General features: G+C 41.1%; 1 protein-coding gene across 1 annotated transcript; it reads right to left on the bottom strand.

Annotated features, from left to right (window-relative positions):
- Window positions 1-3,548: 3,548 nt before the first annotated feature.
- gpc1a (glypican 1a) lies at window positions 3,549-92,264 on the bottom strand. The gene is made up of 9 exons (XM_041264659.1): window positions 91,323-92,264; window positions 58,198-58,356; window positions 19,226-19,617; window positions 16,708-16,873; window positions 16,067-16,197; window positions 9,293-9,424; window positions 8,508-8,641; window positions 4,970-5,145; window positions 3,549-3,888 (listed from the first exon to the last, which is right to left on the bottom strand). The coding sequence occupies exons 1-9, from the start codon at window positions 91,477-91,479 to the stop codon at window positions 3,662-3,664; spliced, it is 1,674 nt and encodes a 557-aa protein (XP_041120593.1). The 5' UTR covers window positions 91,480-92,264; the 3' UTR covers window positions 3,549-3,661.
- Between the last annotated feature and the right edge of the window lie 29,744 nt (window positions 92,265-122,008).

The raw sequence follows: 122,008 nt of genomic DNA, 5'->3' as shown, positions 1-122,008 counted from the left end.
TATATATAATAACTGCCCACTGTGCCTGTATATCTTTATGAAGTTCAAAAAAAGATATTTTACTGTGAAGTTTTGTTAAATTTTAGAAGACACTGGAAAAACTAAATTTCCTAAATTCACTATCATTGAGTGTTTATAGTCATGGATGGTAGATTTCAGACACAAAGAAAAAAATGTAGTCAAAAGAAAACAGAACCAAGTGCTAGGTTATTTATGAAGGACTTCGGCAGTAATTGATGCTCTTCCCTAGATGGCAGTCCTGTGACAGGTTTCTTGTGCTGGCTGTCTGATTCAATGTGATTCATTGTGTTTTTTCGTTTGACCTGGGGCTATACCTGAACTGTTCTGAAAGGGCCAGAACTTCTCATCTCTCTTGCACTGCTGCAGACGATTGGAAATAGCAGTAACAGGTGAGAGAAATAATAAATAAGTGTTAAGATGTTAACAGTCTTATACAGATCAGTTTACCATTGTGGACACCCTTCCCAAATGATGGTTCTGTACCGAGGGGCAATGGTAGAGGGGTTATGTAGAATGCTACCACGATGGGAATAACTTCATATTTCAGGAAGACTATTCGAGATGTGGATTGATTCTAGGAGCTAGGTGGTACAGTGACTCATTGAGGACAGGGAAGATAAAAACTCACAAGATGAATGACATGAGGTCAGCAGGGCAGAGCTGTGATTGCTGCATCCTTTATTAATCATCAGCCACTGTCGTTTGGTTCCCAAAATGTGTTTTTTGTTTTGTTATTGTATACTCCTACAGGGTATTTCAAAAGCCTTACAATTTTGAGAAAAAAAAACAAAAAAAAAACATTTATTATTTGTTAGGCAAGTCAAAGTTATTAAGACATAAATAAGAAAGCATTTTAATGCAGAATTACCAGCCATGGAAGAAGGGCTTTTACACACAGGGATGGTTGACAAAGAAAAAGTGGAACTGAAACCAAAATGCTGTCTATGTGTCTTAGAGAGTGTTGTATTATCTTCCTCTTTTCATTTTAAAATCTATACAGTTTCTTGGCTCATGTTGGATATGTAGCGAGCCTCTTCAATCAGAATACAGAAGCAAAGGGGAACACAGGGAATCAGTGAATCCACTACCAGCCTCCCTCCTGCATGCTTCTAAATGAACACGGGGACTACAGCAGTGCTGGAGAAAACCTGCTTGTTAGAGACCTGTTTTCTGGGAGACATATGATTGAGGGTGATTGATTCTCATGCGGTTTAATGGGATTTCCATTTGCTTAAAAGAGCCTTTCTAATGGCCAGTTAGTGTCTCTTTGACTTTTTTCTCCAGCATTGCCATTCCCTCCCCGTAGCTTCTCAAGTTGTATATTTCCACTGTCCTGTTTCCTTCCGTCTGGGTCAGTACAGCCACCTGTATAGTTTCCCATTGCATCAGCTAGATGTCTGTCCACAGGGCTCCTCTCCTGTTTCCTGCTTCAAGCCTAGTACCAGGGCCAGCTTGGCTGGAATGAGCCTGGAGTTCATTCTTAAGGGAGTGATAACCAAGGATTTGAGATCCTTCCAAACCTCTGAACCGGCAAATATTACCCATGGTCCTTAAGCTTTTGATTCCTCATTTGCAGGCTTGTCAAATACATTTTAAAAGAATAGTTTAATATGCTTTCCTAGTACCTAATCATTTTCTGTGCTGTAGCTCACATGGTCAGATTGCAGCCAGAGCATCTGAGTGAAAGTGCCCTACAGTACAGGATGAAGGCAGCATCAACAACTTTTATTGTGCTGTATTTGAAATCCTGTTAAAAACTAAACATCTTCAGCAAAAGAACAGAGGCTAGTGCTGCATGACGTAAGAACACGATTCTAACCTGATAGCACAAGAACAGAGGTTAGCACTGCACGAGGTAAGAACATGATTCTAACCCTTCATCAGGAAGTAAGTTTCTCAATGCCTTCTGAATTCTCAGGTACTTTAACCAAGCTAAATTACCTCAGAACTGTTTACACTAGAACAACCAAGGCCGTCATTTTGGAATTTTGGTGCGTGTGTTTAAGATACAGAGCTGTGCTTTCCTGACTTTTCCTAAATATATGTACTAATTACCCTGACAAAGAAAGAATTGCGTAGCTGCAAAAATTAGCAAGATAAAATAACTATTTTGACCAGGTGCGATCAAACTGACCAATACACTTAAAACATAACAATTAAATGTTGCTGTATTATTTGTATTCCTCAGTCGGAACTCATTGGCATGTACTGAAGTTTGATTATATCAGTCTGCATTCCGCAAGTGAGCGGTTTTCTGACATTTATATTGTTTCAATGAGCCTCCTTATAGCTCATCAATCAGCCTTGACAGCTCACGGTGCCCGGCTGTCTGTCTGCACTCTGTTTCCTATACAAGCCACTTGTGTGTCTAAGAAATTCATTGTTACCCCAATACACATTGAAAATGGATCACAGAAGACACAGGACAACAAAGCAGTGTTTGGATGTACTGCAAATTTGACCAAACAGCGATTCTGATGCAGCAGACATGGACAATGACAAATCTGGTTCTGAAGCGGACTGGGTTTGCGAAGATTAATCTTCCAGCAGCAGTGACACCGAGGGGGCAGGAGATCCCGTGGGAGAACAAGCAATCCTGTGGCAGCCCCTGCAAGGATGCCAGCCACTTCACCCACATCAGTCCCTGCAACTGATCCAGCCGCTACTTCAACTGAAGCAGCCGCTTCTATAGTGATAGTGCCAGCACCACATGGCACTCAAGCGGAATGCGCATTATGTAATGTGTCTGTATATAAACACATTTCTGCTCAAATGTCTGTTTATTTACAATGTTTCGGTAGCTTAGTTGCTTTATATGAGATTCCTGAATAAAACTACAACTTAAATTCAATTGTTTGTCCTTTCATTATAATATTTACTCTATGTTGTTTTTTAATATGCTGGTCAAATAGACCGCTCATGGTTGTTCTAGGTATGCCTATAAACCCAGTTATTCTAGTGTTAAATTATAAAATGTTTAGTTCACAGTTCCAGTTCCCCAGGCAAGGTGTAAACTTTGTATAATTTTTTTATGTATCTTCCATATTGGTAGATTGTTTTCTGAGCTAATTATTAATTAATTGTTTAAACTTTTTCCTTTAATGCCTAATCAGAGTGCAGCAGGTCAGGTATTGTGATGAAAGCCTTGGCTAGCACTTCGGTAGGAGACAAGAGTGGGATGCACAAACCTTGGTGGCTGGCTTCCCCACTCTCCGCTCCCCCCTCCTTGCTCCCCACTCCTCTCTCAATTTAACAGACTGCCCTAAAGATCCCACTTGGAGGCGCGGGCCGCTCTGAAGGACCTAAAGATATATATCTACTTGACCAGAAGCATATATATATATATATATATATATATATATATATATATATATATATATATATATATATATATATATATATATGCGCGAGGTACAGATTTTTTTAGTTTTCAGTGTCAGAGAACCTAAAACACTCAAAAAATAAAAGGTAATGCAAAAAGTCTGTTATTGCCAAAAAAACTAAAAATGATTCTTTAAAAAAAAAAAGGAAAAAAAAAAAGTCAATTTTATTATGGTTTTTTTTTTTTGGCAAAGATACTAGCCCAGCCTCTTTGCCCCATCTACTCTCCTCCACACTCAGTCCGATTGGTGCCTGTGGATTACCGTCTGAACATCCCAGCCAGCGGCAGAAGGGACAGGAGGAGAGGGAGGGAGTGTGGGCGACTGTGAGAGTGGCTGCCTGATCCCATGACCCCCTGCTTTTTCTCATTGGGCAGGCCGTACAGGTTGGGTCTGTTAGTATTCGGGACAATCATGCGCCCACTGCTGCCGGGACAGACCTCCTCTGGGCAGCCCATGGCACTTCCTGAGCCGCTGGTGTCATCACCTGGATGGGGGAAGCACAATTGTTTAGCAACAGAGGTCCATCAACTACACCCAGTCAGGAAGTCAATTCATTCAACAAAACCTATAGGTTGAATGAATCACTCACTCCCTGAGCTGTAGCATTGACCACAGGAGCTAAAGTGATTATTGGGTACCTGGAAGCAGTTCTAATCTATAGCAATGCTCCTCACTCACTGGTATCCTGGAAGCAGTTCTAATCTGTAGCAATGCTCCTCACTCACTGGTATCCTGGAAGCAGTTCTAATCTATAGCAATGCTGCTCACTCACTGGTATCCTGGAAGCAGTTCTAATCTATAGCAATGCTCCTCACTCACTGGTATCCTGGAAGCAGTTCTAATGTAGCAATGCTCCTCACTCACTGGTATCCTGGAAGCAGTTCTAATCTGTAGCAATGCTCCTCTCTCACTGGTATCCTGGAAGCAGTTCTAATCTATAGCAATGCTCCTCACTCACTGGTATCCTGGAAGAAGTTCTAATCTATAGCAATGCTCCTCACTCACTGGTATCCTGGAAGCAGTTCTAATGTAGCAATGCTCCTCACTCACCGGTATCCTGGAAGCAGTTCTAATCTGTAGCAATGCTCCTCTCTCACTGGTATCCTGGAAGCAGTTCTAATCTATAGCAATGCTCCTCACTCACTGGTATCCTGGAAGCAGTTCTAATCTGTAGCAATGCTCCTCACTCACTGGTATCCTGGAAGAAGTTCTAATCTGTAGCAATGCTCCTCACTCACTGGTATCCTGGAAGCAGTTCTAATGTAGCAATGCTCCTCACTCACAGGTATCCTGGAAGCAGTTCTAATCTGTAGCAATGCTCCTCACTCACTGGTATCCTGGAAGAAGTTCTAATCTGTAGCAATGCTTCTCACTCACAGGTATCCTGGAAGCAGTTCTAATCTGTAGCAATGCTCCTCACTCACTGGTATCCTGGAAGAAGTTCTAATCTGTAGCAATGCTTCTCACTCACAGGTATCCTGGAAGCAGTTCTAATCTGTAGCAATGCTCCTCACTCACTGGTATCCTGGAAGCAGTTCTAATCTATAGCAATGCTTCTCACTCACTGGTGTCCTGGAAGTTCACATCATTTCCGTTGTATGCATTCTTCAGCCGGTTGGTCATGATTTTCAGCTGCATGATCTGCTGTCGGATTGTGATGTCAGGCTTGGTGATGTCAATGTCCACCTCTGGGTTATTGATCTGACTGGCTAGGCCGTCACCCATCACATCGGGAAGGTACCTGAAACACACACACAGGACTGGAGTCACACAGAGACACACACACACACACACACACACAGGATCAGAGACACACGCACAGGACCGAAGTCACACAGTGACACACACACAGGGTCAGAGTCACAGAGAGAGAGAAAGAGAAAGACAGACACACACACATACACACACAGGACTAGAGTCACACACACACAGGGACAGAGACACAGAGGGCCAGAGTCACACACACACACACACACACACACACACAGGGTCAGAGACTCACACACACACACACACACACACACACACACACACACACACACACACACACACAGACACACACACAGACACAGAGAGACAGACACACACACACACACACACACCCATGACACCACACACACACACACACACATGACTAGAGTCACACACACACAGGGTCAGAGACACAGAGGGCCAGAGTCACACACACACACACACACACACACACACACAGACTAGAGTCACACACACACAGGGTCAGAGACACAGAGGGCCAGAGTCACACACACACACACACACACACACACACACACACACACACACAGAGAGTCACACACACACACACACACACACACACACACACACACACACACACACACACACACACACAGGACTAGAGTCACACACACACAGGGTCAGAGACACAGAGGGCCAGAGTCACACAAACACACACACACACAAGACCATAGTCACACTGACACAGAGGACCAGAGTCACACAGAGAGACACACACACACACACACACACACACACAGGAGCAGAGTCATAGACACACACAGGGCCAGAGTCACAGAAACACACACACACAGGGCCAGAGTCACACAGAAACAGAAACACACAAACACATACACACACACACACAGGACCATAGTCTCACAGAGAGAGAGAGACACACACACAGGACCAGAGTCACAGAGACACACACACACACACACACACACACACACACACACACACACACACACACACACCAGAGCCACACACAGACAGGGACAGAGACACACTGAGAAACACACACACGTCACACAAACTGCAGTAACGCAACAGTAACACTGGAGAACACTCTCTTTGGTATTTTGTATTCTATTTCAGCACTCTCTGGTAATAAAAGTGATCACACTGCCCTGGGTGGCAAAGAATGCAAAGTACAGCACTTTAAAGCAATAGTGATGTAACAGGACTTCCCTTTCAATTTCAATGACAACCATTACTGAATAGGAAGAGCCTCTCTTACCGTAATCTCTGAGCAAATATACAAAAGCTGCCCTATCAGGGCCCTGCTGTGGGGGGGGGAGTCCCGCCCAAAATATAAAAAAAATGCATCTGCAAGCTGCTCATTGAGCACAGCAGTTTAAAAAAAAAAAAAAACAACAACTGCAAACATGTCAGTGCAGTCGACTGGGTCTTCAGCTGACTTCCACCAGTGTGACCGGTGCTCAGCTAAGCTGCCCAGGCAGGACGAACATCGATCCTGCACCAGGTGCCTAGGGCCAGAACACGCGGCCAAGGCACTGGCAGGTGAGCTGGACTGCTCTCCATGTCGGAAGTATATCCGCAGCAGAGTCTCTCTCCTCCAACCAGGGGAGAATGAGATCAGTGGTCCAAGAGCCTCAGCATAGGTTATTCAGGACACCCCCTGCTACAGTGACCAAGGAGCTCTCACACTCATTTGGGTCACCATCCCCTACTCCACCACCGGTACAGAGGCGCAGACACCTCTCAAGGGAGGCGAGATGGTCACTGCCGAGACGGTACCACTCGAGGGGATGCTCACCATGGGACAGGCAGTCCCTGCGCAGGCACCGCTCCCCTTCCCCAAGGGACAGACGGTCGCCGCTCAGGCACTGCTCCCCTTCTCCACACAGGCGCAGACGTTCACAGTCACAGTCGCCTTGAAGGCGCCCAAGCTCGGCCGAGCGGCGCATCGTGGAGCTGGCAGAGACTGTAAGGGCTCAGCAGTCCAGTCCGAGATCGGTACCGGTTGGTGTGAGTGTCAAGACAATGCCGGAAAACACTGGAGTGGTGGCTCTGACCCGGCAATCTACGCCTTGGATCCCCTCACAGAAGGGAAGTGATCACTACAGACACCTCCAGCCTGGGCTGGGGAGCGGTCTGGAATGGGAGAGGAATAAGGTCAATGGAAGGGACACTGGCAGCAAGTGCACATAAATGTGCAAGAGCTGCAAGCAGTGAACCTGGTGTTATCTCATTTTCGCCAGCAGTTAGTGCACAAACATGTGCTGGTCCGGACGGACAATACCACAGTGGTAGCCTACATAAACCACCAAGGCCCATGGCGTCAGCAGAACTGAGCCCTGTTTCATTGAAAGTGGTATTTAATAGCCATTCCGTCTGTCAGACGAGTAAGTGAGCTTCATGCGCTGTCCATCGATGACACATGTATGGCTTTCACTGGAAGTGACTCGCGGGTAACATTAACAACAAATCCATCCTTTTTGCCAAAGGTGGTATCCTCATTCCATATTAACCAATCAGTGGCTTTGGAAACTTTCAGACCTCCCCCGCACGAGTCAGAGGAGGACCGTAGACAACATATGCTATGTCCAGTCCGGGCTCTGCGCTGTTAGTTGGATAGGACAGCGTCCTGGAGACAGTCCAACCAGCTGTTTGCCTGCTACGGGTCCCGCTCTAGAGGTCAGGCCCTATCGAAGCAACGTGACAGATGCAATACGCTTGGCGTATGAACAGACGGACTCCCCGTTACCGGGGGACATTATGGCCCATTCTATCAGGGGCCGGGCAACTTCATGGGCTTTCCTTCATGGCGCCTCCTTAGATGAGTTATGCAAGGCTGCTACATGGACAGAGTCAGACATTTGTGAGTTTTTACCGCCTTGATGTGACAAACCGAACGAGACCCTCTCTGGGCTTTGCAGGGGGCATGCCCTTAGGCGTCATGTGGGCTCTGTTGCTATCGCCGTGGGGCTGTACTGTCCGTAACCTGGAGCTACGACAGCTTTGGTACAGCTTTCCCATTCGGTAATGGTTATCATTCTCTTTCCAGGGAACGTTTTGTCTTCCTGGCATCTATACTGTAAACAGTGTTGTTGTTTTTGAACTATGCTGTGTATTCTATGCACAGGATGGCATCTGGACACAGGATGATACGATGTAGAGGAATTTGAATAATCTTAACAGATTGCTTGATTTCTCATAAATGATTTATATTAACTTTAATAAAGAGGTAATAGAATGGATTTGAAGCCTTGGTTATCACTCTTTTAAAAGGGGGGGAGGAGTGTAATGCTAATACACTCCTAATACTTGAACAGGGGTATTTCAGATCTCTCACTCTTTCATTCCTCTCTCTTGCTCTGGTCCTACCTGCCCTTGTTCATCCCGTTCCAGCACTTGTCCTCACTGCTCGGTCCCGCGGTCACTGCGTCATTGCACAGCGCATTGGGCAGCTGGACCCAGTAGAGCTGCATCTCTCTCAGTTTCCCTGACACGTCTGACACCTGGGGTTTGCAACACACAGAATAAGGTACAGGGTGCTGATATCCAGCCCGCATCTTAAACAGTGTAGCTCATTTTATTTTGATGTATTTTTTATCTGATACAAAGACATTTCAGGTGGCTGTATCATATCAATATCAGAGTCTGCTATATATTATAAAGACATTTCAGAAGGTAGACTATATATTCTAAACAAGTTTCACCCAAGATATGTATCATAAACAAGAGAAAAGCTATAAGCAGATGTCTGAAGTGTGCTTGGAGACATCGTCCCCTCTAGCTAGTATAACATGCTCATTGTATTCTTTGGACGTTGTTTTGAGCTGCAAGTCACTGTCATCATGAACTCGGGAAGCAGAACCATCATGCTTCTTGTTGTCCCAGATGAAAGTAAATATTTTTTACACTGGAGAAGTTTCTATTTAAACTTCAGCGATGACACTTGTGATACGTGCAAAGAGCTTCCGAGTGCCACTGAACCATCAGCGATGACACTGGCGATACAAACCAAGAGCTTCCACGTGCCACTCAACACATATCTGACATCAGCAGCTAGCCATTGATGGGTGCAATGCCTCTTCCCTTTGGAACAGTCTAATATTATTACCAAGCAATGCCAGCTCAGAGAGGCAGATTAAGAGAAACAGACTAACCAGTTTGTCCACCCCCAGTCCAGTCACAGCTTTCTCTTTCTCCTCACTCTGTACTTTCACTCGCTTCTTCTTCTCCTCCCCCACCGAGCTCCGCGTCCCGGCCAGTTTGGGGTTCCCACACCCCTGGAGCACCTGAGAGAATGAGAAGACTGTCAGACGGACAGACGGACAGCAATGCCAATTGGAAGAGTGGGAGCTATACCCTTCCACAACGATCCTCAATGGCATTGCAGAGAGGCTACAATGGCAATGCAATACTCATTGTGTACTGGTAGATATCTGACAATATCTAAAAGCTGCACTTGTGTGTGTGTGTGTGTGTGTGTGTGTGTGTGTATATATATATATATATATATATATATATATATATATATATATATATATATATATATATATATATAGTGAAACCTGCTCATGTGACCACCTGGTTTAAGTGACCACTTTAAATTCCTCAATGATATTTGTGCTTTTATTTAACTGTATTAAGCGACCACCTGTCTAACGAGATCAGCGACAATTCTCTTACCCATCAACGCACTCAAACTTGTATTAAGCACCCTTACACAGGGCTATTGTTATAAAAAAAAAGGTTTTAAATAATACATCCTGAATTCAAAGCAATATGGTCACCATGTTAGCAGTCTTTTATCCGTAATCAATGAAACCGCTCTCTTGTAAAGGAAGAGAGAAAACATGGAGAAAAGAAGGCCCTCCCTAGATGACAGAATTAAAGTTAAACTTGTAAAGACAGTAAGTACCAGAAAAACTGCTGAAAAGATTGTCACTAGAAAGACACAGATACAGCATTTTGAAACGGAAAGAACTAGGGCTTGAAGTTTTAGGTTTTTATTTTTGTTCACACGACCGTGTTTTCAGTCGATTCAATAACTTTAATTAAATTGTTAATTACTAAACAAAGTCGCTTCTTTTCACCTTGATGTCCTGATTGACTTGCTGATTCTGTCTCACCTTCATTATTCGAACACAAGAGCAAGCAGTGACATTAATCACTTCTCCCAGATGCTACTTTAACCTGCATTTCGTTCTCGCACTTGCCTGGGAACTAGGTAGCTTCCAATGTGTCCGTTTTCGTGTTGTGTTGTTCTTTCCCACTAACTGAACAGCAGATTCTCATAATTAGGATGTAGCGGCTTAAGACTTAAAGGCAAACCGTTAAAAGGAAAATAAACACAGAAAAATTCAACTCATACTTATAAGAGTATGAAAACAGTGTGCACGGTAATCGAAAAAGATCTTATGCTGGCGTTGGTTTCAGGATGCAATGAATCAACATGTACCTGCAAGTCAGACACAGGCATTGAAATTTGCAAAGGATTTAAAACATTTTGTGTGACCTGAGACAGGCAAGCATTCATTACTTTCACAAAATAATTTGTTTTGTAAATGCATTATCTAAATGAATGTTATTAAATTACATACTTCCTTTTGTTCATATTACATCTTTTGGCTTTTACAATGTATGTAAGACATACATAATTACAGGAAAGCATGTCAGAGACAAATAGAAAATTCATAAGTTATGGGCCCTCTTTTAAGAGACCACTATTAGACTGTCCCTTGTGTGTGTGTGTGTGTCTGTATATATATATATATACACACACACACACACACACACACACACACATACGTACGATCCTCGACTTATGACGCACGGCATCTTAGACTCTTATTACCCTGCTTCGACTTTACAACATCGCTACGTCATTTACGACTCGGCGAGACCTGAGCCATGCGTCATGTGCGCACGCTCAGTGTCCGAAACTGCAGCACCTGTCGTGGTCTCCCTGACCAGACCTTTAGCGTTTTTTTTTTTTTTTTTTTTTTTTATGCATGTAACTTTTTTTTTTTTTTATTTGCCGTTAACAATGTCTGATAAGAGCAATTGACTCAAAACGACTAAGCTTTGAACTCTGTCACATGATGAGGGGCTTAAATTCAGGAGATCGTATTTCCTGATAGGAGTACCGCATAAACACAATAAATATGTCATTGGAAATCCCTGAGTCTGTACTTTTAAACAAGCCAGGTAGGTCTCTGAGTAATCACCGGGCTGAGTGTAAAGAGTTAAATAAATAGTTGCATGAGTACAATATAACGGGTCATTTTTATAAAACTATATTATCTGGCTGAAGAGTCAGGAACGTAACCCCAGTTCATATTATTGTCCCTATGGGAAAATGTGTTTCGACTTACAACGCGACTTTCAGGAAACAATTGTGTGGTAAGTGCGAGGACTGCATGTGTGTATGTATGTATGTATATACACACACACACACACACACACACACACATACAGTGCCTATAGAAAGTCTACACCCCCTTGAACTTTTTTCACATTTTGTTGTGTCAGTGACTCAGAGTTTCATGCATTTAAATGAGAATTTTTTTTTTTTACACTTATCTACAGACCATACTCTACACTATTCAGGAGAAAAAAAAGTTTTTATGGAGAAAAAAATTATATATTAAAAATACAAAACTGAAAGATCATAATTGGATAACTCTCCACCCCCCTGAGTTAATCCTTGGTGGAAGCACCTTTTTGTTCCTTAGCCACTCCAGTGTAGCTTTGGCTGTGTGCTTTGGGTCGTTGTCATGCTGAAAGATGAACTTCCGTCCAGTTTCAGCTTTCTTGCAGAGGGCAGCAAGTTTTCCTCAAGGACTTCTCTGTACTTTGCACCATTCATTTTCTATCCTGACAAGTGCCCCAGTCCCTGCCACCACCATGCTTCACAGTAGGGATGGCGTTCTTTGGATGATGTGCTGTGTTGGTTTTGCGCCAAACATAACACTTTGCATTTAGGCCAAAAAGTTCAGACCACAAAGCTTTTTGCCACATAGCTACAGAATCTCCTGAGTGTTTTTTTTTTTTGCATACTTCAAAACGGGATTCAAAGTGAGCAAAGTGAGCAACGGCTTCCTACTTGCCATCCTACCATACAGGCCAGATTTGTGGAGTGCTTGGGATATTGTTGTCACAGGCACACTTTGACCAGTCTTGGTCATAAAAGCCTGTAGCTTTTGCAAAGTTGCCATTGGCCTCTTGGTAGCAAGTCTCCTTGCTCGGTCATCCAGTTTGGAGGGACGGCCTGATCTAGGCAGGGTCTTGGTGGTGCCATCCACAGATTAATAATCGTCTTGACTTTTGATCATTTTTTATACCCATCCCCTGATCTGTGACTTTCAAGAACTCTGTCCCGGAGTTTTTTTGAAAGCGACCACGTGCTCATGGTTAAGTCTTTGCTTTGAAATGCACTACCCAGCAGAGGGAACCTAGACGAACTGCTGAATTTATCCTGAAATCAACTGAATCAGTACAATTTAACACACGTGGAGGCCACTTAACTTTGTAGCAATTCACATGCTCCATAAAGTGGGTGTAAGTTTCACCCACCTGCCCATTTTATTAGGGTCAGTAGCCTGGCCAGGTTAAAACTCAATTTCCCATAGTTCCTTGCTATCACCCTCTGTTCATCCTCTCTCTCCATTTGCTCATTCAGATATCCACTCCTCCAATCTCAGAGCTCATTGGAAACCAGCACTGGTATTAAAGCTGGCTGGCTAGGCCAGGAGAGGACTTCCTTTTGTCTTGAGGAATCCATTATACAAACAACATATTACTTAATTACAGTGTAACTAACTTCCGATCCTCCTGATTTTTTCCAAACGGATGTTCACCATTCAACCCGGTACTACTTGACAGACTCACCATTTTCTACGAATTCTATTTTTTCATCAACCTTGATCCATCATCATCAGTACGGGACTGTATTCGGGACTTCATTATTTGTTGGTGAGATTATTCCTTTTCTGTTTGCTGGTTTTTTTCTACTTTACTTTGATACTTTGGTTCCTGTAATTTTGGTTTTGTTCTTTTGTTACTTTTGGATTACATGTGCATTGCTTCATCCATTGCCATCAAGACTGTCTTTGTAATTGTTTTCCCTGTATAATTATTCATTCACCTTTGTCTCTTGCCCCTGTCTGTGTGTTGGTTTTGTGTTGGTGTGGTGTTTGTGTGTGTGTGGGGGTTTATTGGAGGCCCACCGGACACCGCATTCATTTCGCTTTAGTGTTATTTTGTTTGGATGTTTGTTTAGTTCACTTTACTTTCTTACTCACCTGTACCTTCCACTTAACTAACTGTTCTCTGCAATAAGTTGTTGTCCTTATATTTCATTTATTACATTATAGTTTACAACAATAAACCGTTTGTTCATGAAATTGACACCTCTGACGTCCCTGCTTTTGCTGTCTGTCACTCTTGCTGACTTAGTTATAGATATTGGGCCAGTAGTATCTCCTTAGGGAGGACAGTACAACTGCTTCTCAGTTGTGCAGAGTGATCGTTACAACCAGTAACAACTTGATGTGTGATTTTGAAGGTGATTGGTTACACCTGAGCAAATTTAGGATTGCTATTACAAGGGGGGGGGGGGGGGGCACTTAACCAAACAAGCAATTTCAGTTTTTATTTTTAATTAATTTTCTTCAAATTTCTAGAATATTTTTTTTACTTGGAAGTTGTGGGGTAGGATGTGTAGCTTTACAGTAAACTAATGTGATCCATCTGCATCTCCATCCATTTGCGTTGTTTTCCATTTGATGATGTAGATATCCTTCTGTCTGGTGTTGATTGCTGAAGTGTAATGCTGGCTCCAGGGATCAGCTCATTTTGCCTCCCCAGCGCATCAGCACACACAATGGCTGCAATGCTGGCTCCGAGGATCAACCCAGTGAGGTCTCCCCAGCGCATCAGTATGACAACCGTCTGGATTGAGCTAAGTAAGGTACATCTCTGGGGTCTTCAAGTGGGCACCTTCCATCCTCGGTGTTTCGTTGACTAGCCCACGACACCTCAAGAGGGCTCAGCAGTGACTCAGGCAACCCAGCATCACCCCCTCCATCCCCCACTCAGCTCAGCCCAGCTTACTTACCTGTACATCAGCGTTGTTTTCTTTCTATTGTGCTTGAGATCCCCATCTAGAATCTTACTGTCTCAACCACAGCCAGTTGCTGCTCCTTTCTGCTGCTTCAGATAAGTTCTTCACTGTGCGACGCAACTCTTGGCCACTGAACCCGATGTCTCTGAGAAACCGGGTTGTAGAGTGTGCCACAAAGTTCCTCGACAACCCACCTCCACTGGGTAAACTCGGACTCTCCATCCTCACTGTTCCGCTTCAGCAGCTAGTGAGCATATCGAAATTTCTTCCTCTCATACGCCTCATCCACAGCATCTTCCCATGGCACTGTTAACTCTACCAGATGAACAAGGCGTGCTGACAATGTCTGGTCGAAGGTTAGTGGTGGCAATCTCAGGTGGAAAAATAAGCGGTTGACCAACATCTGCCAGCATCTTCCAGTCTCTAGCAGCTTCCAGTTGTCCTGGGCGAGGCTTGGTTTTAACACCTTTTCAGGAGAGCAACCACCAAGGACGGAGGAATATTGTCTTTTGTGTGCAATGCTTTGATGGAACTGGTGGCAACTTATTGGTCATGTTACGCTTGTCTTCCAATGCTAAGGCCAAATATCGCAGCACCTGGTAATGGCACCAAGCAAACCGTCCTTGGCTAAGACCCACCTTACATCCTTTCAAAATGTGCCTTAATGTTGCAGGTGATGAACACAAAGGACATGAGGGATCCTCACCCACTCAGAGGTTTAGGTTTTGTGGTGATGGGATAACATCATATGTTTATCTGAGGGACATGAGGGATTCTTTCTTACATCAAATGTGAAAATATCTGGTTTCCTGTTTGGTAGAATGTAGTTCTTCGTTTAATTAAAAATAAATAAAGGAATAACTTATTTGGTAGAAATAAATAAATAATTTAAACAAATACATAGAGGAATACATGCATTTAGAAATATTTTTAAATAAATAAATGTAGAAATGAATACATGTCTATATTGTGGACGGGCACGGCTGGACTGACTCGCCATTGTCACCTGTTGACGAATGGAGTGCCGTACTCAGAGCCAGAAAGCTGAATTATTATTGTTGTGTTTCATTATTAGTTATTGTAAAGTTACAATATTGTTAAATGCATTACCCTTCCGGTGTTATTTGTGTAATATGTGGATGTCACCTTGAGAGGCAGAGTAGTGCTCTGGGGTGGGGAAGGGCTGTCTGTGTTAGAGATTCCATGTGTTTGGAAGAACTAATTTTATAGAAATGACAAATGGGCAACGATTCTTGATAAAATGTAGGCAATGCAAAACTTCTCCAAATCATGAAACGTGAACTTATTCAGTCAGCAGGAAGAATGATTGCAGTCCAAACCAGATAGGACCGTTCCAAAGCGACACAATGCCAAGTTTACTGCTGTGCAGAAGAGCAAAATTACTGTGGACAACAGGGATGACCAATTATCTTCCATTATCATACACCAAGGACAGGGCGTTGCTTCAGGACACTACGTGTCTCTTCTTGCTGTGGGTGCTACTGGAAAATGGGTGCATGCAAATGATGTACTCATTGAAGTCAAACCATGGCCAACAAATGCAGAAAATATATATACACACTCTCACACACAAACACACACACACACACACACACACACACACATATACATACTTGTAAAAGTTGAATGGCTTCCCGCAATATGCACGTACGGCATGGTACTGCAAGTGTTGAAGTGGTTAAGGAAGACAGCCTTGTAAATAATGCCCTCCTGGTTTGGTGAGAGCTGTTCTATGCTACAGGAACACTGAGGGTGAACACTGCGGTGAGTGAGGAGGAGGCGGCCTGACCTTGCTGCTGATGGAAGCTCCATTTTCATTCATGTTCATGATGGCATCTGAGATCTTCACAGGGGCCATATCAACGAATGTCTCCATACTGTGCATCCCATTGAAGCGCTCTGCCACCTGCAGCATTGAGTCTGTGGAGAGGAGTGGAGGGGAGAGAAGACATGGGAGGAGAGTACAGGAGAGGGAGGGTGAGGACAGGAGATAAGAAAGGAAAGGATAGGAGAGAGGGAGCGGAGAGGATAAGTAGACAGGATAGAGTTGGGGAGAGGAGATGGAAGGGAGAGGGAGAGAATGGAACAGACAAGGACAGGTAGGGGGAGAGGGAGATGAGAGGGAGGGAGAGGAGAGAAGAAGACAGGAGAGAGGATTTTAAGAAAGGTAAAATCTGCATGATGGCTGGATTGGTTACTTGTTCTTTATTTTGCCCTCAAGACTGTTCATTGTGATAACACGGTCTGAGATATTCAATTGAAAAATCAGTCATTGTAGCCGCAAATAAGATTTAATAAAATTGTAGAAAAAAAGAATCTGTTTCATTTCTGCAAATATACCCCCGATAGTAGTCCAATTAAAAAGTGAGACAAGTTCCACAGTTAACATTTCCCTTTTGGATTGTGCATGTGCTGACTTGGCAAACTCACCTACGAAGCTGCGCCACTCTGTGTGCAGGTCAGCTTGGTTGGCCAGGCAGCCCTTCATGACGTTGCGACAGTAGTTGGTGCAGGGTTTGACGCTGGGCAGGCCGCGGCAGTGTGGACAGTACGTCAGCTTCATGATGGCTCGAGTGCACTCCGGACTCAGGGGCACCTGCAAGGCATCAAACGCCTCCTTTATAGACACCTGCCGGTAATAACTGACTATCCACACTAAAACATGACCTAGACAGCATTCACAACTGGGCAGACATGGCAAATTACATTTAATAGAGAAAAGTGTAAGGTACTGCATGCAGGCAATAGAAATGTGCATTATAAATACCATATGGGAGATACTGAAATTGAAGAAAGAATCTATGAAAAAGACCTAGAAGTTTATGTTGACTCAGAAATGTCTTCATTGAGACAATGTGGGGAAGCTATAAAAAAGGCCAACAAAATGCTTAGATATATAGTGAAAAGTGTTTAATTTAAATCAAGGGAAGTAATGTTAAAACTTTACAATTCATTAGTAAGACCTCATTTAGAATACTGTGTTCAGTTCAGGTCACCTCACTACAAAAAGGATATTGCTGCTCTAGAAATAGTGCAAAGAAGAGCGAACAGAATTGTTCTGGGTTTAAAAGGCATGTCATATGCAGACAAGCTAAAATAATTGAATCGATTCAGTCTTAAACAAAGAAGACTATGCAGCGATCTGATTCAAGCATTCAAAATTCTAAAAAAGTATTACCCAAGGGACTTTTTCAACCTGAAAAAAAGAAACAAGGACTAGGGGTCACAAAAGGAGATTAGATAAAGGGGCATTCAGGACAAAAAATAGGAGGCACTTTTTTACAAAGAGAATTGTGGGAGTCTGGAAGCAACTCCCCAGTAATGTTATTGAAGCTGATACCTTGGGATACTTCAAAAAGCTGTTTGAGATTCTGGGATCAATAAGCTACTAACAACCAAATGAGAAAGACAGGCCAAATGGCCTCCTCTCTTTTGTAAACTTTATGTTCTTATGTTCCAAAACATGCATGATCAAGAAGCATTAAAATCCAACAGCTTGAAGTCCATTCGAAACAGTAACAGCACAATCAGCCAGGTATCTGACACCCAACAGTATTCTCTCTGTAAGCAATGTGTTATTCTCTCACCCTTGTGTCATTCATGTTAGAAACGGTTTAATCAATGTCACCCTTGCGTCATACGTGTTCTCATTTCCAAGTCTTGTCTTATTTCTGTTTTTCATAGAATCACTGAAACTCATTTTAATAAGTTTGAGCTCCGCAAGGTTTATAGACAAGACCATTTCAACTTCAGTTTCCCACAAGGGCTTTTTGCTTCCAATGTGTGACTAATGGTGAGAGAGTGAGACTAAATTGATTAATGGTCTCCCTTTCAACAACGTGCTGGTTGAGTTTGTTGCTGCTGTTAACAAGATGCACTAATTGTTTTGAGAAAATATTAATGTTATATTTAATGTATGTGGATGATGGGATTTTTAAAAAAACTTTTCAATTTTATCTCTAAGAAGTAACATTAAACAAGGCCTTAAAGGCCATGTTCTTTCCTGTTTAGCATATTGCTTTTCTTACAATACAACCAGATGTTAAAATAGCTTATACAGTGTCACCAAACATTACACTAGACTTATTTTTAAAAAAAATTCAAGAGACAGCTAAATCCCACCCTGGTGACAAGCTGCCCCACGCAGCACTGAGTGAATTTAAAAAACAGCACTGTTCCAATTAGCATGTATTTTCTCTACAGAGGCAGTGTTGTAAGGGGGCAGCTTAATGGTTGCACTCTGGCATACCAGGTGTGCATTGAGGTTAAACATGATTAGAGAGCTATATGACAGGAGTGCTTTGAACTTCTCAACTGTTATTCAGTTGTTATGCAAGTGACATTTAATACAGAAAGAGAGCTACATATACCTAACAAGAATATACCATATACAATTATGGGGGCAGTGATCATTGCTAAAGCTAATAGAGTTAAGTACATGGATTTTAAATAAGCCTCAGTTAGCACTCCTTTAACAAGCTCCTCACATTGTGATTGACTCTGCGGGAGGACTGTTACACAGAGAATGGAAAATGCCATTTGGTTTAGCTGGCCGAGGTAGTGCTCTGCTGCGCACAGCCTCTCCCGTACTTAATGAGTTTCCTTAAAAGGAACAGCACGCAATAAGAAGCACATTACTGTTTGGGGTTTGGGGCTTTGTGCTAAGGAATTTCCTTACCATGTTTAATCAAAAAGTCATTTATAAGGGATTTGAATTGAAAAGCTATATTGAACTCTCTAACATTTGGAATTATGAGCCATTATCAGTCAACGGCTAGAGAGCTTGCAAAAGTTGGCACTGGATGTAATCCCTACAAAGAAATAAAACAAACAGGAGAAAAATGCACAGGTTGGCATTATATTGCTTGTTATACACAGGGTGTGTATTACACTGCATGCTACACTCAGGGTGCACAAGGAGTACATTCATGAATTGAAGTCCGAGTACCTGGGCCACCTTCCGGACCACGTCACTAGCCATGTCGAGGCCCTGGACGAAGGAGCGTGCTGCAATGAAGGGCCGCGTGACTTTGAGCTTGAGCTCACGTGGCGCCTCTCCAAAGGGCTTCAGGGTCTCGGCGTGCTTCACGACACAGTCCAGGAACTCGTCGCTCATCTGGTACTGCGGGTTGAGCCTGCGGAACAGCCGCTCCAGCAGCCGCGTCCAGAATTCGTGCAGCACCTCCTCCAGATTGAGGTTGGCGCCGCGGTAGTAGTGCTGCAGCTCTGCGTACAGGTCACTGAAGATCTTGGCGTTGCTCGTGTACAGCTCTCCATATGTTTTGGAGAACATGTCCTGCAGGGAGCGCTCTGACTTGTTCAGCAGGTCTAGGAAGTAGCCTGCAAAACAAAGACTGCTGTCAGCATGTGCTATAGATCAGAGTTTTTATTGTTGAGAAATTACTTACAATTGTTACCCATCACTTCAAACACTTCATGAATAAGAAGCTTGAAATTATTATTTTTTTTTACTACACCCTTCTCTTTTAAAAATGGTTTTCAATCTGAACTATTAAACATGCAACAGGGCTACATTTAGAAATACTATAGTTACTATGTCAAGGAAATTCATGGATAAATTCATTTTAATATAAGCATTTCTCATGTATTTAATTCTGTTGTCTGTGTGACATGCTGTGGGGGTTGCATTGTTAACACAGATTCCAGAACATAATTAACCAGATCTACTACAAAGCTGATTACATAAGGCAGGCCACAAACTGTTTGAATCTCGCCTTCCAAAATGATGTCTGATTATAAGGGGTCATAAAACTTACCAAGGTAAGCTACAGCTACAATGCAGTTATATCATTGTTGTGTTAAAACTTAGTTAAAATGCTTTAAGAATCATTTTTTTAATTACATCTCTTGTGGACACAAGTTTAACAGTTATTTTAAGTTTCCCAATAAATCTAAAGTGTTCATTGTGTTTTAAAAGAATATTATAAACTAATAACTGTTTTTAAATATTATCCTTTGACTGTATTATGAGTTGTTTTATATGCTGATAAAATCGTAGTTTTGTATAGATAATGAAACTGAAATTCGTATGCTTCTCCAATGAATGTAACTAAAGTTATATTGAATAGGAGGTTTAAATGATATATGTAAAATCCTTTGATAATAGGCGGATACTTTCCATTTCTAACACACCCTGTTTGTGTGACACGCAACTGTCTATCAAATACTGTGAACCAATGGAAGGACCGACAAAGACTTGTTTACAGTACAACAGAACACCTATAGGATTTTCACACTCTGCTCTGGTCTCTCTTCACTGGATTCGCTCTTTCATCAAAACATCTCATCGCTCTCAAGTCACCAAACTCCAAAGTTCTTCAACAAAGATGCAATGATGTAGTCTTCAAAGCTGTCCCGGAGAAGATGGGCTGTCTCCAGAATGACAAAAGCTTTTGCCTACAGTACAGACTTCACAGTGATACTGCACTACTGCACATGCTGCTGCACAGCTAACTTCTACAGAGAGGACGGCTGTGTTAAGAAGACTTTGTTTTAAACATTGCACCAACACAATAAGTATCAAACATATTGCGTGTTTACAAGTAACTGAACTGAAGCCATGCTTTTGATGTTGTCACCATACGTAATGTGTGTCTATTCAACTAGATGTAACATTGGCGGGATTTACATGCAAGTTTTAATCACGCTACTACAGTGCATTCATGATGCGTCATGCACAAATGACGCATGATTATGCTTGTTCCAAAAGTGAACAGCAAAAAAAGTGTGCGACTTAACTGTCATTACACTTTGGTAAAACACTGTAAAGTGCACGCTAATTCGCCTAATTAGTCCCATAGCAACAAACTCGACAGTCGTGCAAAATACTTCACGATAGACTTTCATGAAATACCACAATACCTCCTCCACTTCCCCTATATAAAAGAACGCTCTTCTCTGGGTACGTTGTTTCCTCCCTGTTATCCTCCTCTGTAGCATAATAATTTCCTTATCCCAATCTTACTAATACAAATCAGTTAAATATCCATCCATCCATTGTTATCAATCAGCTTCTCCTGGTGAGGGTCGCAGCTAAATTCTATATAAATTGTATATAGAGATGTTGATTTATACCGACACAATAATGTCAGCAGTTTATAACATTATTTAATAATTTCAGTGTATTATGAACAGGGCTGGGATTTAGTCACGGTGGTTGCGGGTGTCACGGACTCCGTGACTTTTGCTAGTGTCCGCGATTTTTGCTCATGCGCGTGACTTGCGGGGATGCTAATGAATTGTGTTCAATCTGTATGTGATTTTATTGCCTTTTCCCCTGTTTGCACCTTTATTTGCTGAACCTGTGCATCCAATGTCGCAATATGCTTTTATTAAAGACAGTTATTTAATTTTTTATCCCCATGGCTTTATTCTCCCCCTGTCATTTTCTCTGTGATTTTTAACGCATTGACCGTGATTGCTCCATGATTTACGTCCAAATATTCCGTGACAAACTCCTAGCCCTAATTATGAACGATGCATGAGAACTACTAGATCATTATTACCAGCATTATTATCACAATAATAATAATAATAATAATAATAATAATAATAATAATAATAATAATAATAATAATAATAATACGAATAATGTAGCTTTTTTCCCGCAGGTTATGGATAAACTGTATCAACCTTGCCAAAGAAATGCCACCATTTTCACCAGTATTACCGATGCTCTGGCTGAACTTGGTATAAACAGAACGCTCCTGCAGGTACGAGATAAATTCAAGAAGCTGAAATATCTGTACCTGCAGGAGAGACAACGCCTGCAGTCCTCCAGCCAAATTTCAGTTCTGGGAGGAAATGCACCGGTTAATGGTTGACCGGCCAGTGGCATCGGACCATTTGCTGGAATCCTCATTCCCCCAGACATCCTGTGAAATACCAGCACCTTTAATGGCGTCAGACATCATTTACTTTTATAAACTAAAATACATTTCAATTGTAAAATAAGGAAATCTATATTATTATTTTCTTCTTGGCAGCATGAACCATTGTAACTGCAAACCCTTTGCATTCTAGACAGATGGGGGGTAACCTTCTCTTCATCTCTGCCTAGTGTGTAAAACTTCATCTAAACCCCTATGCATTATTTGAATGATATCCTTTATCACGCAGCATCTCTTTTCAGCGTGTTTCGTGATATTTAAATAAACCTTCCCATTATTTTATTATTAATGAGGTTGTTTGCATTTGGATGACTAAAATCTCTTTCTAAATTAAACTCATGTAAATGTAGAAGCAGAACTGTCATGAAAACCGAGAGATCTGTTGCCATGCTTTTCAGTTTTTGCATGTAAATTGCTCCATTGTACATGCGTACTTAGCCACGTGGCAGCTGGCACATGTATAAGTAATGTGTGACTGAATCGAAGAATGCGTGATGAACTACAAAGACTGCTTCACTCATATGAAGTATGACCAGCGAGCACATCAAAGATTCATTATGAACATTTAACAATGCATTACTTTTCCTTGAATGGTTTAATTTGATTCTTCTTTACGCATGTTTTAACTATGAAGCCAAACCTTTATTCTTCTTCCTTTGAGAATATGAATAAATGTAATAATAATTTGGATTGTTAGGTTTATTTTTGTCTTATAGCAAATACACATTTATGATTGATTTCAATTACTTAAACATACATAATATTAATTGTTAATCTCTTCTCATCATGAATCTAGGGATAATTAAGCCAGAATCGCTAGTTCTTAATGAGGTATTGTGTTTATTATGGTTAATAAATACAGTATTTTCTTTAACGGTAATTGGCGAGGTCACAGTTGTGACATAAACCCTAGATATACAACGTAAATATGCACAACAACTAAAACTTGATAAATTCGATGACAATCATTTCAACTAAGTCTAACATCAATTCAATTAAAGACGTTTGAAAAGTCTTCTAGTTGAGACGTTTCTTTGTTGTTTGTTCTTATTGCAGTTACTCAGTGTGTGCAATTGCAGGTTGGATATACTCTGTTGAGCTGCTTTGACTTGCGTTCAGTAGTTGTCAAGTTAATCCTACCAAAAAACTAAAAGTAGCAGTGTCTTTGAAGAGAAGGGGAGTGCAGTGCAGATAAATTGTTGACTAATGAATCCACAGTGAGTCAAAACAATTGAACAGGAAAGCAAATACCACTTAATTATGCAACAATCATTTCAACAATTAGTATTACACATTTCAAATGTAAGGGCTTGCGGTTTCAATTTAGTATTTCATACTATTTGCTAAAAGTTGGGTAATGCAATTATACATTAACAATGTAAAAAAATAAAATAAAATCATAATTACAAATTGTGACAAAGTTTCTTATTTATAGTAACTTTGAACAGTTCTGGTTCCTAACACTGTCTTTGTGGATAAAGCACGCTGGACAACAAAGGTTGTGTTTAAACAGGCTGATAACTGCATTTTTATTTTTCCACCATGTCCCTTTTCTGGTGAGGACGCAGCTACTTTTAACAAACAATATAAAACAGAAATAAACCCGAGCTCATGTTTTGCAGTGCTAACTAAAGTTAACAGGATCCCCATCTTTTGTCAGGTGCTACTTACTTTAAATAAACACAAATCACAGATTTAATATACTTTGTGTTAAGGTAAACTGCATTCATGTCTCTACACAGTTCCTTACCTTCCCACATACAGCTATTGCCTTTGAAACCTGTCCGGCTTGTTAAATTACAGCTAAACCAAGTATGTGTAAAGTATCGCAAGATCCAGGACTTGCTTAAACTAGTAAGAATGCTAGAAATTGAGCTCCCTCCCAATAGTACTCAAAGAAATGAAAGAAGTTATTTACAAACTGCTAACCAAGATCATGCAACAGTCTCTTGACACAGGGGTATGTCATATGGTAACAGCGTGGTAACAGTATCCTGGGAGACAGTCAACATGGTTTTAGGAAAGGGAGATCGTGTCAGACTAAACTGCTTGATTTTTTTGAGGATGTAACATCGACAATGGATAATTGCAAAGCATATGACATGATTTACTTAGATTTCCAGAAAGCGTCTGACAAAGTCCTGCATTAAAGATTAATTCTAAAACTGAATGCAGTAGGGATTCAAGGAAATGCAATCACATGGACTGGGGAGTGGTTAACATATAGAAAACAGAAAGTAATATTTAGAGGAGAAATCTCAAAATGGAGTGAGGTAACCAGTGGTGTACCACAGGGATCAGTATTAAGTCCTCTGCTATTCCTAATCTACATTAATGATTTAGATTCTGGTATAGTAAGCAAACTTGTTAAATTTGCAGATGATACAGAAATAGGAGGAGTGGCAAACAATGTTGCAGCAGCAAAGGTCATTCAAAATGACCTAGACAAGATTCAGAACTGGGCAGACACATGGCAAATGACATTTAATAGAGACAAGTGTAAAGTACTACATGCAGGCAATACAAATGTGTATTATAAATATCATGGGAGACACTGAAATTGAAGAAGGAATCTATGAAAAAGACCTAGGAGTTTATGTTGACTCAGAAATGTGTTCATCTAGACAACGTGGGGAAGCTATAAAAAAGGCCAACAAGATGCTCGGATATATTGTGAGAAGTGCTGAATTTAAATCAAGGGAAGTAATGTTAAAACCGTACAATGCATTAGTAAGACCTCATTTTGAATATTGTGTTCACTGCAGGTCATCTCACTAGAAAAAGGATATTGCTGCTCTAGAAAGAGTGCAAAGAAGAGCGACCAGAATTCTAACCTTGAATGTCGTTATGGAACATGTATCAATTAGGAAGACGTGTGAAACAGTCTCTTTGTTCCAATTCAATGCAACTCGTTGTTTATGCCGTACCTACTGAAACACTCCAGAGTGCAGAATTTAGAAATACGCAATAAATTCAATGGCAAAGTTTTTGTCTAAAAGTCTTTCATATCTTTTCATGAAGAAATTGAAAAAGACTTAATTGAAAATGTTTGTAATCAAACAAATGCATTTTCTTGTAGTATTTCCAGATACACAACATTTCAAATTGCATTTTATCTCGATTGCAACTTGTACAAAATGCTGCTGCCAGAGCTTAAACAAGAACAAGACACACAACACATGACCCCTGTGTTAGCTGCCTTACACTGGCTTCCTGCACAGGTTAGGATTTAAGGTCCTGCTAACTGAAAGGTTGAAATGGCCTTGCTCCCCTATATTTAAAAGATTGGCTGACCCCAGGTGACCCCAGTACTCTCTCAGATCACAGGACGAAGGTCTACTCTGTATTCCATGGACTCGGAGAAAGAAGGCAGGTAGCAGAGCCCCAAAGCTGGGGAATTATCTTTCACGATTTGTAACAGAGGCACCATCTCTTGCTGCTTTAAAATTAAGATTAAAATACATTTTTAAAACTTAGCACATGTATTTTAATGGGGAACATCTCATAATGTGTGTGTGTATATAGACACACACACACACACACACACACATATATATATATATAATCTTACTTTAAAAAACAGTGACAAGAGATGGATCATTTATATATAAAAAAAGAAATAGTATGAGATGTTCCCCATTAAAATACATGTGGATGTGTGTAATAATATGCGTATAATAATTTAATGTATGTAATTTAAAGGGGTATGTATCTTATATTTAACTTTCACAAAATAGTCTTGTATATAAGAACATAAGAAAGTTTACAAATGAGAGGAAACCATTCGGCCCATCTTGCTCGTTTGGTTGTTAGTAGCGTATTGATTCCAAAATCTCATCGAGCAGCTTCTTGAAGGATCCCAGGGTGTCAGCTTCAATAACATTAATGTCAGCTTCAACAACATTATTATATATACAACATTATTGTATATATTGTACATTTGTCATTTTTATGTGTAAAGCGTTGAGGTGATTTATCACGAATATAAGAAATAAAGATTGATTGATATTGTAATTCACTTCTAACGCCCTTAATGTTTTCCTATGAAGAATGAGGTTAATGCTGTATGAAAAAAAATATTATATTAATTTTATTTGTATTCAATTTAGATTTAGTTATTTAATTTCTGTTAAGGAGGCATAAATAAAATAATCATTTGCATGTGTTATATTTGCACTAACATTAAAAGTGATGTGTGTGATTTTTGTTAAAAAAATAAATATATAAAACATAAAGTTGTGTATTACTCATTATTTTGTTAAATTAAATAAATAATGGCCTAAAAACAGAATATATCCATACACTATATACACACACGCGCACGCACGTACGCACGCACACACATGCACACGCACTCGCACACACACGCGCGCACGCACGCACGCACACCCACGCCCACGCACACACACTCTCACACACACACACACACACTCTCACACACACACAATCATACATACACTATCAGAACTAGCCCACTTCAAAAAAAGTGGATTTCATTGTCATGATTTGTCAGTGATCATTTCTGAAAATCAAAATGATCCAGATAAAAGTAATCTCGATCACAAAGTAGATGATTACAATGATCACTGTTACCAAGATTAAAAGTTTTGAAAAACCGGCCCCTGCACAGAAACTGACACACAGGGAATATAAATTAGAGGAGGACGATGTCAGTCAGGGTCACCCTGTTACCAAGCTGCTCTCAACAAATTCCTCCTGTGCTGTGGAGTCGAGCACAACAGAAGGGTTGCATGTGGTTAAATGACTCAGAACAGAGAGCTAACTATCTGCTGCTGGATACCATCTGCACAGCAGAACTCACAGCAGGGGGTGGGAGTATAGGTACATGCCAGATAAGTGGGAGTGTCATTGAGAATCCATTCTCTAGGGTTTAATACGGTTGACAGTTTGAGGGTGTCTCATACTCAGGTGTAGCCAGTTTCTCTTGCCCCCAGCATGGTCACTGCACTCCTTCCTGTGTGGCAAATGGAGACACAGGGTTGCAAACACAGTCTGATTCAGAGAGGCGAGCTGCAGACCAAATCCAACCGCTTCGAGCGCACTCTAGCCACTGTAGACGGAAAGAAACAGGACTGATTTCAATGTGCTTTTTTAGAAAGAAAGCATATTTAAAAGAAAAAAGCTGAACTTTCATCCACCATCAGAAAGCTCCATTAGTGACACAGATAGACAGACATTCCAGCTTTTCATCTCTGGAAGCCTGAGCTCCAATCTGGGTGGCAAGGGGGCGCAGACAAAAGGTAGGCTAATCAACAAGGCTCTTATCAGCAGGAGGATCACAGTAGAACCGGAGCCAATTTATGAACCTAAGACTATTGAATGCAATATACCATTGACCTAGATGTCACTACACAACTGAGGCCAGAAGATGAGAAGACCAGTGTGGACCAGAGGAGTTTGCAGCTACACGGTGTCATTATTTTCAGACAGAAACAGCTCAGAAACAGGTGAGCTCAGATGAGTTTGAAGAGGATTGTTCATCTTTTTTGTTTACAATTTCTATTTTGTTGTTGTTTAAGGACATGAAAAAAAAAGTTTCTAGTGGAAATGTTTTTATATATTATATATATACACATACACACACACAGTGCCGTGAAAAAGTATTTGCCCCCCCATCTGATTTTCTGCATTTTTGATATTGAATGTTATCTGATTTTTCAACCCAAATCAAATATTAGATAAAAGGGACCCTGAGTGAACAAATAACACAAAATTTTAATACTTATTTTATAGTCGAAGCCTTGACAAATTGCGTTAGGAAGCAGTCATTTGCCATTTCCAGTATTTCAATTTCATCTGTCGTGCTCCCCACTGGGTTTTCCCATTTTATATGGGGGAAGTTGAAATCCCCCATGAAGAACACAAGAAACATTTAGAATTCTGAATGCTTGAACTGGGTCGCCACGTAGTCTTCTTTGTTCAAGACTGAACAGATTCAATTCTTTTAGCCTGTCTGCATATGACATGCCTTTTAAACCTGGAATAATTCTGGTTGCTTTTCTTTGCACTCTTTCTAGAGCAGCAATATCTTTTTTATAGCAAGGTCACCAGAACTGAACACAATATTCAAGATGAGGTCTTACTAATGCATTGTACAGTTTTAACATTACTTCCCTTGATTTAAATTCAACACTTTTCACAATGTATCCGAGCATCTTGTTGGCCTTTTTTATAGCTTCCCACATTGTCTAGATTAAGACATTTCTTTTTCATAGATTCCTTCTCCAATTTAGTACCTTACACTTTTCTCTATTAAATGTCATTTGCCATGTGTCTGCCCAGTTCTGAATCTTGAATAGATCATTTTGAATGACCTTTGCTGCTGCAACAGTGTTTGCCACTCCTCCTATTTTTGTGTCGTCTGCAAATTTAACAAGTTTGCTTACTATACCAGAATCTAAATCATTAATGTAGATTCGGAATAGCAGAGGACCTAACACTGATCCCTGTGGTACTCCACTAGTTACCACACTCCATTCTGAGGTTTCTCCTCTAATCAGTACTTTCTGTTGTCTACATGTTAACCACTCCCTAATCCATGTACATGACCTCCCTTCTTTTTGCTGTCTGGTCACCACTGTTAATAGGGTCCTGGATGTTGTTCCTTTCATTCTCTTGATGTTGGTTTTGCTCATCAAAATTATACACACGCACACATTCTAATGTCATTGTATAAGAGATCATTTTGCTCAGTGTCTGAATCTGGCGATCTATAGCATGCTCCTATTATTATGCAATTAGAATTTTTGTCATTATTCTGACCCATGGGTTTTAAGACTGTTTCTTATGTATAGCGCTACCCCTCTTCCTCTTCTGTCCTGCCTGTCTTTCTTATACAGTGTATACCCACTAATATTATATTTGTCTCCATCACTCTCAGACAACCATGTTTCTGTAACACCTACACTACCATGAAAAAGTATTTGTCACCTGTCTGATTTTCCGCATTTTTGAATATTTGACACTGAATGTTATCAGATCTTCAACCAAAATCTAATATGATATAAAAGGGACCCTGAGTGAACAAATAACACAACATTTTGATACTTATTTCATTTATTTATTAAAGAAAGTTATGCAACACCCAATGCCCGTGTGTGAAAAAGTAATCACCCCCTTAGACTCAATAACTGGTTACGCCACCTTTAGCAGCAATAACTGCAACCAAATGCTTCCTGTAGTTATTGATCAGTCTCTCACAGCGCCGTGGAGGAATTTTGGCCCACTCTTTCATGCAGAACTGCTTCAACTCAGTGACATTTGTGGATTTTCGAGCATAAACTGCTCGTTTCAGGTCCTGCCACAACATCTCAATGGGGTTTAGGTCTGGACTTTGACTAGGCCATTCCATAACTTTAAATTTCTTGTTCTTTAACCATTCTGATGTAGACTTGCTTGTGTGTGTCAGATCATTGTCTTGCTGCATGACCCAGCTGCGCTTCAGCTTCAGCTCACGGACGGACGGCCTGACATTCTCCTGTAGAATTCTCTGATACAGAGCACAATTCACGGTTCCTTCAATGACGGAAGGTTGTCCAGGTCCTGATGCAGCAAAGCATCCCCAAATAATGACACTACCACCACCATGCTTGATATGTTGGTAGGAGGTTCTTACTGTGGAAAGCAGTGTTTGGTTTTCGCCAGAAATAACAGGGCCCATGTTGGCCAAAAAGTTCCACTTGACTCATCTGTCCATAGAACATTGTTCCAGAACTTTTGAGGATCATCCAGGTGCTTTTTGGCAAACTTGAGACAAGCATTCATGTTCTTCTTAGTGAGCAGTGGTTTCCGCCTTGCTACTCTGCCATGAATCCCATTTTTGCCCAGTGTCTTTCTGATGGTGGAATCATGAACACTGACCTTAGCTGAGGTGAGAGAGGCCTGCAGATCCTTGGATGTTGTTCTAGGGTTCTTTGTGACTTCCTGGTCGATTTTACTCCTTGCTCTTGGAGAGATTTTGGCAGGATGTCCACTTCTGTGAAGATTCACTACTGTGCCAAACTTTCTCCATTTGGACAATATGGTTCTGACTGTGGTTTGGTGGAGCCCCAGAGCCTTAGAAATGGCTTTTTAACCCTTTACATACTGATAGGCATCAACAACTTTTTTCCAGAGGTCTTCAGGAATTTCTTTTGATGGTGGCATGATGTGCCACTAGAACCTGTGTGCTAACAACTTCACTCTAAAGGTAACGGCCAAAGTTAGTCAGATTTATATTGGGCAGGGCTGGCCCAATCAGGCCTGATTGTTAAGCAAAGTATTCAAACAGCTGACCCTAACTATCCCTTTAATTGGGTTGAGTAAATTAGGGGGGCAATAACTTTCTCACCTGAAGATTGCATGTTTGGATTACCTTGCTCACCAAACAAATGAAAGAAGCACCAAAGTTTGGTGTCATTTTTTTCTCTCAGACTCCCTCTATATAGTACAATAACCCACAAAAAGATCTGACGAAAGTCAATATGAAAAATGTGCAAAAATGCAGAAAATCAGACAGGGGGCAAAAACTTTTTCACGGCACTGTGTATATATAATTATACATACAGCGGTGAAACTGTGCCGGTACTCACCGGTACTCTGTACCGGGACTTATTTTGATGCCTGTGCTGGGTACCGGGACTTCTTTAATCTGCTTTTCATCCAATGCAGATGCATTCCATCCACTCACACCGTCCACTAGCGAACGTTTCTCCAATGCGCTTTCATTTAGGACAGTTCGTGCTGATTGCATTCTGTTTCCTCACACTGATTCTGTTACCTACTATTGGTCACCATAACGTCAGTATAATCACTGCATGTTGATTGGCAGAGCTTTTATTCTGATCAGATTTCATTTTGGCATGAGTCACCAATCTGCATTCATATGCGCTTTGTGTCAGTGCTCATTCATTGATCAACCTTAGAAATGCAACATGAAAACACCATGTGAACAGGATGACTGCAGTGGTGACATCACACCAGAAAGGAACACACAGCACTGGTGGGTGAAACCGAGACGTTAGGTGCTCAGTTTTTATTGAATATAAACAAAAAGATTTAAACAAAACCAAACACTTGAAACAAAAAGGCATGTTGGCCAAACAGACAAACAAACAATAAACAACAACAAGTATCATGCTGGTTTATTAACCAGCACATTTAGCAATTGTTATTTCTCTGTGTTTACTTTATTACCTCCTCTCCACACTCTGAACCCCCCTTCACTAAACAGCAGATCTTTTATAATTTTTGACCCAGGGACTAACTATAAATTATTATATTATCCCTCAGTCACATTCTGCATGGGTCTACCAAGTTGGCGTGACTGTCAGAGAGTTAAACAATCAGTAGCCGACAGTCATGCATTCTCATGAGGCTTTCAAAATAAAAACAATAACCTTGCGGACGGCGTGTTGCTCGTCCAGCCAAACAGTACATACAACACGAAATAATACTGGCTTTGCCCAGTCATGTGCAATACAGAAATCATAATAATAATACAAATAACAAACAAAAGGGCGGGACACTCCACCACACAGCAGTATGGAGTAATCATTATTATGAAGTTTCTTTAATGTGGAGGAGAAACTATCTGAATATTCGAATGACCATTGCTGCACATGAATTTGAAGACAAAAATTCCATGTCAGTATATGTCATAAATTACATAATTGATAAATATTAGAAATAATTATCATAACATGTTTTGCCTTGCACCGATTTACCACAGGATCAACAAAGTCAGCTTCAGATTTGGTAAACGAGTCAGAATCGGGATACAGATGGAGGCGTGCTTCACGCTTTTCAAACACTGACCCAACTTGCAAGGTCCATGTTAAGCATGGTGATGAACGTTTTGTATCGTTGTGATCCTAGTATTTTCTGTAGTAATAGCAATTCATTACACTTGTATTATAATTTCTATTACATGAGAGTAAATGTTAAAATTCGTGCCGATTTGAACTCGGCTCTCGCCAAGATAAGCACCAACTAAGACGTAGCTTTACAGTAAACTAATGTGATCCATCTGCATCTCCATCCATTTGCGTTGCTTTTTTTCTGATGTAGATATCCTCCTGTCTGGTGTTGATGGCTGAAGTGTAATGCTGGTTCCAGGGATCAGCTTATTTAGCCTCCCCAGCGCATCAACACACACAACGGCTGCGATGCTGGCTCCGGGGATCAACCCAGTGCGGTATCCCCAGCGCATCAGCATGACAACCGTCTGGATTGAGCTAATTAGGGTCTCTGGGGTCTTAAAGTGGGCACCTTCCGTCCTCGGCGTTTCGTCGACTAGCCCACGACACCTCAAGAGGGCTCAACAGGGATTCTGGCGTCCCAGCATCACACCCCTCCATACCACTCTCAGCTCAGCCCAGCTTACTTACCTGTACATCAGTGTTGCTTTCTTTCTATTGTGCTTGAGATCCCCATCCAGAATCTTTCCGTCTCAACTGCAGCCAATTGCTGATCCTTTCTGCTGCTTCAGATAAGTTCTTCACTGTGCAATGCAACTCTTGGCCACTGAACCCTACACCTCTGAGAAACCGGGTTGTAGAGTGTGCCACAAATCCTCGACAACTCACCTCCACTGGGTAAACACGGACTCTCCATCCTCGCTGTTCCACTTCAGCAGCTAGTTGAGCATACTGAAGTTTCTTCCTCTGATATGCCTCATCCACAGTATCCTCCCACTGTTAACTCTACCAGATGAATAAGGTGTGCTGATCCAGACCACAAGACAATGACTGGTCGAAGGTTAGTGGTGGCAATCTCAGGTGGAAAAATAAGCCATTGACCAACATCTGCCAGCATCTTCCAGTCTCTAGCAGCTTCCAGTTGTCCTGGGCGAGGCTTGGTTTTAACACCTTTCTTGGTGGTTGCTCTCCTGGACAGAGGAATATTGTCTTTTGTGTGTAATACTTTGATTGAACTGGTGGCAACTTATTGGTCAGTTTACGCTTGTCTTCCAATGCTAAGGTCAAACATCGCAGCACCTGGTCATGGCGCCGAGTAAACTGTCCTTGGCTAAGACCCCCCTTACATCCTGTCAAAATGTGCCTTAATGTTGCAGGTGATGAACACAAAGGACATGAGGGATCCTCAGCCACTCAGAGGTTTAGGTTCTGTGGCAATGGGAGAACATCATATGTTAATCTGATGAGGAAACTGATCCTGCTCTGTTCCATTGTCCATAGGTCTTGCCAGCTGATCTTGCGTTGTTCCACACTCTCCCATCTCATCCATTCTCCCTGTTTGGCCTGGGAAACGGCCTTTACACACCTCACAAAGTCTAATCTACAATAGGCTTTAAAATCCATCCAATTTATTTGAACTAACAACATTATCATTGCCCACCTCCTAGGGCTAGGAGCAAGGTAATGACAGCACTGGAGAGCTGAGAATGAGATGAGTTAGCACTCTTAAGGGGGTTAAAGGGGGTTAACCTCTTAAAGAGGTTCGTTGATGGATTGTAAAGCCAGCTCTGACTCAGCACCAACACCAAGGCTTTGTCAACAATATCCCTGCTGACTCAACACCAAGGCATTGCAAACAATATCCCTGCTGACTCAGCTCCAACACCAGGGCATTTCAAACAATATCCCTGCTGACTCAACACCAGGTTATTGCAAACAATATCCCTGCTGACTCAGCACCAACACCGGGGCATTGCAAACAATATCCCTGCTGACTCAACACCAGGGCATTGCAAACAATATCCCTGCTGACTCAACACCAGGGCATTGCAAACAATATCCCTGCTGACTCAACACCAGGGCATTGCAAACAATATCCCTGCTGACTCAGCCCCAGCCCCCATACTCTGCTACAGCACAGGGGCTCACTGCCCTCAGAGCCATTCCAAGCACTGCTGGAGAGACAGCACTGCAGATTCTGCTACAGCACAGGGGCTCACTGCCCTCAGAGCTATTCCAAGCACTGCTGGAGAGACAGCACTGCAGACTGCTACAGCACAGGGGCTCACTGCCCTCAGAGCCATTCCAAGCACTGCTGGAGAGACAGCACTGCAGACTCTGCTACAGCACAGGGGCTCACTGCCCTCAGAGCCATTCCAAGCACTGCTGGAGAGACAGCACTGCAGACTGCTACAGCACAGGGACTCACTGCCCTCAGAGCTACTCCAAGCACTGCTGGAGAGACAGCACTGCAGACTGCTACAGCACAGGGACTCACTGTCCTCAGCGCTATTCCAAGCACTGCTGGAGAGACAGCACTGCAGATTCTGCTACAGCACAGGGACTCACTGCCCTCAGAGCTATTCCAAGCACTGCTGGAGAGACAGCACTGCAGACTGCTACAGCACAGGGACTCACTGCCCTCAGCGCTATTCCAAGCACTGCTGGAGAGACAGCACTGCAGATTCTGCTACAGCACAGGGGCTCACTGACCTCAGAGCCATTCCAAGCACTGCTGGAGAGACAGCACTGCAGACTGCTACAGCACAGGGGCTCACTGCCCTCAGAGCTACTCCAAGCACTGCTGGAGAGACAGCACTGCAGACTCTGCTACAGCACAGGGGCTCACTGCCCTCAGAGCTATTCCAAGCACTGCTGGAAAGACAGCACTGCAGACTGCTACAGCACAGGGACTCACTGCCCTCAGAGCTATTCCAAGCACTGCTAGAGAGACAGCACTGCAGACTGCTACAGCACAGGGACTCACTGCCCTCAGAGCTACTCCAAGCACTGCTGGTCTCATCTTGGACGTGAATACTTGCTGATTTGATCCAGTTTCAGAAGAGGGAGCACATGCTCTGTTAAGCACTGATGTTGCGATTCATCGCTCATGTCTTGTAGCTGACTAAGCCAGGCGTCAGCTTTTAAGAAAGTGCCATTATCTCCAGGTAATGACTGCGGAGTAGGATATCTGTGCTGTTTTTTAACTGAACAAATTTACATTTTTTAAATTAGTTTAGGTTATATTTTCAGACCGGACTGCTTTAGGCTACATGAAAAAGTGATGCCATTGCTTAAAGTGAGTTGAAAGATTGTAAAGTCCTGTTAATTTTAGAGGGCATCTACCTGTGGGATAGTGAACGCTCTACCCAGAACCCAGAGGAGCCACAGGGGTTTACCATTCAAAAGGTGTGCTTGGCGATCTTCACTAGTCCATCATTATAACATACCCAGAGTTAAAAAGGACTTGTAGAGCACCCAGTGATTGGACAAAGTTACCACTGCTACTGGTGTAAAGGCTGTGCACTTGTTTAAAATAAAATGTACCTGTTCAATTAATGCTCACCCAGTCACAAGCAATGTGCTTGTTCAATTACAGCTCACCCAGTCATAGTCATTCAGGTCGTATTCAATGTAATTCTGTCCAATTTTTTTAATTGTCAATGTTTAAACAATGTACACGAATTTAATGATGTTTTGAATGGTTGTATCTGTAACTGTTTGAATGCCTGTCCCCCAGGGCTCTCTCTCTAACAAGACCACTTGAGCAAAAGTTTTCAATTAAAACATTAAGTAATAATATTATAAAGAAGTCCATAAACAAGCTAAACAAGACGAATAGCCCAGGTTGTCTGGTTGTTATATTTCAGTGGAAACTTTCATTGTTGTAGTTTGAATCAGTTACAGGACACTGAAGCCCCTGAGTGCAGGTGTGGTGTTGCTCTGCTGTCTGATTATGAACAGTGAAGGAGCAGCAGGGATCACACAGTAGCAGGGATGTTACGCTGCCAGTTTCTGTGAAATTTCCATAATACTGCATGTACACTTGTGTGCCCTTTGCACACAAGGAAATTGAGGAATATTTCTCAATTTCTAATGTACTGATAGATGCAAAATTGTGGCAACAGAACAGGAGTTAATTTCTGCAAATATGGTGGTTCCATTAAAGGTTCCATGGGAAATATTGAGTTTTTGGCTGTTATTTGTTGGCAACAGTAGAGGCTCCTTAGGAGGCAAGGGAGGCAGGCCTCACCAAAAATATCATTATCATCACGTGACAGAAATATGAGTTCTGGTTGTAAATCTCCCTCCCGACCTGTGAGGGTTCTAAGTAGTGAAAGGGGAAGTCTTTGGATGGGCTGGCCTGACAATTAATTTCCAGGGTCAGGAAGTCAGTCAGCCTGCAAGACTGCGAGACTCTGGTGCAGGAACTTATTGACCCAGAAAGTAAACGACGTAGCAGCTGCAGGCAATAGGATCTCTATAATATATAATATATATATATATATATATATATATATTAGATATATATATATATATATATATATCCACACACACACACACACACACACACACATACACACAGTACTGTGCAAAAGTTTTAGGCAGGTGTGAAAAAATGCTGCAAAGTAAGAATGCTTTCAAAAATAGACATGTTAATAGATTATATTTATCAATTAACTAAATGCAAAGTGAGTGAACAGAAGAAAAATCTAAATCAAACCCATATTTGCTGTGACCACCCTTTGCCTTCAAAACAGCATCAATTCTTCTAGGTACACTTGCACAAAGTCAGGGATTTTGTAGGCATATAGTCAGGTGTATGATTAAACAATTATACCAAACAGGTGCTAATGATCATCAATTCAATATGTAGGTTGCAACACAATCATTAACTGAAACAGAAACAGCTGTGTAGGAGGAATAAAACTGGGTGAGGAACAGCCAAACTCAGCTAACAAGGTGAGGTTGCTGAAGACAGTTTACTGTCAAAAGTCATACACCATGGCAAGACTGAGCACAGCAACAAGACACAAGGTAGTTATACTGCATCAGCAAGGTCTCTCCCAGGCAGAAATTTCAAGGCAGACAGGGGTTTCCAGATGTGCTGTCCAAGCTCTTTTGAAGAAGCACAAAGAAACGGGCAACGATGAGGACCGTAGACGCAGTGGTCAGCCAAGGAAACTTACTGCAGCAGATGAAAGACACATCATGCTTACTTCCCTTCGCAATCGGAAGATGTCCAGCAATGCCATCAGCTCAGAATTGGCAGAAAACAGTGGCACCCTTGTACACCCATATACTGTCTGGAGAAGTCTGGACAGAAGTGGCCTTCATGGAAGACTTGCGGCCAAAAAGCCATACCCTATGGTGTTGGGGATTTGGTCACAATTAATGGTCTCCTCAATGCTGAGAAGTACAGGCAGATACTTATCCGTCATGCAATACCATCAGGGATGCATCTGATTGGCCCCAAATTTATTCTGAAGCATGACAACGACCCCAAACATACAGCGAAAGTCATTAAGAACTATCTTCAGCGTAAAGAAGAACAAGGAGTCCTGGAAGTGATGGTATGGCCCCCACAGAGCCCTGATCTCAACATCATCGATTCTGTCTGGGATTACATGAAGAGGGAGAAGCAACTGAGGCTGCCTAAATCCACAGAAGAAATGTTTGGGCCAACCTACCTGCCGAGTTCCTTCAAAAACTGTGTGCAAGTGTACCTAGAAGAATTGATGCTGTTTTGAAGGCATCATTGATTTGATGTAGATTTTTCTTCTGTTCACTCACTTTGCATTTTGTTAATTGATAAATATAAACTATTAACATGTCTATTTTTGAAAGCATTCTTACTTTACAGCATTTTTTCAACCTGCCTAAAAGTTTTGCACAGAACTGTATATATACACATACATACACATACATACACACTGTCTAAAAACCCAGCTCCTCTACAATGTGCCACCTATGTGTGTCAGGTGACCAGCTGCTACTGGTTGGCAAAATTCCCATTTTATAGACCCTTGTCCTTGAATTCCTTGCCTAAATACCCAGCTACATGTTATTGTGCTTACATGATACAGGCTCCTTAGGTCTGTCTTCCTTAGTGGGTCAGCCCCCTCTGCCAAACCTCAGAAAGCGCCCACTGCAACTGGCACCCATCCATCCCAATAAAGAGCCGTTCAAAATGAGCTAATCTATTCAACTGCGAGGCCGCAAAGTAATAAAACCAGCTGACTGTGACAAAGCCAGTCCTGATCAAACACAGCACTGCTATTAGGAAATAGACTGAGAGATGAGCTCCAAGAGCTTGAGAAATCTGCAGGGAAAGAGACAGAGAGAGGGCTGACTGGGGCCCTATCAGAGGTAGAGAGAGGGCTGACTGCTGCCCTATCAGAGGCAGAGAGAGAGGGCTGACTGCTGCCCTATCAGAGGCAGAGAGAGAGGGCTGACTGCTGCCCTATCAGAGGCAGAGAAAGATCGCTGACTGCTGCCCTATCAGAGGCAGAGAAGGCTGACTGCTGCCCTATCAGAAACAGAGAGAGAGGGCTGACTGCTGCCCTACCAGAGGCAGAGAGGGCTGACTGCTGCCCTATCAGAAACAGAGAGAGAGGGCTGACTGCTGCCCTATCAGAAACAGAGAGAGAGGGCTGACTGCTGCCCTATCAGAGGCAGAGAGGGCTGACTGCTGCCCTATCAGAAACAGAGAGAGAGGGCTGACTGCTGCCCTATCAGAGGCAGAGAGGGCTGACTGTTGCCCTATCAGAAACAGAGAGAGAGGGCTGACTGCTGCCCTATCAGAAACAGAGAGAGAGGGCTGACTGCTGCCCTATCAGAGACAGAGAGAGAGGGCTAACTGCTGCCCTATAAGAGTTTCCATCACTTTCATGTACTGTCCCTTTTTTCTGACTGTTAAGCCCTGATTACTCTTCCCATGTCACGCTTCTTTCTCTGATATTAAATAAAAGTATATGTTTGTAATACCCTATACTGCCCAAACTTCACTTTTTCATGTTTTATAATACACATCATTCATGCCCAAGTCCACGGCAATGTCTTTCCATATGTGTTCTTTTTTTACAAAGTCTTTGGACTCTTTGTTAGATTTATCATAAAGTAATTTTTGTTTGGCGGCACACAATTAGATTTTCCATTTTGTTCAGGGTACTGCAAGAACCCACGTCTTCCCAGTCGTTTGTCATTGGTCAATGTCATTTTTAACGCATGTCAAATCGAACTTGTTTTGATTCCAAAATTGTCGCATCACAGTCATACGACAATTACAGACTTGTTATTGGATCTAGTGTGCAATGGCTTTTATTTTAAGTTTAATATGCTCATTGTTTTGGTTTTAGTTAGAATCCTGTTAGCAGTGTTTTGAACTAGCAGAAAACGAGACACCACACATTTAGGAATACCAGAAAACAGAGCATTACAACAATCTATTCTGGAAAAAACAAAAGGTACATTTGAGACCTATGCAGGTAATGAAAGTCCAGAGAAAATGAAATGTAATTAAACATTTCTAAACATTTGTCCATCCTTTCTAGAGGATAGCCAGAAACAACTTCTAGGAACTGAAACATGCTCAGGGTGGTTTATTTGTACTTTGAAATCATTCCAGATATTGCATTTTTCTCTGACACTGCTGATTCCCAACACCTGTACAGCACCAAGCACCTGGTTGAGGGACCAATGCTCAAGCATGCACACACTCAACAGCATAGTTTGTAACTACAGCAAACTGACATGCACCAAGACCAGTCCTAGCGTATGGAAGCTAATCAAGAGATTTAGCTCCCAGCACTGAGCACTCAGCTAACAGAGTGTAACCCTCGTGCTACGCATGCTTGGTGGCCACAGCGTCATCACAGAGGAGTGGAGGCGCACAAGTGCAGCTCACAGCTCCCTCATCTCAGAGGAGTGGAGGCTTTAAATATATATATAGTGATATAATTGCACCTCACCACCAGTTCGTTACCCCTTAAAAATGTAGACCCAGGACACGGAAATTGAATTTTGCATGCACTTTTTAATAAACACAAAACACAAAATAAACAAACAAAACCGAAACAAAACCTAACTCCGTTTTGGAGCTCTGACTATATACTAACAGGTCCCCGACTAACACGCAAGACAGTTAAGCCGTTTACCTGACATAAACAGCACCAAACAAACCACACCGGTTTAACACAGCACTTACTTTACTTTGACTGCCCGGAAGCAGAGCACACTTTCTGCCTCCTTCTACTCAGCAGCCCCGAGTATACTGGCTGCTGACTATTTAAATGCTGCACCTGGTCCTAAATTTGAAATGATCCCCAGGTGCGGGTGATAATTAAACAATAAGAACAAACAAATGTGCATTCGCCTGTGTTTTTTTTTTTTCTAGCAGGGAGGAAATTAACCCTCTCCCTGCGCACAATATATATATATATATATATATATATATATATATATATATATATATATTATATATAATATACACACAAAAGACTAAAGGAAGCTGGAAGCTGGAAGCTGCTAGAGACTGGAAAGTGCTGGCAGATGTTGGTCAATGGCTTATTTTACCACCTGAGATTGCCCCCACTAACCTTCAACCAGACATTGTCTTGTCGCCTGGATCAGCACGCCTTGTTCACCTGGTAGAGTTAATAGTGCCATGGGAGGATGCTGTGGATGAGGTGTATGAGAGGAAGAAACTTCGGTACGCTCGACTAGCTGCTGAAGCAGAACAGTGATGATGGAGCGTCCATGTTTACCCAGTGGAGGTGGGTTATCGAGGATTTGTGGCACTCTACAACCCGGTTTCTCAGAGATGTCAGGTTCTCAGAAATGTCAAGAGTTGTATCGCACAATGAAGAACTTACATAAAGCAGCAGAAGGGAGCAGCAACTGGCTGTAGCTGGGATGGAAAGATTCTGGTTAGGGATCTCAAGCACAACAGAAAGAAAGCAATGCTGATGTACGGTAAGTAAGCTGGGCTGAGTTGAGTGGAGGACAGAATCACTGTCAAGCCCTCTTGAGGTGTTGTGGGCTAGTTGACGAAACACAGAGGATGGACAGTGCCCATTTGAAGACCCAGAGATGTACCCTACTTAGCTCAATCCAGATCGTTGTCATGCTGAAACGCTGGGGAGATCGCACTGGTTGATCCCCTGAGCCAGCATCACAGCCGTTGTGTGTGCTGATGCTCTGGGGAGGCAAAATAAGCTGATCCCTGGTGCCAGCATTATACTTCAACCATCAACACCAGGCAGAAGGATATCTATATCAGATGGAAAGAAACGCATGGAGATGGATCACATTAGTTTACTGTAAAGCTACGTCTTAGTTGGTGCTCATCTTGGTGAGAGCCGAGTTCAAATCAGCACAACGTTTTAACATCTACTCTCGTGTAATTGAAATCAATATTAAAAATACACACAGACCTTTTGACATACATATAGTAATGGGCAGTGCTGTGTGCAGCTCTGCTGTTACGGACTCTGTCCCGTCGTTGAGAGGAGATTAAAAGCTCTGTAGCACACTTGCAGAATGGGTGGCTGGCTTGCACCCAGCATCTACCCTGATACATACAAGATATATATGAAGAGTATGAATGAGGACCCTCCAGTTTTTTCGCCTGTTTATTTTACAGATGGAAATGCACCCGCACGCACCATTGGATTTTCAAACCTTGGTACATAAATAGCAATCATTATTAGATCTAGTGCTGTTCAGATCAGTGGGACAGACCTGATTGTGCTTACCTACCTCAGATCCTACATGACATTTTCAGCTATCGATTATCATTTGTAAATTATCACAACAGTGGAGATTTATCGGCCAAATAAATAAAACATAAAAAAAAAAAATTTTTGTAATTTATCAAATGTATACTTGAGCAGCATGACAATTGGGAGTCTAAGTCACTGAGTTTAGAAGAAAAAAAAACTAGACAGTATACATGCAGAGTTTTCAAATTTCTGCTGGCTGCACAGAACAAACTTGAATATAAAAATACACCTATTGTAATTTGTATATTAATAAATGATTCTAATGTATTTTTTCTTATTTAAAACATTTATTTTAATTCGAGAATGTTTACTTTCACAAAAAAAAAATGCCACCAAATGTATTACTATAACAAAACAAAATTACTAATGTTACCTGGAAGCGTTTGTTTTCTTTACTTGTGACCCCGTTAGACGGTAATCGTTTAGTTGAACCAAATTAAGAGAATCAAATTAGTAATATTATATATAATATATATATATATATATATATATATATATATATATATATATATATATATATATGTGTGTGTGTGTGTGTCTGTGTGTGTGTGTGTGTGTGTGTGTGTGTGTCTCTGTGTGTGTGTGTGTGTGTGTGTGTGTGTGTGTGTGTGTGTGTGTGTGTGTGTGTGTGTGTGTGTGTGTGTGTGTGTCTCTGTGTGTGTGTGTGTGTGTGTGTGTGTGTGTGTGTGTGTGTGTGTGTGTGTGTGTGTGTGTGTCTGTGTGTGTGTGTGTGTGTGTGTGTGTGTCTGTGTGTGTGTGTGTGTGTGTGTGTGCGTGTGTGTCTGTGTGTGTGTGTATATATAGTTGTATAGGAACATGCTGAGTTTTAATGAAATAAACCTGTAACAAACTTCCTTAGTATTACTACCAGACAGTCCATAAGTGTATACTGATTCCATAAGTAAACATTAAAATATTTTGGAAACAGCAAGTAATAAAAGGTACAGCATAAAAGGGATTTAAAGGGGACCCGAGGAGTATGCTTAACCCAAAAAGATGTTTATTAGAAGCAAGTCTGGAACGTGAAAGGGATATAGCAGCCATAGGAGCATAGACAACACGAAACAGTATATCAGCAAACAACCTTGTCGACACTGAGGCTCACTATACATAGTGTCATTTACTTTAACCAGCAATTGACAGTAAGAGATACGGACCTATACCATTGAACATATTGCACAGTTCAGAAAACCAACCATATACATACAACCTGGAACATATTGATTGACAATAAAATGAAGAGTTCAGCTTAATTTTCAACCATAGGTCAGTCTCCTTCATGAAAAACAAAGTAAATCCAAAAAGAAAAGTTCCATGAAATAATATTCCAAAAACTCAGAATCCAATGAAAAATCAGAATGGCCATTCATAAAAAAAATAAAGCACAAAAAGGTTCGATCTCGCCCGGATGCTGATTGCAGTCCGCTGTGTAGATGTCTTCCCTTCGATTTCATTTAAACTGAGTGGTTTTAATAGTCCAGTCTGTATTGATATGTCGTAAAGACAAGGTCGTAAAGGGCAGGGAATCGGGCGACTCGATAAACGGCAGACTGAGGTGGTGTGTCTTGGGAATCATTACATGGTACCAGAAGTGAATTAAAAAAAAAAAAAGGTAAAGTTAATAAACGATTCAGTGGATCAGATAAAAGCGCCGTTGGAGTGGTAATGTTAGTGAGAACTGGAGACATTTTAATCAGAGATTCCAGATGTATCTGGTAGCAGTAGCTCACAATGAGAAGGAAGATAAACAACATATCCTGCTGACTATTGCTGGTACAGAAGCACTGGACGTTTACAACACTTTCAAACTCACAGAGCAAGAAAAAGACGATTATGCTGCTGTGTTGCAAAAGTTTGAGGATTACTGCACTACACGCAACGAAACCTATGAGAGGTATGTGTTTTTCAGTCAGATGCAGAAAGAACAGGAATCGATTGAGCAGTTTGTTACAGACTTGAAGTTGAAATGCCAGTCATTTAAGTTCGGGGATATTACTGACTCGTTGATCAGGGACCAGATAGTAATGGGAGTGTGAGAAAAGAAAATGAGAGAACATTTAATACATGAGACTGACTTAAAATTTGGAAAGAGCTGTACAGATTTGCAAGGCTGCACAGACCTCACAATTTCAGATAAAAGGCTTGAATGTAAAGAGACCGACGTGCACACAGTAAGCAGGGAGGTTAGAAAGCATACAGTAATAAAAACTGAAATGGCGAAAAATGAGAGACCAAAAGAAAACCAGAGAAAAAGGAGAAAAATGCAGCAGTTGTGGTTTCTATGTGCACTCTAGTGGGAAACGCCCTGCTCAAGGAAAGATCTGTAAAGCTGTGGCCGTTCGGATCATTTTGCAAAAATGTGTAGATCAAAGTGCAAAGTGCATACTGTGAATACAGGTTGTGAGCTTAAAGATAGCAGTGACGACCAGGAGCCTGAGTTCTTTGTGAGTGCAATTAATAAAATTGATGACAGCAAGGAGGACTGGGTTGCTGTGTTGAAAGTGAATGACTCCTTAGTTGATTTCAAGCTGGATACTGGAGCACAAGTAAATATCATTCCTGTGAAAGAATTCGACACCTTGACAAAGAAAGCAAAATTGCAAAAGAGAAACGTTACTTTACGCACATACAATGGAAAAGAAATTCCAACAGTGGGAACATGTCCTGCTGAGGTTGAGTGGAAGGGGCATGAAGTACATGTCCAGCTAGGCTTAATTAAGATTATTATTTACAGTATTACCAAAACACAAGAACACAAATGCATTGTTAAAACCAACAGTTCTGATATAGTGAAGCAATACATGGACGTTTTTGCAGGTGTGGGATGTCTGCCTGGAAAACACAAAATACAACTGAGAGAGAATGCAGTTCCAGTTATACATGCAACTAGGAAAGTACCTAGTTAAAAATTAAATTAAAGTTAAAAATGGAGCTGGATCAGATGACTGACATGGGGGTGATTGTCAAGGTTGACGAGCCCACAGACTGGGTGAATTTCCTGGTGATTGTGGAACAGAATGATGGTGCCTTGCGTATATGTATGGATCCTAAAGATCTCAACTGGAACATAGAGAGAACATTTTCACATTTCTACAAAGAGTGAAATTACATGCGAGATAGCCGGAGCTAAGATCTTTTCCAAAGTCAATGCCTCATCTGGGTTTTGGCAAGTGTGCCTGGATGAGGGCAGCTCAGTGTTGTACACATTCAATACCCCTTTTGGATGTTTTAGATTCTTGTGCTTGCCATTTGGCATAACTTCCGCACCAGAGGTTTTTCAAAAAATGATTCAGCAGCTATTGGAAGACCTTGATGGGGATAAAGTATACCAGGATGACATCATAATTTGGGGTGCAACACAGGACGAACATGATACATGCCTTCAGAAAGTACTTCAGACAGCCAGGGAAGCACACCTAAAGCTGAACGCAGACAAATGCCAGTTCGGTATGAAGGGGATCGTTAACAGCAGATGGTGTCCAGCCAGACCCTGAGAAAGTGGCCGTTGTTGCAGAGATGCCAGTTCCGCGATGTAAAAAAGACTTGCAGCGATGCCTGGGGATGGTTAATTATCTCAATAAATTTATCCCCAGCTACTCTGAAAAGACCACAGCACTGCAGAAACTCCTAGAGGAGAGAGTTGAGTGGCAGTTGACTGCCGAACATAAATTAGAAACATGCCCTGACTCAAGAGCCTGTGTTAAAATACTCTGATCCTGCAAAACAGACTAAGGTCTCCACTGATGCGTCCAAAGATGGGCTTGGGGCTGTGCTACTGCAAAAACATGATGATGCATGGTTACTGATTGCCTATGCAGGTACAGCAATGACAGAGGCAGAGAAGAATTATACTCAAATGAAAAGGAGACACTGGGACTTGTGTTTGGATGAAAACATTTCACAAGTATATATACGGTGTTCCCATGATTGCAGAAAGAGGTTAATGGTCAGGCTACAAAAATACAGCCTTCAGACAGAATATACACCTGGGAAGGCACTCAATTGCTAACGCACTGAGCTACTTAAAATACAATGGTGAAAGCACTATGGACGAAGAAATTCAGGCACATACGGATCTGGCTATTTCTGCTCTCCCTGTTTCAAACCAGATGTGGAGAACTTTTGCTGAGGAGATCAGCAAAGACACAGCACTTCAGGTGGTCATTCGACAGGTGAAGAGTGGATGGGATAAAGGATACGTAAAACAGTTCTACCACTTCAGAGAAGAAATTACAGTTGTAGAAGGGGTCCTGATGAAAGGGGCAAGAATAGTGGTGCCTACCTCACTTCGGCAAGACATGATCAAACGCATTCATGAAGGTCATTTGGGCATTGAAAAGTGTAAACAGCGTGCCTGTGAGGTATTATACTGGCCTGGTATGTATGATGATATAGAGAGAAGTGAGCAGGTGTTCTGTGTGTCAGAAGTACCAGTACAAGCAACCTAAGGAACAGCTTCTTCCACAAGAACTTCCAACTGGTCCCTGGGAGAAAGTGGGAGCAGACCTGTTTCAGCTGAAAGGTAAAGATTATCTACTTCTCACTGATTATTACTCCAACTATCCAGAAGTGGTTTCATTATCAAATACTAACTACAGCACAGTGATTGCGCACACAAAATCCATTGTTGCAAGGCATGGTATCCCTCTGGTTGTAGTGAGTGACAATGGAGCACAGTTCAGCAGTCTGGAGTTTGCTAGGTTCGCAGCGGAGTATGAGTGCTCTCACATCACTTCAAGTCCACACTTCCCACAATCTAATGGGCAGGCAGAAGTAGGGGTTAAAATTGTGAAGAGGATGTTCAAGAAAGCCATTGAGACAGGAGAGGATCCAAATTTAGCCCTGTTGGCTTACAGAGCAGCACTACTGGAATGTGGCTTGTCTCCAGCAGAGTTACTCCTGAACAGGAAGATAAGGGCATGTCTTCCCAGAGCCATGCAAACTCAACAAGGGTTAAGTTTACTTCACGGAACAAGAAGTATTATGACAAAAATGTGAGATACCTTAAGCCTTTGCAGGGAAGTGACATCGTCAGACTACAGGGGGAAACGGGTGGGAAAAAGAGCAAAGGTACGGACACAGGTAGCCCCACGTTCTTTCCTGATGGAGACAGAAAGAGGTCAAACTAAGAGACGCAATTGTCGCCATCTTCTCAAAACAAGGGAAACATTTTCAGCAAGACCTCAGATGGATAACGAATACAATAAGTAAAGGAGCAGAATAACAGTAACATGAACAGCGATTCAGTTTCTTCTCTGGCGCATCCTGCAGTGGAACCTCAGAGTTCTTGTATGGCGCTATCTACTGCTCAGAAGAAACCTGCTGGTGACAGTGCAGTGCTTTTGCGTCCCTCCTAACGCAGGGAAATTCGACCACCCCTGCGTTTGATTGAGGAAATATAAAAAATAATAATAAATAAAAAAAAGGGGCAGGGGCATTTCATGTTCTCTTTCCTCATGGGTGTAGGCCCGTATGTTCAGAAGAAGAGACTCTTGTTTGTTCACCTCCTGTTACTATATATGTTGTTACTATTGTTTGTTTAAAAAGAAAAAAAAGAAGATCTAAAACACAGCGAAAGATTTTGACTCGTTTACCAAAATAAAATACTGCTGACCAAAAGACAGACATGAATAAAACACAGACTAACAAAATGTAAACTCCTCATTGACCGAAAGCTCTGATAAAAATCAGAACAGATCGAGGGAGTAGGAGAGAAAATAAGCGAGACGCTGTTACCGATCTGGTTCTCTTTTTGAACTGGCCAGCAATGACCGAAGGACGCATAAGCCCCGCCCCCAACTACGGACAGCCGAAAGGGTGAAAACTAAGAGCATCAGCATAACAAAAAATGCATAGCAAACCTAGAAAAATACCACAAACCAGTACAATATAAAAACGGTTTTAAGGCACAGTTTAAAAATATATAATTTTCTTTTAAGCTAATGCCTGGACAGTTTCTTTATAAGATATCTTGTGAGAATTAAAAATCACAGAACACCTGCAACAACTTTACTTACGAATATAGAAAATTGAACTGACCTGGCCAGGCTTACTGCTACTCATTTAAGAATAAAGCAGACGCCGCGCAATACTGCAGCACATATGGGGCGGTTGCCACAAACCACCTAGCCCTATGAAGAGTTATGTGATGAATACACCAAACAAGGCATGGGGATTGGCTGGAGATGCAGTACTGAGTATCCTGTTGATATGCAGGGCCTTTTAAACATGTTTTACTGTGAAAAAATACTTGAACAGTACATATGAAAATAAACTGGACCTGACGCGCCTGACAGGTGCTGAATAAATGGACTGCTAAGGGTTAAGGCTTTTAAAAGCAGCCACACTATTTGATCTTGTGCGTTACATTAATAAAAATAACCAATTTTCAGCTTTCCCAAGGTAAATCTCAGACTTAAACTTTCTATTATCCAGATGGTCCTTGAGTTGCACTGCAAGCACAAGGTAGTCATTGAAGCAACATTATAAACAGGGACTAGTTTATGTCTCCCGAATCCACATAACCTATTAAAAAGGGTCTTTGAATTACCAAGCGCCATCAGAGTGCACTCACCTTAATGATACTCTATGGCACTGGTTACAACCATGAACCATGCCACAAACCCCGTTCACTGGTCCAGTGACCGCATCGCGAAAACACACAACCAGATGACCTGGTCATAGTGCAAAAATGCACTCTTGATTGAATTTTGGTCATGACGTCAGACAACCAAAATACAACCTTGCAATCAATATCAGTTTAGTGACGTTGCAACAGCGTCTTCTTCTGACGTTGACTGTACGTCGATTTGAGGTCCTTGGTATGTACTGGTGTAGTGGTAAATAAAAGTGGGTAAACTTGTCTGTTTAGTGGAGTTGAACAGATAAACATGAACAGATACATTGTTATTAGCCTCAGCCAACCACAGCACCCCCCCCCCACCCCCTCCTCTCTGGAGCTGTCCAGACCAGACGGTGCACTTCCCTGAACAGTTCTGTGAGTGTCCTTTTGCAAGCTAGGATGAAGGCTACTATACCTCCCTGCAGGTCCAGTGTGGCTAACAACAGAACATAAACAAACCAAATCACAGAACCATTACAAACAGAACATGCAGTCCAGTGGCCACACCCCCTTGCTCGCATCACAGTTCTGACTGAGACAGCTCTCAGCTGTCAGTCTTACTCGCAGCAACACAACCAGTGTTGCCAGTTCCATTTAAATGTGGAATTGGGCTTGTCCATCCACGCAGTTGCTTACAATTTTGCTTTGCCGCTTATTGGTATATTTTGGGCTTGTTTAAGCCTTGGTCGCTTGGTGAAAATGAGCACAGAACATTTCTACATTATTTGTGCTTGTGTTGCATGCAAGGGAGTAAGGGTCAGGGTGGCAGGGTCCTGCAAGTGAGGCAGCTCTTTTGTACAGCGGTATTGGCGCTATGCTTCAGTGCAGGCGGTCCCAGGTTCACGTCCCACCTCCGCCTGTGCAAAACCCCTGCCTGTGGGAACTAAGATCGGTACACTTGCAATAACTACACAAATATGCTAAATAAAGTGTAAGTGGTAACCCATAAAATGCATGATTCTGATTTGACATCTCATACATTGGCCAACCAACATTTCTCATTTTCTATTTATACCAATCAGGCAACGAATTGGAAGGGATACTATGTGGGAACCATGGATTGAAGGAGCGGCTGCAATCGTTTACCAAGGGGTCATGAATGACGGTATAAGTAGGTGGTCGAAGCGACGTAATCTGTTAATTCGTTTTGGTTTATGAAAAAGAACCCGGAAGGACCTGTGTTTTCTGTATCTGTATAGCGAGTGTTTGTTTGTGTTGTCTAATTGTTGCTTGTTGTTATTAGACAGCTAACATGTTCCGGAGCTGTCGCCAGAGGCCAGTACAAACCCGGAACAGCACTGCACTGTATCACAAATACTGTATTTGCACCACAAGCACTAATTCACACACTAACAGACTTGTGTTTTGTGTTTCGTGTGGGTGTACAATAAATGATACTATTATTTCAGAACCAACCTGGGGATTATAAAGTAAGTAATACATGCCACTGTATTACTTACCATCATTATTGTTTACTGTTTGTTTTGCCGTCAGCAACAGGACATAAAAATCATTAAACAAACTTTGCACCTGGATTATAAATATCATATGGGAGATATTGAAATTGGAGAAGGAATCTATGAAAAAGACCTAGGAGTTTTTGTTGACTCAGAAATGTCTTCATCTAGGCAATGTGGGGAAGCTATAAAAAAGGCTAACAAGATGCTCGGATACATTGTGAAAAGTGTTGAATTTAAATCAAGGGAAGTAATGTTAAAACTGTACAATGCACTTGTAAGACCTCATCTTGAATATTGTGTGCAGTTCTGGTCACCTCGCTATAAAAAAGATATTGCTGCTCTAGAAAGAGTGCAAAGAAGAGCGACCAGAATTATTCCGGGCTTAAAAGGCATGTCATATGCAGACAGGCTAAAAGAATTGAATCTGTTCAGTCTTGAACAAAGAAGACTACGTGGCGACCTAATTCAAGCATTCAAAATTCTAAAAGGTATTGACAGTATCGACCCAAGGGACTTTTTCAGCCTGAAAAAAGAAACAAGGACCAGGGGTCACAAATGGAGTTTAGAAAAAGGGGCATTCAGAACAGAAAATAGGAGACACTTTTTTACACAGAGAATTGTGAGGGTCTGGAATCAACTCCCCAGTAATGTTGTTGAAGCTGACACCCTGGGATCCTTCAAGAAGCTGCTTGATGAGATTTTGGGATCAATAAGCTACTAACAACCAAACGAGCAAGATGGGCCGAATGGCCTCCTCTCGTTTGTAAACTTTCTTATGTTCTTATACTTGTCTGTTCACTGATCACCTGCACATAAATAACAGTTTTGCCACAGTGGGCTAAATATGGTAAATGCTACACTAAATTGTGGGAAAAAGAGTCTGGTCTCAAAGAGTGGATATGGCCTGTAAAGGGTGATGACATGAAGGCTCTGTGTAAGTGAATTAGAGCTGATCACGCTGAAACAGAGAAACACAAGAAGAGCTGTGCTCCATTTTCATCACAGAGCCTTCAAGAAACCCCAGGTAGGCAGTCTAGTCCTTATTTCAATATTCAGTTAAACTATATCTAATCATATACACCTAACTATAACTTCAAAATATGTTAAGCTTATGCACTGTGAACCTATTATATAAATTATAAATTACTAATATTTTTTTTTGTCAGCTGGAAGATAGGCCTGTGCTAAATTGAAACATTTTTTTATAAAATCTGAGATAAGTTGCTATAAACTAACACAAAGCTGGGAAATAAACAATCTCTGACTTGGCAATACCAACATAACCAGTAGATACAATTGCCAGCAAAGTTGAAAACTGCTGCTTTTATTGCATGCCATACCAGTATACAAAGCAGTAGATCACCTCGGAGAATTGGCTGAAACATTGTGTGAGAAGGATGTGAAACTGCACAGAACCAAGGCATAGCACTCATCAACAATGTCATAGGTCCTGAAATGCAGAGAGATTTACTTCAAGACATTGGTGATGTTGAGTACTCGCTTGTCATACGAGTGACAAGCAAAGTGTTTAGTTATCTGCTATTTCAGCAAATCTCTGAACAAAATAATCTCGACATTTTTGGGAAGCCATTTCGACTCATTTACTTAAGTTCATTGAAAGCTGTAGCCTGAAATTTTCAAAATGCTTTGGAATCGGCACTGACGGATGCAGCGTGATGGTCAGGAGGCATAATTCGGTGTACACACGTCTCAAAGAAAAAAATCTCAACCTTGTCCTGGTAAAACGCGTATATCATTCCCTGCAATCACGTGCAAGTAAAGCAGTTGAGACGCTACCTAGGAATAGAGTTCTTGGTTTCACATACATACAGGTGGTATTTTCACAGCAATCAAGAGTCAGAGGCTACAAGTCTACAAACTCATCAGCGATGGTACTGCCCTCTGAAAATACTACAGCTGTCAATGACAAGATGGATCACTATCTATGATTGCAGCGCTATGATTTTGTCTCATTGGGATGAACTAAAATTGCACTTCCAGCTAAGCAAAAAGAAAGATAGATGGTGTGATACTCTTTCAAATGTAGTTCAGGCACTTGTCCTCTAATCAATAGGTCACATAGTTCAGTTTGTCTGCAAACCAGAGGCCTCCTTCTCAAGACACAGCAGTTTGTCCTGTTTCTCGAGATACAGAGTTTCATTAATGAATCCAGTTATATTTCCAATACACATTCATGTATTATCATGCTCAGGGAATATGTCCTACACTGCAGACATGTGGAAAAAGGTTTTGTGGTCAGACGAGACAAAAATATAACTTTTCAGTCTAAATTCCAAGCACTGCAAGAGTCTGGCACAAGCCCAACACTGCACATCACCCAGTCAACACGGTGGTGGCAGCATCAAGTTATGGGGATGCTTCTCTTCAGCAGGGACTGTCAGGATAGAAGGGAGAATGGATGGTACAAAGTACAGGCGAATCCTTGAGGAAAACCTCTTTGAGTCAGCCACGACTCTGAAACTGGGGAGGAAATTCACATTTCAGCAGGACAATGACCCGAAGCACAAAGCCAAAGCCACACTGGAGTGGTTGAAAAAGAAGAGATTTTAATGTTCTTGAGTGGCCCAGTCAAAGTCCTGACTTGAATCCAATTGAAAATTTATGGCGAGACTTGAAGATTGTAGTCCATCGACCAACAAACTTATCAGAACTGGAGCAATTTTCCTGTGAACAACTGGCAAAAATCTCACCATCCTACTGTGCAAAGCTAGTAGAGACCTATCCAAAAAGACTTATAGCAGTAATTGCTGCAAAAGGTGCTTCTGCCAAGTACTGACTTAAGGGGCTAAATACTTATGCAACCAGTAAATTTCATTTTGGACATTTTTTTTGCAAGTTTTGCTGACATTTAACAGTGTTCAGTTTAACAACTACAGCTTTGAATAAAAAAAAAAAAGTTTGTTTGAAGAACTGTGCATACATTATTTGTAATTCAACAAAATATGACATCATTGGTAGGGAGTGAATACTTCTGCAAATCAATATATATTATAAATGAATGAAGGCTATATTTTCATAATCCGAGACCATCACTTTCAATTCAAACACAAAATGTGTCGTTTTCAACCACTCGACAACACCCACAGTACAGAAATGTTCATTAATGATCAACAAAATGAGAATACGGAAAAAAAAAATTAAAAAAAGATGTAAAGCTGGTACGTTCGTATCTCAGAGAAACTGGAGAGGAACAGGAGATTAAAACAAGGTAAAGGCAATCATCCAAATAAAGCTGAAGCACAGATGGGTAATGACATAGAATGTCTGTACAGCTATGAAACACGACATTTAAAAACAAAACAAAAAACAAAAAACAAATAGCCTTGAATACTGCAGTGTCTTTGGGATCTACCCAGAAAACCCTAGATGGGTTTCATATATCTAGTTAGTTAGACTCTCTTTTGTTTAGAGAAAACAAATGACACCAAAGTTTTGTGTTTCTTTCATTTGTTTGGTGTGCAAGGTAATCAAACATGCAATCTTCAGGTGTGAAAAAGTTATTGCCCCCCTAGTTAACTCAACCCAATTAAAGGGATAATTAGGGTCAGCTGTTTGAATACTTTGGTTAACAATCAGGCCTGATTTGGGTCAGCCCTGCCCAATATAAATCTGACTAACTTTGGCCCTTACCATCAGAGTGAAGTTGTCAGCACACAGGTTCCAGAGGCACATCATGCCATGAACAAAAGAAATTCCTGAAGACCTCTGGAAAAAAAAGTAGCTGATGCCTATCAGTCTGGAAAGGGTTACAAAGCCATTTCTAAGGCTCTGGGGCTCCATCAAACCACAGTCAGAGCCATATTGTCCTAATAGAGAATGTTTGGCACAGTAGTGAATCTTCCAAGGAGTGGCCCTCTTGCCAAAATCTCTCCAAGAGCAAGGCGTAAAATCGTCCAGAAAGTCACAAAGAACCCTAGAACAACATCCAGGGATCTGCAGACCTTTCTCATCTCGGCTAAGGTCAGTGTTCATGACTCCACCATCAGAAAGACACTGGGCAAAAATGGGATTCATGGCAGAGTAGCAAGGCGGAAATCACTGCTCACCAAGAAGAACATGAATGCTCGTCTCAAGTTTGCCAAAAAGCACCTCAATGATCATCAAGAGTTCTGGAACAATGTTCTATGGACAGATGAGTCACAAGTGGAACTTTTTGGCCAACATGGGCCCTGTTATGTCTGGTGAAAACCAAACACTGCATTCCACAGTAAGAACCTCATACCTACGGTCAAGCATGGTGGTGGTAGTGTCATGATTTGGGGATGCTTTGCTTCACCAGGACCTGGATGACTTGCCATCATTGAAGGAACCATGAATTCTGCTCTGCATCAAATACTTCTACAGGAGAATGTCAGACCATCTGTCCATGAGCTGAAGCTGAAATGCAGCTGGGTCACGCAGCAAGACAATGATCCGAAACACACAGTAAATCTACATCAGAATGGTTGAAGAACAAGAAATGGCAATGGCCTAGTCAAAGTCCAGACCTAAAACCATTGAGATATTGTGGCAGGACCTGAAACGAGCAGTTTATGCTCAAAAACTCACAAATGTCACAGAGTTAAAGCAGTTCTGCATGAAAGAGTGGGTCAAAATTCCTCCACGGCGCTGTGAGAGACTGATCAATAACTACAGGAAGCGTTTGGTTGCAGTTATTGCTGCTAAAGGTGGCGTAACCAGTTATTGAGTCTAAGGGGGCGATTACTTTTTCACACGGGGGCTTTGGGTGCATAACTTTCTTTAATAATTTTGTGTTATTTGTTCACTCAGGGTCCCTTTTATCTAATATTAGATTTTAGTTGAAGATCTGATAACATTCAGTGTCAGAAATATGCAAAAATGCAGAAAATCAGACAGGGGGCAAATACTTTTTCACGGCACTGTATGTGTGTGTGTGTGTGTGTGTGTGTGTGTGTATATATATATAAAATGAATATGCAAAATGTTGTGCTTGATAATGATTAAATATGAAACATGAATATAATTTTAACCATCAAATTCTTTACAGGAAGCCCAGTGATGCCGAATCCTTCAAAAGCAGAGAAACCCAAATTTTACGCAATGGCATCATCAAATGACACAGACAAAGCTAAATATATAGGCATCCCTTGCTGCAAAGGTCTGGTTCTAATTACCAGGGCAGGCAGAGTCCCTCACAATCATCCTCGTCTGTGTTACATTCTAGTGGCCACAGCCAAAGAAGGCCTTCACCATTATCAAGTTCCTCAAGGTAATTCCCATCTGATAGATACTGCTGAACATTTAAATTCGAAAGACTGACATACACATCTTTTGATGTAGCTTATGATTACTAAGCTTTGGTGCTCTGTCCTCTTAACTGCATAAGAAATATATAAAAAAAGAGGTATCATTATGCATTCAATAACAGGTTTCAGCATGTCATAAGCATGCAGGGAAAATAACACATTCTTTTTGGAGGACCCCTTGAAACTTCCTCAAGGCCCCCTAGTGGTGGAGAACCTCTGCATTAAAGGGTACCAAGGTATGTATGTGATCCTAAACTTATGAATAATTTTAAACTAAACACAGATTTTAAAAACAATACAAATTATAAACAATACAAATTCAAAATGTATGCCTCCATACACCCCTGGGTTATGACACTCAATAACTTGTTCTGAGGAACATCCTTTAGGCATGATTTCCAGAGTACTAGTCATTTATATTTTCATATTGGCAGCCATAGCAACAGTTAAGAGGAAGACCCCCCCCCCCCCCCCCCCACACACACAGACACACACGTACAGACACACACAGAAGCGCACACACACACAGCTGCTGTTTGCTGCCTGTTTGCTCCCTGCTCATTGGTTGGCCCCCATTCTGTGTGCACCCTGGTGCTGTTGCAGTTGTTCACTCTCAACTTGACAAACACGACACTAGCCAGTGATTTCTGTGAGAGCCACAGAGCACAGACTGCACGCAAGCCGCTGGAATGAGCTGGCTACCTCATGGCGTGGGCAGCAGCCCCTGCCAGAGATTAAAGAAACAGCACAGCCTGTGCTCTGCACACTCCCCTGCGGACAGCATCGGGAACACATTACCTCAAGAACTAGCCTCTTTCATGTCCATATATTTTAAACAGGCTTCCTTATAAAAGTTTACCATAATAAAAGTAAAGGAATGTATAGTGAATTGGGTACTGGAATAGGAGAAATATCTAATAGAAATGCAATATCAGTTAATATGTCCAGTCGAGCCTGTCTCATATCATTTATTATGTCCAGTCGACCCTGTGAGAAGGAAGCCCTGCACTTAAAAATGGGGATATAAAAAGCACACAAAAAGCATAGTAAGGTATGGAAAATACCCATCCCTTTATGCTGTCACACATGACCCCTCGGTGAATGAGTGCAACCGCCTCTCCAATCTGCGGCTGCCACGTCGTTTCCCTTCCGGGTCAATGTGTTATTGCAACGGAGTCTCGCCCCTTCCAGGCTGGCCGACTTCCCTTGAATCCTGAGAAAGAACTATCATGCCAGCATGTCCAAAGAACTCTGTTCTCGCTGCTTAGCACCCTCACATCTGAAGGGAGATTTACAATCAAGAATCATTGTATTTCTGTCACAGTGTCCCTGTCTGCAGCCTTAAGGAATGGAAGGTGAGCCCGCAGAGTGCCACTCTGCATGTCACAGCCTCAGTCTGTACTTCCAGACTAACAAGTAAACTGTAATATCAAACCAGTGGAAAATAACCATTAGGGAAGCATGCTGGAATTTCATTGCATCTGCCTCACTTCAATACAACATTCCAGAACTCCTTCCCTCACATGACTGACAGGATATACACAAGCTGAGAACAGACTTCAGTTTCCCACAGCAGTACACCTCCTCTGCAGGAATCAGAGACTGCTATCCACTGAGGATGGTTTGGCAGACCTGACTGCCAATGATAATCCTTAGGTAATGTTCCCCATAGGAAAGCATACGTAAACCCAGAAAGGTATGGTAAAGCACATTAAAAAACAAGGCGACTATGCATTTTATAATGCATAGTAGAAGCATGGGAAAGGCGTGGGAAAGGGTGTTTTGCTGGTACGTTTACGTGACACCATTTGCAGATATGCGATGCCTACCCTTGCTAGGAATAGTAAACATTAAAGAAATGAAATCTCCCTTTAAAAACCTTGACTAACTGCAGCGCTGCAAACAAGAAGCAGTAAACAGTTCAGTATTGAATCTTGCATGCTTGTTCTTGCCTTTGACTTTCTGTATTATGCACAAGTATGACCACATTCTGCCCAAGCCACAGAGTTTCAGAACATGCCTTTATCAGTTTGATTAAACACGTAGATTAGCTCCACAAAATATCCACCATATATTGTCAACTTCTGTCCTTCCCTCACCATTACAATCGAGTACCAATCAATGGCAATTGAGTTTTAAAAGCCACTTGAAAATTAATTTTCCTCTCATCCGGGGCGCTGATATTTTTAGTGCTGTACTGCCGTACCGAGGACAATAACTAACCAGAATATCTGCTGCAGAACAAGCAAATGCACCTGATTCGTCAGGGAGATGTGACCTTCGTTAATCACACAGAACACCTTGCCCAGGACTACAATCCCACAACTCACTGGAAAGATGACACATTTGCAAGGAAACTAAGGAAAGTGAAAAAAGATTTCATTTAAAAAAGATACAAGAAATGAAAGACAAATAATCAACTTATCAAATATAAATATGTTTTAGTTAGATTGAGCATGACCGGCTCTACATTAAATAACATTGTCATATTGTTATTGACTGATACTCAATAACTGTAAACAAGGGAAACTGAGGGACCACACTGTTTTGTGTTCAGAAATTAACACATTTTATTCCATTTAATTAATACCTAACAACTTCAAACCAGTTTCTCTCAATTACTTGTCCTAACCAACATTGGATTTGAAAAAAGTATCAGTGATGTATGAAGTGCAGTCCTGTATGTCCAGCACCTTGAATATGCATAATCTGCAGAGGCTACGCAGTAGAGGTTAGATGATTAGTGGATTCAAGGCTATTGGGTAAGATATTCTTCTGATTAGTGACATCACTTCATGAGCTACCCTATTCATACCACAAGTATGTTTTTCCAGAAAGAGCCATATAAATTAAGGACTACAACTAGGGCTGTTTGTCTTTCTAAATTTGTTAAAGCAATTCACATGCTAAGCTAGTCTTGCATTGCCTTGTGTGGCAGCAGAATATGTCCCAGGGATGGAAACATGGCCTCCATTGCATAGCAGTTTGATCCATTAATGGTTTTACTATGAGTTCTATAAGATGCTCCTGAGCACACTGTAGCAAAAGAGGCTTGTATTAAAACCTGGAGTAGTTGAAACTGTTGTGCAATAGGACTCTTTTTGCCAGCCCTGCCTTTCCACCATTGTATCCCCACAGTAAGCTCAAGTCCAGTGCTCACCATCGAAGTTCTTGTGCTGTGCGTTGAGCATGGCCTGCAGAGATCGGCCCGCCTCCTTCACCCGCCCCTCAAACTCTCTGCGGCTCAGGTTCGAGAACGTCTCCTCCATCTGGCTAGTGCAGCAGGTGTAGCCCTGGGGGCAAATCCGCAGGTGCTCCCCTGGAGAGAGAGAGCACAAATTAGAGCATTCCAGTTGTTACATATAGCTCAGCTCTACACACCAAGACACTGCAGCAAAGAGGGGGATTCCCCAGTGCTGTAAAATGCTCTAAAATCCAACTGCACTTATACCAGTTTACATCTTGATCAAACCCACTTCTATAATTTTAATCACTATAAATGACTTTCAATTATTTTGAATTACTCTGTCCGTTCTGCAGTAGTTATAACTAGGGGTCTACTTAAATCGCAGTAAATTTACTTATTTTCACGGGTAAGTTGCGGAATAAAATTAGGATTACGTCCACATTTCGTGGACCCGTTTAAACATTAAATAAACCCAAGTAGACATTATTTCAGAACACTATAAAGCCTAAAAATAGTGGTACTTGCTTCCTTACTAAAACAGAGTGCTGTCATTTGTTAAAAGCAAGCATGCAGCATCCCCTGCAGTTGACTTGCCCATACATGAGACTGCATGTTCTGCATACACTGGATTGGTATGAAGTGTAAGGCAAAGCTTTGCAAAGTTATACAGATGTGGAAATCGATTAGAAACAGCACCAAAACTCAGTTACCCAAGGGCATCTGGCTTACTTTAATAAAGGCAATGTATGCAGCACGTTCGTTGTCGTGTTATTTGTCCCATCCAATGATATATTTTACTAGTACCGAGTCAAAACAAAGAAAACGTGGCTATCTGGGTCTAAAATTTAACTGTGAAAAAGTAAGCAGCAGGTTGAAGCGAGGTGGCTGTGCTACATCATTTTAGTATTGATTTAACTTGCAGACAGGAATGCTTTTTGTCTGCGCTCTCTTTCCAGTTTGGTTTCTGAAAGCTGTTTATTTTACATTCTGTTCAGCAGCCTCTGTAGTAGCCTTTTGTTTAATGTGTGATTCTGTAGCTAAGTAGCGGTCGATCGTATTTTCTCCAGACAAATTGACATATGCAAAAAAATGACCTCAATCTGCATGTACAGTTTCTTTGAGAAATATCTTGAAACAATCATTAGCTGAAATATACGTTGTTTTTTTTGTTGTCCATTTCTACTATTTTACTTCCAATGCTGAAAACTAGATTTTAGAAACCAGGGTTGCCAGATAATGGGATAATCAAGGCCTTTGATATTTTTTATACCCATCCACTGATCTGTGCCTTTCAACAACTTTGTCCCAGAGTTCTTATGAAAGCACCTTGGTGCTCATGGTTGAGTCTTTGCTTTGAAATGCACTACCCACCAGAGAGAAATCACTATAATTTAACAGAGATGGAGGCCACATAACTTAGTGTGTGATTTTGAAGGTGACTGGTTACACCGGAACTCATTTAGGATTGCTATTACAAGGGGGGTGGACACTTATCCAACTAAGCTATTTCAGTTTTTATTTTTAATTAATTTCCTGCCAATTTCTAGAATATTTTTTTCACTTGGAAGTTGTGGGGTAGGATGTATAGATAAATAATGAAAAAAAAACACGATTTTAATTCCAGGCTTATAAGGCAACAAAAGGTGAACATTTTCAAAGGGGGTGTAGACTTTCTATAGGCACTGTGTATATATATATATATATATATATATATATATATATATATTATATATATATATATATATATATATAAAAACATGTCAATGTAAAAAAAAAAGTTAGAAAAACGCAACAGCTGTTTAAAGTGGTGATATCAAACACAAAAGCCCAAGTCAGGAGAAACAAGTGGGGCAACCTTGTCAAATAGTAAGCAAATAGGCACAACTGGAAAGGTGATGGACACAACATTTTTTTCTCCTGACTTGGGCTTTTGTGTTTGATATCAGCACTTTAAACAGCTGTTGCGTTTTTCTAACATTTTTTTTACATTAACAATTTTTATGTTGTAGACATCACTTCCTTTTTAACTTCATCAAATAATGAATAAAGCGAGGGAAAGCTATTCGAGAATGTGTACGGTAAACAGACAGACAGACAGACAAGACAAGAGTAATAAGTACGAGAAGAGAAATGAGAAAATATTTGAAGGTAAAATAATGGTAGACGGGACTTTTGGACAATATTGAAAGTGTAAACATTGTGTTGTTTTAGCTGCAAATGTACATCAGTGAGTGGTGAAAACAATATGTCTGTTTTGGTAGATATTGATATATTGATATTTACGTAGGTACAAAACAACAATGTTATGAATGGTTAAAAGGGTACAGATGCATGTCAGTGCTAAAGGGTAGTACACTAACACATTTTAAAGCTGAAAAAACCCATTATTCTCCTTGTTATAGAGGTGTTATGATGTTAGGCCAATGTAAGGCACTTGTAAAGCATTATAACTCTTGATAAAAGGCCATGTCCATGTCCTTTGCATTTGTTGGCCATGGTTTGACTTCAATGAGTGCACCATTTACATGCACCCATTTTCCAGTAGTACCCTCAGCAAGAAGAGACACATAGTGTCCTGAAGTAACGCCCTGTCCTTGGTGTATGATAATGGAAGAAAATTGGTCATTTCTGTTGTCCAGAGTAATTTTGCTCTTCTGCACAGCAGTAAACTTGGCATTGTGTCGCTTTGTAACAGTCCTGTCTCGATTGGACTGCAATCATTCTTCCTGCTGACTGAATAAGTTCACGCTTCATGATTGGAGAAGAATAGTTGCCCATTTGTCATTTCTATAAATTAGTTCTTCCAATCACATGGAATGTGTACCAGCAGGTACATGTAGAGGGTAAACATGCAACACCTGTCGGTTTGATGAGCAGCAGTTACATCTAGCACAGAGAATGTCATGACTTATTGTGACTGAAACCATACGAGATACTTCAGGACAAATTCCAGACAATCTGGTGAGAAACTCTGCAACATCTTGCTGCTCACCTCTATTGAAGGGTTCTATTGAAGGGTTCTCCTGACAAATATCCACAGTAGTTAGAGATGCAGGGGATGGCAAGTGTTCACAGTTGTAAACAAAGCTCCTGACAGCCTCTTGTTGACTGCTTTTTAATGAATCCTTCAGAGGTTTCAAGTGAAGAAGGCACTGCAATGTTGTATTTGCATAGCATGAGGTGAAAGTGGGGTTGCTCAAGCCTCTGAATGGATGTGTAAGTGCAAGTGTTCTCTTAGAAGATTGAGGCTTTTGCTGTTCCTGAACATTAGTGATGGCTCGGTGGGTAAAATGCAAAATGCAAAATGCTCTTTTATCTTGTGTCCCTTGTGCGTCTTGGTCTCCTTCAAACTTATCAATTTAGGGCAGTTTGAGGTGCCTTAATGCAGGTGGGGTCAAAAAGTTGATAAGATGGACACCATTTAAGGATGTAACTGGAAAGTGCAACAAAACTTTGTCCATAAGAAGAAATCATAGAGTTACCAAGATCCATCCTAATTGTTTTTTAGAGTATACCCTGGCATTTGTGAATGGTGATTGAATGAGCACCAATGACTGGGAATTGCTCTTGAACATAAGAACATAAGAAAGTTTACAAATGAGAGGAGGCCATTCGGCCCATCTTGCTTGTTTGGTTGTTAGTAGCTTTTATTGATCCCAGAATCTCATCAAGCAGCTTCTTGATGACTCTGTCCACGATTTAAAACGATGGGTGACTCCATTGTTAAATTAGATGGTTATGGTTTTGACCATACTTGTGTTTTCCAGATAGTAGGAAACAGCTTGAAGCTTCCCTATTGCCCCATTGATGAGACCAGTGGCAATATCAATGTTCTTGCGAAGCACCAGTTTGCAGCCTATTTTGACTCGTATGGTAGTTTCCAGTCCAGCTGTATGACTGCAGTTAGCCTTGTATAAGTTCATTTTTTTCTGCACATTTCTCTGGAAGTTACAAGGGCAGTCCACATCCATAAGATGAATGTCCTCTCCACGCATACGATCAAGCACGGCAGTCTGGATCTGGTTACAGACATCCACAGTAGGCATGACGCAGGTTGAGCCGTCGGGATGAAATAGCTAGGTGGTTATATTTTTTAATTAGCAGTGGGAGAAAACCACCTCAGTAAGTACAGTAGAATCTGCCAGAACTGATGGACACCTTATCTACAATAGATACTAATGAGAGCAAAACAAATACAAAAGAAAAACAAGGGAAATGCAGATCTTTTCAAGAAAGCTGGGAGTCTTTGTATAAATTGATTTTATATTTTTAAATGCTGCAATAACAGTTCTGCTTGTAGAGCATCCTCACTATAATTTGACAGAACAGGTGATTTATTTGCACTGTGCAGGACCTTATTTTCCTCCATTGGTGCTTGAGCCCCGCAGCACTCATGGAATCACGCCTGTGTGATTAAAGCCTGGTTTTCAAACAAACTGATTAACGCTTACCAATACTGTATTGGTTTAAGAAAAGTGTGTTTTTAAAAAAGTAATTTCAGCTTTCAATCACTTAAAATACGCTGATGATAATGTAAAGAACACCAAGCTACAGACAGGGAGTCCCAAGCTTTAAACTTGTTACTGTTTATAAACAAGAACTCAACTTTATTATGAATATTGTGTTATTATGTTTTAAGCAACATACTATGATAGTGTCCATTATGGTAACTGTTTGTTTATTAGTTTTTAAATGTTTAGTAAAACGTGACCTACTGTTTGACCTCTTTAGTACAACTGGCTCCCTTTACTAATGACATCTTCAGTCAGAGTCGTAACCAAGTAAAAATCCCCACATTTTTTGTAAAATGACTTTACACTTACTTCTAAAGATGCAACATGTTTCAGTAAATTCAAACGATAAATTTCTCATCTCATGCATAAGGAGAACACAAACGGAAAACACCATTAAATGGGGTTGGCACTGCAAGTGAGATTGAAGACGGGAGGTTTCACAGTTTTCACAGAGTGACAGTTTTCTTAGCATTATTTGTGAATGCTTATTCACCATTGCTACACCCTGTTAGAAAACTGACTTAAAATGCATGTTTTTTAATTATTCACCATTTAATCATAAAATCACAATTAACAAGATTAAATATGCTACTATACTACTCCTGGGCGCTGCCATAATAGGGTCACACGACTGTGATGCTGCATGCCGATTGGCTCAGTGGATATGTCAGATTATGCTAAATTAGAAGCCTGGCGGATATCGAGTTATGGAAAGAAACGATAATGTGAGTTGTATTTAACGTGGTGTGTAGAGTGTTTTGAGGATAAAGGACACTGAACATCAGAAAGCAGGCACTTAGAGATGAATGATCCTGCTTTTAGCTCAGTTTTGGTGCAAATAGCAAATATTGCGTTTGCATCTAAACTCTTCATATATATATATATATATATATATATATATATATATATATATATATATATATATATATACACACACACACAGTGCAGAGAGAAATTATACACCCCTTTCAAAATGTTCACCTTTTGTTGCCTTATAGCCTGGAATTTAAATGCATTAATTTTTTTTTATTTTTTCATTTATCTACACATCCTACCCCACATCTTCCAAGTGAAAAAAGTATTCTAGAAATTTGTTAAAAAATAATTAAAAATAAAAACTGAAATAGCTTGTTTGGATAAGTGTCCACCCCCCTTGTAATAGCAATCCTAAATTAGCTCAGGTGTAACCAGTTGCCTTCAAAATCACACATCAAGTTAAGTGGCCTCCACCTGTGTTAAATTGTAGCGATTCACATGATTTCAGGATAAATTCAGCAGTTCCTGTAGGTTCCCTCTGCTGGGTAGTGCATTTCATATCAAAGACTCAACCACGAGCACCAAGGCACTTTCAAAAGAACTCCAGATAAAATTATTGAAAGGCAGAGAACAGGGGAGGGGTATAAAAAACATCAAAGGTTTTCTGTGTGGCCGTCAATGTGACTGCTCCCGGGGGTTTTAGGTATAATGTAATATATCTCCTTTATTTCTGCACTCCCGCGTTTCATGCTTTGTGAGAATATTTAATACATACGGACAGCAAGGTACAGGAACGCGCAGCCCCATATGTGTTACACGACTGGAGAAAACTACATTTTAAAACCGCCAAAATGACCGCCGCGGGGTTTCTAGTGTTAATATGACATTTTTCTGGCTTGCTATTTATGAATTTATTTATACATTTATATATATATATATATATATATATATATATATATATATATATATATATATATATATATATATATATATATATTTATTTTTTTTTTTTTTTTCTCTAAATATATTTATTCCTCTATGCATTTTTTAAGCATTTATTTATTTCTACCTAATAAATTATTCCTTTATTTATTTTTTAATTAAACAAGGAACTACAATTGATCAGAGATCAGAGTTTTAGACAAGGAAGATTCATGATTCTTGTGTACAATTCCATTCTATGGTATCCGAACAGGAAACTAGATATTTTCAAACAGGAAGTAGAGCATTTCTAGAATCGAGCAGAGCCTTCGTTTTCAGCAAAAGCTGGTCAGGCACAGATGTAAGCTTAAAAAATTAATGCAGTTCAACAACTGCCCAATGAAGCAGCGGGCTAAGGCCGTGTGCTCTTCAAGGACATCATGTTGCAAGTTCAAACCACGGTAATTGTTTTTGTTCATCTGTGATATGTGCTGTTTTAAAACATACATACATTGTTTAATATAAATGGTGTGGATATCAAACTGCTTGCGATCCCTGGTTTATTTTGACCAGGACCAACATGTGGAATCACATGATTGGTAGATGTCCAGTTATTTAGCTTTTCTGTTTCAACAGTCGCTACACACTCTTAAAAACGTAAACGGAAGAGGAAGGAGAATAACAATTTTAACTTAGTTTGATGACTTATATCTCATTGTGTATAAGAGATATTTATGTTCGTTTTTCACATTTGATGTAAGAAAGTTTCAGACTTTTGGTACTGGTACAGATAGTAATTCTAAGTGATTTATTTTTGCCGCTGCAACATGGTGAAAACAGCAAAACTCTTGCAGCTGTATAGAGACGGTAGTTACAAACAAGTTTTTCTAACTTGTACGAGGAACTACCATTCCTCTCAATTGTACGTGGCTCTATAAACATGTGACTCATGTACACTGGACATACTAAGCTAAACTGTGCATGAAATATCACAGTGAGGGCCTGGCGTCAATGCCTCCTGCATGTAAAAGTAGTTTCTATAAGCTTTGTGGTTAGGTTACTGGCTGTTTTTAGTATATTCACTATTTTTAAAGTAAAGAGGGCACTAAAATGACCCCACAGTGCATAATGCATAAAGGAAATGCTCCCAGACCCCGGAGCAGTTTGTGTGCTGCCCAGCGGAGCACTTCATCTCCTTGTATTGAGAACACCATGTAAGTACTGCACAGATACAGGCTGCAATTTACAGCAGCTACAGCTCCCAGAATAACCCATACTGTACTCACAGGTATGGGCATGAATGCAATGCACATACTGCATCACATATCAGTCAGACAGACAGACACACTGGAGCCAGCACTGCTGTAGGGCAACGGTGAGCACATCATTAATATTACTCATATCTTAAAGAAGTAGCTTTAAAGTACTGTCCCTTACCTTGCTCTGACCCCTAACATGATGTTTACAATCATTCTGATTGGGTCTTATTGCAATTACTCACATTATTTGTAGTCTGTGTTCAGCTGCTCTTAAATACGTATTGTATTGTAGACATGAGCAGTCTACATCAGCCAAGAGGGTTAATTTTTCTTGAACGATAAACACGATCAAACATCACCCAGAGAATCACATAACACAGCTGCGTACCGAGCCAGTCCTCGTAAATCACAGGTCACAGTGAAGGGTGGTGTTAGACTTTCATACCCTGAAAATGTGAAGTCGGCATCTCAAATGGTTTAGCAGTCGAATTGGTGGGGGAGGTGGATTGATGGTTGAAGATTCCCTCACAGCCTGACTGTCAGCTCCAGAGAGATCATCAGGATAGCTGTCAGCTCCAGCAAGATCACTGGGATAGCTGACAGCTGCAGAGAGATCATAGGGATAGCTGACAGCTGCAGAGAGATCATTGGGATAGCTGAAAGCTCCAGAAAGATCACTGGGATAGCTGACAGCTGCAGAGAGGTCATCGGGATAGCTGAAAGCTCCAGCAAGATCACTGGGATAGCTGACAGCTGCAGAGAGGTCATCGGCAAAGCTGAAAGCTCCAGCAAGATCACTGGGATAGCGGACAGCTGCAGAGAGATCATTGAGATAGCTGACAGCTGCAGAGAGATCATCGGGATAGCTGACAGCTGCAAAGAGATCATTGGGATAGCTGACAGCTGCATAGAGCTCATCGGGATAGCTGAAAGCTCCAGCAAGATCACTAGGATAGCTGACAGCTGCAGAGAGGTCATCGGGATAGCTGAAAGCTCCAGCAAGATCACTGGGATAGCTGACAGCTGCAGAGAGGTCATCGGGATAGCTGAAAGCTCCAGCAAGATCACTGGGATAGCTGACAGCTGCAGAGAGGTCATCGGGATAGCTGAAAGCTCCAGCAAGATCACTGGGACAGCTGAAAGCTCCAGCCAGATCACTGGGACAGCTGACAGCTGCAGAGAGATCATTGGGACAGCTGAAAGCTCTAGCAAGATCACTGGGATAGCTGACAGCTGCAGAGAGATCATCGGGATAGCTGACAGCTGCAGAGAGATCATTGGGATAGCTGACAGCTGCAGAGAGATCATAGGGATAGCTGACAGCTGCAGAGAGATCATTGGGATAGCTGACAGCTGCAGAGAGATCATTGGGATAGCTGACAGCTGCAGAGAGATCATCAGGATAGCTGACAGCTGCAGAGAGATCATCAGGATAGCTGAAAGCTCCAGCGAGATCACTGGGATAGCTGACAGCTGCAGAGAGATCATAGGGATAGCTGACAGCTGCAGAGAGATCATTGGGATAGCTGACAGCTGCAGAGAGATCATCGAGATAGCTGAAAGCTCCAGCGAGATCACTGGGATAGCTGACAGCTGGAGAGCTTCACAGAGGCTCACTGACAGCACAGAGACAAGCCCAGCACACACACAGTAGTGGATGAGCTCCATGCCCCTGCAATTAGGGGCTTAGGGTCCGTTTCATTTCCTAAAAGTATCAACAAAGCCATCACTGTTTTATAGATTTCAGCATCACATAAGAATAGCTGTGTACAGCATTTAACTGCAAACTTGAGCAACAATATCAACCCCCCCTTTCTTTTAACATGATCTTCTGGAGAGACATGCAGGTAGCCAGTCTGCAAGATGCGGATTGGTTCTGGTGGGATATGCAGGTAGCTAGTCTGCAAGACGCTGGAGGAATGTGTGTGAAACCCTAAGTGATGACCAGCCTGCAGTGAAACAGGAATTTCTCCTGGATAAGGATGGACGCACCTACCAACTGAGCGCCAGCAATAATCACTCTAGAAAAAACAAATGTTATTTTACATTAACGGCAGGTATTCCTGATTTTTGTCAAGCCTCTGACATTTGTCACTGCACAGAAACTCCAGAATGGCTCCAAACTTGTTTTTACCTTTTCAGACTCACTTTGTTCCTTCAAACACAAGCCTCTGAAAAAAAAAAAACCCTTTCAAGTTGAGATCTTAGCGATCTCCTACCTATTATCTGCCTGCTGTGAGCCTGTTCAAGACCTGCCATGCTATCAGTCAACAGCACATAGCATGCAGTTTCCCCTGAGCTGAACTGAATTCTGTTTACCTAAGGAACCTATCATTTAACATCAGATCAAAGGAGAAGGCTTATTTCTTTTATTCATTTTTGCCCAGAGGGTTTTGTCTCCTGAAAAAGGAACTGCACATCCCCAGGATGTTTTACAGCATAATTCCCAATGCAAAGGCAAGTCCCAGCAAGCACTGGCAGAACAACAACCCAGCTACACTAACTGAGTAATACCTTATTTATGAAAACAGGATGAGGGACCTGAATCTGTTCAGTCAGGAACAAAGAAAGATTAGATGGAGCTCAATTGAAGCATTTACAATCCTAAAAGGAAACCCTTGTCACTATTCCAAGCACAACACAGAGACCAGCCCCAGAGGACACAGCACAAAGACCAGCACCAGAGGACACAGCTGGAATCAAGAAGAGATGGACTTAAGAATTCGGGTAGGAGACACTTCTTCACACATTAGAGACAAGCCTCTGTTATAAACTCCTATCTCTATAACCACAGTACAAGCAATGACAGGTGACGCAGTCTGAGCCCTGGTTTTTATTGGGGGAGCAGCTCATAAAAATATATGTAGTTCAGGAGGGGCTAAGGAACTACATCCCCCCGAATGTCATGGGAGGGAGCCAGGAAAAGGTACACCTGGCTCTAATTATATATGAGTGCCACTTACCTGCGATTAGAAGGTATATAATTAAATGAAAATATTTGTTCTGGGCAGTCTTCAGTCTTTGTGCAGCAAGGGGTCATGGTGAAGAAACCTGTGTGCTTTACAACAAGGTACTGTGTGAATCGTTGTTGTTTAAATTTCAATTGTGTGTTTGGCAACCGATAAACGTCTTAGTCGTCCGGTTTTATAGTTTAGGTTCCCTTAACTGTTTAGTTAGAGCTCATGTGTGGAGTTAGGATTTTGTTTTATTTTATTATTGTAAATAATAAAAGTATGCAACAGCTCGAAAATTACGGTGACCAGATTTTTAAAGCTCAAAAACCGAGACATATAGTTAAATAATTGCTAAGACTAAATAAACCATTTAAATATATGCTATGTTAATGGTCATTTAAAAAGCCATCCTCTCACTCTTAGTATTTTATTTTTAAGCAGCTAGCTAATTTCAGTACACTACCAGGTGTATAATTTGTGGCTAATTAATTTAACTAGCCATTGTGTGTATATATATATATATATATATATATATATATATATATATATATATATATATATATATATATATATATATATATATATATATATATATGTGTGATGTATGCTACTTGTGAAAACATATTATCATTTTATATTGTACGATGAAAATATAAAGCGGGGGATCACCGCTTTAAGGACAATAAATAGATTATGTTTTGGCATTTCGCCCCTAGTGGGCGAAATTCCACCAGGACTGAACACCTACAAAATTACCATATTAAAACACAATTGTAGATTCATATTGAATCAATAAACAAAATGAAAACAAGTACCTTGCTTTTTATAAAAAAAAAAATTGTTATTTTCTAATATATATATTTTTTTTAACTCAGCTCACCGCTGACCCTGCGCTGACCAAAGTGTGTGCTGTTAGCCACCTGCTTTTCTACATACTGTAGACTCACCATGCAGCCACCCAGAGATACGGCGTCGGAGGACAACGCAGCCCTGGGCAGCTTCTTAAAGGCAAGCCCGCAGGCGCCCAGGCCAGACCAAGGGTTGCAGGTGTGTGGCGAGCCAAGGACCCCCAGGCCGACATAACCCCCCTCTCCCCCCGGACAGCACTCGGCCAATTGTTCGCCACCTCTCAGAAGCTCCCGTCCTCAGTCGGCAAAGGAATAGCCTGGACTCGAACTGCCGACTTCCAGACTATAGGGCACATCCTGCAGTCCACGTGGAGTGCCTTTACCTGGTGCGCCACTCGGGAGCAGATAGAAATTCATTCAGAACCACTTTATCATCCACAAGGGTAATCACAGTTTACGCAAGTGCTTTTTACTGGATGCGTCGCTCGGGAGCCCCCTCATACCTGGCTTTTAAGTTTTATTTTGTTTGGTTTCAACTGCAGGTGCCATAAACTCTAAAAGTGTCTTTGTTCTCTGAGTTAACTAGCATGTTACCTAATTAACCTTTTGTCACCAATTATTGTTAACAGGTGAGGGTCCATGATTACTATAAATATAGGTAGCATAGGCACAAGTTTGTCATTCCTGAATGTAAGGGAGCTGAAAATGGCAAAATACGCTCAGTTAAGCAAAGAAAAAAGTCTGTAATTACTTTAAGAAATGAAGGTCAATCTTTAAGACAAATGGCAAGAACTTTGCAACTGTCTGTAACTGCTGTGGCCAAGACCATCAAATGATTTGAAAAAAAACTGGCACTCATGAGGGCCGAAAAAGGTCAGGCAAGCCAAGGGTGACCTCAGACTCAGAGAACAAGTTCATTCAAGTCACAAGTCTGCGAAACCGGCGATTAACTGTCCCTGAAATACAAGCTCAGCTAGATGCTACTAGAAGTACAGATGTTTCAACATCAACTGTTCAGAGGAGACTGTGTGAAGCTGGCCTAACTGGAAGAATTGCTGCACAGAATCCATTGTTAAGAATAAGAGGAAAAGACTTGCCTGGGCCAAAAAACACAGAAACTGGACGTTTGAGGAGTGGAAGTCTGTCTTAAGGACCGTTGAGTCAAAATGTGAAATATTTGGGTCCAACCGCAGAGTATTTGTAAGACACAGAGAGGGTGAGCGCATGAATTCTGCATGTGTGGTTCCCACTGTCAAGCATGGAGAAGGCAGTGTCATGGTCTGGGGTTGCTTTGCTGATAACAGAGTTAGTGATCTTTACCAAGTCCATGGCAAGATCAACCAGCATGGCTATCATAGCATACTTCAGAGGCATGCCATTCCATCAGGATTACGGCTAGTTAGGTAGTCCTTCATTCTTCAGCAAGATAATGACCCAAAACACACCTCAAAGTTGTGCAAGAACTATTTGGCGAAGAAGCAATGTGAAGGACAACTCAATCTAATGATCTGGCCTGCCCAGTCTCCAGACCTCAATCCCATAAAACTGGTATGGGACGAACTGGACAGAAGAGTCAAAGCAAAGCTACCCACAAGTGCCCTATATCTCTGGGAATTGCTGCAGAAGAGCTGGGAAGACATGTCAGGTGATTTCCTGCTGAAACTTGTTAACCGAATGCCTCGTGTTTGTGAGGCTGTTATTAAGGCAAAGGGTGGCTATTTTGAGGAATACAAGATTTAGAGACAATTTTCAATTTTCTTGAACATTGCTTTGATACTCCTTATGTTTTGTTTTGTATATTGTAACATGTGTTTTCATTTTCAAGTATTTACAGAAACGTATACGACGTAAAACATTGTCAATTATGAAAAAAACCCAGTTTAAAGCAAGTGAACTCAAACTTTTGAGTGCTACTGTATGTTGATGAGATCTACAAGAATCAAGCAAAACATTTTTGGTATCTGAGGATTTGGGATTTTTAAAGTTCAGTTGTCAATACACTTTTCTCTATTAAATGTCTTTTGCCATGTGTATGCCCAGTTCTGAATGTTGTCTAGATAATTTTAAATGACCTTTGCTGCTGCAGTGTTTGCCACGTCTCCTATTTTTGTGTCATCTGCAAATTTAACAATCTAAGTCATTAATGTAAATTAGGAAGCAGAGGACCTAATACTGATCCCTCTAATCAGTATTTTATGTTTTCTACATGTTAACCACTCCCTAATCCATGTGCATGCATTTACTTAAATCCCTACTGCGTTCAGTTTGAGAATTAATCTTTTATGCAGGACTTTGTCAAAATATTTCTGGAAATCTAAATAAAACATGTCATATGCTTTGCAATTATCCATTGTCGATGTTGCATCCTCAAAAAAATTAAGCAAGTTTACATATAATAGAAGTCAGGCTTATTGGTCTGTAGTTACCTGGTTCGGTTTTGTCTTCCTTTTTGTGGATCAGTATTACACTTGCAATTCTCTAGTTTGTCAGTACAACCTATATCAAGAGACTGTTGCATGATCTCGGTTGGTGGTTTGTAAATAACTTCTTTCATTTCTTTTAGTAGTATTGGGAGAAAATCTCATCCGGCCAAGAGGACTTGCTTATTTTAAGAGCTCCTAGTCCCTTTAACACTTCTGCCTCTGTTATACTTAAATGAATTAATATGAAGGTGTTTTTAAAACACACCTAACTGAAGTTTTAGTAGTTTCAAATGCATCACTGTAACAAGTGGTCCCTATGGTTCTTACAGCAATAATAACATTTTAGGATCTGCATCCCCTACAGGGTAAAGGGTTGAAGGGGAAATAAAACATTTTTAAAAGATTAGCACTTCTGAACTCAGCGGGCCCGAAAACCCCCAGGTGAATTTTTCTAGCTAAATCTGAGACGGTCAGGCAATGACTCTGGTTGAGTTGGGATGGAATGACCCATATTTAATCTTCAGTTCAAATTAACAGTAATGTTAAAAAGATCAGGCTTGTTTTGGTAGTACGATACAAAATGTAATATATTGAATATATAATCAAAAGAAAATGGCACTTTTTAGGTATTATTATTATTATTATTATTATTATTATTATTATTATTATTATTATTATTATTACTACTACTACTAATAATAATAAATAATAATAGACCAATAACAGATCGTAATAATAATAATACAGTGTCAAAGAGAAGTGTCTTTGTTCGCAGTTCATTTCATAGTGACGTGAAACTCCACGCCATTAAAACTCAAATAAAATCAATAAAATACTGTTTTCCAGATACGAGCAAAGATGCCACAGTGTGGAGCCTGCTTCACCTATATTAACACAGCTCATGTGCAGCATTACTTGGATGACATCAGTTCCCAAACTCAAGGCACATTTTCACGGACTGACCAATGGGGTTCAGTACAGGAAAACAATGTGTAAAGAATGTTGCCTTTGTTGGAAAATATATTGTGCATTCCAGCCACATCAGCACCTGTTGAGAGGGTATTTAGTCAGAGTGGACTGCTAATACAACCACACACAGCAAGAATGGAAGACAAGCTTCTCTATCAGTTGGTGTTTTTAAAGTGCAACTTAAAGTAAGAGAAATGAAACACAAGTGAAGTTACTGTATATTTTTTTTTATTAATTTAGCCCTTATCCAGCAGTGCTTGTTTATTTTGCCCAGCGCAGGTAAACTCTTTACGCCTGTCTGCTACTAATTCTTTTGTTGGTCATTTATTCAAGTTTAGCAAATTAAGTCAATAGGATATGCTTGATTTTTGTCTACCTTTCTCCTGCCTTAACAACTTTGTTTAGGAAATATTGCATGCAAAGTATGTTAGTGACATGGTCCTGAAACCTAAATGCTATATTAATGTTTAATACAGTGCCTTTTTAAAACATTCACTGGCAGTGTATAACAATTACATATATTAGAAGAATCTGTGATCCTGTTTTCGTTGCGTTTCACAGCCGAATTGCGGTAAAACCTGTTTATAGACTGCACTTGTAGATCTCCTGATCTACTCCTCCTACTATGCACTGGACTTGCCTGACCTAAGCAACATGTTACTGGATCCTCAGCTGATGCACTATTGCACTACTAATGTGTCATTGTAGATATAACCTCTTGTAATCCTAACTTGTTGCATTTATATTGTATTTTAGTAGTAATATTTGCACTTACTGTAAACTATACTGTATTTAAATATTAATCTTGCAATGTAACCCTGTACTGCCCTGCAACACGACTAAGTCACCTTTAATAATAATAATAATAATAATAATAATAATAATAATAATATGTAAAGTGTTGTCAATCGAAATACAATAAGATTCTACTGCTGTTCAGTCACATGAATAGTTTAGTTTATTTCACCCCAATCGGGATTCCTACTAATTGTTTAATTACACTGTTCCAAATGGTAGTTGTACTTTTGCATTATTTGTGTTGCTGCTGAAGGGAAAAGCACAGTTTAGTTAACTGCTAGTGTGCTAGACCCTTGTAAACAAACTGGAGTGGCAACATGGTCTGCTTTTGGGTGAGTGCACAGCTGGGTAAAATAGAATAGAAATAAGTAAAGTCTCCTAATAAAGGGTTTTTGCTCTGAACTTGGCCTCTTTGCAGTTTGAGTGCCCTCTCACCCCGGTACACTATAAATCCATCATGCAGATTCGTAGTGGTGATGAACGGGCCCGCCTGTAATAGATCAGACAGACACAGCGGTGATGAACGGGGCCGACTGTAATAGATCAGGCAGAGTCACAGCGGTGATGAACGGGCCCGACTGTAATAGATCAGGCAGAGTCACAGCGGTGATGAACGGGGCCGACTGTAATAGATCAGGCAGAGTCACAGCGGTGATGAACGGCCACAGCGGTGATGAACCCGACTGTAATAGATCAGGCAGAGTCACAGCGGTGATGAACGGGCCCGACTGTAATAGATCAGGCAGAGTCACAGCGGTGATGAACGGGCCCGACTGTAATAGATCAGGCAGAGTCATAGCGGTGACGAACGAGCCCGACTGTGAGCAGATCAAAGGGAGACAGTGGCTGTGGTGTAATAATGTGTAAATGTGTGTGACAGAAATAGAATGATTCTTGGTGGTAAATCTCCTTCCTGACCCGTGAGGGTGCTAAGTGCACAGAACAGAGTACGCTGGACCGGATGGGGTAGGGCTGACAATTACGACTCAACCTGCAACAGCACCTGCAATGAAGGCCCCAAAAGCACGGCCGTTGAAGATGATGGCAGAGGACGACCCGGAAGCGTACCTGGCTGCAACCGTGTCATGGCCACTGGAGTTCTGGGTCCAGCTGGGAACCTGCCTGACTGGGGAGGCTCAGACAGCATACTAGGTGATGACTGATGCTGAAGCCGCTGATTACGACCAGGCAATCCTCTTTCACCTCAACATTACATCAGAGACTCACCGGGTACGGTTCAGGGAGTACCAAAGGTTCCCGGACACACACCCCAGGGTGGTCGTGCAAAGATTGTGTGACCACATGGTAGACTGGCTGACCCCCCACCAAGAAAAACAATCTGCAAATGGGCGGGGGGTGATAGTGATGGAGCAGTTTTGCCATGTGGTCGGTGCCGAAACCCAAGCATGGATATGGCGCCACAACCCCGACACCCTGGAAGAAGCCGTGAAGCTGAGAGAGGACTTTGAAAGACTCCCTGGTCTCTGCCCGGACAGGTATACTCACGGCTCCCGCCCACCGGAGCAGCTGAGCAACACCTCCTCTCTCAGTCAGGCGGCCATCTCCTATACCCCACACTAAAAGTACATTTAATCGGTTATTCTGGGCCGAGACTGGACAAAATTTAAAAAGAATTAATGAAATTAATGGCAGTCTCAGCCACACATGTAAACGTGGCAGAAAAAGGAAATTGATTGGTGATATTTTCCCCTTTCAATCTGAAATGTTATTGTCTGTTTTCCGTCCTAGAAAAATGAATTAAGTGAAAAGGACTGAGAAATGGGAGTGAGCATCAATGAGACGAGGCTGGGGTGTGGTGGGAGAATGCTCAGGTGGTAACAAATGGCAGACTAAGGGGGTCGGAACGCAGCGTGACCGAGACGGTGAGGGTACTGGGCCATCTAGGGCAGAAGCTACTCCAGCCTCTCTCAATATACCAGACATTAGCACTCAAGCGCCAACATAGTGTGAAGCCAACACAACGACCCCTCACTAGTGCATGCTCGGGGACAGGATCGGTCTATTGAAGGTAAGGATGTTAACGGCGATGGGGCACTAGTGTTTCTGCATTTCAGTCTCAAGGGGCAATTACTGTATTGGGTAAACCTAGCCATGGCCACAGGACAGCCTGTAACACAATTAATGGTTCTCCCGTCTTGTCGGCTCCAAAAATGTAGTGAAGCATGTGCTCCTACTGGATTTGGTCAATTGTTTGGCCCAGGACAACCTCAAATTGGCTCAGCACCGGCAACAGCAGCATTACAATAAAAATGCACTAATTCGAACCTTTCGACAAGGAGACAAGGTAATGCTGCTGCTTCCCTCCTCAGAATCGAAATGATGCGCTAAGTGGCAGGGGTCATGTGAAGTGATTTGGCTACAGGCTAGGTGAATTATGAATTATGAAATTAGACAGGCCGATCGCCATAATGAATGTGAAATTTATCATGTAAATTTATTAAAGCTCTGGCAGCCAAGAGAGCCAAGAGAGTTCTTATTTATAGCCCCAGGTCAAGTAGACAATGTAGCGTTTTTTATTAGGACCAGCAAAATTTAAATCTACTTTCTTATTGCTTGCCTTTCCTTTGGTTCCTTTAACCCTTAGCAGTCCATTTATTCAGCTCCTGTCAGGCGCGTCGGGTCCAATTTATTTTCACAGATGCTGTTTATTTTATACGCGCTGTTTAAAATATATATTTTTTCATAATAAAACAGATTTAAAAGGCATTGAATTGCAAAAGTACACTCAGTCAAGCCCCACCCCTTGTTCACTGTATGTTCACTATACCTCTTCATAGTCGTGTATATTGATAAATCCTCTCCTGATCACTCATTCTATCACCAAACTCCTCAATAATGCAAGCCAAGTCATTATTTTATTACTATAACATCTCAAAAAGCTCTGCTGTCTGTGATATTCTTTGAGCGCTGAATGCGGAAGCAGCTATCGTCTTTGTTTGTGTCCGTGTTATCTCTGTGGTGCAGGGGCTGTGCGTATTGCTCAGATCAGCCCCTTCTTTCGGCTCCTATTGGTCTCGCTCAGCCATTGAAAGGTTTTCTCGGCTTTTTCCAGAGAAAAAAAATGACTAGAGATCTGTGCTTGATGTCTTTTTGATGATGTAATAAGCGTGACAAAAAAAAAAGAAAAAAAAACCTAGAGAAGAGTCTAAGCTGCATTTCAGGATCAGATTTTGCTAATAAATGATCAATTTAATTTCATTTTAAATAATGCCGTCAAGTTTTTCTTTTTACAAAATAACTAAATTGAAAAGGTAAACATGCTCTGTTTGTGGAGTTTTAATGAGCTTCTGTGGCAATACCACCAACCTGCGGGATCATTTAGCAAGACAGCTAAAATCACATCAAAACACTACAGCGGGAACACAAGCAAAAAAAACTACAGAGACAGCTTATTTTGGAAAGAAAGTTGATCCAAAAAGCGTTAGAGCAAAATAAATAACCGGCCTGATAGTGGATGCTGTCACACAAGATATCAGAGCTGTTAGTATAGTAGAGGGAGCTGCGTTTAAAAATCGGAGTGTGGGCTATGAAATGCCGGGCTATGAAATGCCCTGTAGAAAGATAACCTCCAAATTCTTTACTCTGGACCACGAACATGCAAAGGAAAAGCTTTGAGAGGATTTAAGTTCGGAGTGTAATTCAATGTCCATCACTACCAATGGATGGACAAGCACAGCATAAGAAGCGTTTTTAACATCAGCCATTACATTAAGCAAAACTGGGAACTTGAGTCAAAAGTATTAGCGACATGAAAATTACACGAGAGACACACGGCTGTGAATTTAGCAGAAGTGATCAATCGGATAAACGCAGAGTTTGAAAAGACTACAAAAACGAAATAGCTTGTGTTTATGACAATGTGGCCAACGTGTGCAGAGCAATGTCTTTGCTTTCTGCAAGCATGCTGTGTTACTTTTTGGTAGCGTGGCAAGAGTGAGCTGTGCAAGGCACAATATAAATCACTGCATTCAGAAAAGCTTGGAGGATGTACGACGAGTCCATACATTAGTGGCAGCAGCAAGGAGACTGGCTGTACATTTTAAAAAGAGTGAGATGGCAACAAGTGCTTTAAATATGAAACAAACAGAAATGCTGAACCCAGAAAAAGTACAACTCAAGTTAATACAGGACGTACAAACAAGGTGGAACACGGTTTATTATAAGTTTGAACGTCTTATTGAAATAAAATGGCTGGTTATTGCTGTTTTGTCAAAACCCAGATTTGACCAAAAAGTCTGACGCAGCTATTGTAGGTCTCACAGAAGGTCTCACGGAAGCTAATGGCTGAGATACTGCCTCTACTACATCCATTCAAACTGGCTACTGTACTTTTGAGTGCAGAGAAAAACATTACGGCTAGTTCTTTGTACCCACTTCCAAAAGGGATAAAACACAGACTGACTGAAGTTCCTGATGAAGGGGAGACACCTTCTTCAGAAGTCAGCTGATTTGCTAACTCCTCTGAGAGACAAGCTAGTGCGTATTTATCTTGGTAGTGCGATTTTGTTTACATCGGTTGAATGACCCAAGTAATGCGGTTATGCCACTGCTTTTTGTGTCATTTCTTGACCTCATGATTTAGCCATCTGGATTTCCTATCCAAACAGGCCAAAGCCTGCGTCTGAAGCACTGTCTTCCAAACTAGTGAGGCTGGTGGAGGAAAACCTCGAAAATGACGGAAATCGTGCCTGTACATGCAACACAGAGGACTTGCCTGTTAAGAAAACGAAGACCGAACAAGCAATGTAGTTGTTACTTCATGGACAGCAACAAACACACACATACACACTACTTCCAAGGAAACCTTACATGCTTTCCCAACCTAACACCTTGGCAAAGAGCATGTTTAGTATCCCTGCAGCATTGGTCCCGAGCGAGCATGTGTTCAGCAAAGCAGGGATGCTTGTGAACAAACTCCGGAGAATGTGGATGCCATAATATTTCTGAATAAAACAGAAAATAAGCTCTGGAGAGAGCACAAACTTTGTTATGTTGGACTTGTAAATAGTTATTCTTGTGTTCCCCACTGGAGTATTTTTTTTTCCTTTAATCAGGTTGCTGTCAAGACATCTTAAGGTAAGACAGTAATGTTTTATTGGGGAACCTAGCCGACAGTGTGACTAGACATGAATAACTAGAAATGTGTAGTTTAATATTTTAAACATTTACTGACTCGCGATTTAGACTTAATGGAAATATATGTACTTACTAATTACACATTTATTTTATGCTAGGAATAAACGATGCATCGGGTCTTTATGAAAAGGATGCATAGATAGTAAAAAACAACTATTGTCCAGCCCTGTACCTTCCAGGAGTGAGTTGTGCAGTCTGATTGTGATAGTGGCCAAAAAGGACGGCACCAACCGCTTCTGCGTTGATTTCCGGGAAGGTAAACGCTACTGCCAAGTTCGATGCCTACCCCCATGCCTTGGGTCAACGAGTTTCTAGATAGACTGGGAACAGTGAAGTTTATCACCACCTGACAAAGGGATGCTGGCAGATCCCCTTAACCCACAGTTCTAGAGAGAAAAACAGATTTTCAACACCAGAAGGGCTGTTCATTTTAAATCCATGCCATTTGGGCTACATGGTGCGCCCACTGCCTTTCAGAGACTGGTGGACGAGGTCTTATGCCCACATCATGAATAAGCAGCAGTGTATATTGATGATGTTGTTATTTACAGCTCCACCTGGCGAGAGCATTTGGCTAGGGTTATGGCCACGCTTCAGTCTCTAAGGGTAGCCCGGACTACAGCTAACTTGTGAAAATGTGTTTTGCCAAAACGGGGACCCAATATTTGGGATTTTTAATGGGGAATAGAAGGGTGAAACCTGTTGTCACCAAAATCCAGGTTTGGTAGATGCGGTAATCCTCAAAATGAAGACTTAGGTGAGGTCTCTACTGGGGTAAGCCGGTTATTACAGCCGCTTTATCCCCGAGTATGCCACAGTGATTAACCCCTTAGTCGACCTCACCAAAAAAGTGTGCAACAAATTTGATTAAGTGGTCAGTAGAATGTCAGGGGCTTTTGATATTATTAATCAAAGACTCTGCCAGGCCCCCACTCTCATCAGACCTCCACACAGAGGTGTCGGATGTTGGTTTGGGTGAGTTCTTGTCCCAAATGGTAGACTGAGTGGAACACCCGATATTGTAAATCAGCAAAAAGATGCTTCCTCGGGAGCGCAACTACTCCATGGTCAAAAAGGAGTGTTTGGCCACAGGTCTTGTTTTTTCTCTGGAGAAAGCTAAGAAAACCTTTCAATGGCCGAGTAAGCCCGACAAGAGCCAAGAGAAGCTGAAAAAAAATTGTGGCGAATCTGAGCAATACACATAGTCCCTGCACCACAGAGATAACATGAACATAAACACACAAGATAGCTGATTCCGCATCCAGCGCTCAAAGAATATCTCAGACATTTTCCAAGCTTTTTCAGATGTTATAGTAACAAAATAATAACTCTGATCGCATTATTGAGGAGTTTGTTGATTTAACGAATGATGGAGAGGATTTATTAGTATGCACGACTATGATGAGGTATGTGATAAATACAGAGAACAAGGGGTGAGGCGGGGCTGGAGATACAGTACTGAGTGTCCTGTTGATATATAGTGCCTTTTAAACCAGTTTTACTTTGAATAAAATTACTTTTCAATAGCGTGTGAACGTTGAACTTCAGCAACGCTGGGGAGGAATACTGGTGGGGGATAGTTCACTGCACTGTGCTACTGCAAACCCTACTGCTCAGGTGCCCAAGGACTATCCGTTGGTTCAGCAGGTGAAACACCCGTGTTGGCTTGACAGCGTGAACAGAGGCAGCCTGTAGATCTCCTGATTTCATTTGAAATTAGTTGAAAAAAAAACAAGTTGAGTTGAGATGGGTGAAACTGGTTTCAGAAATGCTATACATTATCTTGTGTTGTCTTCTAGTGCTGCTGATGCAACACAACCCTGTAATTATCTCCTGCTGGATGATTGTGAGGATTTCTCTCTCTCATATCTTGACTGGAATAACCAGTCTCTGTGGACAGACTGTTTACAAGCTCTGAAGGAGCCAGGCTGTGTGATCCTATCAACCAGCACCTTGGGAATCATGACCAGCGGGGCTTCTCGGGGTGTCATTCTCTCTACAGGTTTAAACTAGGCTCTAGATTAATTCAATATGTTATCTGTTTGCTTTGTTCTTTCTTCAGCAGTTTATTTCAGCACATACTGTACTGCTTACTTAATAATAACTGTTGTAGCAATGTAGGGCTTAATCACACAACTTATGAATGTTAGTCTGAATTTGTCTTTGCACAAATTAATTCCAAGATTGGGCATTGTCTTTCTCAACAATCAATCGGCCTGTCAATAACATTTACATTACAATGATGGTAACATGAAAAAGTAGATCACCATGACCTTCATCCATATGGATAAGTGGAAGAACATGAGAACATAATGAAGTTTAAAAATGGATGGAGGCCATTCGGCCCATCAGTGCTTGTTGGATTCCTAGTAGCTGATTGATCTCATTGATTGAGCTTCAACAATGTGGCTTGGTAACCCAGAGGTTGAATATGACAGACCCCTCCCTACACACCAGGGGCCAGTTTTTCAGAACTTTGGTAATTGGATTTCCGCGTTTGATCTGGATTATACTGTGCAACCGAGTTTTTCCAAACATCAAAATGCAATCAGGATTACTGCGATTCAGAAATCACACGTTTAATCACTCATGTTGCTATTGGTTTTTTCAGAATTTAAAGAGGAGATCACAATTACTTTGATCCAAAATACCAGGATAATTGTGATCGTACTGCGGAGGTGGATTTAGCATTTAAATGATCATAAAACAGCGATATTTTGTTTGAATTGTCATAGCAAACACACACTATGTTATAATATAATATTTACATATTTATTTACATTTTGTATCCACACAAGCAAAAGGAAAACAAGTTTTAGTGGTATACCTTTAATAAAAAAAAAAAAGCATACGTCTCCCGACCGACGAGGAAGACGATGAACATGTCTGAAAACACATGACCTTTTTTCAAAAGTTTTATTTGTATTCAATTTAGACTTAGTTATTTAATTTCTGTAAGTAGGCATAAATAAACAATGCATGTGTTATATGTGCACTAACATGAAGTGATTTGTGTGATTTTTGTTAAGCATAATATAAAACAAAGTGGAGTATTACTCACTATTACCACAAACTTATTCCTTTTGTTAAATTAGGGTATATCATAAATAATGGCCTCAAAAGAAAACAACAACAACCTACACACTATTAAGAACCAGCCCGCTTCAAAAATCAGATTTCATAATCGTCATTACCTGGATGAATGTAATCCAGCAGTGACATTTTCTGAAAAACTGGATAAAAATGATCCAGATAAAAGTAATCACAAAATATAGGGTTACAAAATCCGGCTCAATGTTACCCAGATTATAAGTTTTGAAGTACATTCCGAGTCTGTAACTCAGTCAAGACTCAAGAGGCTTCTGAGAAATTTACAAGATGTGAAGCTTCTGGATTGTATTACAGACATGTAAAAGATTCAAAGCAAGCATATCTTATTGTATACTGTTAACTACATTTTAAGATACAGTTGCTTTGGACTTTGATATGCAAATTGACCTCTCTTTTTCTGTTACAGTTTTGTAGCTGAGACATAATTCAGCACCACTAACCAAAATGCATTACAATTGGATGAGGTTCACTATTTGAAACTCAGGAGGGAAACATATATACATACATAAGAGTGCCTCAACAATACACCCAGACATGTACAGTGAACTGAACCCCCAAGTTTAACATGGAGGAATTAGAGGTGGGTAGCCAATGAACACGATGTAGCTTCCACTGGAATTAGAGATGGGTAGCGTCCACTGGAATTAGAGACGGGTAGCGTCCACTGGAATTAGAGACGGGTAGCGTCCACTGGAATTAGAGACGGGTAGCGTCCACTGGAATTAGAGACGGGTAGCGTCCACTGGAATTAGAGACGGGTAGCGTCGACTGGAATTTTAACAGTTTCTTTTTCTGAATAGTTCTGACTGACGTTATTCAAACAGGAGTTTTATCGGAACTGGGAGAATGATTTCAAGTGTTTTGAAAGAAATTGAGGAAGTAGCAGTTCCCGTTAGAGAAGACAGCCTGGGTCTGAGATTTTCTTGTCCTACACATGCGACTCTAAATCTGCTGATGTATGCACTCCCAGCTGAAGCACGGCAGTCTAAAGAGCAGATAGAACAGCAACAACAACAACTCAGCCTCAAGAGGACTTATTAGCTGGGTTTTCTGAAGACCCGTGTTTCTACGAGGTCCATTCTCACCAGCAGGCTGCTCAGTCAGGTCTGTCTGGAATCAGCACTAGTAGCACAGTTTCACAGCTTACATGACAAAAAAAGTCTGCAAATAGAGAATGGAAAAAAGGTTCTTAGAAGCACTTAAAAAGGTCTCCCACAGTGTAAAGCAAGGTTCTAACGAGAGCCTTTACTTCTAGAGCGTAGGCATTATTATAAGAACAGTGGAGGAGATTAAGAAAAGATGGATCGATATTCCGAGGCGCACAAAAAAAAAGTCTCATATACAACGAGGGCTCATCCTCCATTGTTATTTTAGTCATGCCTATGGAATTTATGTTTTGTAATAAGGCATTCTGGTATTTAACAATACTAGTTCAGGCAGTATTGTTAAATTCGCGTTTGAAAGAAAACGGCAAAAAAATAAATAAAAGGACAGAAGGGACAGATGATGCAGTATGTAGCTCCAGCAAATACAGTACAGCTTGTCGTAGTGCATCTGAATAATGTAGCTATGTTACAGACCATACAGATAATGCATGCTTTAAAATCATACAGTCAGAAATACAGCAATACATAAGAAATAGGAGAGTTGTAACTGCATAAGAATTTAAGAAGATATAAGTCATAGTTAAAGTGAAGACTGTTCGTATGAAGCTGTATGGAGTTATTGTTGTTGAACATATTGCTATACAATGGAAGTATTTTCCACCCATTTGATGCCATGGATGCAAGTAAATAAAACGTATTGTTTCTGAAGTTTGAAAAGCCTATGCGCCTGGAATTATTCTATACGAAATAAGAAGCTGAATAATATGCAAAGCACAGTAACTGGATGATGCGTCATAATGTATAAGAAACCTACTACAAACTCTGAAGTAGTACATTTGTTTATTAAAAAGCCACCACACATTCAATATTTTACTCCTTTATCCCTGTGATGTATTTCAAGCTTGTAATACATCTTCATGTGTTACAAGTACTCCTTATACCAAAATCTCCACTTCCATATTGGAAAATTTAAGTTTTCGCTTCTGAGCATCCTCATTACTATGGCTAGTACCAGGCTGAGGTCTTTGTGTGCCATTCATTTTCTTTTGGAATGTGTAGCCTACACACACAGTGTTGACCCACACCCATTATTTATTGTGAGAGGTGTGTAATTCTCCACCGTTAATTGCGGTGAGGGGTATTTAAATTGGTTGATTGCGGAATCGCCTGCTTTACCTAATTAGTCTTATAAAACAGGTTGTTATTTTGACGATGAGTGCGTCCGTACTGAAAATGCACATTACATGGCTTTTTGCGGTTGGTTTTTCCCCCCCTTTATAAATTTGGGCCTGAGTCTCTGATCTCCAGAAGAGTCTGTCCATCACTCGATAGAATCACACTAAAAACACAAGACATCAAGCAAAAACAGGGACTTGAACAGCAAGCCCTGCACTTCACTGTCCACTCAGACACAGTCTGCTTTCTGCTTAGCAAGCAGTGTGGAGTCCTTAAGGAAACACAGAGATATATTGCACAATGGGGGGATTCTGCTAGTCAACATGCTAATTAAATATATTGAATGGTATCAAAATTAAAAAAGGCACATGTTTAAAGCCACCGAAATATATTAAACCCATGCACACACACATCTTGTAATATACTAAACCCATGCACACGCACACACATCTTGTAATATATTAAAACCGTGCACACACACACACTTTGTAATATATTAAACCCATGCGTACACACACACACATCTTGTAATATATTAAACCCATGCACATGAAGGCAGTTATCGTTTTCACAGTGTGGAGTGTGACAGACAGAGGTGGTCAGTGCATCAGGGTCCCCACGCCCAGGGGCTGTAGGGGAGTGCACTTACTGTGTGCATAAGGGTCCCCACGCCCAGGGGCTGCAGGGGAGTGCACTTACTGTGTGCATCAGGGTCCCCACGCCCAGGGGCTGCAGGGGAGTGCACTTACTGTGTGCATCAGGGTCCCCACGCCCAGGGGCTGCAGGGGAGTGCACTTACTGTGTGCATCAGTCCCATCACTTGAAATCAATTTCAAAACCATGAGAAATGAAACATGATGCCTCACTTTCATTTTTTTCTAAGCAGTATTTACTTTCTTCTAATGCACAATGTCAGTGCTGCAATTGAACTGACTACAAAGGGTGTTTAGAAATAATACGCTGTCATGATCACTTTGCAATGCCATTCCTGCGACACAGCCTAAGCAGGGTTGATTATTATTAATAGTGGTATTATTATTGCTGCAGCGCTGATGTTAAATTAAAGAGTATCATTTGAAGCTTGTCAGGAGGCCTTGTGAAATACTCTCCAGTGAATAGTACCAGATTGAAAGAAAGCAGCAAAGACATCAAGTTGATCTCAAAAGATGACTGTATTCTGTATTGTGAGAACCTATCGAGATGTATAGTACATCTCATTTCAAGGGTGTCCTGGAAAATTATTCATACTTGATTTATAATATGGTACGTTTTTAAAAGCAGCTGTCAATTACGGGTTGTGGCAAATTTGAGTTAGCAAATGGAAATTTTATCTGCAGAATCCCATTTTAAGTGGGACTTCAGAAATATCAGTCAAACATTGTTAGATGTATGAATGACAAACATAACTGTGATTCTACATGTACAGTGTGATACATATTTCCATGCAGTATTTCTATAGAAAGGACAGGGGTCAACCCGTGTGGTCATTTGAATACTGGCCTCAAATGGAGCCTGTGTCTCCTTAGCTAAAACTACTGCTGGAAAATGCAAACAATGTGGTTGTTACAACGCTTTCCTTCTGAGAGGTACAGAATGCTAAACTATTGTTTCTCACTGCCAGGCACTGTCCAGATCCTCATATACCAACTGTGGTGGTGATTTTTAAATAGGACAGTGTGTTTTATAGGGCTAGGGAGACTTTACCGTCTCATCATAATCTGAGTGCTTAATTCAGGCCGGTTTTTTATTTATTTTTTTAATAATTGATTTGCATGTTAATGCTGGGGTCTAAGCAAACAAGACATGATACAAAGTGATCTCACCCATACCCCTTGTTCTGAACTGTTGACACACAATACATTATGGTTTTTCCAGTATTTGATCGCTTTACATTTTATTTAATCAGGGCGTGATTTCCAAATGGGAGGTCCCTGTACACAGACATCATGCAGTAATGAGGTTCAGTTTACAGCTGTGTCTGCCATGCAGGGGGCGCTGTGCTGGTCTGTGGCAAATGCTGGTCTTGTACAATGTCGTTCAGTCTATTAATAAGATGTATTTAATGGCTGCAGTCTTTCCAGTGTCCAGTAGGACATAGCTCCAAAAAGATGTGGTGAGTAACACGACTTTTGCAGAGTTTTATTCCAAATGTAGCACAGATTGTTCAAATCAGGAGAAAAGGGAAGTCAACATGAGGACAGAATGAGACCCCCCCCCCCCGTCCCGCTTAAACATGGAGCCTCATTCAAAAACTCCAAGGACTGTTTCAGGAAATGTTTTTAAACATAAAAGATCAAACAGTGCTTTGAAATGGAAATACACTAATAAACCACCCCTGAAAAAGGAACTGCATTTTTAATTAAATTTATCTTGTGGTTTTGTGATAAAGGCCAATGGTACTACAGCTGCAATATCCTCCAATCTCATAATCTCAGAATGCACTGTTGTATGTTACTTGAGAATTGAGCACATTCTAGAATGATTCTGACCTATTCTAGAACAATTCAAGTAACCCGGCTGTTCACATTTTCTGTTTGATTCTAGATTCTAGAATGGTTCAAACCCTTTAAGGAATTCACAACTGGTTCAAGTGTAGATCTATATGTACTGCACTGCAAATGAACAATGATATTATCTATGATTTACTGGTCATGAATTGTAAAATGTATGTTATTTGGAAACGGGGGGAGGTCATAATATCGTTCTGTGCATGAAAGTAACAAAATTGGAATATACAGAGGGGAATTTTAAACCATTCTCTGTGTCTCTTGGTTTCTGATCACAAACTCCACCACTGACAAAGAATACTTTTTAAAAAGAGTTGTAAACTAAATGCTGGACATATGGCTCATCTTCACAATTGTGGAATGACTCTTTCGCGCGCCACAAGCCAGACAATTCTGGGTGCTTTGACACTTTAGACAAGGATCAGTCCTTTAAATCCAGCTGACATGGGGTGGAATAGCGAACCAATGGAGAACAAGGGGCCACGCCGGTACGAGAACAACCAATGAAAAACACTTCACGTGGGCTCAGGCACTGCCCAAATTAACCCAACTATCCAATCACAGGGGTAGAGGGAGACCTACAAAAATAAGAGCGCGACATTGAAACGACGCTCCTGACATGAAATACAAAGTTCCAATACACAAACCAGTCTTTGAACTGTGATAACCTGGAGATCCAGCCTGCGACCAGCTGGGACAGAGATACCATTTTTGGACACTCTAATACGAGATAACTATTCTAGTGTTTGCCTTAGTGTGGGAGTCCGCTGCATGAGACATCCAAAATCCTAATCAAATCTCTAACTTAGCCCCAATTGATCACCAGAGAAAGAGTTGGATGAACATTTGAAGGTGACATAAATTTAAGTATATTCAATTTATTGAGCTAGCAGTGCCAGAGTTTGCAGTGGAATATCCCAGACACAACTGGACAAAGAGTGCACATACTGGTGGAGGAATTGCTGTTTCAGTGGAATTCCTAAATAGTTAATGACTATTGTTCTTTGCAAAGACATTTCTTTCTACCCTGAAGTGAAGATGAAACGTGAGGAAGGCAGACCCCGGAACCTAGACCTGTCCTGGCCATCAGAAGAACCTTCTAGCACCTGTATTGCTGAAGACACGCAACAGCTGGAGGAGGCAGCGCAAGTCCGTTAACTATTCAGGGTAGTGTTTTAATTATGAACTTGAGAATAAGCAGAACTTAAAGTAAAATTTATGTTTTGTTTTAAGTGGAATGTAAGAAAAGTATTATTGCTTTCAATTCATGCCTTGAGTTAATGAACACTACAGTAAAGAGCGTCTATATCTCGCAGGAGTGAGAATTGCCTTCTGAACCAAGACTATATATGAGGCTGACTTAACAATGCTTTGATTACCAAATATTAAGAAAAGTGAATATTTGTGTTACTAACGATACCCCTGTTAAGACTAACCTTCGTCTTAAATAGCTGTCAGGAATGCAGCTGTAACCTTAAGAGACTCTCTCATAGACTGCGTTGAATCGATAATCGCTAATCAACCAGCGGGAGTGGGGGGTGTTGTTGTTTGAACCTTATTTTCCGTACTGTTTAGTTTATTCTTTCTTTCTGTATTATTTTAGTTTAGTTGTTGCACCTTTAATTTTTCCTTTATTTAGTGTTATTTCTAATAAAACTGTTACTTTGTATTCACTAGAAACCTTGAATAATCCGATTCTTTTGATAAAGGTCGGGTTCTACATGACTTGAATTCAAAACAAGGTATTTTATTATTACAATATAAACTAGTCAAAATACAAATATACCTTGCACACTACATTATTTTGTAGTTATTTGCATTTGTGTTATAAACAAAACTAAATAAGCCTTGGATAAAAGTATCTCCAGATAATAATAATAATAATAATAATAATAATAATAATAATAATAATAATAATAATAAAGACTGAGAGCTGTACAATTACAGAATGCATGAGTTTGTAAAATAACAAATACTCCCCCCCCTCCCCTCCCACACCGTAACTGTACCAATGCTTCCCCCTCACACACAGTGACACATATAGACACTTGCATGATGCTAAACAAAAGACATAAATTATGTTCATAAAGTTTTTTTTTAATTATGTCTCAATCCTAAATATCTAGGTGATGCAAAACTTTTGGCCATAGCTGTCGCGTGACAACCAAACACTATGGGACAACTTGACAATGCCGGATTTCTTTCAGTCCCATGCCTTGTCCCACTGGTTTTGCTCTTACACCATAGATAGCTCATATCTAACTCTATTCAACATGATGACTACTTCAAACAAAACTCAACACTACTAAGTACAGTATGAAAAATTAAGAAAAAAACGTGCTAACTTATAAGTGATGCCATAGAAACTAAGATTGTGGACTTCCAGACAAAGAAGCGCACATCTTAGTGTTAGTATTATGCGCAAGCAACATATACAGCCTGATTTTCAGAAGGCGCATTTTTAGATTGAAAAGAGGTAGCAATGCATTTTCAACAGGGGCAGGTAAATTAATTTCTCATACTCGCAATGCCCTTTGTGACTCCTGCTGGAACTAGGGGTGCTGCAGCACTCCCTTGGCTTTGCATGGCTTCTATCATATACAGTACAAGGGATACAGTTTTGTTCAATGGCTTTCAGCACCCCTACTTTATAAATTGTTCCAGTGCCACTGCTTATGACTGATTTAATTTAAAACATGATTTAATTTAATAATACAGCGTGCCTATATAAGAAAAAAAAATCCTTAATTTACTTCAATATTACAATCTATTCTCTGATGCAGTATTAATATTTTTTACATGCAATATCTGAATGTTTCTGTATGTTCGTGAAAAAGCATAATAAAAATGTTAAACATTAATATGCGTTTGTTACATATGTTTTCGAATGGTCATATGTTAATTATGTAACATATTCCAAAATGAGCCACAATCCACTTATAAAGCCCTGCTCGAATTTTCTGAACAAGGCACTGTTCTCCAAGATAAACAAGTGGTGGCATGAGCCAGGGTGTGCTATTTGGCAACTACACTCATGATAGCACATTGAGCATCACATAAAACTTGCACAGTTAATGATGATGTTTTCAGTCCTTGAATCCGGGGATACTGCAACATTTGTGCAGTATATTCCACCTAGCACATTTGGGAAGCCAGATAGCTGATCATATTTGTTTCTATTTTGTTCCACATCCCCAGTTGGAAATAGTATATACCCTTGCCCTACTGAAAGTGGCTGGTCCATCCTCAGCTGTTGTCTAGATGGCGCCCGTTGCAGGAACATTAATGGCTACTGTAACATTTCAGGCACAGGTATTGCGTTGCTGCTGGATGTTTGTGATTCTAAAATCAAACTTAATCAGATAACACTGCTCTGTTATTGTTCATATATCCAATCTGTATCTACGCATAACTTGTTTTACAGTAGAGCTAGAAATGTCTGACGGCGTAGAAATATTCTGGGTTTAGTGTTGGGTCGTTTTTCTCATCCCTTCCCTTTAGTGCTGCAGTCGAAGAATTGGGCGCTTCGATATTCTCCATTGTAGATTTCGGCTCAGTAGCCCTGTCAGCGATCGCAGTTTAAGACACGAAAGGGGGGCACGTCTTAATTAGCGAGTGTATTTTGCATCTTTTTAAAATATGGCGTTATTTGCAAAATATAACCAATTATTAATTTAAATTGCATAATAAGCTGTAATAGTACATTTATAAAAAAGGCGCTGCGCCTAAAATTGCATTGCGCCATTGACATACGACTTTTGGGGGAAAAAATTATCTGCAGTCGCAAAGGTATTTTCCAAACTGTTTTTGCCTCTGCCCCTTTTGAAATTCAGGTTGATAATGTCAACGTTATAGGCACTGCGACAACCAACCCGGTTTCCCTACAACACTCGACTGCAGTCAAAAGCGGAACTCGAAAACTGCTCTTCTTACAAACAAAACACAAAACAAATCTATGTTTCTGTATTCCACTACAGTTTGTATACAAACACTTCGCTTCAGCTTGTCCCGAGTTATAGAACCTGTATTTCGAATACCCTCACCTATATGCCTGAAGAGTATGCATTATTATTGTAAGATTTAACTAATTCCACACCACAGTCCTGCTACACTGACACCGGCAAACTAGAATGGAATAAATCAAAAATAGCCGGCATATTTACCGATATTAATGTCATACGACTTTGACATTAGCACCGAAAACTGTAAAACAGCCCATGCGCTCTAAAACAAACTGGCAGTTTGCAAATGTCCGTTCTGTATAGCAACTGGGTAACAATATTCTCATTATATTAATATTTATGACCGTAATAGATTAATACAGACGGATTCAAACTAAAACATACTGTTTATAGCACTACACATAGTTGTCGACCCCACTGCACCAAATGCCAGCTGGTGCGCAAATCTAATGTAAACTCAATACTACTCTTCCCGAGACAAGCTAGAAACTATCAAACTGGAACCCCGTGGAGCAGATACGATAGTTAGTTGCTATAACCTAGAAGTGCTCAGCGCTCAGAATGCGAAATGTGATCAAATACGCCTTCACGCTGTGCACATTGATACCACGGTACTTCGTGCGCTGGTCAGCCCTACCTGATATTTCGGTCTGAGGCACTCCATTCAGACTGAAACCCTTGGCGCTGTAGACTTGACGGACATCCGAGCAGCTCCGAGCTTTGCTGCTCGAGTTCTCCCCGAGAGCCGATGAGGTCAAAAAGCCAACGTAGAAGAACGCCAGGCGCAAATCCATCTTGCCGAAGCGAGAGGAATCCAACAAACTGCGTGCTCAACTCAAACCCCAAAACGAGCAAAATCTCGAGAGACAGTTCCCCCGCAACAGCGGCTTGTAATATCCAGCTTGCACTGCAGGCAGTCCGGGGTTCTTTCTGACTTTCAAACGCTCTGCTGTGCACTAGCGGATCTCTAACACTGACAACCACCTAGCTTCTTAACCAAAATAAGTGGAGATGGGTAGTTTTCTTTTTTTTTTGCTCAATCAAATAATTGAGTTATTTATTTTATTTTTACGCCCGCGTTCTCTCAAATCAGCTTTCTCTCAATCAAAACAATTAAAAGAATACGTTTGAACAGGTCTGTCTGTTTCTGTGTGTACGTGTTTGTTTATTTGAAGTAAAAGAAAAACATATCTTCATAAAATATATGAACGATCACAGCATCATCCAGTAGGATATTTCAATAAGTATGATAATAGCTAGAAATGGTAAATGAAAGAGAGAAGACACGCACAGTAAAAATGAACGCGAATGCCAGGGCGCGGTAGAGTTCTGCAGTGGTCTGGTTGTATTCCGCCGGGTGGCTGAATTGCAGGTACGGATTCCCGGTGCTGCTCCGTGGAACACTGTAGGAAGACTGAGAAGAAACCACCTTGAGAAAACTGAAGCTCTCTCTCATTCTCCCTCCCCGTTTCTGTAGTGGCCCTTCCCCACAGGATGTTGCATCAAACTACATCCAGCCCCAGCCAATGAAGGAGGGTGCTCGTTCTGCTTGTGCCTAAAGTCCTCTCTGTGTTGTTGCTGATGCGCTCTGTTCATGTGTCTCCTCGACAACACAGACAGTGGGCATGTGTTTTTTCTGTTTTTTTTTTTTTTTTTTGAGTCGCGGATTGGAATTTGATGCACACTCCTACTCTAACATGGGTTGCGCTTGTATTCGATTTGTTTTGAAGAACGAGGTCACTATTTTTCAGACAGAAATCTTGCAACCGTGACAGTGATTTATATCCTGGGATTCCCAGTGCTCCTTTACACTGGATCGACGCGCGAGGTTTGCAACGCAATGCCTTGCAAACTACAGGCAGAGTTGACTTCCTACAGGGCGTCCCAAGCATTGCCAGCGCGGTCTCCCTCTCTGGTAGACAGGCATCAATTGAAACAAATATGTATACTTGTGTTGCTCACTTTAACATGTAAACAATGAAATCAGATAATCCAGTTGTACTGGGGTTCTTACTGGGAAATATATGGCGAATAACTGGAATTTCCCAGGAATTAGCAAGGGAAAACACAGTTACCCAACAGAGTTCACTATTGTAATGTCCATGTACAGTAACAACACGTGTACTCAACATGTAGTGACCCAGTTGTACTATTAGAGTTCATAGTGTTACTATGCAAATACATGATGTAACAAAATGTCCACAGTGTAATTTCCATGCATATATACAAACCAGTTGTTACCCAGAACCCAGTATTACTACAATATATTATTTCAATGTAATATGATGGTTATTCCCTGTAATCTAAACTCCTACCAGTAGGACCTTATTGACAAACCAAAGGAGAACTGTAATATCAATATTTGTATTGCTTTGCTCCCCACAGTAATTGAGCACTTTTGTCTTCTTCCCAGAATCTTTTTGTAAAAAGACATGGTAGTATCTCAAACTATTGCCCACCATTGGGCACATTTGATAGAGTGAGGGGTGATAGACTAGACATAACCAGTCATAGAAAAAGGTACTGGCTTTCCTATGCAGCTGTAATAAACTGTGTTGTTAGTTTATAATTGAACGCTGACTTAGGACTGCAAGTATAACGTAGCTTTATTTAGGTAGGAATGGGACCTACTATATATATGGCAAGCCAAAGGATAATCTTGAGATATTTAAAATTAATATTTAGATATCTCTAAATATTTTAAGGTATCTTTAAATCACTCCCAGATGTCTCAAAATATTAAAGATATTTTCAAATATTTAAAGAATCTCAATCATTTTAAGACATATACAATACATTAAGAGATATCTCAAAATTATTTCCACATATCTTTAAATTGAGCTAAAATGCATTCTCAGGCATCTCAAAATCATTTTACGATCACTTCCTGCTCATTATGGATATCTCTAAATCAGGCTGTGTGAAGTTAGCAACAGTTGTTGGGAACAATAAGCAAGTTTCTGCCCATTCAATGTTATTGACTACTTTGCCCAATAACCGATTAGTGTAGGCTACTGTTGTAGTCATTGTTGTCATGTCATCTATGTATGCTTGAATTGGTGATAGTCGCATTCCAGAAGTCAAGTGCTCTACTCCCACTACCCATTTTGATGCCCCAATAATTACTTCCATTGCCATGGTAAAAGCCAGTGGAGAAATATTACATCCTGCCATTATTCCAACTTCTAGGCATTGCCATGTAGTGCTGAATTCTGAAGTTGAGAAACTAAATTGCAAATCTCCAAAGTAGGCTTTCATTAAATTTGTTATTGTCATCGAAATACTGCCCAAGAAGAAATGTGACACTGAACCATATGCATTAGCCAAATCCAGGAATGTCACATGGAGCTCCTTCCTCTCCTTTTTTGCGGATTGAATTCATTGCCAGATTACGCTGATGTGTTCTAAGCATCCTGGGAAACCTGGAATGCCTGCTTTTTGTACTAAAGTGTCAATGAAGCAGTTCTTTAATAGGTAGGTTGACAATCTCTGAGCAATAATACTGAAGAAAATCTTGCCTTCTACGTTTAATAGGGAAATAGGACGAAACTGACGATGCTTGTAGAATCCTTTTCTTTTGGTATAAGAACATAAGAACATAAGAAAGTTTACAAACGAGAGGAGGCCATTCGGCCCATCTTGCTCGTTTGGTTGTTAGTAGCTTATTGATCCCAGAATCTCATCAAGCAGCTTCTTGTTGGATCCCAGGGTGTCAGCTTCAGCATTACTGGGGAGTTGATTCCAGACCCTCACAATTCTGTGTGTAAAAAAGTGCCTCCTATTTTCTGTTCTGAATGCCTCTTTGTCTAATCTCCATTTCTGACCCCTGGTCCTTGTTTCTTTCTTCAGGTCGAGAAAGTCCCTTGGGTCGACATTTGACATGCCTTTTAAACCCGGAATAATTCTGGTCGCTCTTCTTTGCACTCTTTCTAGGCAGCAATATCCTTTTGGTAGCGAGGTGACCAGAACTGAACACAATATTCAAGATTAGGTCTTACTAATGCATTGTACAGTTTTAACATTAATTCCCTTGATTTAAATTCAACACTTTTCAAAATGTATCCGAGCATCTTGTTGGACTTTTTTTATAGCTTCCCTCATATAACTCATATACAGACTCCACCTGCTCGGCACCATGATCCTTTGATAATGAAATAAGAGGATATATTCCATTTCTACAACACCCTGTTTGTGTGACATGCAATTATCTATCAAATACTGTGAACCAATTGAAGGACTGACAAGGACTTGCTCTTTCTTCAAAACATCTCATTGCTCTCAACTCATCAAACTCTGAAGTTTTTCAATGAAGACTCAATGATGTAATCTTCAAAGCGGTCCCGGAGAAGATGGGCTGCCTTCGGAATGACGAAAGTTTTTTGCCTACAGTACGAACTTCAAAGAGATACTGCACTGCGCTGCTGCCCAAACAAACTTCTACAGAGAGGACGACCATGTTAAGAAGAGTTTGTTTTAAACATCGCACCAACAGAATAAGTATCAAACTTATATTGTGTGTTTACAATAAACTGAACTGAAGCCATGCTATTGATATCATAACACTAAGTAATGTGCATCTATTCAAATAGATGCTGGACATTGTACATGTGTACTTTTAGCCACTTGGAAGCCAGCAAATGTACACATAATCCGTGACTGAACCGAACAATGCATGATGAGCTATTAAGACTGCTTCACTAATGCAGAACTCTACAACCAGAGAGCACATCAAGGATTCATTAAGAACATTTAACAATGCATTACTTTTCCTGGAATGTTTTGTTCTTCTTTATACATAACTATGAATATCTCTTTTCATCATAAATCTAGGGATAATTAAGACAGAATCACTAGTTCTTATTGAGGTATTGTGTTCATTATGGTTTTTAATTATATTATGAGCTATAATGGGTATTTTCTTTAGTGGTAATTGGTGAGGACACAGTTGTGACATAAACCCTAGATATAAAACGTAAATATGCATGACACAAATAACTACCTGAATAAAATTTGTTTAAAATACAAAAGACTAATGTAGCATACATATTTTCCATTAATGAAAAATCTAAGGATTGTAACTCAATAAAAGGGGGGTGAAATGTAAACTAGAGACATAGGGCAAATAGAAAATGTTATTTTTTTCTATCAGATTTACATCTTTGTAAATGTTGCTGGGCTTTTAATATTGAGCACAGAGCGGAAAACAGTTCACCTATGAAACAGATATACTGCCCATTTCTGAAGAATCTAAGGATTGTAACTCACACAAAGGGGAGTGAAATGTAATGTAGAGACCCAAACAGATTAGGAAATAATATGGGTTATGTCACTGTAGAACATATACTACCTTTTATACTATTAGTGAATAGCTAAACCCATACATTTTTACATAATGAGTCCAGACAAGTTTCAATATCTAAATATTTTTTAGTTGTAAATAAAAATGTTTCCTAGGGTATTCTACATACATAACTAAATAAATGTGTCAAGTACTGTTAGTCAAGAATGAAACCATTTTAAAACAATATTATATATAAGCAGATGAAACATAATTTGATTTATTCCAGGCCAGAGAATACAAGACCATCTCGGTGCAAAGGTCAATCTAGAGGAGGGAGCACAAACATCCTGAGTTTGTCATTCAAATAATATTGTTTCCCTCATTTTCTCAGAGCACTGAACAAGATGGTTTCCTCCAAATAACAAATGTTTTAGAAAATAAGCAGACGTGAAGTCCATAGATACTACCATCTGTTTGCCTGTAACACCACCAGTTTCTTTCTAACATTGGGGGTTCAGACAACACTGCCAATATTTTCATAGTAAAGGCAGTTTAATTGTTGACTCATAGAAAGTTGAAGTAACTGGTGATGTAATTTTTTCTGGGGTTTTACTGACTAAAAAAAAGAGATATAAATTGATTTTTCAGAAATGGTCAGTATGTATGCAGCACAGGCGAGCTTTGCCTGTTTTCAGCTCCGCGCTCCATACTAAAAGCCCAGCATAATTTACAATGATGTAAATCTGATGCAACCAAAAGTGTTTTCTACTTTCAAACTGTCTATAGTTAATGAATTGCATTTGCTCTATAATCAAAAACATTATCTTTTTTTTCCTTTGTATTTTTTGTGTTCAATAGGCTCCTTTGAACATTTATCTTCTTCCAATTTATAAATTCACAGAATAAAAAACTATGAACTACATGCTGCAGTATTTGTATGTGGACTTGTTTTACTCCCTGTACACAAAGTGGTTTTTAGAGTGCCTATGCTTACCATTTCTCTTCTTGTCACCTTACCTGCTCTCAGCCATTCCTCCTCCTGTCACTTTACCTGCTCTCAGCCCTTCCTCCTCCACTGATACTGTACCTGCTCTCAGCCCTTCCTCCTCCCCTTCCTCCTCCACTGTCACTGTACCTGTCACTGTACCTCCTCTCAGCTCTTCCTCCTCCCATCACTGTACCTGCTCTCAGCCTTTCCTCCTCCCCTGTAACTTTACCTGCTCTCAGCCCTTCCTCCTCTCCTGTCACTGCATCTTAAAATTAGGTAACAATACATTAAGATAATATTATTTAAATATGATAATAAAGCTGGCAGTGCAAAGGTGGTTGGATAAATTAATAAATTGTATGAGGGAATGTGACTGAGATTACAATTCTAAGTAGCCAATACTCAACTTTGTTTTATTATTTATTACGCACATTTCAAGCATTAATATAAATAAGCAATAGATAATAATACTATATTTTAGAGAAACTTATTTGTAAGAATTATAAAAAGTGGAAGAATATTGTATACAAAATATTTACATAGTTTTGAAGAAGGTTCAATTGAGACTGACCTCTTCTATAAACCTACTGACATGCACCAGTATTTACACATGTCCTCTACACATCCAATACACAGTAAAATGGCAATCCCAAAGGGGCTAGGAATAAGAATACAAAGAATATGCTCTAAAGAAAGTGACTGTGTAAAACAAAGACATATATTAAAAACAAATCTTAAAAACAGAGGATACAAAGAAAGAATTATAGAGACAGAGTTAAGAAAAGTGGATAAACTAAAAAGAGATGATCTACTAGATTATAAAAATAGAGATAACAAGGTCAAGAGAGTCCCATTAGTAATGACTTACTCTAAACTTTTTTATATTTCTAAGATAGTTTGGAAACACTTGCGTATTCTACATAATTCAGAAACATTGAAAAAAGTGTTTCTTAAGGCCCCAGTTGTAGCATTCAAAAGAGAAGCTAATTTAGGTGATATTCTAGTTCACAGTAAACATAAAAGAATAATTGACAGAATAGGTTCTACAAATACTTGCACTAGTAATGTAAAGTTTGTAAATACATGGACAAAAGTAGAAATATAATTAAACATAAGAACACCACATATCCACTAAAAACTAATACCTACTGTAAAAATAGCAATGTTGTTTATGGAATAGCCTGTGAAAAATGTGATGAAATAAAATATATTGGAGAGACTGGAACAACTTTATATAAAAGAATTCAGAACCACCTTTCATTAATTAGAAATAAAAAAAAAAATGAATGAACCAATAGTACAGCACTTCACCAGTCAAGGACATGACATGAATGATATAAAGTTTGTAGTATTAGAACAGCTAAAATTAGACAATGCGACATATAGAAGAATAAAAGAAAGTAAATGGATAAATAGACTGAACACAATTATGCCAGCGGGACTCAACAGAAAAGAATGAACTAATTAATTCCAATAAATATATAAAAGTTAAAAATAATTAAATAAAATTAATTCAAGTAGGCTCCCTTGAGAAAGATATGTACAACATATCGAAACATTGGGCAGCTGGCTCTTTGAGCTAAATTTATATATATATATATATATATATATATATATATATATATATATATATATATATATATATAATATATATATATAGTGATAATAACCACCCCAGAAGTGGTATATATCATCAGAAGCACACGGCCCGAAGTGGTTTATACCGCTTACAACATGTCATTTGGGGGATGAAAAATAATTTAAATAATTCAAACACATTTTAAATTATTACAAAAACCAGAAACTTTTATTGTGTATACATCCGCAGTGTAACAGTCCCAAATTTAATTTAATTCACTGTTCACTTATTATAAATAAATTGCACATGTTCATTTATTGTGAAACACCAACTTTCTGTGTGAAGACAGCAGTCCATCTGAAAAATATTAATAAAATAAGTGCACCAGCAACCACAGACACATAACAATAGATGAGGAACAGCTGAACGAAACAGAAGAAAACAAAGACTGAAAAAACACACACACAAAACGTACATCATGAACATAAAGAAAAATGGAAATAAGACCAAAAAATATCAACAACATTAAGGGACTATTATGCCAGTGCAAGAAGTTCAACTGGGGACCAGTATTATAATGCTGAGCTGGACTAAATACATATTTTAACAGTAGAAACTCTTAGAAAAGCAGGTAAAGACAAAGCCAGACACCACCCCTTGAATTACTGGCCTGGATCTGAAGCGTCTGCGGGAAACTGAGGTACTGTCCCGTGACACCGCGGTCAGATTGATACGTAAAGTCTGATTCGATCGGCAACTTAATCTGGCACGACTTGGACGTGAGGGTGTCTAGCAACTAACAAAAACATATTTTGAGACCCAAAATGATGAAAACGTACTAGATTATGTGTGTCTCACATATAACGAGTTAACAAACTCACTTCAAGATCCGGCTTCAGTCTCCATCGCAGCTGCTCTCCTTACTTTCTTAGTGTCATTTGAAATTCTGCCCATCATCACAGCTCACCCTCAAGTCCTCTCGTTTCTAGTGAGATGGCACTTTCAATGCAGAAATTCACAATAAATGAACATGTGCAATTTATTTTTAATAACCGAACAATGAATTAAATAAAATTAAACTTGGGATTATGTTACACTGCGGATGTATACGCAATAAAAGTTGTTGGTTTTTGTAATAATTTAAAATGTGTTTTAATTCTAAAAAATTTTCATCCCCCAAATGATAGATAGCCATGTCATAAGCAGTATAAGCCACTTCTGGCCATATGGTTCTGATATATATATATATCATCAGTCATCTGTCCAGAGCACCTGTTGCCATTTTTCTGCACTCCAGTTCCTGTGTTTTCATGCATAGTTGAGTCGCCTGGCCTTGTTTCCACATCGGAGGTATGGCTTTTTGGCCGCAAGTCTTCCATGAAGGCCACTTCTGACCAGACTTCTCCGGACAGTAGATGGGTGTACAAGGGTGCCACTGTTTTCTGCCAATTCTGAGCCGATGGCATTGCTGGACATCTTCCGATTGCAAAGGGAAGTAAGCATGATGTCTCTTTCATCTGCTGCAGTAAGTTTCCTTGGCCGACCACTGCGTCTATGGTCCTCAACGTTATCCATTTCTTTGTGCTTCTTCAAAAGAGCTTGGACAGCACATCTGGAAACCCCTGTCTGCCTTGAAATTTCTGCCTGGGAGAGACCTTGCTGATGCAGTATAACTACCTTGTGTCTTGTTGCTGTGCTCAGTCTTGCCATGGTGTATGACTTTTGACAATAAACTGTCTTCAGCAACCTCACCTTGTTAGCTGAGTTTGGCTGTTCCTCACCCAGTTTTATTCCTCCTACACAGCTGTTTCTGTTTCAGTTAATGATTGTGTTTCAACCTACATATTGAATTGATGATCATTAGCAACTGTTTGGTATAATTGTTTAATCATACACCTGACTATATGCCTACAAAATCCCTGACTTTGTGCAAGCGTACCTAGAAGAATTGATGCTGTTTTGAAGGCAAAGGGTGGTCACACCAAATATGGGTTTGATTTAGATTTTTCTTCTGTTCATTCACTTTGCATTTATTTAATTGATAAATATAATCTATTAACATGTCTTTTTTAAAGCATTCTTACTTTACAGCATTTTTTCACACCTGCCTAAAACTTTTGCACAGTACTGTATGTATTTAAATGAATATGAAATACCTTTCAGTTTACAACAGACAGTGATTACATCAGCTAAGGGTAGCAGTTAACCCTTGAGCTTCTGGACAACATTACACCTCACTCCTAGGCCCTTTGATAACACTGGCTCTGTTTTGATCTTATTGTCCTACTAAAACTTTCTGGTAACACAGACACCAGCCACACCCTATTTTCAAGCTTGTACAAACTATACAAATATCAACTGCAGCCCAATGTGGGTTAACAGTCTCTTGTAGACTCTTCCCTTGTATACATTGATTAAAATAAATACAGCTGACAATAAACCTGAATCCTGACTCTGGATAGCGGAGAATAAATCCACTACAGATTTTGGCACTGCGAGCAGGGTCCTCAATATACTTTGGTTGTTCATCTTGTTACCAATCTACCTGGAAGGGTGATTAAATTGAACAAAGACCACCTTCCATATTTAGAGGAGAGAACGTTAACAGACTGAGATTAACAGAAATGCCATATGTGTATTAGGATTAAAAGAACTGTATAAAATTGTTTTGAGAACAGGGTACAGGAATTGTCAGGGATATTTTTGCGTATGGTACACAGTTTTGGCTGTGGACTCTTTGGAGTTCGGCAACAGGGTAATTGACTAATTGTTACATTGTGTTTTAGGCTGTAAATTGACAGAGAGGTGATTAGTAAACAGCAGTGTGATTAGTAAATTACCACAGGTGCGCACACACCCGCAGGTTCGGGCTGTAAATCTAGGGAAAGGGTTTCACAGCAGTGTAAGGAATATAGGCGTGCAGTGTTAATTTTAGGTTAACGTCTTGATCAAGCAGTGAATGAAGTAATTGACTGTGTGAATGACAAAAGTGGCAAAATGTATGGAAAAGGTATAAGTGGAATAACTACAGTGGCCCTGAAGTGCAAAACACAACAACAAATTGGAAAACAAATTAATAAATGAGAAAACACGACAACATTAATTCTAAATCGGAAAGGGAGGGGAAATAGGCAAAGGTGTACTACGTCACTGATTGGAGGAACACTATGTCAATCACTGCTGCGGAACTCTGGGCAGAAGCACTTGGTAGCCGCGTGGTGAGAACTTTTCCCTTCCTTATCGCGGTCTATTTTATTAATAATTAATTGCCCAGCGCTTGATATTGTGTGAGGTATTTATTTATATGTTTTTGAGCGTATGATGTATTGCCCTTTTTTCGGAAAATGTATTGAGACTGCAAGTGCATTCTGCAGTTCTTGTGGAAAATTGTTGGATTTTTTAAAAGACACAGTCGGGAATCCAGACCTCACGACAGAAGAAAAAGAAGCACACTTTCCAGGTAATTATGAATAATAACGCTGTTTTTTTTTTTTTTTTAATGCTTAATGTAAAAACGCCGCCTTAGCCTACTTTATCATTGTAAGGCATAAACACAATATACTGTATTTTGTTTTTGCTAGCTTTATGGTTAAGGTAAACCGAATAAGTTGCCACGTTGTAAGCTGACTGCTATAAAATACATGTAGGCAAACAGTGTGTATATCGGACAGTAATATGACATGATTTAATTTACTGGTATGTGAGACTCATTATGTTATTGATTAAGAAGTAAGAGATTTAAAGTAGAATATATCCATTAAAATATTTAGCTACACAGTTACTAATATGAATTATAAACTGCAATGACTAATTCAGATGACTCTGCAGATAAATAAACAGCTTTTTGATCCAATTTGCAAAACATTAACATTATGAGGAGATTTCCCATCTGATTCATTGATTAATGTTGATTAATGTTGTGGCAGGTACACTGATGTTCAGACAGACAGACAGACAGACAGACAGACATACATGTTTGATGTGTTAATGAAATTTTTTTTTTTTTACAGCATGCAAAACCCCAACCTTAAAACAATTTATGGACTTCAGAACTGCAAAAACTGCAGAAAGACAGACAACAAAACCCCCCCACACACAAACACCACACCAATACAAAACCAACACACTGACAGGCAAAAGACAAAGGTGGACAAATAATTATATGGTGAAACCAATTACAAAGACAGTCGTGATGGCAATGGATGACAAATGAAATGTAGGCCTAACAAGTCCAGTGAAGCAATGCAAATGTAATCCAAAGTAACAAAAGAACAAAAACAAAATTACAGGAACCAAAGTATCAAAGTAAAGTAGAAAAAAAACAGCAACCAGAAAAGGAATAATCTCACCAACAAATAATGAAGTCCCGAATAGAGTCCTGTACTGATGATGATGGATGTAGGTTTATGAAAATAGCGATCGTAGAAAACGATGAGTCTGTCGAGTAGTAGCGGGTTGAGTGGTGAACAGCCATTTGGAAAATATCAGGAGGATCAGGAACAAAATGGAAACTGAACACACTAACAAAAACAAACCCTAAACAGACCTTGACCAGCAACTGAACTTAAACAAGTAACAGTGTAAACAAAAAAGAAAAGTTTAGACAAAGTACAAGATTTTAACAAGAGTAAATGGATGCACCTGTATTTATCTAAAATAGTTACACTGTAATTAAGTAATGTGCTGTTTGTAAAATGGATTCCTACAGCAATGCTTAATTTACTTCTAGAACATAAGAAAATAAGAACGTTTACAAACGAGAGGAGGCCATTCGGCCCATCTTGCTCGTTTGGTTGTTGGTAGCTTATTGATCCCAAAATCTCATCAAGCAGCTTCTTGAAGGATCCCAGGGTGTCAGCTTCAACAACATTACTGGGGAGTTGATTCCAGACCCTCACAATTCTCTGTGTAAAAAAGTGTCTCCTATTTTCTGTTCTGAATGCCCCCTTTTCTAAACTCCATTTGTGACCCCTGGTCCTTGTTTCTTTTTTCAGGCTGAAAAAGTCCCTTGGGTCGACACTGTCAATACCTTTTAGAATTTTGAATGCTTGAATTAGGTCGCCACGTAGTCTTCTTTGTTCAAGACTGAACAGATTCAATTCTTTTAGCCTGTCTGCATATGACATGCCTTTTAAGCCCGGAATAATTCTGGTCGCTCTTCTTTGCACTCTTTCTAGAGCAGCAATATCTTTTTTATAGCGAGGTGACCAGAACTGCACACAATATTCAAGATGAGGTCTTACAAGTGCATTGTACAGTTTTAACATTACTTCCCTTGATTTAAATTCAACACTTTTCACAATGTAGCCAAGCATCTTGTTAGCCTTTTTTATAGCTTCCCCACATTGTCTAGATGAAGACATTTCTGAGTCAACAAAAACTCCTAGGTCTTTTTCATAGATTCCTTCTCCAATTTCAATATCTCCCATATGATATTTATAATGTACATTTTTATTTCCTGCGTGCAGTACCTTACACTTTTCTCTATTAAATGTCATTTGCCATGTGTCTGCCCAGTTCTGAATCTTGTCTAGATCATTTTGAATGACCTTTGCTGCTGCAACAGTGTTTGCCACTCCTCCTACTTTTGTGTCGTCTGCAAATTTAACAAGTTTGCTTACTATACCAGAATCTAAATCATTAATGTAGATTAGGAATAGCAGAGGACCTAATACTGATCCCTGTGGTACACCGCTGGTTACCACACTCCATTCTGAGGTTTTTCCTCTAATCAGTACTTTCTGTTTTCTACATGTTAACCACTCCCTAATCCATGTACATGCATTTCCTTGAATCCCAACTGCGTTCAGTTTGAGAATTAATCTTTTGTGCGGGACTTTGTCAAAAGCTTTCTGGAAATCTAAATAAACCATGTCATATGCTTTGCAATTATCCATTATCGATGTTGCATCCTCAAAAAAATCAAGCAAGTTAGTTAGACACGATCTCCCTTTCCTAAAACCATGTTGACTGTCTCCCAGTACCCTGTTACCATAAAGGTAATTTTCCATTTTGGATCTTATTATAGTTTCCATAAGTTTGCATATAATAGAAGTCAGGCTTACTGGTCTGTAGTTACCTGGTTCAGTTTTGTTTCCCTTTTTGTGGATCGGTATTACGTTTGCAATTTTCCAGTCTGTCGGTACCACCCCTGTGTCAAGAGACTGCTGCATGATCTTGGTTAGCGGTTTGTAAATTACTTCTTTCATTTCTTTGAGTACTACTGGGAGGATCTCATCCGGCCCAGGGGATTTGTTTATTTTAAGAGCTCCTAGTCCCTTTAACACTTCTGCCTCAGTTATGCTAAAGTTATTTAAAACTGGATAGGAACTGGATGACATGTGGGGCATGTTGTCAGTATCTTCCTTTGTAAAAACTTGTGAAAAGTAATCATTTAACATATTTGCTATTTTTTTTTCTTCCTCTACGATTTTGCCATTTGTATCTCTTAAACATTTAATCTCCTCTTTGAATGTTCTCTTGCTGTTGTAATATTGGAAAAACATTTTGGAATTGGTTTTAGCTCCCTTAGCAATGTTCATTTCTATTTCTCTCTTGGCCTTTCTAACTTCCTTTTTGACTTGCGTTTGCAGTTCTGTGTACTCTTTCTGCGTACTTTCTTTTTGGTCCTTTTTTAATGCTCTGTAAAGTGCCTTTTTTCGCTGAATATTTTTTTTAATTGATCTATTAAACCATTTTGGCAATTTAGTTTTACATTTAGATTTGTCTACTTTAGGGATATAATTGTTTTGCGCCTCTAGTACTACATTTTTGAAGAACAACCATCCTTCTTCTGTGGGTGTTTTCTCTATTTTACTCCAATCTACTTCTGTTAGTCTCTGTTTCATGCCTTCATAGTTTGCTTTTCTAAAATTGTAAACCTTAGCTTTAGTCTTTACTTTTGGGGATTTAAAAAACACTTCAAATGAGACCATGTTGTGGTCTGAGTTTGCCAGTGGTTCTCTGACCTCTGTTTTAGTTATTCTATCTTCGTTATTTGAAAAGACTAAATCAAGGCATGCCTCCCCTCTAGTGGGTGCCTTCACAAATTGTGTTAGGAAGCAGTCATTTGTCATTTCCACCATTTCTATTTCATCCTTCGCGCTACCCACCGGGTTTTCCCATTTTATTTGGGGGAAGTTGAAATCCCCCATTAGTATGGCTTCTCCTTTGCTACACACATTTCTAATGTCATTGTATAACAGATTATTTTGCTCACCGTCTGAATCTGGCGGTCTATAGCATGCTCCTATTATTATGCCTTTTGAATTTTTGTCTGTTATTCTGACCCATATTGATTCGGTTTTATTTTCTTTGTCCAGGTTTAACACCTGGGCTTCAAGACTGTTTCTTATGTATAGTGCTACCCCTCCTCCTCTTCTGTCCTGCCTGTCTTTCCTATACAGTGTATACCCACAAATATTATATTCGTCCCCATCACTCTCAGATAACCACGTTTCTGTAACACCTATCACATCATAGTTACCTGTTAGTGCAGTAGCTTCAAGTTCTAGAATTTTGTTTCTGATACTTCTAGCATTTAGATAAATACATTTAATGGTTGTCTTACCTGAGTTGTTGTTCTTGTTTTGATGCGGTCTCCCTTCTGTTTTTTTGTTGATTTCTCCCCCCTTCCTTTCTAGTTTAAATGCTTCCGAACCTGCTCGAGGATCTTTTCTATTAACCCCCCCCCCCCCCCCCCCCCCCCCCCCCCCACCCAAAAAACCCCCAAAAACCCAAAAAAAAACCAACAAACATCTTAATGTTTAAAAAAATCTTATATATATATATATAAAATTGTGCATAGTGTACACTGTACAGTGAACTGAACTATACTCTGCTAAATAAGAAGTGTTCAGAAGTATTTGTCAGAATAGAAGTTTGTAATGTTTAGAAATTTAGAGCCCGGAAATTTCTTTTAATGTAAGATACAATTGTAAAGTTGACTCCCAGTTGTCAGGGCTTTGCAAATTATTTTGTTCCATGATGTGTTCCACATATATTTGTATTTCTGTGTCTATTTTATATAGCGCCTTTGAAAGTAACATCTAAAAGCGCTTTACAACCAGAAAAAGTCATAGAAATGCCTTACTATTAAATCATGCACTTTAATTTGACCTTTTAAGGAGTGATAGCAGGGAGCAGCAAGGTGGAGAGCATAGAAGTGTGAGTTATCAGTAACTATAGCTGTAACCTGAAAGAGTCTTACCTGCCCTTTTTGAATGAAGACCACTAAGACTCTATTCGCTGATTGATGATTGAAGGACCACACATGTGGCTTGCTGACCCAGCGTATTAGTCTGAGTGAAGAGAATGAAGTGTGCACTGTATTGCTGCCATAGTCCCATTCTCTATTCCACAGTCTGTTCTTAACATCACTGGGACCAATTCAAGAGACGGCACACAGTGAATTAAGTTTTGTGCAATCACTGCTGGGTTGTTGTTTGTAGGGCCACAAACAAGCCATAAGATCCGTCTGGAGAAACCATCGACACATCCAGACCAAATGGATTTAGCTTATCGTAGCCATCGACATGCCACATGTAGTTTGAACCTAAGGAGTGATACATACAGCAGACAAGCCCATGACGTCTTCTCAGTTCAGTCCCTGTTGGGTTTAGTGCAGACAGCAACCTCATAACCACAGACCGTTTCACTTGTAATGTGTATTTTTGTTTTAATATTTGCCACATTGTGCGATAGACAATAGCTGCCCTGGTCCTCGTACCTCACGCAGGATGGCACTTCTCACATCCCTCACAGAAGAATAGTTCTTTCTTCTGAACAAACCAGCTTGCTTTAATAGGTTCTTTAGTGTACGGGTGCTGTACTGAATTCCATGAAAGCTGGAAAGCATATCCAATATAACCTCATGTGTATGTCCTTGATGAAAATAATGCGTAATTAAATCAATGTCAGACACCGAGGAAGACAGGTCACACTGTGATGGACTTTCCTCTTGCTGAGGTGGATCACCAGATCCAACATGCACTGGGTTATGTCTTCCACAAGAAGCACAGGTTTGATTAAAACCTTGCATCTGTTCACCACAAAATATGCAATACATAGTATCTGAAACAAAAGTTAAAGTAGTAAAGCCAAAAAGGTGTACTAGGTTACATGGTTTTGTATACAATGTTTAATAGTGCTCTACTATTTCGTTTGACTTTCTATAAAACAGTAGTAACCAATTAAACCTAAGTATATTAAATACAATTGCTGGAAGTCACATATGTGAATACATTATATACTGTATATACATATACTGTAAAACAGTAGGGTAGGGTGGAACAAGACAACCAGACTGTCAAAACTGTCACAAAGCATGCGTGTAGCGTGCAATACCATAATATACCAAGAGGCTATCCTTGTAAGTTTTGTAACTGCACACTCACAGCAACAGAGGACAAAAATACTTTTTCAGTTCATTGTATTTGAAATTATGAAATGATAACACGTTTGCCAATGCAAATGTTGATGTCTAAATGCAGTGAATGACATACAATGTACAAAGAACTGGGTTCGTCCAATAGGCTGAGCGCTCTGCCATAGCGCTTCGAGACGGGAGTGCTTATTGAACGGTCTATGTCAGCAGACAGCGCTTCAGGGACTACATTACCCAGAGTTCACACTGTAACTACAAAATGTTGACAACATACTTTAAAAAACAAAACAAACAAACAACAAAAAAATAATTCAGGTTTAACTTATCACATACTGTACGTGTTGTATGTAAAAAAACAAACAAAAAAAAACAGTATTTGGAAAAATCATTCATCTGCCACAGCACTTGTTTACATCAAACCTCCTGAAACGCCCACCTAACACTTGGCGAGGCAGGCAGCTTCTTGTTACGAGCGCTCTGGGCGAACACGTCTTTACATTTCCACTACTCATCATAATGAACTGCTGATGAGTGTTTCCTACGTTAACAAATTATTTTAATTTGCTGTCACAAATGTCAAAGTCACCGTTTATCTTCTGGTAGTTTATAAAAACTCACTAATTCACCATGACTTCCTATCAACACCGATCAGCTGTTCAATCAGTCTGATTAGTCTCAGCAAAAGTTAATAACATCGTTGTAACACGTTTGTTATTCACTATAATTAGACATCGACATTCATCTTGGTAAACTAACCATTTTGAGTTAATTTCTATATATTTGCCCCACTCTACCCTATATTAGTCCTTACATTAATAAAACGAGTGTGAAATGAATGAATACAAAATAGTACTGAAATTCAAACAAGAGAAAAGTTACCACGGTTAGTTCCGCAGCAGTGATTGACATGCTGTTCCTTCAATCAGTGATGTGGTACACTTTTGCCTATCTCCCCTCCCTTTCCGGTTTAGAGTTAATGTCGTTGTGTTTTCTCATTTGTTAATTTGTTTTCCAATTTGTCGTTTTCTGATTTGCTGTTTTGTTTTCTGATTTGTATTTGTTTTCTGTTGTGTTTTCTGATTTGTCTTGTGTTTTCTGATTTGCTCTTTTGTTTTCCATTTTGTCGTTTTCTGATTTGCTGTTTTGTTTTCTGATTTGTCGTTGTGTTTTCTGATTTGCTGTTTGTGTTTTCTGATTTGCTGTTTGTGTTTTCTGATTTGTCGTTGTGTTTTCTGATTTGTCGTTGTGTTTCGCACTTCAGGGCCACGGTAAATAACCGAGTATGTGAGGGAAAAAATGTTAAATTGTATGATAAAATGACAAAAGGTGGTCAACAGCGTGAATGATGTTAACCAGTGTAAAGGAGAATACCTGCAAGTTTAAACAACTGGTTACACAGGGCAAAACACAGGATAGATCGCAGGTATAATATATGGTTTCTAAAAGTGCAGAGTTAAAACAATGTTTTATTTTTAAGGGGCTTATTAATGATTGTTTAGTTCATGTTGAATTAAACAGGGGGATTGCATTTTCTTTGAATGGAAAACAGTTTAATAAAGCACCAATGTTATTAGTATTAACTGGTTTTATTCTGATGTTGCATACATTTGTATGGATAGTTTTAAACTACAGATTGGTGTCATAGTTTTGCTAGAGTACACTACCATACACAAGTAAAAAAAAAAAAAAAAAAAGTTGAATTGTTAGAGCATAAATGTAAAAATACAATTCAAATTGGGGTGGAAAGAAGGCACATGACCGATAGAGTGAGGGATTTCAACTCTGCTGAGGCGTCAGATTCCAGTGACGCAAGGAAGACAAAAGCAGTGTCACTCAGAGCTACGCGAGTGATGTGAAATGGGATGTTTGCACACATACGATATGTTTTGTTTATGTTGGTTACAATTAATATTTTACAGAGCTTCTTGCAGGAGAGGTGCTGACAACTAGATTAATGTGATAACTGAACCATTAATAAATCATGAATGACATGGGATTATTGATGATGCAGTGGTGAACTGCAGGTATTACAGTTGTTTGTGTGAATAGAGTATGTATACTTTATTGTGGGAGTTTAGTGTATAATGGAGAGGACTAAAATATTTCTAAACATGAAAGGTTTTTGTGTGTTGTGTAGTGTGAAGTTTTCTGTACAATGGCTGGTCACCTTTGGACTGAAAGCAGCTCATGTGAAGCAGCACACGTGAAAGTAGCACATGAGAAAAAAAGGTGTGTTTGTCATATAGAGAGTCATGGGTGGGGTTAAGCACAGAGAGCTGCAGTGCTGAGCGAGGTCTGATGAGAGACTGATGGAATTTTTAGGACAGATGTTTTTAGGAGATTTATAAATCTGTCTTTACCTGTTACCAGGGATATGTAATTATTGAAGGTGTTGGACGTGCTACAACAACCGCTTTTAAATCTGAACGGACATTGCTGGACATCGGATGCATGTACACTACTGGTCAAAAGTTTTAGAACACCCCCATTTTTCCAGTTTTTGTTGAAATTAAGACTGGAAGAAGGTCTTATGGACCGATGAAATTTTAAATCTTCGGTTCATAATGCAGGGTTTTTGTATGCCGTTGAGTAGGCGAAAGGATGGTTCCTCGGTGTGTGACACCAACTGTCAAACATGGAGGCGGAAGAGTGATGTCTGGGGCTCTTGTTGGATCCAGAGTCGGCGACTTGCACAGAGTGAGTGGCACCCTGAACCAAAATGGCTACCACAGCATTTTGCAGCGCCATGCAATACCCTCTGGTATACGCCTAGTTGGTCAGGGGTTCATCCTACAGCAAGATAATGACCCAAAACATACCTCCAGGCTATGTCAGAACTACCTTAGAAGAAAAGAACAAGAAGGTAGGCTTCAAATCATGGAATAGCCAGCACAATCTCCAGACTTAAACCCCATCGAGCTGGTTTGGGATGAACTGGTCAGAAGGGTGAAAACAAAGCAACACATTTGTGGTAACTTCTGCAACAGTGTTGGGAAGAACTTTCCGAACAATATTTGATTTCCATTGTAGAAAGAATGTCACGAGTGTATTTGGCTGTTATATCTGCAAAAGGTGGCTGCTTTGAGTTAAAAATTTAGATTAAATTTTGTTAAACAAAATGATTCCATGAGACATTAAACTGCATAAATTTCAATAAAAACTGGAGAAATGGAGGTGTTCTAAAACTAATGACTGGTAGTGTATGTTGTTACAGAGTTTAATGTATGCAACACTAATGCAGGAACAGTCCTAGACAATGACGTGCTAGGACAAATAGGGGCTATAATAGATTGTAAAAAAGGACAAATGAGATGCACTTAAGGGGGGCAGGTAACATTGATTGCCTCAGGGGCAAACAGTCTAATTGTGTTAGCCCTATTAAGCTGTATAACTGGGAATGGCCCGATGATGGGTGGGGTCAGATTTGTAAGTCGGTGCCTGGGGTGTGGGCATCTGTGACGGTGCAGTGGGTGTGGAGCAGACATCACAGAGTCGCTTCTGAATTTGCCAATACCCTACCACAATGGTAGGGTGAACTTTATTAACAAAAAAAAGCACAGTTCAAAGCAACAAAAATATAAATCATAAGTTCCAACAGAACGAGTCCCTCTCAGTTCCTTGGGTGCACTTCTGAGGTGGTGTAAAGTGCAGGTGCTCAGGTGCTTAAGTGTTCAGTTCTGTTGTCCGGGGTGTGTGGTGTCCAAGGTGAAAAGTGCTGGCAGTGGTGCGGCAGCTCCTTGGCGTCAGGGATCACTCTGACAATAAACACAAACACGTAGCACAAAAAATACCCACATAAACAAACACACAGCTCAGGAACCTAGCTCCAGCATTACCTCAACAAGCCTCGCACTTACAAAATGACAGCCCTTATATACCAGGGGACTCCACCCTATGATCAGCGCGACTCAGCACACCTGCCAGTTGTCTCATGCAACACAGCTGATCACAGTGATTTTGTCCCCTAATATGGTCATTCCGCCCTGCACCAAGATGGCAGACTTCCTTTTCCGCCCCTCTCTCTAAGCCGGCCCATCTCTGAACAGGCATGCAAGTACCTCTGCTTAGTGCCCTCTTGGGTCGGGAGGGAGATTTGCAGCTCAGATCCTCACGTTCCCTGTCACATATTCCTTTCCTCAGAGTGCAGCCGAAGGCACACTCGGCCAATACCACCTTCCCCAGTTGGCCCCCCTCCCTAGAGAAAAAGTATGCATTTGAGTGCTCCTTACCCGCACAATGTTTCACCCGAAAGTTGAAGGGTTGCAACGCCAGATGCCACCGAGTTATCCTAGCGTTGTTATCCTTCATCGTGTCTAACCACTTCAACAGAGCGTGATCTGTGACAAGGAGGAAACGACGCCCCAGGAGATAATACCGGAGAGAGTGCACAGCCCATTTAATAGCCAGACCTCGATAACGGAATAGTTACACTCCCGGGGGAGCATCTTCTTACTGATGTATAAGATGGGGTGTTCTACTCCGTCAATCTCGTGGGACAAGACCGCCCCCAGACCTACGTCAGACGCATCATTCTGGAGGATGAATTCTTTGCTGAAATCAGGAGATATTAGTGCAGGAGCTTGACACAGTCGCCTCTTTATCACATCAAAAGCCCCCTGACACTCAGCTGACCACTTTACCAAATTTGGAGCCTGCTTCTTAGTGAGATCCATTAACGGGGTAGCAATAGTGGAGAACTCTGGGAGGAACCTACGGTAATAACCCGCTAACCCGAGGAGGGATCTCACCTGGGTTTTGGTCTTTGGAATCGGAGTGTCCTCCAAAGCCTGGACTTTAGAGGACATCGGCTTCATCTGACCATTACCCATAATTTAACCCAAATATTGCGTTTCTAGTTTGGCAAACGCACATTTCCTCAGGTTGGCTGTTAGCCCCGCTTTCCTTAGAGACTGAAGGACAGCTGCAAGTCTAACAAGATGCTCTTTCCAGGAAGAGCTAAACACTACCACATCATCAATATACGCAGCCGCATATTTCTGATGTGGAGCTAGCACTTGATCCATCAGTCTCTGAAAGGTTGCTGGAGCCCCATGCAGCCCGAACGGCATGGTCACAAAATGGAACAAGCCTTCAGGAGTTGAAAATGCGGTCTTCTCGCGAGAGCTTAGAGTTTAGGGAATCTGCCAGTATCCCTTCGTCAGGTCGAGGGTGGAGATGAACCATGCCCCTCCTATCCGGTCCAAGAGCTCATCCACTCGAGGCATAGGGTATGCGTCGAACTTGGAGATGGCATTCACTTTGCGGAAATCCACACAAAAACGATTGGTGCCATCCTTCTTGCCAGCCAAGACAATCGGGCTGCACCACTCACTCCGTGAAGGCTCTATGACTCCAAGTTCTAACATATCTGCTACTTCTCGGCTCGCCATCCCCCTCCAACTTTCAGGGATGTGGTACGGTCTCTCTCGCACCCTCACACCTGGGGAAGTAACAACAGCATGTTCAATTATATTCGTTCTACCTGGCAAATCAGAAAAAACATCACCGAACTTCCCAATTAACTCTTGTATCTCTCACTTTTGACTGGGGACTAATTGATCCCCCACTACCACCTCCGCGTTGCTACGGAGATGAATGTCAGGACCAAAATCATCCTCGACACTATCTCCTGCAATGAACAGGGCCTCCCTTTCCCTCCAGGGTTTCAACAAATTAATGTGGTAAATTTCAGTTTTGTTCCGGCAGTCGAGTTGCCGAATTTCATACTTTACCTGTCCCATTGCCCGCACCACCTCATATGGACCCTGCCATTTAGCAAACAGCTTTGATTCGCTTGAGGGCAGGAGCAACATCACCTTATCCCCAGGTCGAAAGGTCTGAATCCATGCATTTTTGTTATAATGTCGCTCCTGGCGATACTGAGCCTGTTTTAAGTTATCATGCACCAGTTTGCCAATTATTTCTAGCCGCTCTAACAACATTACGTGCCGGACTACATTTTTGGTTTCATTTTGAGGCTCCTCCCACCCTTCTTTTATTAGGTCAAGAATGCCTCGGGGTTGTCTTCTGTACAGCAGCTCAAACGGGGAGAACCCAGTTGAGCTCTATGGCACCTCTCTCACTGCAAACGGAAGGTATGGGAGAAGTCTTGCCCAATTTTTCTGTTCTTGGTTTACAAACCGCCTCAGCATCTGTTTTAAGGTCTGATTAAACCGCTCCACCAAGCCGTCAGTCTGCAGATGTTAAACTGACGTGCGGATGGAGCGGATTTGCACTAATTTATAAACTTGATCAAAATATTTAGACATGAAATTAGTCCCATGATCAGTCAAAATCTCTTTGGGGATCCCTACTCTAGACATAATCTTTACTAATTCAGTTGCAACCACAGCTGCACTAGTAGACCTCAAAGGTACTGCCTCAGGATATCGCGTTGCATAGTCCACCACTACTAAAATATGCGTATATCCTGAGTCAGAGGGAATCAATGGGCCCACTATGTCCATTGCGGTACGCTCAAAGGGAACCCCCACCAAGGGCAGTGGGACCAGCGGGGCAGGGTGAACTCGGCCCGGCGCCACCTTTTGACACTCAGGGCATTCCGCTACATATTTCCTCACTTCGCCACATACCCCAAGCCAATAAAACCGAGTCAATATTCGCTCCAGCGTCTTTTCAGAACCGAGGTGCCTCGAAAAAGGTATATCGTGTGCCAACTGCATCACCTCAGCTCGAAAAAACCTAGGAACCAATAATTGTTTTACAGGAGGACCTGTGCCCAGGGCTTGGGCTACCCTATACAGTAACTGCCCGGATATGACATAGTGGGGAAATGTGAGCGGATGTGTATCATCAATAGCCTTCCCCTCGACAGACCAAACCTGCGCCCGGATGTTAACTAAGGTGGGATCATTACTTTGCTCCCACGCCAGGTCAACATCCCAGTCCCAGAACTTTGGTATGTCGAGTGGGGTTATGGTAGCCCGTGCACTGGGGTTCTCAGTAACTCTGCCCCGCAGGTCACACTGCACCCCTATACCCTTTCCTCGGCTTTTAACAGACACATAAGTTTCTCCAGTCAAGCCCCACCCTTGTCTCATTGCTATCCGCTCCCACTTCTCAGCCCATCACTCTCGTTTTTCGGGGCCGGAAGCGAGACGAGAACACTTCATCTTGCATTGGAAAAATCTGGCCAATATGATCCTCCTTTGCAACTACTACCTTACACGGGGCTGGCCATGTTTCACCCAATAACAGCTGTTTGAAACATGGCCAGTCCCTCCCCAAAATGACAGGATAGGGCAGACTATCCGCGACAGCCACAACTACGCGGTCTGTCCGACTTCCCACAATCGCATATAATTTTGTGGTCGGACATACCTTGGTTTTTTCATGAACACAGGAAATAGCCACCTGGGCATGTGGCTGCCAAGATGTACCTTCCACGAGAGCAGACCGAATCATAGTTTGCCCACATCCTGAGTCCACTAAGGCATGGGTACTCTTATTACCAATTACACAAGGCCCCTCCCGACCCTTTCCCCAGGACTTACCTGCTTCGAGAGCCGGGTAGTGGGAAGCCACATCACACTCCATCGCTGCAGGGCAGAATCGCTGAATGTGACCTGGCTCGTGGCATCTCCAGCAGACCGGGGCTGAGGACACCAAGGGAGCCGACCTGTCCCACTGCCCTTGAGCAAGCGGGGGGGATGAACCCCGTTATACCCCAGCTAGGGGCCATCCTCGGCCTCCACGGTTTGGGAGGGAGGTTGCCCATCGGAGCACGTGCTGGACCGGGTGTCAAGGATGGTCTCGGTGAAGGTGGAGGTGGGCTGGGGAGCTGGATCCGACTCTTGGGAGGGGGAGAGGTTGATGCTGAGGAGGGCAACGACGTGTCTTCAAACGGTGCTGTACAATCCAATTCTGGGTCTCTGCCCCCATCACGCTTGTGAACTGTTCGATGTTAATCAGCTCAGCCACTTCCTGGCCCGATTTTTCGGTGGGGCAAAGGCACCGGTCAGATTGATCTTTCAGCTGTTGTGCTACCACGCGGGGGCGGGTAGCCGGAGGCCTTTGGTACTCACGAAACCGGCGGCGGTAGGTCTCCCTGGTGATGTTGTACCGCCGGAGGATGGCCTGCTTAATCAGTTTGTAATCCTGAGTGGTGATGTTGTCCAGAGCCCGGTAGGCTGCCTGGGCTTCGCCTGTTAAGCATGGGGCCAGTTGCAGGGCCCACCACTTCTAGGGCCACCGATCCATTATTGCCACACCCTCAAACATGACCAGGTAAGACTCCGGGTCCTCCTTCGGTAGCATCCTCTGCAGCTTCGGCTTGGGGAATGAACCTATGGGGAGTCCATCTTCCCCTATCGCCGCTGGCGCCGCGCCAGGTTGGTGCAGCTGTGCTACTGTCTGGATGAGTGAAGTGTAGTGGGCAGCGAGCTCCTCCTGCCTCTTCACCTGCCAGGCTTCCCTCCTCCGCTCAGCATCCTCCCTCTCTTGGTCCAGCGTTGTCAATAACATCACCAAGGTAGTCGGATTCATCTCTAGTGATCCCACTTCTGAACACCAAATGTGACGGTGCAGTGGGTGTGGGTGTGGAGCAGACGTCACAGAGTCACTTCTGAATTTGCCAATACCCTACCACAATGGTAGGGTGAACTTTATTAACAAAAAAACACAGTTCAAAGCAACAAAAATATAAATCATAAGTTCCAACAGAGCGAGTCCCTCTCAGTTCCTTGGGTGCACTTCTGTGGTGGTGTAAAGTGCAGGTGCTCAGGTGCTTAAGTGTCCAGTTCTGTTGTCCGGGGTGTGTGGTGTCCAAGGTGAAAAGTGCTGGCAGATGTGCGGCAGCTCCTTGGCGTCAGGGATCACTCTGACAATAAACACAAACACGTAGCACAAAAAAATACCCACATAAACAAACACACAGCTCAGGAACCTAGCTCCAGCATTACCTCAACAAGCCTCGCACTTACAAAATGACAGCCCTTATATACCAGGGGACTCCGCCCCATGATCAACACCACTCAGCACACCTGCCAGTTGTCTAATGCAACACAGCTGATCACAGTGATTTTGTCGCCTAAGATGGTCATTCCGCCCTGCACCAAGATGGCCGACTTTCTTTTCCGCCCCTCTCTCCAAGCCGGCCCATCTCTGAACAGGCATGCAAGTACCTCTGCTTAGTGCCCTCTTGGGTCGGGAGGGAGATTTGCAGCTCAGAGCCGCATGCTCCCTGTCACAGCATCGCACAAACAAGATTGTGGAGAAATAAAGAATGAAGTGATTGCTATCCTGGGGTTTCCAGGACCCTCACAGAAACAATATCCAGTCCAACCAGAAGCAGTGGAGGCAGTTAAAGAAATAGTTAGAACAACAGGGGACTGTATATGAAATATCCTCTGTCGCTAATTCACAAGTTTGGTCAGTTAAAAGGCCTGATGGGTCTTGACAATTAACTATCGATTATCAAAGAATTAATGATAAATTGACCAAAATGACACCAGTTGTAGATAATCTAAACACAATATTGCATAATTTGTGTCCAAAGCACACTGTATTCTCAGTACTGGACATTAGCAATAGATTCTGGAGTATTCTGGAGTAAAATGGTCAATAAGAGTGAGAGGGTCTACGATGCCCCGTTAATGGCTTCTGCGATCTTGCGACGCTCTTAAGACATCACGACAAATTTTTAACATGTCAAAATGAACATTTCTAAGGGGACTAAAAGCAATTCCAAAATGTTTTTCCAATATTACAACAGCAAGAGAACTTTCAAAGAGGAGGTTAAATGTCTAATAATAGACAAAGTAAAAATAGCAAATATATTAAATTATTACTTCTCACATGTTTTTATAAAGGGGGATATGGTCAACATGCCCCACATGTCAACCTGTTCCTGTCCAGTTTTAAATAACTTTAGCATAACTGAGGCAGAAGTGTTAAAGGGACTAGGAGCTCTTAAAATAAACAATGCCTCTGGGCCGGAAGAGATCCTCTCAATAGTACTCAAAGAAATGAAATAAGTTATTTACAAACCGCTAACCAAGATCATGCAACAGTCTCTTGACATAGGGGTTGTACTGACAGACTGAAGAATTGCAAACATAATACCGATCCACAAACAAAACCGAACCAGGTAACTACAGACCAATAAGCCTGACTTCTATTATATGCAAACTTATGGAAACTATAATAAGATCCAAAATGGAAAATTATCTATATGGTAACAGTATCCTTGGAGACAGTCAACATGGTTTTAGGAAAGGGAGATCGTGTCTAACTAACCTGCTCGATTTTTTTGAGGATGCAATATCGGTAATGGATAATTGCAAAGGATATGACATGGTTTATTTAGATTTCCAGAAAGCTTTTGACAAAGTTCCACATAAAACATTAATTCTCAAACTAAACGCAGTTGGGATTCAAGTAAACACATGTACATGGATTAGGGAGTGGTTACCTTGTAGAAATCAGAAAGTATTGATTAGAGGGACCAGTATTAGGTCCTCTGCTTCCTAATCTACATTAATTACTTAGATTGTTAAATTTGCAGATGACACAAAAATAGGAGGAGTGGCAAACACTGCAGCAGCAAAGGTCATTCAAAATGAACTTGACAAGATTCAGGATTGGGCAGACACATGGCAAATGACATTTAATAGAGAGAAGTGCAAGGTACTGCATGCAGGAAATAAAAATGTGCATTATAAATATCATATGGGAGTGTGGCAAAGTGGTTGGTAAGGGGAACAGATGTCGTGGTGATGCGGTGCAGGAGTGATGAACAGACAACAGTGATTCAGTGAATAAGTGCTTTATTGCTCTTTTCCAGGTCTGGCGACCGTCAAGAATAATAAATCCCCGGCAATACACAACAACGTGTAAAGCACGGGGATAATGAAAACAAGGGCACAGTCCCGAACAAAAACAACGGTACGGTCACCAGTCCTGGGTGATCGAAAACGTGCAGGTGCTCAGTGCAGTGGTGCTCCGGATAGTGCTCTCCTTTCGACAGCTCCGGAGATGTGCGTTAATTGCCTATTAGTGCGACAAAGACAGACAATTACAGACAGACAGAAAATAACACACAGCATGTACAACACTCTTCACAAATACTCTGAGAGCTCCTCTCTCAGTCCTTCTCGCCTAACGTTAACCCAAACGAAGGAGAAGATCAGCGTTACCCTGGCCCCTATATGTAATCCCGCATGATATCGAGATAAACGGTTGCAGCTGCCTTATTGCTTGCAGCTGCCTCTCGTTTACCTTTCAAATCAATACGGCCTTACAACAGAGTCGCGCTCCTCTCCAGGCTGACCCACTTCCCTGACCCGGAAACGAACTGTCAGGCCAGCCCTTCCAGATACTTCTCCTCCCGTTCTTTAGCGCCCTCACAGGTCAGGAGGAAGATTCATCACCAGAACTCATCTTTCCGTCACAGGGAGATACTGAAATTGAAGAAGGAATCTATGAAAAAGACCTAGGAGTTTTTGTTGACTCAGAAATGTCTTCATCTAGACAATGTGGGGAATCTATAAAAAAGGCCAACAAGATGCGTGGATATGTTGTGAAAAGTGTTAAATTTAAATCAAGGGAAATAATGTTAAAACTGTACAATGCATTAGTAAGACCTAATCTTGAATATTGTGTTCAGTTCTGGTCACCTCACTACAAAAAGGATATTGCTGCTCTAGAAAGAGTGCAAAGAAGAACAACCAGAATTATGCAGTGTTTAAAAGGCATGTCATATGCAGACAGGCTAAAAGAATTGAATCTATTCAGTCTTGAACAAAGAAAACTACGTGGCAACCTAATTTAAGCATTCAAAATTCTAAAAGGTATTGACAATGTCGATTCAAGGGACTTTTTCGACCTGAAAAAAGAAACAAAGACCAAGGGTCACAAATGGAGATTAGACAAAGGGGCATTCAGAACAGAAAATAGGAGGCACTTTTTTACACAGAGAATTGTGAGGGTCTGGAACCAACTCCCCAGTAATGTTGTTGAAGCTGACACCTTAGGAGCCTTCAAGAAGCTGCTTGATGAGATTCTGGGATCAATAAGCTACTAACAACCAAACAAGCGAGATGGGCTGAACGGCCTCCTCTCGTTTGTACACTTTCTTACTTTCTTATACTCTTTCTTAGTGTGTGTAGCATGCAATCCCCGATCTTCTCATGTCACGCCTTGATGGGCAGCAATGTTGTCAGTAGCCAGGCTGCTAATGGCTGTGCTGTCAGAAGACGTGCTGACAGTGGGGCGAATCTCTTTTCCCGCTGTACCGCTGACGGCGGAAATGCTGCCAATGGTGCGGCTGTTAGCAGACGTGCTGACAGCTCCCAGACTGACTCCTTCAGGCGGGGCAAGTCCAGCAGCGGAAAAGCTGCTGGCGTTGGTGGTCTCCAGACCTCCCCCAAGATCTCCGGCAGCAAAACTGCTGTGGAGGAAGGTGGTCTCCTGACCTCTCCCCCTTCATAGCCGGCAGCTACCTCTGGGGGGACTCCAGCCCCTAGAACTCTTGCAGCAAAGTTGATGCGGGGGAAGGTGGTCTCCTGACCTCTCAACCCTTTTTCATAGCCGGCAGCTCCCTCTGGTGGTCCTCCGACCAGACTGACCCCTGCAGCCCAGCAGAGCTGACGGTGACCCCTGGCGAAGCAGTTCCAGCGACCCCAGGCGATGCGGAGCGGCTGGCAACACCAGGCGATGCCAGGAAGGCATCCTTGGGCGAAGATGTGTGGGGAGTCAGGACAAGCTGGGGTGCGGGTTTTAGCCTACTTCTCTGCCACTGCGGCCGGGCGGTTCTTTCCAGTGCTTCCCTCAGCAGACTATGCATGGACTGCTGAGGACCACTAGCATCTAGTCCTGGTCCTTCTGGTGAAGAGAGAGGCAGCTCCTGCTCCTCTCCCCCTGATAGTGATGGAGGCAGACAGCTCTAGCTCCTCTCCTTGTGATGATGGGGGAAGTGATACCAGCAGGCATTCATCCTCTGCTGGTGGGGGAAGTGATACCAGCAGGTATTCACCCTCTGCTGGTGGAAAGGGACCCAGCAGGAATTCACCCTCTGCTGGTTGAGGTGGCAGAGGCAGAGACAGCTTCTGCTGCTCTGCTCCTGCCAATAGAGGTGGTGGAGGGAGAGGCAGCTCCTGCTGCTCTGCTCCTGTTGGTGGAGGAGGCAGAGGCAGCTCCTGCTGCTCTGCTCCTGCCGATGGAGGTGGTGAAGGCAGAGGCAGCTCCTGCTGCTCTGCTCCTGCCGATGGAGGTGGTGGAGGCGTGTAGTCTCCTGGCGACGGATGTGGGAGCGGTGTGTAGTCTACCCTTATTACAGGGGACTGGTGCGGCTCTCCCTCACTTGCAGGGACTGGTGCGGCGCTCCCTCACTGGCAGGGAACTGGTGCGGCTCTCCCTCACTGGCAGGGGAAGGTGATGGAGGCAGGGCTGGGCTGCTATTCTGTTTATAGCTGCCTCCAGGTAGCAGAGGACCAACTCCACAGGGAGTTTGGGGTGTGTTCCCTCTCATACATCTCCCATTGCTCCCTGTCCATCAGCCACAGGACTCAGATGGCCATGGGCATGGACTGGGCCTTCAGCCCAGTATTGTCCTGGATCCGGTCCCTCAGCCTGACGGCGTCTTCTGACATTTTTTTTTTTAAACAAGAAACTGCGGTTCCTGCTCTAGTCTGCGTCTAGGAGGCACTGGTAATCCCATGATGACACCACGTGACACAAAGACGGCTGTAGTGGGTGACGTCAGCCCAGAAACAGAAACCAGGAAATAAACAACAGAGAGGTGGATTTGTGTGGAGCTGAGCGATTGGTTTCGCTCAGCATTTATTGAATGAACAGAACAGTAAATAAAAAGGTTGTAACAAACAAAAAAACACAGGACACGGCACTTTCGCCAAATTAAAGAGACAAACAAAACGAAATGCAGACAAAACATGGTGAGCTTCTATTTTAACTATTATTATTATTATTGTTATTATTATTATTACAATTACCTCCATCTCCAATCCCGTTCTCCACTCACTGAACACACAACCCAGAGTGAGTGAAAACATGTGGCTTTTATGCAGCTGTACCGAGACTCGATTGCTAATCAATCAATCAATTGGAGTCGC

Source organism: Polyodon spathula, chromosome 11 (assembly GCF_017654505.1).
Source record: "Polyodon spathula isolate WHYD16114869_AA chromosome 11, ASM1765450v1, whole genome shotgun sequence".
Classification (NCBI taxonomy): domain Eukaryota; kingdom Metazoa; phylum Chordata; class Actinopteri; order Acipenseriformes; family Polyodontidae; genus Polyodon; species Polyodon spathula.
This window is presented reverse-complemented; position numbering and strand designations above follow the sequence as displayed.

Bases quoted from the DNA above. Each gene is read 5' to 3' on its own strand.
- gpc1a (XM_041264659.1), bottom strand. From the start codon at position 91,479: ATGGATTTGCGCCTGGCGTTCTTCTACGTTGGCTTTTTGACCTCATCG. The intron at 19,618-58,197 runs GTGAGCACTGGA...TTTGTTTTGCAG, and splicing joins ACAGCACAAGAACTTCGATG to GCTACTTCCTAGACCTGCTG. The intron at 5,146-8,507 runs GTAGGACCAGAG...TGTGTGTTTCAG, and splicing joins AACGGGATGAACAAGGGCAG to GTACCTTCCCGATGTGATGG.